The sequence below is a fragment of the Mustela nigripes genome, chromosome 13, assembly GCF_022355385.1.
Source record: "Mustela nigripes isolate SB6536 chromosome 13, MUSNIG.SB6536, whole genome shotgun sequence".
Classification (NCBI taxonomy): Eukaryota; Metazoa; Chordata; class Mammalia; order Carnivora; family Mustelidae; genus Mustela; species Mustela nigripes.
This window is the reverse complement of record NC_081569.1, coordinates 65871124-65989828: the sequence shown is the minus strand read 5'-3', so window position 1 is coordinate 65989828 and position 118705 is coordinate 65871124. Positions and strand designations below refer to the sequence as shown.

The 118705-nt window shown below is 41.9% G+C and overlaps 2 protein-coding genes across 11 annotated transcripts; both read right to left on the bottom strand.

The window, feature by feature from the left end:
* Positions 1–11519: 11519 nt before the first annotated feature.
* LOC131999367 (thymosin beta-10-like) lies at positions 11520–12952 on the bottom strand. The gene is made up of 3 exons (XM_059372125.1): positions 12920–12952; positions 12842–12867; positions 11520–11616 (listed from the first exon to the last, which is right to left on the bottom strand). The coding sequence occupies exons 1-3, from the start codon at positions 12950–12952 to the stop codon at positions 11520–11522; spliced, it is 156 nt and encodes a 51-aa protein (XP_059228108.1).
* A 23406-nt stretch (positions 12953–36358) lies between these two features.
* Positions 36359–91625, bottom strand: SEMA6D (semaphorin 6D). Of its 10 annotated transcripts, none has more exons than XM_059372754.1 (19): positions 91232–91625; positions 50684–50846; positions 50175–50286; positions 49552–49612; positions 49380–49442; positions 49169–49270; positions 48851–48941; positions 48285–48404; positions 47507–47595; positions 46558–46775; positions 46318–46449; positions 45829–45984; positions 45564–45737; positions 44614–44754; positions 44441–44518; positions 43903–44003; positions 43490–43546; positions 41831–41998; positions 36359–40085 (listed from the first exon to the last, which is right to left on the bottom strand). In XM_059372754.1, exons 2-19 carry the CDS (start codon positions 50790–50792, stop codon positions 38797–38799), a joined length of 3261 nt encoding a protein of 1086 aa, XP_059228737.1. In that variant the 5' UTR covers positions 50793–50846; positions 91232–91625; the 3' UTR covers positions 36359–38796. The 10 variants fall into 10 exon arrangements, with proteins under 10 accessions (XP_059228737.1, XP_059228736.1, XP_059228738.1 ...); XM_059372753.1 differs by lacking the exon at positions 91232–91625 and adding an exon at positions 90090–90171; XM_059372755.1 differs by lacking the exon at positions 91232–91625 and adding an exon at positions 90090–90171 and having other exon boundaries at positions 41843–41998.
* Positions 91626–118705: the final 27080 nt, after the last annotated feature.

Here is a 118705-nt window from a genome sequence, read left to right as displayed (position 1 = left end):
GGGGGGAGGGGGTTTGGGAGAAGGGGGTGGGATTATGGACATTGGGGAGGGTATGTGCTTTGGTGAGTGCTGTGAAGTGTGTAAACCTGGTGATTCACAGACCTGTACCCCTGGGGATAAAAATATATGTTTATAAAAAATTAAAAATTAAAAATTAAAAAAAAAATTCTCTCCTTCTCTCTCTGCACCTCCCCCTTCACGGGCTCACTCTTATGCTCGCTCTTTCTCTCTCACTAAAATAAATAATAAAAACAAAAACAAAACAGAAAACCGAAACTGAGGCATTAGGCTACTGGCAATTGAAATAATTTTGAATAGTAGGTTATGCTAATAATACTTGGTACCAGAATCATCCAAATAGCTAAATAGTGGATGTCATATACACCTATGAATATGCTTTCTTAGAATGCTTTCCAAGATGCAAGATGATCTGGAAGTAAATGTCTTTATGGTCACATGTCTTTGGAATTGCTACATGCATTGCCTTGTCATGGGATGCTTACGTAAGACAAGGCTCCAAGATGTCTTATTGTAAAGCCGCCTGCTTAACATAGCATTCATTTCCCAAACTGATTTCATCATAGGTTACTCCCTTCTGCATTAACAAGTGTCCACCTTCCAGGGAACTGGAAATCCTTAGAGAACACTTAGGCAAGCTCTCGACTTTTGAGAAAGGCCATGTAATTTGGTAGAAATTCAGGCAGCTAAAAGCCTGAGAATTGTGCTCTAGGACCACGGCTGACATTAAAGCTCTGTGACTTTAAAATCAAGTCACATAACCACGCTTTTCCTCTGTTTCTTTGTTTTCCAAATAGAGGAGCCTTACACGGTAACAAGTAGTTGCAAGTGAGCAGGTTACAAGACCCAGAAAGACCTGATCGAGGAATGGATATGAAGGTATTTTGGAAAATTAAAAGGAAAGGAAAAACAAGTGAACTGTCTGCTTTTCAAATGAATGTTTGAACGGCCCAGGATTGATTCAATAAGCACCCCCTTTACACGGATGAGCCCTGCGCTGCTCCGAGCAGCCTTTGCCTTTCTCAAGAGGCTTTCATACAGTTCCGTGAATGCTGGGAGACACGAAGAGAGTGGTTGCCGGGGTGCAATAAGAAAGCCCTCCTCCCAGCTTTCACCAAAAAGTAGGTGCTTATATTGTGGCGTCCAAAACCCGGTCTTTGAAGACGCTAAGTGCTGAATAAATATCACTAAAACCGGGCTTAGCTCCTCTGCTTTGGAGGCAGAAAGTGAGTAATTGCCTTCAGGGTCCACCCCATCCGCATATCTCTTCTGCATGCTCCTTCTGGGTGGATATGGAAAGATTGTGGATCATCAGCTCCTAAAATGGCTAAACAGGAAGAAAAAGGGGCTTTCCTCTAGGCTTACCTTCTCCCTCTCTCCTCTTGACAGAGGAGTAAACTGAGACCAACATCTACACAAACTTATCCTCCGTCCACATGAATGCTGGTCAGGGTCCTGGACCCAGTTCCCCTTCCTTCCAAGCCAGTAATCCTCCCATACAGCACGTAGCCTCATTTTCTCTTCCCCAAGTGATCTGAAAACTTTACTACCAAAGACCCACTAGCCCCTGAAATATAAATGAACCACAGAGGAAATTTGTTAGGATCACATAGAGCTTCCAAAGGGCAGCCGTGCTGCAAAACAGTCTGTCTACCAGTTAAAATGGCTTTTCTAGAAGGGGACTATATGGAATGACAGATTGAGGAGAAATGAGCTGAATTGGGTTGGGTTTCTTAGAAGCAGAGCCTGACACAGGATAGGGCAGGGGAAGAAGCCTAGCAAGGATGTGGTCTTGCGTAAGGCCTCGTCGCCTTGGTCTCGTTTGTGGGAGAAAGGTTCTGGAATGCATGCTATATAGAACACATATCTCCTTTCAGGCTAGGAGGTCACCTTTCTCTAGCCCATGTACATCGGGTATTGGCTGTAGGCCTCTAGGGAGGGAGTTTATCTTCCTAGGGGAGAACTTCTGTCCTCTGAGGGTGGTTCTCTGGAGAAAGGGGGCAGCTGTGAGTCATTAGCGGCCACCTCTCCCAGCAGGTTGGGTTTGGGCACTGTTAAGGGAATCTGAGTCTGTCCCCACAGCATCTGCACAGGAGCAGAGTGTGGGTACGGGAAAGGGAAAAGGTTTACTAGTAGGCAGAGAGAAAAAGTCAGGTTTAATGTCCTTCCCTTGGAGATGGGTATTTGTTCAGACCCATCAGAGCTGGGTGGAACAGGCAACTAAGCGAAGGCATCAGAGGAACATGTTCATCTTTGTTGTGGTCATGGTCAGAGAGGAAGGGCCCCCTCAATTTCACATTCCCTTTGGGTTTTTTCTGTATTTCAACTGTGATATTCTAAACAAAGAAAACAAGGAGAAGGAAAGGTGTAATGATATCTCTCAATGCATTGGCAGCCATCCTTGATCCTCGTGCTGCCCAGAGAAGCCATCCAGAGCTTTCCCATCTGCAGAGGAGGAAGACAAACATGGCAAGGACTCACAGAATAAACGTGAGGTGTGGTGCTCTCCTACCCTGATAAATTAGGAAGCATTTCTCTCATCTCCTTTCTCAGTTCTCTTTGGTATGTGAACTTGTGGTTCCAGTCCAGAGGAGTAGATGGAGATGGCAATCTTTATTTGCATGATCATGGGTCAACAGTTCTTTACAAAGAACAAACCTATTCTTATCATACGAGGAAGAAAATATTAATTCTTTGCTTTGGAGAGATTGGGCCACAGTGCTCTGTCACGGCACGTTATTGTTGGGAAGGCTTTAGGACAATTCTTGTCCAACTTCCTCATTGTAAAATGGGGGAAACCGAAGCCAGAACAATGGAAATGATTTCACTAAGAACACAGAGCTAGTTAATGACAGAAACTTTATGTATTGTTCTTTAGAAACAGGCAAACAAATCAACCCATGAGGCTTCTATTGGATGCCAAGGTACCCCAACTTCTGCTGGAAGCCAAACACTCCAAGTTGACTAGGACCCAGTGGTCATCTTCTCAGAAGGCACCCTGGACCATGAATGCTAATGGAACACAGTATGTGCTCCACGTGAAATCCTCGGGATGCTGATATCGATCCTCAGGGGGTACCGGGGGGGGGGGGGGGGGGCAGATGTAATGAGGAGTTCTGGCCGAGGAATTTGGGGGAAGCCTTTGCAGAGAAGGGGATATTTATGTTGGAACTGAGAAGGACGAGTCACATTTTGAAATTCAGGAAAGGGAATAAGAAGAAGGGTTATGAAGACAGCCTTAACCAAGTGGACAGCCTCAATGAAGGCAGAGAGAGAGGAAGGACTGGATTTTTTAGGGGAATGGGCAAGTGGATCTGAGTCTCACACTAGGAAGCTGGAATGGACTCCAGAGGAGGAACGCTGTGTGAGCCCTGGTTTGGAAACCAAGCCTGGAATGGGAGGGAGGACAGAAGGGAAAGAATAATACTGAACTGCCAAGGCAGACTTGACTTAAGAGCAGAGATTTGAAAAACAAAGGTCAGAGCCTCTTAACTACAAAATCTCTCTCTGGCCCTATCCAGAACCCCTTTTCAGCCCTGATGCTTAAAATTCACTGTTGAAGTTGATTTCTTTGGGTATTGACAATGTCCTTGTCTTAAGTCAGCTCTATTAAAATGTAACGCTCCTGAGTGAGATGAGTAAAACGCTTCAGGTAATACTTTTGGCAATTTGTCGACAACTAGATGACAGCTGGCTGAACACAAGATCTGGAGAAAGGAAAACAAAGGAGGCACACGCGGGGGAGGAAGCCGTGTGGCAAGAAAGAGCGAAAGGTGTGGAGAGGGGAGGCTTCGCAATAGTGCCTCCAGCAGGCCCCGCCTGAGAACAACAGGTGCAGACCAGATACGGGGGCAAAAGGAACTGTGTTTGGTCTCAAGTTTGATGAGTGGTGCCCTGGGCCCAGTTCGGAAGGCGAACACAATTTGTGTTCAGCCAATGGCCGTCAGGAATGAGGGTGTGGCTTCCGAATAGTCCACTTTATTTGGTTTGGAGGGAGAAAGAAGGCGTGCAGCCAGCCTCACATAAGACTCCAGTTTCTCTTCCACTTCTGGGGAAACATGAGGAAGGCGACCCCAAATTTGGATATTCTCAGACCCTGTTAGGAATCTGCTTGTACAGCCTGCAAACAGGTACAGACTTTCCCCGAAACTTGCTCATCTTTCTACAGGGTATGCATGGTAATTCTCTCCAAATTTGGATTGGATGGCCCACTCATTCTCTAATAACTGAAATGTCACCTAGCTCGCAGTGAGACAGCTAAAAAGTTGGAAAGTGAACTGGCAGAGTACAGAAAAGAAATGGAAGAGGAAAATCAAACCAGAGAAGACATCCACATAAAGAAAATACAAAGAGTAAGAAGTTGGATGGAAACATTGTCAAGGACATGGATAACACACCTGAAGGAATTATCATCTTGGAATCATAAGATACAATTTTAGAAAATAAAGTGAGAACAATACAGTGAAAACTATGAAAGGCAGAAGGTATACAAAGGCTATCATACATACATGAAAGTAGATGTCTATTTTGTAGGTGTTACGAACTGAGTGGTTGTGTCCCCCCTCCCCAAATTCATATTTCGAAGCCCTAATGCCTAGTGTGACTGCATTTGGAGATGCACCTCTGAGGGGGTAATTAAGGTTAAAATAAATTAGGTCATAAATGTAGGGCCCCGATCCAATAGTGTGTGCCCTTACAAAGAGGAGACCCCAGAGATCTCGCACTCTGTCTCTGTTTGTCCGTCTCGCTCTTGCTCTCCACCATGTGAGCACACGGTGAGGAGATGCCCATGAGCAAGCCAGGAAGATGCTTGCCAGAACCGAGCCCTGGTGACACCCTGATCTTATACTTGCAATCTCCAGAATTGTGAGAAGTGTTAACTTAACTGTCACTTAAGTCACACAGTCTGTGGTATTTTGTTACAATGGCCCAAGCTCACTTACACAAGAGGTGAGAAAATTTAAGGCACAAAGAGATTAAGTAACGTAGCCAAGTTCACTTAGAAGGTCAGCGGCAGAGCTGATGTTTGACACCTGCCGTGTGGTTCCGGGGTCCGTGTTCTAAACTGCTGTCCTTTATAGCCTCTCATGGGGTACAAAACAAATGGAGTCTGAAAATATTCAGAGATATGATTAAAAATAAGTTTCGCTGAAACGTTAGGAGGAATGGTCAAATACCGCATGGCATTTACTGTGGGTTTGGCTATATAGAACTGCTGACAACAGAAAACCTGATAGTGATCTCCATCAAAGTAACTCATGATAAAGGATTTTTAAAAAAGAATTTTCTGGCACCCAAGCAAATCATAAGTATGAGAAGAATATGAGTGACCTCACACTACTCCATGACAACATTTAATGATAAGCTACATTGACCACTGGTGAAAAATCCATATGAAAAGTAATTCTGATTGCTTTATTTTTATGTTTACCTTAATTTATACTTTTAGCCCAAACAATTGCATATATTATGTGAAAATTACATTTTATGTTAATTTTTTTCTCACTACTGTCAGCAGAATACAAATTATGTGAAAATCTCCATTATAAGAACATAATGTGTGACTTGGCTAAAATACCAAAAATAAATACCTAATACTTCATAAATTATGTATGTACTTGATCACTTATTTAAACCTCAAAACACATCAGTCAGAGCAAAAATAATTATATTCAATTCTCTGTGATTTTCACCAACTTTTAGCCATATGCAGAAACTATAGTTTTACACATTTTTTAGTTTTATCATTATGAAGGTATATTTGTCAAAGTAAGAGGAGAAAGAGAATTTCATTTAACAGCATTTATAACACTTAAATATTTAAGCACAGGTTAAGTGAGTTTTTATTTCACTGTTGCCTCAGACCTCACAAAAGTTAGGGCCAAATTGACTAGCATAAATAATAATAATCATGAAGTAGAGAGAAAGAGCAGGATGCTGATTTCCTTATAATTTATACGAGAGAATCGATAAACACTATTGAAAGTCAAAAAGGAGGTTTTATGGGGGGGAAAAAAACCCCACAACTCTCAATCTGTAAATGCTCTCCGTAATATTCCCTTTCAAATTTTAAGCATATTTTAGAAATTAAAAAAAATATCTGAAGACCAATATGTTTGTTTTATTGGCTTTTATCCTTTTAACATTTGGGTAAGTTAAACTTAATACATTTTAATAAAAATATCTTTTAGAAATTAAAAAAAAATCTGAAGACCAATATGTTTGTTTTATTGGCTTTTATTCTGTTAACATTTGGGTAAGTTAAGCTTAATACATTTTAATAAAAATAGCTTGTCTAGTAACTTTTGTGAAATTTGTTTTCCAACCCCGTTTCTTCCATTTATATATAGATTGCTGGAATGACATTTCCCAAAGTTCCCTGACACCTCTATAAGGGGTTATTTCTACTGGGGTGCCTTCACGAAGTTTTTCCCTTTGTCTTTTATACTCTATATTGCTTGATTTTACCCCCAGACTGCAATCATTTTCTCAAAAGAAAAAAAAAATCATGAAAGTGCATGTGTATATATGTATTTAGAGAAAACAAAGATGATTGTATTAGCTCCATCTCCCAGGACACAGTAATCGTTCCACAATTTGTTGGATTGGGGTTCCCTGGTTTGATGATATCAGCCTATGTCATCTCATTTAGATTCCATCTGAGCTAATTTGCATCAGCCTTGTTGATTTGCATAGCACCATATGCTGCCCCGACTGAATCTTTGCACAGTATGAAATAATTCCTTTTGACAGGATAACCACTATTACAGCAGGTAGGCCAAACTGGGGGAAGACTGTAATCAAATTAAGGATGCAGTAACTAGACAATTAGGTTTACCCTACCACCAAATGCTGGCACTAATCTGTTCAAGGTATCTAGAGAGCGTTTGGTTGGAAATGGCTCAAGGGCCACTTAGAACATTACTGCAGTGGGAACAGGAGACCTCCTGAAGATCCTTATTCATAAGCTGTTTAGGCCTTATTGGTGGTGTTAAGTCCTGATTTTTGCCATATTTTGAAAAATGAACATTTAATCCACGCCTCAAAACCCAAAGGTATAGACCCAGGACCAAGAATGCAACTACAAGTTGGCTTTTCTGTTTAGCCCAGTGACTTCATGTGTTAGTTTAATAACCACGTGTATCAATTTTAGTGTCATAGGTTAATGTTTGGTTAGCTGACCAGAAGATACAGTTGCATACTCTGGAATGTAATGTTCACATGATCTTTCCTGTGCTACAAACCTGCCATCTTCCCTCTGCCTCACTTTTGGGCTGTCCAAAAGCAAGCATTTCAGTAAGGTGCAGAGTGTGGATATGATTTTACAGTTATCTCATAGAAAATTCCTGCTCAAGCGGGCAGGCCCAGGACTCTAGTAATCCCTTTACATTCTGAAACCTCACCTTTTCCCTTGATCAGCATGAGGCACTTGACCCCTAGATTCTCTAGAAAATTGCCTCCCTCCCCAATGCGTGCAAGTGCACAGAGCTGAGCCCCTCCCCCTGCCCCCCAAGCCAAACTGAAGTGTCTGAGTTGAAAAATTTACCCTGGAAATGATGGGAAGGGAGATGTCAGAGTTCTGTTGGACATCTCTGGGGGTGAACAAAGCTTCTGTTCCCCAGGGGGCTGAGCCATTCTGTAGGATGCCATAGAGGTGAGAATGCTTTTCCACATCTCCTAAGTTTGAAGAAAAAAGCTCAAGGGTATAACTGTGGGGTCTGATAGCTTTTTTATAACCTGGGTCTTTAGGAACAGTCAATTAAGGTTTACCTGCTGGAGCATTTTGCAGAACAAATCAATATCTCATTTATTAAAAATTAAGAACCCATAAGCTTCAAATACACAAGTGAAAAAGCAAGGGGGCCGTGTAGCAATGAAGGCTTGGAGGACTATGCAGCTGGGGAGGGGGAAGCACAGCATACATTTATGATTTTAAATATACCACAAAGTTCAGAGTGTTGTCATGCGGTACTGCATGGCATTCGCATAATCAACTTTCCTTGCTTTTAGTTTATGAGCTATGAGCTGCAGTTAGGCTTGATTTGTATTCTGTTTCTTCCAGATCACAGGCTCCAGCTCTGAAAGCAGGAGGAGTTAAAGAAGTGACTCCCAGAGGCTGGAGAGGGTAAGCAGACTACCAGCCTTCTTCGAAATTGCATAGGAAACAAAAAACATGGCCAGGTGGAGGTTTTTGGTTTTGTTTTTTTTTTTTTAAGATTTTATTTATTTATTTTGAGAGAGACAGAGAGTGCATGAATGGGAGGAGGGCAGAGGCAGAGGGAGAGAGAGAATCTCAAGCAGACCCCCTGCTGAACACCGAGTCTGGTGCAGGGCTCGATCTCAGGAGCCTGAGATCATAACCTGATCTGAAATCAAGAGTGGGACGCTTAACTGACTGAGCCACCCAGGTGCCCCAATGGAGACTTTTCTTATTGAACTTTCCACTTATAAAGTTTGATTGGGTCTCTTCATCCAAAACCAGCCCCACCCCCAGAAAACAGTTCCTCTCCCCACCCCATACCGTAACTCTAACAACAGGCCATTGACATTCCACAGATGCTCTTGCCTGCCCATTGGACAGCTCAGTCGCTGATTGGCTCATCCTATCAGTACCTGTAGCCACAAGTTCTCAAGTTTGTTTGTGCATTTGAATCACCTGGAGAGTTTCAGAAAACACCCAGGCCTTGGTCCCTCCCACCTCACAAAAATTCTGATATAATTGGTATGGGGCACGGGCTGGGTATTGATATTCTTAAATGCCCTAAGTAATTCTGATGTGCGGCCAAGTTTGAGAACCACTGAAAAGATTGTTGCTTCTCACAATATGGTGCTCAGACTGGCAGAATCAGGATCCCCCTGGAAGCTTGTCTTTCATCACCTTAATCCATTGTCTCTGGGCTCTACCTGTCCCCTGACAGGTCTCCCTGCTGCCAGCTTTGCTCTTCATACAGAAGCAGGCTGATCATTTCAGAAACTTTTCTCAGATGTTCACCATTACTCTCTCCCTATTGAAAAACATTCCAATGGCTTTTAGAGAAGATCCGAACAGGGCATTGTGAACTTTGGCCTCTGTCTTCATCTCTGACCCCGCTTCTTCCTCGTTTCCTCTACTCCCGTCACAGGAGCTCATCTCATCTGTGGGCCTCCATACTGCCCCTTTCCTCCATCCACAACTCTCTTCCCCCAGGAAATGGCATGGCTGTCTCCCTCTACTCAAGGCTAAACTCAAGGGTCTTGTCCTCAGAGAGGTCCCCCCCTGACCTCTTCTCAACTTTTAATACTCCAAAGTCTAGGCCTATCACTATGTAATTTATCTTGTTAATGTATCCGCCCCTCCCATTGTTCCTTGGTACCTATCACCACCAGAATATAAATTCAGGAGAGTAAATACCTTGTCTGTTTTGTTTCTTATATAACGGGCCTCTCATAAATCAAAGAGAATGGTGACAGGAAATATCACCTATGCTATCTCCATTTCCATATTAATCCATTTAGTTTTATAAAGGATATAAACAAAAAGAGTTGGCAAAACTAGCTGTGTAGGTTTGGAAAAATCCATAGAAATAGACCCATATTTGAGCCATCAGCCATAACCCCCAGCCAGCTGGGGACCACGTGATACAGTGGGAATGAATCACGACTGCTCTCTGCTCTCTTTTTTCAGCCCTGACTGCATGCTGTGCAGCCTATGAACCCTATTCAGTTCTATGATGTTTTCCCACATTTCTTGCCACCCAGAGGAATCACATTCAATTTGCCACTCCCTCCTCATCTGACATCCATATGCCACAGAAGACACACCTGGTAGGTGTCCTATTATTTCTCCTTTCATTTTACCTTTATGATAGCCTCATACTACTTGATGGCAAAAAATACAAATAATCCAACTTAAAAATAGGCAGAGGACTTGAATAGAGAGGTACATGAAAAGATGCTCAACATCATTAATCATCAGGGAAATGCAAATCAAAACCACAATGAGATATCACCTCACACCTGTAAGAATGGCTATCATAAAAAAAAAAAAAAGAAGTAACAAGTGTTATAAGAATATGGAGAAAAATAATCCTTGTGCAATGTTGGTAGGAATGCAAGCTGGTGCAGCCACCATGGAAAACAGTATGGAGGTTCCTCAAAAAGTTGAAAATAGAGCTACCCTCTACCCAGCAATTCCACTGCTTGGTCTGTATCCTAAGAAAATGAAATCACTATCTTGAAGAAATGTCTATACTCCTGTGTTCATTGAAGCACCATTCAGAATAACCAAGACATGAAAACAACTTGTGTCCAGTGACAGATGAATGGATAAAGAAGATGTGGTGTCTATATAGACAATGGTATATTATTTGGCCATAAAAAGGAGAAACGCCTGACATTTCTGACAACATGGCTAGACCATGGGGGCATTATGACAAGTGAAAGAAGTCAGAGAAAGACAAAAACTGTTATGATATTATTTATATATGGAATCTAAAAAAAAAAAACCCAAACTCGTAGAACAGAGGGTAGAATTGTTGCCAGGGCCTGGGGGAAAACGAGAAGATGTTTGTCCAAGAGTACCAACTTCTAGTTATAAAGTAAGTCCTGGGGATCTAATGTACAGCGTGGTGACCATAGCTAACAATAGTGTGTTATATACTTGAAAATTGCTTAGAGAGTAGATCTTAAATGTTGTCATACACAAAAAATAGTAATTATGTGGGGTGATGGTGTGGTGGTTATTTCAGAATATATGCTTGTATCAAATCATCACATTGTACACCTTAAACGTATACAGTGCTTCTATGTCAATTAGATCTCAGTGAAGCTGAGGAAAGTTCTTTCATGACTCGGGGATATTTTATATGTTCAACCTACACAATGACCCATGGTCTTTTCCTCAGTCATTATTTTCTTATCAAAAGATGAACTAACTTCATCATGTTATCCAAGAGATTTAGTTTCATACAAGGAATGGTTAAATTGGTTACTAATATTTTTCTCTCCTTCTCTACACGTACACACATTACAGATTCACACATAAATATCTGTGGTTTCCCGATATGTCCTCTCTCCCATGGGAGCATTTGATCAATAAGGTTATTCTTAATCAATAAGGTCATTTTAAACAACTTATTCTCTTCTTGGTGCTATAGTTGTTGATCTTAAATATTACAAGATTTTTTTTTTTTTACCTTTATGAGAAAGTCATCTTACAAAGGAGGAAGGAGAGAAAAGAAATTTTTTATTTTTTATTTTATTTTATTGCCACGAGGTGTGTTTTATTTTCATTAAACATACACATAATTTGCTACAATATCCCAGGGGCAAACTGGAGAATACGGCAGTCCGACTGGGGGGGACGGTCCCCTCAGAGATGTGCAAGTCGGTGGCATGGGCATGGAGTGCCCGGGTTCACAGGGCAGCTTGTCGCTCCTATCTATCTTGCGGGTGGCTCTTCTAACTCCACATCACGACTGGGGTGTCTCGAAGATCACGGGAGCAGGGAATCCTCTAGGTTCTTAGGAAATTTCACTCCACTTCTCCTGCTCAGTGGTCTCCTTGGTGGGCAGGGTGTTCTCCTGCGTCTCCGTTTTCTTCAGCTTGGCCTTATTGAAGCTGGCCCCCCACCCCCCTCACCCCCGTCCCTCTTGAGGTCTGCCGTTTTCTTAAAGTGATCCGTGGAGTTCCGCTCCGAGCCCAGCGCCTGGCGCTTCCTCTCATGGGAGCCTCTTGCTGCAGCCAGAGACCGAGAAGAGAAAATATCAAACACAGCAGTGCCTCAAGTCCATGGGAATTCACAACTGTTAGTAAAATCTTATCGCATCAATGGAAACTGAGGTACACTATTACTCAAATTGGAGTTTAAGATCATCTCAACTGATGATAGATATGTAATAAAGCAAGTGTATTAAAAATGTCAGTGCTGGGGTGCCTGGGTGGCTCAGTCAGTTAGCATCCACCTTGGGATTTTAAAGGCTTGGGTAGTGATCTTGGGTAGTGATCTTGGATTTTAAAGGCTTGGGTAGTGATCTTGGGGTCATGAGATTGAGCCCTGTGTCAGGCTCTGCACTGGCTGTGGAGCCTGCCTAAGATTCTCTCTCCCTCTCCATCTTCCCCTCCAATCCCATGCTCTCTCTCTCTGTCTCTCTTTAAAAAAAAAAAAAAGTCAGTAGTATATTATCCTGCTAGATACACAGTTGTTCACAGTAACATTCTTCCCAGTTGGTTGTATGCTTAAAATTTCAACACAAAAAGCTGGAGGAGGAGGAGGGGATGGAGATGGAAGATGAGATCGTCAAACAGCTTCTCTTTATTTTCCCCCTTCACCAAAGTACTATTTATAGTGAAATGTGGTATTCATATCTCTGAAAAATAAACTAAAAGGGAATAAGCAGGACATGATTAGAAATAATGCCTCCATTAAAATTTCCATCTTTTTCAAGTCTCAGGTTTAATTTATGCACTTATGACCCAGGGGAAGAAAGGGTCTTGGGGTGCTCAAGTCCTTTCTAGCCTGAAGCAGGAGCACTTTGTGGATGCCCCAGGGACCTCTTCAAAAGCCTGTAACTGGAGCTCAGGAGGACCTCCTGCACCTCCAATTGGGACTGAAACACACACTGTCCACGTGGGGAAGAAGGTAAAGGAGGAAGAAAGGAAATAATAACTTTGTAACAGTCTGCTACTGTTTTTACTTTTCCTTTTGCTAATTCAGATGTCAGTAGCAAGCTGATGTTTTATTTTAATTCTGTTCACTAAAAGAGAGAGAGAAAGGAAAGAAAATAAATAAGAAAGGAAAGAAGAGGAAAAGGAAAAGACAAAAAAAAAAAAAAAAAAGGTCCGCCTACATAACGAGCCCATCTCGGGTTTCTCCAGCCAGGGAACACAAGCAATTTGATCTCAATGGCTGCAAGCCCCTCACACGTTTAACTGTGTTACCCCAACCCAGCCCCATTTCCAGGGTAACCGGTCTTTATGATTCATCCTACTGCTTTCTAAACTTGTACTGTCTCATGAAGAGGGGGCAGTCCTGCCCTGAGGTTTCTAGGAAGGGACAGTTCTGATTCTAGAACACAACTCTTGGCCCTCTTTCTGTTGCTTGAATCCTGTAGAAATTGAAAACGAATTGTTCTCCACGTCAAGACATCCAGGGAACTGGCATGCTACCTGGCGCCTAGGGACCCGAGATCCTTATCGGAAGGGGAGGGTGGAGCCAGGAATGTGGAGGGTAGAAGACAGGATTTCCTGCAGAAATTCAGCTTGAGTCTCAAAATACCACTGGAACTAGTAACACGGCTCTTTCCCTCTTCCTCGTCCCTACCCACCAGCAGCCCACGCAGGAACAGCTCCTCAGGGATCCAGGTCTGAGGTGGGAAGGCACTTGTATTGCACAGTCAGGAGGGCTGCGGGGACCTAGCTGCGGTCTGAAGGGATGTGCCCGCTGTGTGCAGGGCAGCCCCTTCAGAAAAAAAGGGGAGACAATGACTTCACTTCTAGCCTTGAAAAAGAGTAAGGTTCCCAGCATAAGATGACATGAGTAGCCCTCAAGTATTTGGAGATCTGTTCTTCTACCGTCCATAAACAGACACACGCACACGCACACACTGGTTGTGAGTAGCTGGGTGGAGTGGATTGGAGATGTGAGCAAACTCTCTGATGCCCGTTCCACGGAGAGCAGGCCCAGTTGCCTCCCTGTGAGTCTGGTGGGCCTGCGTCGGGCGGAGAGTGCAGGGGAGGGGAATGTACACTGGATTTGTGTCTGGTCTTTGCGCTTCTACCGTGACCTCTTGGGGCACCGCCCCGTCATCTAAATCCAAACACCCTCCTGGAAAACCTGGGTGGAGAAGGGGTGGGCCCCGCTGAGTCCAGCCTCCAGCCACTGTGGCCAGGCCCCAGGCAGGCTAGTGAAGCCTCTGGCCCCTCTAAATGAGCCTAGTCACTGGCTGAATACCACAGGCTGATCATGCAGAGAAATCAGCCAACCACTGACCTGTATACAATGGCTAATGTTTTAGTTCACTAAGTCGGGGACTAGTCTGTTATATAGATCCTGGAGCCTTGGATAAGGACCATTTTTCCAGGCACCTCGAAGCTGTGCTCAGAACTCCCATTCTGTCTCAAGACCTAGGCCTTGTTCCTTATCTGACCCCCTCACCAGGCTCTTTTCCACCGGGTGCAGACATTTTGGGGCCCCCAGAAGTACAGTCTTCATGACGCCAAGCAGGTTCATTAGACAAGTTGACTCAACTCTGCCCAGCAATTATAGGTACAACTACTATATGTGAAGAGAGTCACTCAAAATATTAGAGCCCCATTCTCTGCCCAGTCAGGGTATCCTGTTAGCTTTACTTTGCAAGTTGCAATAACTGCTATTTTAAAAGCTTTTTAAAAAGGTTATCTGATGAAGATAAAGCAGGAGAAAAGTTGAATATTTTCAGGGTTTTTTTTTTTTTTCAATAGAATTTGAGTGGAGGGAAATAGTCAAGGATGGAAAATGCATGAATAATTATGGTACTTTAATCTTGCCTTGCCTTACTTTTCCTTTGAAACCATTATGTTTTCTCTTTCCCGAGTTGCAATTCCTAAAGACGGTGCTGCATTTCAGGATATAAACTCAAAAGTTTGTGATTAATATTCTCCATTAGAGCTATTTTTTTCTCTCACTTTCTCTTTTTCTTCCGCTGCTAAAATTAGCGTTCCTTGCTTGCTGGGATCCATGGTTAAGTCAGTATGTTGCTGTAGCTCTGAGTCAGATGCCAAGAACACCTTTCCAATCTGGCTCCCAGGGTGTTGGCATTGATGTGCTATGCTGGGGCATCGATATGATGTTCAGTGATGCATAGTTCTTTCTGTTCTCAGGGCTGCATTTGACTGTTTATAGAACAGCAAGAAATAGACTAATCTTCACCTGCTGACAAAGTGAATGTGGGTGAGTTGCTTCTAGATTCATGGCGGTGATGATCGTGACCAGTGATTAGCTGAGATTAGGTATGGCTTGCAAGAGGCAGGAGCTTACTGGATCCTAGATCCTCAGATGGCCTTTTCATTATATTTGTGCATGAGGAGACTGGTTCTTAGCTGGCCAAAAGCAAGAGAGATTCAGGAATTCGATGTGTCAAAGTGACCATGCTCCACTTATCAAGAGATCTTTAATTATTTTCTGATCTTTTCACGTCCAGTTGCACTGTATTTCTGAGACACATAGAGACAGGGCGGGGGAAGGGAGGGAAAAAATGAAACAAGATGGGACCAGGGAGACAAACCATTAAGAGACTCTTGATCTCAGGAAACAAACTGAGGGTTGCTGGGGGAAGGGCAGATGGGTAGGGAAGGGGTAGCTGGGTGATGGACATTGGTGAGTGCTGTGAATTATGTAAGCCTGATGATTCACAGACCTGTGCCCTTCGGGCAAATAGTACATTATATGTTAATTTAAAAAAAAAAAAAAGGTCCAAAAGAGAAAAAAATGGACATTAGTGAAAAAGAAAGAAAGGAAGAAAGAAAGAAAGAAAAAAAGTCTGACTGAGAAAGAACTGAAGGGGATTGTTAGAACTTGTGATTTCAAGTTATAGAAAAATTTGAGTGGCCACGGACCTATTATCCAAACTACAGTACTTTAAGAGTGAAAGAAGACATCACTAATAATTATTCTGGGAAAATGGGTATAAACTCAGACTGTTCTAGGCAAATGGGACACAATTTTACCTTTAAAATACCCCGACTCAAAATGACTTAAGCAGTATAACGGTCCATATATGGTGTTCCACATATGGTCCATATAACAAGAACTCCGGAAGCTGAGGGGGCTTCAACACAGCTCAACCAGTTTCTTCCAATAGCTCTCTGCTGCTTCCTGGATGATACATTGATCCTAGGACTGGTTCTTCCTTTGGTCACAGGATGAGTGTCTGTAGCAAGCAGAGCATCACGCTGCTGTTTTACATTAAGCAACAGGGAAACCGATTCTGTCCCAGCCTTCTCAGCAAGACTTTTAAAGTTTAGACGTCTATGTCACAAGCCCACCACTATGTAAATTACATGGCCAAGGAAATGAAAGGCCTTGACTGGTTTCAACCAACAAGGGCCCACTGTTGGAGCTGTGAGTGGGGTCAGTTTCTCGCAAGTACCAGGACAATTTGGGGATGAGTGACTTTTTTTTTTTTTCATTAGAACCTGAATAATATTAAGAAATGAGAGGGGGATGAATACTCAGTAGATAACCAGCAAACGCCTGCTCTATTAGAAACAAACCTGAAATGTAATGAAGTAACTTGTTTTACGCTGTGGTTGTTAGGAAGAAAACTTCCGAGGTGTAAATCCCTGTTTTACCACTTATTAGCCATGTGAATTTGGATAAGTTTTTTAACTTCAATCTCATTTCCCCAACTTGGAAAATGAGACAATAGTATTCTCTGGCCTTATATGATGGTTATGGTATGAAATAAGATAATATATGCAAAGTGCTTGTGACCTTGTCTGGCTCCTAGTAAATGCTTAATAAATATGAGTTTCTACTGTAATGGTCAGTTAATTGACTCTTGAGGGGAAGTTCATGGGAATGTGTAAAGAAATGTTAAGGTGTCAACAGTAGAGAAATCCATTTTCTTGGTTGAGGGGAATAACAAAGGCAAAAATAAGAGCCGAAGGATGGAGTGGGGTGAGGGCTGCCTAGAGGGGAGAATGGCCACAAACGAGCAGATGAGTCAAGTTGGTTTGAGAAAATTTTAAATGGTTCCTGTCCAAGGTGAGTCTGTCATTCTTAAACATTAAAAGACTCTCTTAGGAGCCTTTTCCAATGTTTCATGGTCAAGAAATTCTCCCTTACATTCAAGGTAAATCCCTCTAGTTGTCACATTAGCCCGTTTTATGTCTTCACACGGGATAAAACATGGGTAAAGATTTAACCAATTTGGAGAGCGAGGATGGAACTTTAGAGACGTTGCAAAGGAAAAGTGACAAGCCTTACTGACATCTATTTCTCAGTGACGGGGAGAAACGGTAGTGTCAGATGCAGGCTTGTGATAGCGAGCATGAAAGATGAGAGAGACAATGGTGTCTCTGACACAGAGGGAGAGGGGGAGGTTGGTCTGCCTGATAAGGAGTGAGATTTATAAATATAAGGTAGTGGTACCCCCAGAGTTTTGATAGTAAAGTCAAAATGGTGCCAGAATAATAAAGAAGACATATCCTCTTCCTCTGTGTCCTCTCCTGGATATGCAGGCCATTAAAAAGAGAGGAAAGGGGAAAATGTTGCAAACAGTGAGAACTTTCAGCCATCTGTACACATTCTGGCAAGGTTTACTCATGAGAAAAATATAAAAATACAGATATTATCAAGTCCTAGTTTTTGGTGTGAGTGAGTGAGTGAGTGTGTGTGTGTGTGTGTGTGCGTGTGTGTGTTGGGGGGGGGCTGTCTGGTGGTGTAGAGATGATGGTTGGGTTTTCTTTCTTCCCAGGGACTGTTGTAGCAAAAGTGGTACTTTCTAGCACCACTTATCAATCCAGTGAGCCTTCTGCATTGTAAATGCAGTCTGAAGCATTCTCAGGAGCTGCATGTATGCAGTCCTCATAGTTTTTGTTTTCCTGTATTTCCCTATGGATTTTCTGAGACACCAGTCTCCTGTGTTTAAAAAGAAGTTCTATTTTCTTCTGACTTGTTTCAACAAAAGACAAACTGGATTATCCAAAATTTGGTTGCTTACTATATATAGCTGCATTAACTTATATAACTGCATTAAATGTACCTTCCCCCAAATTCATTTTCATTACAAAAAGTTATCTGTGGTTTTATAAGTACTTCATTTAACTTGCTATGCACATAGCATCTGGTAATAATTCTGCATCAAGAATAATCAAGAATAGGGGTCTGCTCCTGAAATTTGCACATTGATTTGGAAAAAGAAATATCTAGTATCACTGGTAGAAAATTGAAATCCTAAAGAGGATTGTATGCCATGAAAAAGAAAGAATATTAAAAGAATATTTTTTCTTCTGTTTTCCTTTCCCAGCATACTTGTGTCACAAATTATGGACTTTTTTATACAACTCTCTTATCTCCATTATCAAACTGATTTCAAGTAACACGCTTTTTTTTTTTTTTTAAACAAATAGTAGTTGTTCAAAAAGGGATTGCAAGAGAATGAATGAATCTCTTACACTTGAGAAAATAATTCAGGGTTCTGAATTTGTCCATGAGTTGCATTCAAATATTCTGTGTCTTGATTCAAATTTATGGGTACAATAAACTTGCATTTTATATTTTAAAATCATCTGACCCAATTTATTAATATGTTTAAGAATTTAATTCTTGCTTAACCACTTGACCTACCACTGTCCACGAGTCGCAATTACTTAACAACTTAAACTGACACTTAATAAGTATGTAAATGGAAAGCACCCTAACGTAATACAGGTATCTTCCTAAGTGCCAATTATATGCCTCAACATTCCCTTCAATTTGAATGTGTTAGTAAGAATCTAATTACACTGGTTTATAGCTGATGGAATTACAGAAGGAGAAGATTTCTATCCTACATACTTATAGACCTCAATAACTGTTCCTTTGCAATCTGTTGCTATTCAATTACCAAGTAATAACTGTCTTAATGAATCTAATTGAAATGCTTATTTCAGACTCCTATCACCAAAAAAAAAAAAAAAAAAGCACTTAGCGTGATTCCACTGGATGGGGCCTGACTTGTTTATCCAGAAAGAAGTAACTTCACTGGAAAGAGGTTCACATTTGTGACAGTTTTTGCAGAGTTTCAAGGACATTCCCTTCTCCATCATCCATTTATCATAAAAGTGAAGCCCCCTGACAAAACTCTGCTGTCTAAATCCATACCTGTAAGAATGATCACACAGTCCCTGGGCCTGCATTTTCCCCTCCCAATGAGAAGCTTTGGTTTAGCTTTCCTCAATGAAGACAGAATAATAATAAAACTCAAAATACCAATAGTTAATATAGAGAGGGTACTTCTGGTGCCAATACTGTCTAAATACTTTACATATAGAAACTCATTTAATCTCCATGATCTCCCTAAGAGGGATATACACAATTATCATACCCATTTAACAAATGAAGAAACTGAAGATAGTTTACGTTATGGAGAAGAGCAAGTTTGTGCAGCATAGAGGCTAATTAATGGCAGAGATCATGGAGCAACCCAGGTCCCTTGGCTTCAGCATCTGGAACTCAAAAAGGGGACACTTAAAACACGTGAGAACTTGGTTGATACAAGGTCTTGTTACTTAGGAAATTGAGGGTTGGAACTCATACCGCAAAGACAGAACAACAAAACAGTTGTCAAACCAAAACAACAAAACCCTTTGAGTTAGATGTTCTATGTAACACTCTCTGCCCCTCCCTATGTCATTTTGTAACTTTTGTTTCCATGGGCAACGGTTAAACTCATTCATTTCAAGATGATGGCAGAATTTGATTGAATGAATGTATATGAGGACAGCCCAAAACATACCACTGTGTTTGTTTTCTTAAAGAAATGGAAATTTTATCTGCCATAAGCAAGATTGACTCAGGGACCTGTGGATCCCCAACAATTCACAATATTTATGCAGGTTTTGTCCAACTGCTCCACGTAGGTTCAACTGCCTTTAGAGAACCAGGAGAGCCCGGGAGCTGCTGACGCAGATGGATAAGCCCAGAGACTCACTGAAAGTCAGGTTAGACTCAGCCGGCGGAGATGGGCAGACGCCACGGTCTAGCGGTAAGACCTATGCTGTACGGATTTTCTTCTCCAAAAATGATGATGGGCCAGGTAACAGCTCAGTGATGGCAGGGGTTGCTGGTGCACAGTTGGTCTCTGGCGTTTACAACGATTTTAGATATACAAAAAGACCTATCTGACGAGAATAAAACCAATGCTTTGTATACATTATCTAGGTTTGCTGAGGTATCATCTTGTGACTTACACGCATCTGGTTTTTATTTGTAACTAGTGGTTCCTCTCAGCAGTGCCTGGCGTCCTTGCCCCAGGAAAGCCGGAGTCCCTCAGGCCTGTCTCTGTCCCTCCTCATCATTTTATGGGGCACTCTTCTCATTCTAAGCTGTGATGTTTTTTTCCAGACATCATGCTGGTTCATGCCAACTCCAGGGGGGCTTTCGGGTTCCTTTGGAATTCACTCAGGAACAGTTTTTAAGGAGCAACGGTCCTGGTATCTACCCAGTTAACAGTATCAAAACAGAGACTTCCTTTCTATGGGAAGAAAAAACAAACAGACAAACAAACAAACATGATGGGAGTAAGTTATTTATCCTCTTGAGGAAGCCCTGAATTCCTCCAGGCAGGCAGCCAACCGAATCGTTTTTGAGTTCCATTTACATGCCATGGCCCTGTACTGGGTTCCCTGGCTTAGGATTTATAGCCTGGAGAACAGCAGTTTATAGTTTCGAGGCAGCTCCCAGGAATGTCCTTACAATGATGTCCCTGGGAAATGTGCAGGGGGAGCAGGGAGCAGAGTGTTACCCAGTGGACTGGGGAGACCCAGGCCCTGAGACCTTGACCTAGCCTGACTAAGAGGTGTCCCCGAAAGTTCTTGGTCTCATCGTGAGAAAGAATTCAAGGGCAGACACAACACAGAGGATGAGCAGTACAGACAGGAAGCAGTATTAAAGCAAAAGTATACCCTCACGATGTGGGAGCAGGCAAGCTGGAGAGAGAGAGCTGATGCCTGGGTTTGGGTTTCTGCCATTCATTGACAGCTGTTAACAAGGCGGGTGGAATAGTCATTACCTGAGGCAGGGATTTCTTAGAAGCAAGTGTTCCTGCTCTTTCTTCCTTTTTTGGTTAGGGGTTTTCGGCCTACTTTGTCAGCCATCTTGTGTTTGTGCGTGGTTTGATCTGGCTTCTTGCGGCTTTATTTTGGAGGGCTGCCAGGACAGGCCTCTGACTTTCCCGATAGCAGGCCACGACTTCCTCCCTGCTGGCCTCCAGGCATCCTGTGAGAACCCAACTTTGAAGGGCCTCTAACAACGGGATGGAGAAATGAGAGTTTTACTTAATCCTGTCCTTCCTACACAGAAAAAGCCCAGAACAAAAGTTTACGCAGACATCCAGCAGGCAGGGCCAGTTCTATGCACAGAAACTGGTTTATGGAACAAAATTCAAAAATTGTCAAGAATTTTTCTAAGTCCAAAATTGATGTGGGGTCCGGTGGGTGGTGATGACTACTTATGGGTACAGAAAGATCATACGGATTTGAAATACTTACATTCAAAATTTTTAAATATTTTAAATGTGAATCTGCATAGATGTATACTCTAGTCAAAGCAGTAAATTTAGTAGAGCATGTGGCAATTCTTTTCCGCAAGGGAACAGATTGTATAGTATTTACAGAACATGCACTATATACTCACTCTATTCTCAATTGATTTTTTTCTTTAAGGTAGTGGATTGTTTGGCTTTGAACTTTGACAAGGGTTATTTATTTATTAAATTGGGACTATTTTTACTTCGTTGTTGCTTGAAGGTACAATATCCACAGTCTTTGAAGTGTTTGTGCACTACCCCACCTCCTGCTCCCCACCCCCGCCTCTCTCTCACCTCTTGCTTTTTCTTGGTCAGCTCTTTGATTTTTCTCTTAAAGTATCCAAATCAACTTGAGACTCCCTATTTCGGGCCCACAGAGTTGATGTGGGTAGAGTTGAATGATTTAAACTCTAGGTTTGGAGATCTTGATGCAAATGGAAAGGATATAATCCAAGGCTACCCCTAGTATAAAGGGAGGTTTACAGCATTGAGGAGGAGATTTCACTTCATTCATTCGACACAGTATCAAGTATGTTCCGGAGGGTAAGACCCTGACTGAAATGAAGTCTTGTCTCTGCAGAGGTGCACATTATGATGGATAAAGTAAGTAGATAATATACCAACAAATAAGAGAATATCTGATGGTGTTATAAAAGGGATAAAAAGTAAAGGTAGAGCTCAGGAGGAAGGGGTGATTTCGAGTAATAAGGACTCCTGTGAGAAGGCTACATTTGAATTGAGACCTCACAAACTATTTAACTTTAGATCAGTCTTAAATTAACCTTATTGAGGGGCGCCTGGGTGGCTCAGTGGGTTAAAGCCTCTGCCTTCGGCTCCGGTTATGATCCCAGGGTCCTGGGATCAAGCCCCGCATCAGGCTCTCTGCTCTGTGGGGAGCCTGCTTCCTCCTCTCTCTCTCTGCCTGCTTCTCTGCCTACTTGTGATCTCTGTCTGTCAAATAAATAAAATTAAAAAAAAATTAACCTTATTGAGTCTCTGCAGGGTAAAATTAGGTTGAAAGTACCCAATTCTTAGTTTATCATAAGGACAAAGGGAAGGAAAAAAAAAATATATATATATAAAGTAGTCCCACAAAGAGTTAATTTCTGTCATTGACAAAATATTGTATCAGTAAGGGTTCGAGCAAGAAAATCACAACACACGCATATTAGGATCATTTGAGTACAGTTTCACAGGGGGAGAACTTACAAAACTGTGGATGGGGTGTAGGGAAATGAGAAGGGAAAAATGCAGTATCTGGGGTCTAGTGAGAGCAGACGTGAGTATCAGCTCTGGATCCACAGGAGAGAACAGAGTGCTGTTAGGCACTCAGAGGCAGAGAGAGCTGTGACTGAGCTAAGTAAGACCTTCAGTTTCGTGGCCTTGAGAAGTTGGAGGGTCTAAGTAGCCTAGTTAGGCTAGGCGTTGTTGGGGATTACAAAGGTATGCTAGCTACTGGAGTCTGCCAACGACAGGCTTACAGACAAGAATGGGGAATGACATGTACAGATCTGATTGCGACATAGACTATACCGACTATACCGTGGGCCCTCGAAGGAGTTAATAGGAAAACCAAGGAATCTCAGAGGATCAACTGTTTCCACCCAACAGATTAGAGGAAGAGCCGGAGAAGAGGTGACACTGTTTTTCCTGGACCTTAAAGCAAAGACAGGATTCACACATGCAGCAGTGGTGGGAAAATGCTACAGGTGCAGAAAATGGGAAGTGGAGTTTGACTGGAGCCTCTGGTACAGGAAAGAGATTTCAGTTTATCATTTCTATGAATCTGTCTAGGCTGCCCTTCCCCTTTTCTCTTTCAACCTGTACCTTCTTACTCTGTCTTTCATGGACTTTCTCATTTTTCTTATCCCGTTGGTGCCCTCTTTTATGAGAGGAGGCTTCAGGTGAATGGGACTGTTGTGGGGCTCTGAGGAGTGTCACACGGCACACTGTGCCTAGATCTCAGTCCTCGTTGGGACTGGACGTCACCTGACAGGAGGGGAAATGACGGGGAAAAGAAACAAAATGACCCCAGAACAAGGGCTATTTATTTGTCTCTTTAACCCAATTCTCCTGCTTCTCTCCCCATTTTCCTAGAACTGGAAACAGAAAACATGGAGAAATAAATGGGAAATAGATTTTAGAGAATATGAGCTTGTCCTTTGTCCTCAGTCTGCCACTACCCCTTTCACAGCCCCACCTATGTGGACAAGTGAGCTGGTCCTCGAGTCAGGAACTTTCTCATGGGTCACAGAACATCAGCGCTTTCTAACATGCTCTCCAGCCACCCAGACTAGATGCTGCTTCTCTCACAGGACAGCATGCTTAAAGAAAGATCGATAGACTATTCTACACCTACCTTTGTATGCTTTCTTTGTCTTCCCTTTCTTCTTCTCTTTCTGTTCCTCCTCCTCCCCTTCTTCTTCTTCTTCTTCCTTTTTTTTTTTTTTTTTTTAAACTGGGAGTGGGAGTTATTACTTCATTCACCGTGGTGGCCCCATTAGAGTAGAAAGTTCAAACTCAGTGCCTTCCCACTGGTTTCTCTAGGTGCTTTCACAATGCTCACTGAATGTACATTGAATGCATGAATGTTTGTAAAAGGGTACCAAGGTTGAAGAGCCATCATAATTACCCCACTGTGCCCACTTTAATTGCTGTTTATTCTCTTTCCCTCCAGTGAGCCTTGCCCAGACTGGGGAGAGAAACAATACTTTGTTCATCTTCGAATCTCTATGAACTGGAAGACTATCTATGCTTCGTAATAGGTCCTCAATGTATACTTGTTTGAATGAATCAATAGCTAAATTAATGAATGAACAATCCCTAGATCTAAGCATGATTTAGGGAAATGATGGGACATAATAAGGTCCCATTCTTGAGGCCATTTTGGCAAAGGCCTTGTAAGCAAGACTGAGGAGGTGGGGCTTTATTGCTTGATCTTGTTGCTCTAGGGAATGGCTGAAGATTTTGAAGGAGTGAGAGAATGATATAGTGACGAAGCCTATTGAGAAAGATCATTCTGATGGTTATGTAACATCGAAGTCACTGTTGATCTCGAAGTGTGACAAAGGAGGCTTCAGTGAACAAAGGGCTTTTTATATAAACACAGATGTGGCTGCCTTAAATCTATTGTCTATTAATGGAAATAAATACACTTTATTCGCCTTATGTGGTTGGAGAGTGTTAGTGAAACTAGTATGAACTAAATGTGTGCAATTATTTATCATTTCAGAAAAATATGAAGTCCCAAGGAGCTCCTAGACCTTAATGGCAATCAAGACTGTCCTCAAACGAAGAGAGGGAAATGCTCCTTTTCTCACATTGAACATCCCTCTGGGAACGAGAATTCTTTGATTACTGTGGTCCTTCAGGGTGCTGGACATCAAGTTGAGTGATGTAGTCGATCTAAGATGTGAAAGGTTAGATTCGTAGGAGCAGATTGTTTTGTTTCTGTCACCTGAGTAGTTTGCCCCTGATGGTCACATCTTAGCATAGTTTTGGTCCGTCACATGGGATTTTCTCAGGGTAACCTGAAGTGTTTGGGGCTATAGTTGAGAACAGCTCAGATCCATCTACTTGTGCTTTTTCATACCTCTAAAACCATACTGAACACTTTTTTGTTAACATCATAAATATTGATTACTCACTATGACATATTATAAAGTTTTTACTGCTCCTTCCATAAAGTAGTGGAGTCTGTTTCTCCCACTCCCTGAATCTGGATGGGCCTTATGACTTGCTTTGACCAAAAGCAAGTGGCAGATGTGATTCTGTGTGATTTCCAGATCTCTGCTTAAAGAGACCTTAGAGCTACTGTCCCTCTCTTGGACCTCTGCACCTTGAAGCAAGCTCGGACTAGCCTCTCTGAAGATGAGAGAGAAAAACAGAGAAAGACCATGTAGTAGTAGAGGTCCGGCCATTTCAGACACCTTATCTGAGGCCCAAGATGGGTGGTGGTCATCCAGGACGAGCCCGGCCTCAACTGTCAGCTCTCCCGACTGACTGCAAACACACCAGTAAGCCCAGCTCACCCCATGTGGAGCAGAGGTGAGCGGTCCTAACTGAGGCCAACTGCCAACCTACAGATTTGAGAGAAATAAATGGTTATTGTTGTCAGCTAGTAAATTTGGGGGTATTGTGGTAGCAGAATTCTAAAGATGCCCTCCTGCCAAGATTCCCATTCTCTTGTTATTCAATCAAACACCAAAGTAGGGACTGCTGTGAATGGAGTTTTCAAATATAATTAAAGCCCCAAGTCAGCTGACCTTGTGATTCGGCCTTGACATGATGATTTAAAATGCTGAAATGAGCACTTTAAAAATCAGTCAGATTTTCTCCAGCTTGTAGAGAAGGGTACATCATAAAGATCCAAAGAATGAGAAGGAGTTGTTGAACGCTTGCTGAGTCACAGCTGGAAGGGGCCTTGAGACAAGGGATATGGGAGCCTCTGGAAGCTCAGAGCAGAGCCTCGGCTGACAGCTAGTGAGGAGGCTGGGACCTCAGTCATACAACCACAAGAACTGGAATTCTACAAAGAGCCTGGAAGAGTTGAAAGCAGATTCTGGCCCAGAACCCCCACGTAAGAGCCTCGTTTAGCCATGACCTTGATTTCACCCTTCTGAGACTCTGAGCCGAGAACCCAGGCCAGCCTGCCTACGTTCTCGCTGACCTACAGAACCAGGTGCTAATAAGTCTCCATGTGTGTGCTAATTTGTTATGCAACGACAGAAAGTTTATACAAGTAGTTTATTTCGTAGTCCTAGATAACAAATACACACACTAACATTTTCAAAACACATGGAAAGACACATCACAGAGTACGGGATTTCAGTTCTGGCTGCACGTCGAAGTCTTGTGGAGAGCACTTTAAAAATACCAACGCGTGGGCCCACCCCAGAGATGCTGATTTAATTGATTTAATTGTTCTGGGATGTGGCCCAGGCATTGGTATTTTTGAAAAGCTCCCCAGGTGATTCTGATATCCAGCTAGAATTGAAAACCACTAATATAGAACAAAATATATATGGACAGATAGATGAGAGAGAGGGGGTGATTTCTAGCCCCGCAACCACCATCCCTTAAAAGGATGCTGGGGACTAATCTTCTGTTACCTAGTTCCAACATGTGGGTTTCTTCTTCACACCCAGCAACTCAGGGACACTGGCAGGCTAACCTATAATTCGGCTCAATTCTGACATGACCTACTGGAAGGTCCTGTCAGATTCCATAGGTGAAGGATTCAGTCCTACAAGACTGCTCCGCATCCCGCCACTTCAGATGCCAGTTACTAGTTCAGTCAGTCTGTGCTTCTGACTAATTCTGGCTGACCGGCTATAGATTGGAGATTCCAACAACCCCCCTCCTTGAATTCCATTAATTTGCTAGAGTGGCTTACAGAACTCAGGGAAACATTTTACTTACTAGGTTATGGGTTTATTATAAAAGGGTTTAACTCAGGAACTGATGAGAGAGATGCACAGGACAAGGTATGGGAAAGGGTGTGGGATTCCCATCCTTCTCCAGACACGCCACACTCGGCACCACCATGTGTTCACCAACCCGGAGGTCTCTGAACCCCATCCTTTTAGGTTTTTATGGAGGCTTCATTACATAGGTGCAGTTGATTAAATAATCAACCACTGACAATCAATTCAACTTTTAGCCCCTCTCCCCTACCTGGTAATGGGGTGGGGGGCAGGTGGGGAATGGCAGGATGGAAAGATCTAACTCTCTTATCATGGTTGACTCCACTGGAAACCAGTCCCCATCCTTAGATTACCTAACGGTTTTCCTCAAGCTGCCCCATTAGTATATATATGTGTATATATATATATATATATATATATATATACACACACACACACACACACACACACACCTTTATCTTTCTCATCACTGGAAATGCCAAGGGTTATAGGAGTTCTGTGCAAAAGCTGGATGACCACATCTATATTTCTTATTATAAATCACAATATCACAATGGCTCTATCACTTACAGGACTTTCAGCTGGAAGAAACAATATTAGAGCAGCAATGGGAGAGCAAGAACATTAATTTCTCCCTTAGTAGCAAATCCAGATCTGGGGGGCTTTAAAGTTGGTTAGTTCAGGAGCTCTGTGCAGCCATCAAGGGCTTTCCATCTCTTTGGTCGGCCATCTTCAGCATGTGGGCTTTCTCCTACTTGGCCTTCATTGTACCAAGATGGCGGTTGCTGATCCATAGACCGTATGTTATGCCAGCATCCAAAGGACTGGAGTCATTCCTTGTGTACTTTCTATTAGGGAAGGAAGCTTTCCCCAAAGCCATCCCGTACTTTCACTTAGGTTCTACTGGACAGAAATGGGTTCATATACTCATATTTTCACTGTAAGAACAGAGAAGATGCATTTTCAGCCTCTATATGGGAAGGTGGGTGGGCTCTCCCAGCATGTTCGGAGCAGGGGAAGGTGGGTGGATGGTGACTGGGTAGACTAACAATCATGTCAATTCTTATGCTCACATAAAAATACTTACTTATGTTTACATTTAGACATACACCCATGAATGAGATTATATCCTAGATGTCCTTTTTGCTGTGGTTGTGCTCCCTCTCACATTGCCTTATTTTTATCATAGGTTTGACTCACTACATTTTCCCCCAGTAACAAATATTCCCACCTGGTGTTTATCCTATTTACAATTTTTTTGGTGCTTATATGAAGTATAAAAAGTGCATATACTTATATGACAGAAGTGGGGGGGTGTAATTCATTTAACAAAATAGGATCACATAGCATATTATGGCAATGCTTTCAAGTCAGGTACGTACAATCACTTAGGTGTCTTGCTCACTGATCTCTAAATATTACCCATTAGTGCCAGCTTTTCCCCATTTTTCCCTCTGATTCAACTCTCCACTTCCTTCAACTTTTACCAAAGAGCCCAATTTAGATTGAGTACAGAATTCTCTAGCCTAACTCATACTTTGTTGTTGGGGATGTCAGAGCAACAGAATTATGAAGCTGAGTGTTCTCTAAGTACTTCTTTAGTTTTAACTGGCCATTGTTAACTAACTTTAACTAGCTGCTCACAGGCAGAGAATTTTTCTGGGTCTCCTGTCACTAATTTTGTCCTCCTAAGCTTCTGGAAGCTGTATTATCTCCTGGGGGAATATAAGACTTTGGGATAATGTTTTGCATTTCCAAACATGCCACAGTTTCCCATGACTTTTGCTACCCAAATGGTCGAAGTTTCCTATTGCAGGCTGGAGAGGAATTCATTCTTCTCAGACTCCCTTCCTTCTCTTTCCATGTTTATTCCAACAGAAGGTTCTTCACAAAGCTCTAAAATTCAACTGTTCTGCCAAGAATTTCTGTTTTGTTTTATTGTTTATTTTTAGGAGCTACAGTTTTTCTGTTATTTTTTAGTTAGATGTGAACAAAACCAAACAGTTGTTAGACAAATTTATATAGGGGTTATGTTATAGATTTCTGTCAAACATAGTTAGCCTGAATCTTTTATGCGTTTCTTCTAAACAACTCCCTCCGTATACTGGTGTCTGAGGAGAGAAGAAGCAAAAGACCTGATCACTGGAAAAGACATAAAACCATTCAAAAAGGATTACAGCAAAATGTGATTCTTGGCCACCTTTAATTCAAGCACAAGGCTTTCTCAGATGGGGGCCTCACCAGATTCTAGTCAAATGTGAATAAGGCCAAGAGCAGCAGTGGTCTTGAAAAGTTGTAACAATGTGTGGGATACCTGGGTGGTTCAGTTGGTTAAGCAGCTGCCTCTGGCTCAGGTCATGATCCCAGCATCCTGGGAGTGAGTCCTACATCGGGCTCCTTGCTCAGTGGGGTGCCTGCTTCTCCCTCTGCCTCTGCCTGCCATTCTGTCTGCCTGTGCTCGCAGTCTTCCCCTCTCTCTCTGATAAATAAATAAAATCTTTTTAAAAAAAAAAAAGTTGTAACAATGTGTCTGCAGTGCCTCCCCAACCCCACCCCGCCACCTATTTTAGGTAGTGGAGATTTAGAAACTAAAATTACTCAGTGGGGGTGATTTTGTATGTAAAGATGGGGAAAGTATTCTTGAGAGATAATCTCTTAATCACCTGGTAGTAGGTGACTAATCAAAAATTAAGAGACAAATCCAGTTATGTAACTAATTAAAATGTTTTTCACACTGAGGGTAATTTTCTCTACAGTAGCTTCATTCTCTCTTTTACATCTTAAGTTTATTTTCAGAGAACAAGAAATTGAATTGTCGTGCTAATTGACACTCTTGATGTAAGTTAGTACAATGGAAACACCAATGACAAAAGATGATAATACAACATCAGTTATCATGAGGGAAATGTAAATCATTACCTTACAAGTGTTAGAAAGACTAAACTCAAAAAGATTAAAAAAAAATAAAGTGTTGGTGAGGATGTGGAGAAAAAGGAACTTTCCCACACTGTTAGGAACGCAAGCTGGTGCAACCCCTGTGGAAGACAACATGGAGGCTCCTTAAAAAATTAAAACTAGAAAGACCCAATAATTCCCCTACTAGGTATTTACCACCCTGCTCCAAAAAAAACCCACAAACAAAAAAACCCCAAAACACTCATTTGAAAAGACACATAGGCCATTACGTTTACTGAAGCATTATAATACCTGAGGTATGGAAACAGCCCGAATGTGTGTCAATAGATGAATGGATAAAGAAGATGTGGGGTATGTGTGTGTGTGTGTGTGTGTGTGTGTGTGCGCGCGCGCGCGCGCACTCGCACGTGTCGTGGATTATTCCTCCACGTACCCTATGATTTCACTCATGTGGAATTTAAGAAACAAAGCAAATGGATAAAGAAAAAAAGAGACAAACAACCTGACTCTTAAATACAGAGAACAAACTGGTGGTTGCCAGAGGGGAGGTAGATGGGGGGTGGGGCTGGGTGACACAGGTGAAAGGGATTAAGAGCACCCTTACCCTGGTAAGTACCGAGTATAGAATTGTTGAATCACTGTATTGTACACCTGAAACTAATGTAACACTGTATGTTAATTATCTTTCAATTAAAAAAAATATGATGATATACAGCTAAATGACAGCTTTGAGGCTGACTTCCATTTTGACCGGCTTCACTGCTTAATGATCCAAATAGGTCTTTAATCTCTGTGGTCCACAGCTACGAGAGATGGGAGAAGCAAAGTCCCTTCTTTAAAGCAAGAACTTGTTCAGTTGAGAAAATGCATTTTTTTTAAGTTTTATTTAAGTAATCTCTGCTCTCAACGTGGGGCGGCTTGAACTCATGACCTGGAGATCAAGAGTTGCAAGCTCCTCCACTTGAGCGAGTCAGGAGCCCCCAATTTCTTTTATTTTTTTTTTAAAGTAGCGGGAGGGGAGGAAATGCAGGGACTTTTGGAAAGGGGTGTGGCTTTCCTGACTGCCTTAACAGGCCTGTGGGTCACTGAGGAGAGGATTTTGCTCTACTAATTATTTCCTCTTTTCACAAGTTATCTTTACCGTAACAATCTGATTGTCCTCAGAGCTACCTGCTCTCTATTCATCAGCTTCCTTGTTTTTTGTTATTTTGGAAGCCAGGGACAGAAGACCAAGGAGCAAAGGAAGCTTTACAGTTTTCTGTGCCCTCCCTGTTGAGGCTGATTCAGCCTCTCCATTCCCAGTTCCTGCTCTGGGCTCAGCCACTGCGGCACTGGTTAATCTGCCTCAGTCACAGTTCTGTCCCTTGGAAGCTTCTTTTCTGCCTTTCAATATTTTCACAATTCCCATTTTTCAACAGTTCGGTCCTAGAATCTCCTACTAGAAGAGAAATACTATTCAGACCCTTCAGAAGCCGAAGGACATCTGGGTCTATCGTAATCACTGACATCTCCCTTGTAGCTAAATTATACCTTCTGGGAGTTTGTTTTTGGCCGTGGACTTCATCATTTCTCGAGACCAGATAACTACGTAAAGTCAAAGGCCATTTCCAAGGTTTTTCTTTTTTAGAGTCAAACTTAAAGAGACTTCTCCAAAATATATGTTTGAGTGGAACACATTTCAAAACGACACGTTAGTTTTAATGATTTTAAACAGTTTTCAATATTTTTGTATGTTTCTTTCTAGAGTCCTTTCTACACATATATATTTACATTTTCTTTTCTTTTCTTGTTTTCTTCAGGTTAGTATTTTGCTATATTCATTAAATAAATTTATACTAAATATTTACGTTAATTAAGCAAACACCAAGAGTTCAACTGTTTCCACCTCTCTGAATGTGGCTTGCAAAGGTAATTGAACGTAATCTCTGAGTAAGCCCTGGTGATCTTAAGAGGCAGCCTTAACTGAAGAGTCAGTTACCAAGTCAGGTTGAATCTTAAATTTTGATTTGAATTTTATGAGTTGCTGCAGGTACACAATGACCAACAAACATCTAGTTGCCTGGACGAGCAAATTGTTTTATTTTTTACCCTGAGCTGTTGTTGAACTTTGGAGCCTAACTCAAATCCCAAAATGCTCACTAACACTAGAGGCTTTCATATTTGCAAAAGTACTCCAAGGGTTCCATTTCCTTTTCATAGTTTCTAAAGTTGTCCCCAAACCCATGGAATGCTCCTTTCAGAATGTCTAAAGAGTTCTATAATTCTCTTATTTGGGGACCTGATTTTGTAAGTGCTAAGAACGGATGCATGTTTCTTCTATGCTTATTAATATTGACAATGTTGCAAATGTCCAGCCAGTCCTTGCTACCTGACATAGGATGAAGATCTGGAGCAGTCATTAATTTGGTCCTTCAACAGACCTTTTCTATGTGCTTACTCTGCCTCATGGAGGGCCAGGCATCTCAAATCATCAGGATACATTCTCCTTTAAGATAAAGTCTCACTCCTATAGCTCTCCCAACCATAGGGAGCAGTCAAAAAATTACAACCATATTTAACTCCCACTATGTCACCCCAGCTCAATATGAAGCCATTCCAAGATAAGAAATAAAGTGAATTCTCCCCTGAGACTCTGACAGTCCACAGATGTAGATCTGGCAGGATGCCCAGAAAGTTAGATGGGTACAATTTGGACACATCGGGTTAGTTTCTTTTAACATCTCTGCATTCATCCTTTTTGGTTGCTTTCAGCCTACACTGTGTCAACTCAATCCATGGACTTTTTTTTCCCAAATAATTGATTTGGCGTGTTCATTACAATGGCCCCGCATGTGACTGATTCACTGAATGTTTCATTTTTCACTGGATGTTTGGCATGTACTCCTGGATACTGTGATTATTCTACCTTTTTTGTTTCTCCTCATTATACATGACGTGTTGGAGACAGGCCATTCTTTCTGATTGAACACTGATATTCCTTTTCAGCCCTTTCATGGAGGGTGTTGGTTTGTACATGGGGCATGAGTGTGAGAATATGTGAATTAGCCCTGATTTGTGAATTGGCTGTCATCTACATTTCCATAGTTGTCAGACCTGTTGACCTCAGTTTCTGTACCTAGAAAACATGAATGACAGATCTTATCCACTTTCAACAAAAAGCATGTTGTAATCCTCATAGCACTGCATAGGGCTCAAAAGCACCAGGAAAACCCAAGAGAAACCTGTCGACCCGAACCAAATGCTGCTCCTCTCTCAGGTACCAATGGATGGGCTCATCATAATTTCTAAATAAGGGAAAAAAACCCCAAAACCCATGTCCTCCAACCAGATCTATGCTTGGAGATTCAGTTGTGAGCCCAGCTCACCATGAAGCACAAGGGTAGATACACAAAATGCACAAGGTGTATGTCATCTTTGAATCACAGCCAAATACCCCTTGGAATTGCTATATTCCGAGCGGCAGCCTGACCTCTAATAGTTGTGGAAGTAGCTGCTGCTACTGGCCCAGCTTTCTGGACCAGTGGTGTCCAAAATAGCATCTCAGTGGCATTGTCTACATTCCAAGTGCTCAGAAGCCGTATATTGCCTGCTAGTGGCTACCATTTTGGATAGCACTTACACGGGACATCTCTACCAGCACGGTAAGTTCCACTGGATTGGGTTGCTTGTCACTGGCAAATCTTTCCTCTCACTGCTACACTAACGAACCTCAAGTCCATATTTATAGTAGCATCATGTGGGTCCATCTCACAAATGAAGAAGAGTCCTAAGTATCAGTGCACATGTACCAAATGTCATGTTTTCATACTTTCCTTCGCCCAGCGTAAGAAGCTAAGATAAACCAAAGGGCATGTTACAAAGAGATTTATCAACCAGTAATCAATACCTAATTTTAGAAAGAATTATATCATGGGCCAGGGTCTAGAAATATTCTATTTTCTTTTATGTGTGAATTCCAATTGATTCATGGTGTGAATATCCAGGATTCAACTGCCCCCCACCCCTCCTCTCACCTCCCTCATGCCTCTGTGAATTAAAGATTGATTTTATTATAGGTCCATTTCCTTCTTGTTTATGGTATCACATCTATTTGATAAAGAATGCAACATGGGCAGAGATTTAAGTATTTTGCATGTTATATATGCAAAAAGGGTAAACATCAACTATAGACCCAAGCTGAATGGCTTAAAGTGTATTGTTTATCATGCCTTATTTTATTGCTAATCTCACGTATATCTCACATCGAACAGCAAACAGGCCTCATACACCCATAAAAAGCCTACAAACCAAGCTATTGAAAGAGTAATATTTAAGCCTAGCATTCATAAAATATGTAATGGGATTGCAGAGCTGACAGAACCCATAGAACTGTCAACAAAATGGATGCTGAGCCATCTCTTTTCAAAAATGAGAAAACTGAAATCCAGAGAAGTGTTGTGCCACAAAGCTCTTGGCTGAAGGATGGAGTCAGGATTAGAACCCAGTTCCCACATGTGGAGCCGGGCTGATTTTGCACACCTCCTTTGTTGCCCTGCTTCGACTAAGCGGATGGAGAAGACAAGCCGGGAGGGGAAGGCAGAAAGAAGTCCACTCTCAGATGGTAGGAAGGCAAGTCCTCCTGGTACCTGGCCAGCACCCAGGCCACCCAAGGTCCACTACCTTGGATGGGAGACACTTTCCTCGTAGCCTACGAAGGCATCTCATGTGTTCCACATGGCTTCAAAATTGCTATTTCCCAGAGAAACCTAAATGCCAATCAATGGGATTTCTGAAAGGAGAGTACAGGTGGTCTGTCCTGGTTAATTTATTTTTTGAGTGTGACCTTATGATGTCTTTCTTATGAAAAGCTCTAAGTTCTCTAATCTCTTTCTCTCAAATAGCATCTAAGCATTTATCTTGATGATTCATAGATAAGGTTTTAGGGGTCTGTAAATTCCCTGAAAAGGAAAATGAAATTCAGCTTCCAGGCTGTATTGTCAGCAAATTATCAAAGATATCCATGATTGAAAAAATCCAAAAAAGACCTGTCATAAAGGGAGAAGAGATCAAGATGCACTTTGTTTGTTTTTTGATGCGGAGGAGCACAAACAGAGGGAGGGGCGGAGAAAGAGGAGAAACAGACTCCCCGCTGAGCTGGGACCCCCCAGGGGGCTCGATCCCAGGACTTTGGGATCACAACCTGAGCCAAAGGCAGATGCTTAACCAACTGAGCCACGGAGGCACCCCAAGAAAGATGCACTTTTTAGAAGAAAAAAAAATCACTAAACACAGGAAAACTGTCATGATGACCATAAGATATAGTAAATGATGTAATAGAAATAGGCAAGGAGAAATCAACGATTAAGAAGCCCAGGAAGAAACAAGGTTGAAGATGGAGTTCCCTTTATTGTCTGTTCCTTCCTTCTTTTGTCCGAACCCTAAGAGTTATAAACCGACTTCTGCAGTGGGAAAAAACCTTCCACCCTCTTTTCCAGCACCGCAGAGGGCTACAGGCTGAGCCAGACTTCCACAATGCTGGGGCAGGGTTTTGAGTGCCAAGTCAGGCTCCATGACCTGCGGCAGGCACCGCCTTGCTGACTACCAGCTATAGGGCTGGTAGCCGTAAAGAGGGGCAAATCACCCACCCGCCCCGCCTATCTTTTCCTTTCATGAGTGGATCCCTGCAAACCCGCTTCGCATCTCTAGAAGACAGTAGGCCATGACAGGAATGCAAAAGGACCCTGGAAATACCACTGAACTAATATTGAAATACAGCAGCCTGGGGCACCTGGGTGGCTCAGTGGGTTAAGCCTCTGCCTTCGGCTCAGGTCATTTTCCCGGGGTCCTGGGATCGAGCCCAGTATTGCGCTCTCTGCTCGGCAGGGAGCCTGCTTCCCTTCCTCTCTCTCTCCGCCTTCCTCTCGGCCCACTTGTGATCTCTCTCTCTCTGTCAAATAAATAAATAAAAAAAAAAAAAGAAAGAAATACAGCAGCTTAATTAGATGACATCATGAAGGAGAACAAGGCCTCAGATAGGAACATGGCAGCTCCTGCTTCTGCAGAGATGCTGCTGGGGTTCTGGGAGAAAACAGAGCCAGGGAGGAGGTACAGAGGGGCTTGGGGCAGGAGCAGCAGCTGGAACCAAGGGCACAGAGATTGCTACAGACACTCCCGTGAGCTCAGAAGTGCCGTGACACCATCAACACCCACAAGAGGCACCGACTGCAGCCACCAGCTCCCCACCTGCTGAAGGCAGGACCAAACGGGATCATAATTTTTCTTCCATTTCCATAGTTGGGGAAGGTATCTCTTCACGTAGTCTATTCAGTTAAAACAACGGAATGGAGAAAGCCTGTCCACCAACTAGTAAGAAATGTTCACAGGAACCTGGTCTGCCAGTTGTAATTTTGGACTAAAAGGACATCAACATTTTCATATGGGAATACAAATCACGCGTTTTAAAAATGCCTGCCGAACTCAGCGTGTGGACAAGACAAGGCGAGTCACTGGTACGTCTGCCTGAAGCGTTTACCTGCTGGTGCAGAGACAGCTCACCCAACTTTCTAACTCGTTTTTCAGCTTCTCTGGGGCTCTGCCCATTGGCATTGGCTTTGCAAGAAGAGAATGGTGGCAGAGCCATGACCAAGTAGCAGACATTCCCAATAAGAATATTCTGGTACATTTTAAAAGAAACTCTCAGTTTGATTGACCATAAAATATTTTTTAAAACATGGCAAGTCATAAACCTCTTCAATATCAACAGGCAGGATATAATGATTTGTATATTTTATTTTGACTTTACATGCGGTGTTAAAAACCCAAAGTACATATTATTTACACATCCACAATACAAGTTTACAAGATATCTATACATGTTAAAGTACTCTATAAAACAGTATAGAGCCACTTCACTTTAGGGTTACTTTTTATGCCGTACCATTAAAAAAGATACAATCTGTGTTTACCTTTGCACAAATGGATAAAGCATTTAAAAATTAAATTAACAGGATAGAGACTAGATTTTATGTTAGAAATTTCAACATAAATACTGATAGAACTCACATTACAAACTACAAGGCAGCACAATGTTACAAAATGTTATCTGGGTTCACATAGAGTTACTGTTCCGTTTTCTGCACGCTGGGATTAATATTGGTAAGGTGAATTCAAACACGTTTGTTGGCGGTGGTCTGAGTAGTGTTTATCGTTGGTTGGTTTAATTTATTATTAATCTGTAATATTTTAGTTGCAAAGCTGACGTGTCTCAAGAACAGAAGTTCTTTCTAGTTTTTGAGTTTCCAGAGATCTCGGGGAATCACGTTCTTTATAAAATGATATTCTCAAAGGAAAAGAATAGCTGTATCGGTATTCTACAATCTGTATAAAAATGCTCTGGTCTTCTGCAACCCATCCTCCCCCAAGTGATACAGATCGTCAGTGTTATCGCAAGAAATCAGTTGGACTCACTTATCTAAGTCAGGATCATTCCTCTGCCTTGATACTATCTAGATTAGGTTCAATAAACCACGGTGTGGTGTGCAGCATATTAACTGAGACAGTCATCGGGGTTACACATCATCAACTGTAAGTGGCTTCTGCAAAACTATGAATAAATGACTCTACGGTTCCCGCAGGTGTCACATTACCCGAGAAACCTCATTTGCCTTCACATTATCACCGTTTCATCCTTAGGAAAGCGGGAGTGGAATGTTTATCATGGCAAAGGATGTAATGCTGCTATTTGGGTGGACTGCTGGACAACTAATTGTTCTAGGTTGTTTTTACGTTTTTAAAAAGTCTTTTCAGGTGCTGGTTGAAAAACATTTACAACTGGCACTGGGTAAACGATGTGCTATACTGGAAACACTTGACATATTTTAGTACTTCTATCATTCTCGTGAATAAGGCACAAAATGCACAGATTCAGGTAAACTCACATGTAATATTTACAGTCTATTGTCATTACCTGCATGACTTAGAAGAAAATTCTTGTATGACACAACAGAGACAACATGATTGCACCACTTTCGGTTTCAGAGACTCTCTGTTAGGCCAATTAGAATTCCTTTCACATTTCCTTCTTTTGTCTTCTGCTTTGTTTTGTTCTTTTATCTTGGGGGTAGGAGGAGTTAAAGGAAGAGAAATTGTACTACATGGGAGAAACCAAACAACATCAAAATAAAACCTTATTAGTGTGTTCAAGGTTAAATACAGTGAGTCAGGCTTGGATTCACAGTGGACAGGTAAATTGTTCTACTGAATACTGGTGGATAAATCAAGGATACCTCTTAACGTCTCTATCTCCTTAAGCTGGCAAGACTGTAATAGAAGTTTTAATGAATAGCAGCACAAAATTACTTAGAACTCTTACATTCTGGCATTGGGGACCATGTGAGTCGAGTTAATTATTTTGATGGTCAGATCAACCTTGATTTTATTTCTTTTCTCAAAGCTGAACCCAATGGACTGCTGTGGGAAGAAGTTACTATCTCTTGTTCAGTCATGCTCAATGTAAACAAATCCACAGCACAAAAAGATGCAATGGGCACCAAACAAATCCTAGTGGGTACAGAACACACACACGTTCAACAAACACACGCGCACGCGTGGGCACGCACGCATATGCGCACACACACACACACACACACGTACTACAGTTCATTGGTGGCATGAAAAAAAATGCCACACTTGAAAAAAATGCTACAGTTTGGGTCAAGACTGAATTTTTAGCAAATCGTTTGGTAATCTACAAGTTCATTTCTTTGAGACATTACCATTGTTTTTTGACATTTGTGCAAGAGGCAAGGTGAATGCATACAATTAAAATGTTCACATTTAATGGGAAGACCACACATAATGGTAGTCTAAGTTGAACCCATTTTCAAGTATTTGCTCACAGATTCTTCTGAGTACTGTATCAGCTCTCTATACTGGTAAGGCAGCCCCCGGGAGCTGCCCATCTCTTTAGCTTCAAACAAAAGAAATGGAATGACCAGCACCTTCCTTTGTTTTCGGGCAAGTACACAGAAGCTTTGCTGTAGTAGCTACATGTGGCAAGTTCTGATGTTGCCAAAGTTAGAAAGAGTTTCTTTGGCCACTCGGTTCTCTTAAAATACAAGGGAGTCTCTTATCTTAAGGTACCCTTACAACATCATCCTCTCGACAACACGGACAGGATAAAGCCACACGGAAAATAGCACACTTGAGGCCTAGTAAGTGTATTTGTTCAGTGGTCTGACAGATGTGGTTTGAGGAACAAATGAAGGCTTTGGTGGCACATCAGGTTTTAAGGACGGTGTCCTCTTTAGTCCCGTCCTAGGAAGGGTGCCATTACTGGTATAGCTGCTCTGTCTGGAGAGGGAAGGCTGCAGATGAACGCTCACTGGTGTCCCCTGAATATAGTCCACCTTGGCCCCAGTGGGGGTGGGCATGTACCCCCCACGGTTCATACTAGGCTGTCTAGATAACAAAACACCATTCGGTGAGTTTAAGTTTTTAGGCATTGCAGATATAGAGTGCCTCTGGGAGGAATTTTTGTGATAACCCCTTTGTCTTTCCAGAGACGTCATGGGGACTCCAGGAGTGGTGGGGACATCCACTCGCTTGGTTGGGCTATTTCTGGGGAGAGTTGAAGGAGGAGAGTATAGTGATGCCTCCCGGTTAGGGACCTTGGGTGGGACCTCAGACATAGGTCCCACAGGATCCAGCATTAGGGTCTGGTGGGCCATCTGGATATCTCCCATGATGGCTTTGGGGTTGCTGTTTGGGTCATTTAGATGCTTCAGGAGATCGTTGAGGGTATTTCTGGAATCCACAGAACGCCGGTGATCTCTCTTACTGGATGACTTTGTGAGTGGGTGGTCAATGTTTTGAAGCTTCTTTTCAGCTTTGTGAGCATTGGAGTTTGAGAAGGATGTGTTGTAGTCATGAGTAGCATTAGGAAGAACAATGGCACTGGGGATATGCCCGTGACTTAATGGGGAATGGGGTGGTGGACTAGAAGGGAAAAACTGTGGGGTTTCCTTCCTTGAAGCCCCATGGCCATGGGCCTTGTCTGAGTGGCTCTTCATGGCCTGCAGGGTCTTCTGGTGAAGCACAGGTGTAGACTCAGGCGTGGGCAGAGCAGCCAGTTCGGGAGGTTGGCCCCGATGGTCCATCACCATGGATTTAGTATCTCCGTTGGGTGGCAGCTCTTTCCGACTGGTCAGCAGGTTACTGTACAATTTGGGAGAATCGATATTCTGTTGATATTCCTTGACCGGACTGTCAAAGAGACCATTCAGTTTGGCAAAACTTCCGCTGGAGTCTGTGCACGACTGGGCAGATTCTGCATCTTTATGGATCTTTCTGTTTTTCCGAACAAACAGGTCACGATAGCAGTATACTGCCACACCTGCAATGAATGCGCCCAAAACAAAGGCGGCAAAGACACAGGTGATGAGGACATTCATGTGGACCATCTGGTTCGACTCTCCCGACTGGACCTCCCATCGCACACCTGCAACAGACACGCAGGAAAAGAGTCTGAGTGAGGTGCTTCTTTCGAACAATATTAGCCAGCAAATGGCTTCCATTGAGCCAATACTACCTTCACGTGGTCCATATGCTTAGCCTGGAGGGTCAGGGAGACTCTAAAATTCCACCTGTATATTTGTCTTGAGTCATGATCAGATCCCCAGAGACATACCGGATTGCTGCAGATGCCAGAGTAACTCTGATTTCCCACCGATCCGTAAGTGTCTCTTCCCCCCAAAATCCCTTCTAAGTAAGTTGTTCTCTAACATTCAAAGTTTTAAGATTTTGGGGTCCTAAAAATTAGAGTTAGAAAGTACATATTTTCTAAATGGTCAATTTAGAAATGTTTTGTCTCGTGATTTTCTCCTAAGTCAGAAGTCAGGATTACAAGGCAATTGCTAGAATTAGGAAAATTAGGGATTGGCATAACTGTACATTATGCTAAAATAATGATGCTATCTTAACTAGAATAAAGACACACAATTGGTTCAAAAATGAAAAGCGCCCGCTTTGTCATTGCGAACTACAAATATGAACTTTTGTGTTTGCTTTGATTTTTTTTTTTTTCCCATTCCATCTTGGAGTGGATTACTCTTGAATTGCTTTCTATGAAAGAAATACGGACAGTCTAAAGAAGTATAATATGTAGTAGTTAAGTATATTATCCCATCGTCTTGAGATATTTAAGAAATATTTAAGTTAGACTACAAGAAGAGTGGATTAGTTTGTAATTATTGGGATTTTTAATGCGACCACAGACATCTAACAGTCAATCTAAGAGATGTTAGTTTAAGAGGTATCCAAGTCTGTTACATGCTATAAGCATAGCTATCCCAGGATAAGGTTAAGTCAGAGCAATTTCGAGGATTCTGTTGCTTTAGGTTAGTACTAAGGCCTTTGAACATTAGTTGCTTTTAATCAATGTTCAGGATTATGAATTCAGTGGCACTGGGAGAGACAAAGAAAGAAAAGTAGAAAAAAATGATATTACTAAAGGAAACAAAACAGAAAGAATGATCATAAAACTGTTTACAATGAAAACATATAAAACCCAAATCAACAGACGTAAATCATAAATGACAAAGTACTGGCATAAAAACTGATTGGAAACCTGATACCACTGTTTACTAAGCACCAAAGAAAAGGTTGTTTTTCTCCCAGAGTAATAGGTCTAATAAGCCAACTCAACAGGCAGCTGTTTTCTAACTGCTTCTATTAAGGGCTGGAAGTGATAGTTATGGACAAGTGCTCTGTCATGTTTCATTGCTTGTGACATTCAAGCAACTCACTAGCACCTTGTGTATCCTTTTCATATTGCATTTGGAATCGAAGCGAAACACAAGGCTGGGGAAGGCTATTAGACAAAACATCGGATACCAGGATATTTGCTAAAATGAGTTTGGTGTTTTGATGTTGTTGGGGTGGTCCTGGAAATTCTCTGACATTGAGCAGACTCTCAGCATTTTTTGGGTAGAAACCAACATAGACTGACTGAGCGGTTATCTCATCACCCCTTTCGTTCCCAGCTTTCCATCTCTTTGGTCTAGGAAGGCACCCGCTCCATACAAGCACAGAAAGCGGAGTGAGGGTAGTCGGGGTAGGAGGTGTGAACAACAGCAGAGCTGTGTCACTCCACCCCCCGGGAAACCCTGTGTCCACCAGCTCCTCAGAGAGATCAGGAATCAGGTTTCCACTCAGCGAGAGATGAGTTCCCTGGTGAGGCCTTACCCTTTGGGATACCTGATAAAGGATCAGTAAAATCAGAAGTGTTTGGGTCATCTTGAACTACAAATTTCCGGGAGCTCGTCAGTTTAGGTCTCCAGGTATCAATCACTTTAGGTGTAATTTCTGGGATACTTGCCATTGTGGTAACAGATGATGAAGATACCTCCATGTCTGTGGTGGCAAACAGATTTTTATTAATGTGGGTAATGCTGACAGATTTCCCTGACCACTGGTCTGTTGCATTTTTAAGGGACGTTTCATTCAATTTTACGAGAAAGCCTGTTCTAGGATTTCATAAAAGACACATTTGAAGAGACTATACCCAATCCCTTTCTTGCAAGGGAAAAAGAAAAACTAAAAATTAACCATAAAGACAAATTAAGCAGATTTCAAAACTAGACACACTGAAAATGCTCCTACCAAAGCCCCTACAGTGATTAATGACCCTCGTGGAAAAGGTTATCCACATCCCAAAGATGAGCTGCTACTCTCTCATTTTCGTGTGAGATGGCATCAGTTCATTTCTTTTTATGCATATGTCTAAAAGCATTTTCCTGAACATTTGGAGACTGTGTATCCTTCACCGGGGAACCTACGGGGTAACTTCAGCAGGAAAACACCTGGTGAAGTCCACGTGATCTGGATCTGGATTTTCCACCTGCTAGAGCAGGCTGTTGGGCTCTATCTCGGACCTCCCGTCCATCTGCGCCCCGAGGCCTTGCACCATCCACGGTAGAGCACCAAAGCAGGGAGGGACCTCGCGTGTGCCTTTCAACACGCCTGGGGGATTTCTTCCAAAGAATTAGCAGCAACTCATGCAAAAGAAATGGCATTTATAAGCTGAATAAGGATGGTCTGCTACATAAGATCTGCTATCCTCTTCTCCCTTCTGAGGAATGAGACCGCTGTGAGCTTTAGAAGCAGCAGGAGGACCGGAAGTAACTTAACCTCTTAGCATGTGTGTTGCTGATTTCCACAGAGTAGATGTCCCCTTGGAATGTAAGCATACGGTTTTAGGTTAAAATTCCGGAGACCCACATTCAGACCAGTGCAAAGGTCGCAGACGAAGACTCCAAAACAGATACTGATGGGCACGGAGAGCCCACCGAACCACCCTCATACATCAGATACGAGCTTCATTCAACAGGAGCCTTTTGCACACCACTGAGACCACAACATTCAAAGATCCACGGGCTCACCGCAAACCAAAGAAAAAGATGTCGAAAATGTATAAAATACACATTTTGGGGAAATGTGTATTTGTTTACTAGGTCTTAGGAAAGGTGAGGAGAGAAGGGGGAAATAATGAAAGTCTGCCATCCATTCAGTAGAGATGGCCAGAGGGAGCATCCACAATGCACGGAGGGGGGAGAGAGAAGAGAAGCTTGGGTGGGCGGGCGTGCAGCTGGAATGCGGTCTATGTGAATCCATTTGATTTTTCTTACGGGATGTGCCTCGGTCAATGATGAACTGTTAACATGCTACACAGGGGTGGAGTGCTGAGTAAGAAAAAGTCTTTCAGTACCATCGGTGGGATTATGAGTCAAAGCAGAAACATGAAAGGCTGCCAAACTGCGCAAAAGGAGGGGAAAGGGGGCTGAAAATGCTGAACTGAAGGAAAGAAAAGGTTGTTAATTATCAAAAAAATTAAAAAAAACTAACCAGATGTTGGACCGCCAAATATTTTGTAATCTGGTGTAGTTGAAGTAGGCAAAATTTCTAAAAGAATTAAAGGAACAAGTAATCAGTAAAAAGTAACCAAAAGAAAGCAAAAATTTATGAATTCCAATTAACTAAAAAAGTCAAAAGAAAAGACTACAAATTAAAAGATTAACCTACTGGTTAGACTACCTTTCTCTAGATTTTCTACAAAATTGTAAATGGTGAAGGAAAAAAAAAGGTAAGATTCTTCTCTAACACATCCCCATGACCAAACAGCTCAGCTTTTGCGAAGTTTAAGTTAAATGCTAGGTGGTATGTGTCCTGAGTCATTAAAAGGCTGATTGTAAAATAATGTTCACGTGCAAATGTGGTCAAAAAGAACTGCCAGAAGGGGAAGGAAGATCTGGGCTTACCATGGCAGTCCCCTAGGTGGGCCGTGTTGCCGTATTCTGTGTCTTGTTCATATCCTCCAGCGCTGTGGTTATGGAAAGCAAAGAAGTCTTCGGTTAACAGCCTTCATAGGGACACAAGTGACAACCAGAGCAGAACCAAGAACACAGACCGATTAGTAAAATGGGCAGAGAAGGAAAAAAAAAAAAGGACATTTCAACACAGCTTGCTAAAATGAGTATTTCTTCTATTCAACATCTGGCCACTAGAATGTTTAAGAGAGGAGAAAGAATTGTTTATTCTCTCTACCCATTTCCCTCAGGTATTATCCTGTTTACAATCTCCCTTCCTTATTACAGCCCCAGATTTTTTTTTCCTTTCTTTTCTTTTTCTTTTCTCTTCCTTTTCTTTTTTTACTTCTCCCACATCAAAAAAGAAAAGAGAGGAAGAAAAGAACAAAAGTAGTACTACTGGCATCTTTCTAAAATGTCTAGCTTTAGAGACCCAGAGAAGACAGGCAGCTCTCAGAAGGTCCTGGCTGATGTGACAGGGCATACTTACAGCATCCCTGGGGTCACTCTGCCACAGGTTCCCTGGCTTAACCAGCCACAGTATGGGTCCCGAGATGCAACACAAGACCTGTATAAAACCAAACAGAACGGAGCTTGGATTATCTCATCATCAAAGTTCACCGCGCTGCAAGACTCAAGGTAAGGAAAGAAACATCAGCTTACTTTTTGCAGGATCCATAACGCTCACAGCGACTGAGGGGGAGGCGAATCACGCAGCTGGAGAACGCCACGTACACAGCGTGATGATCTTTATCCAACTGTAATGAGATGACCTTTCTGTCCTCCTCATTCTCAGCATTACACCTGTATTTGGGGATACATTTTGAGACCGCATGTTTAGGAGGTCGAAAGCTACACGAAATATACAAGGCAAGTGGGGTTTGGTTTTGCAATTACTAAGTGCTGGGAGATCCTGAGGGAGATTCTCAGTAGCAAACCAGTGAAGTACATAGTTTGGGAAGTAATAATTCTATGTTTGATCTTCTGCGGCTCTGCACAATTGTTTCAACTTCAGGTTGGACAAAGAGTTTTTTTTTTTTTTTAAGATTGCTTTCTTGTTCTGGTGACAAAGGGAACTGTGTTTATGAAGACCACTTTAGACCACAGAGAAGAAAAAGGACAGTGTTTCAGTGCACTTAAATCTTGCTGTGCTACATGTTTCTGATCTCTCTTTAGTCTCCTTTGCTCCATTCTTGTTTGTTTTAATGGTCCAGTTATCTTTTATGTCAGTGGTTGGAAGAATTGTATTGCAAGCTTGTGCTTATGCATACTTGGAAGCAATTGTCTGCTGCAGGCAGCAGCAGAAAATAAGCCTGCAGGGTATCAGGGGTGGGTGCTAACATGTTCTCATAGCCCAAAGGTGAGAAACGAGGGCCGAATGATTTTTAAACTCATCTACTGCCCACCATCCTAGCCTTAGTGGACTCAGGAAAAAAAACAAACAAACAAACTCAGGATTTATTTCACTAAGGAAAAAAAAAAAAAAACACAACCCCAAACACAAATGTGCCAAACCACTGCTAATTTCTGGGGCTCAAAGGAAACGGCTTGATGAAATACACGCCGGAAAGTTTTGAGCCCAGCTGAAAAGCCTTCTCGTAAAATATACCTACTTTGCGTGGTTGTACGCTTCAATCTCTTCCAGTAACACGCTGTCATTCAAAGAGAATGGACTGGTCTTTGCCAAAACTTTAAGCACCACGCCAGCTTCAGAGCCAACGAAGATGACTGTGTAGTTCTGGTGGGGCCCAGCCGTGTGGTCCACAGCGATGGCCGTCAGTCTGTACCTGTCGGGGGAGGAAGGCCAAGTCAGAGGGGGAGGCCGATGGGGAGAGGAGGTGTTAGAGGGGAGCGGGCTGCTGGTCCTAGCCGTCTCACCTGATCCGGGTCTTGGTGAACCAGGGCTCGTCCGCTATGGGTGGGACGGCAGAGTCCATCAGCGGGTGGGATTTGATGAACGCCAGGGTCTCGTCGGGGAAATCGATGGAGGTTTTATAAGCTTCGGCAAGGCCATGCTTTGCACAACAGCCAGGCCTGAAAGGAAAACAGTGTGTTTTTTCCCCTCACAAACTGTATCTAAGGGTAAGTGTCCATTCTGAAAGAAGAGGCCAAGAAAGGAAGGAGAATGAGCAAAACCAGAGGCGTAGGGCTCTCTCCCTGCACTCAGCAGGCTCTCCACATTCACCCCTGTGGGGTTCTGTAGACTGGCTGGGTCTGCAGTGCCCCTGCCCCCCACCGGGGACCCCTCCCTGGCACGGGAGGTTGGCCTCTCTCCCTGCTCTCTGAGGATGGATGCTTCCAGGGACCAGAGGGTTTTGTTAAAAACAAAAATCACTGTCTGCTTTTTTTTTTTTTTTTTCTTTTTACCTTGGCTTTGGTACTTTGTCTTCGGGGACTGCTGTCCACACAGAATCTGGGGTTTTCTGTTCTTTAAACCGTCCTCTGAATACTTTTTCAATGTCATCCATGCTAAATGCACACACGGCAGACCCAGGAATGCTGCAAAGACGGACAGCGTCAGGGAAAGCGTCAGGCAAAGGAGGCCCGCTCCTGGGACCCAGAAGCAAGCACAGAATAGCTCGAGAAGCGCCAGGGCTCTGTTCTCACCTGTTGAGCTGTGTGGTGAACACCCCGACCACAGTGGGGATGCCATTGATTTGTATGATGTCGGTAATGGACTGCAGAACATCGAAGTAGAAAAAGGAATCTCCAGGGACAGAGCAGTTGAGCCGAGCCTTCAGAAACGAGGTCCAGTGTTTCTCCAGGACCCGCTGGGAGCCACCCATGTCATTTTTACAGATGCGGGCCACACGGGAATACACGGCCTGCCCAGGGGAGGAAAGCAAAGCCACAGGGTTATGTGCAGGGAGAGGGAATGGAAATGAAAAGCTATTATTTAAGGGAGGGACCAAAAAAGTGCTAAAGATAGGACCAGTTCAAAAGAATCTAGCAATCTTCTCTCTAAGGATTTGTTCGGTAAGAATGTAAACTAGATTTACCTGGGAGAGAAGAGGGTCATTTTCCTGTTCTGCCAGACGAGCTCCCCAAGAACGGAGCTGTCGGACTGGTTAGGGGAACGCAAACTATCTCCATAGTTTGTCTCCCACTCTGTGGCTTCTATCGTTAATGCCATGTGCCATCCTTAAACTTGGCAAAATGAGGCTGTGATGCTTTAAAATTATACGGGCTTTTCCTGAACCACTCAAAATTGAATAGGGGCTCTACTTTCCATCCTGCCTTTTGATGCTGAGAAAGAATGAACGTTCAACAGATTTCTAAACTGTTAAGGAAGCATCCATAGCTCAAGGGCGCCTGTAGAACACTCTGTAGTGACAGAAAAAAATGAAACCTTCTCCAGGCCCAAGGCTGCTCTTCTCACTCTGGCCATTGTTCAGGTGTTTTCCAGCAATTATTCTCATGATGAGCAATTCACTTCTCTGCACTCGGCCCTGAATGTACCGAGTGCTAGAAAACATGCAAAGAGCATAACTCTACCAAAGCGGGCTTGATTCCATGCAGTACAAGTCCAGAATTCAAGTCAAGTGCATATACTTGCCTTGCCTAAATTATTATGTTCTACCGCAATTTCTCGAAAGAAGAAATAGACATAGTTTCCATATTCTATGGCATGAAGAAAATGTGGCTCTGAAAGAAAAATCGAAAACAAACTGGTTCCTAAAGGATAATTCAATTAGCACAAGACCCCGGCTGCTAGCATGACTGACGGACATGGCACATCTACAAGCCGGTGAGAACTCCAATACACCAACACGCTCAAGGAGTCTGAATATGGGTGTGTTGAAGCTTCAAGGAACCCACAGTCTTTCATGTCAGCTAATGGACTGTGAAAAGCCTAGGGGAACTGAACTACAGCAGAGGTCTCTGTTTCAACAGATTTATTCATTAACCTCTTTAACTAGAGAAGAGAATTTCTTACATCGAGAATAAAAAATCTTGGTATCTAGACGCCAAAGAAAGAAATGTCTCTGCGGAGATGAACTGATCGATTCTCAGTGTTAATTCTGTAGGATGGTAGAGGGGAGTGGACAAGGAACATTATGTGTATTCAGAGGCGGGCAAACTGGCACCCAGAAATGAGGTCTTTCTTTTTTGAAGTCAACCAGGATAAACTCATAGATGAATCTATTTTCCTGACATGGCTGCTAATTTCCTCTTTCCTTGTCAACGCTCCTGCTTACAACCAAAGCAACTTGTACTTGCTCTAAATAAACAATATAAAGTCATGCACTGAGTTTCCTGATGCCTTGGCTCCTGTTCCCCCTTGGCCATCCCACTACCCTTGGCAATCCCACAACGCTGCTTTTCAAGAGTACCTTTTATCCACTTGGAATCATATTTTATTGTACGAAGGGCAGATCCATCACCCATGCTTCGGTAAATCACGGCATCGCTGGCCAGGAAGTCAGCCACTGTGGCAGAATATAGCTTCCCATCTGAAACCAGAGTTATCATTGGGGTAAAATAATCATAATTATCCTGTAGTGTGTTATCCTATGCAGTGTGTTATACCTTTTGGAGTTCTGGCACCTGTCATCCCTATATACACCAATACACGTAGACCCAGATGCTGATGGTCAACCTGGGACAGGTTGCCTCAGGGTATCCTCACCTCATTTTGCAGGTTAAGGATCTGAGTATCAAAACGTTAAGCAACTTTTCAGGGTCGTTGACCTAGTTAACAACAGGGCCAAGTGTCAGAATACTCATCGTCTGCTCACTTTAAAATCTTCTTTTTTGGAAATTTTTTCCCTAGCTCCTACACTGTAAAAACACCTCTATTAAGGGAGCTACCCCAGTTATGAGCTTTTCTCTTCCTTTCAATTCCCTTTTACCTTCAATGTCATTAATCACTTATATTCATTACACTAAAGGATCTTACCAGCAAAAAGGGCAACATTGGTTTGTCTGGCATCGAATGGGCATCTTGCCAGGCCACTAATTTCCTCCCCGTCATACTCTAAGGTATTCAACTATAAAAGAAAAATAAATAGCTGGTGTCACATCTGTTCAATGTACCTGTTTGAAGGCAATACTGCTTTATTTGTACTGAAATTCTATTTGAAGAATTTTGTCTTTATTCTTCCATAGCATTAGAGATAAATGGGTTATAGCAGAGAGGATTCAACTCTAACAGCATGACAGTGCGGGAGGAAAAAAAAAGTTGATAAAAAAAGCACACCGTATGAAATATACTCACCCTATAGTATCTACACATGGGATTGAATGCATTGGTACCACAGACAAAAACCATCTCGTCGTTTCTTGGAACAAATACTTTAATAAAGTTGTGGCATTCGTCCTAAAGAAAGTAATAATTAAGTTACTGTTAGACATCCCATACGCTGACATTGTGCGATAAAGCCTACCTAAAGGCTCACTCTGGCAGATGACTCGTCTGTTCTACTTACTTTATGTTTGCCTTTCATAGCACAGTTTTCTCGGTCCTGTTGTCTTGACCGCCATGTCAGTTTCTGTATTAATCAAGCAAAACCAAAGTTCGTATTTCAACCAAAAATTTGGGGAGGGGAGGGGGATGTTATCCAAGTTCTGAAGGAATGCAAATAAATTTCACTTGCTCACCTTGCTCGGTATTACTTCTGTTTTGGGGATTTCATTTAAGTTTACTGTATAAACTTGATCCCTGTTGGAAACAAGGCTAGTAAGTCAAATCATGTGAATGCATAGAAATGTTAAGCTGCTGCTTCTTGTTTTATTTTTTACAGATCTGCCTTTATTGTATTTTGGAGATCATTTGGATTTTCTCTGTCTCCAACAAAGTCAACAAAGAGGACTTTTTCATTAGTGAGATGCTTTTATATATCACTGTGGTTAGGGAGCAAAGAAAGCTCTTCTCTTCAGACATGGGTCAAACAGCTACTGGTATTAGCATAGGCATACTTCTAATATTTGCTTGAATAATTCCAAGTTAAAAAAGAATAAAGAAAGATTTTCCCCCCCTGCTGCTTTAGGAATAAAAAATGGTATATGATTTCTTGATAGCAGTAATAAAATAGCACCACTGAAGGCTTTAGCCCTGTATTTTGTTCCTGGTACACAACACAGACTCTTCTCAGTGAATATTTTTGGCTACTTGCAATTTTTGATCACAATCACATATTAGTTTTTCATGAACTAGACACATTAATGCAAGCACCACAAGAGAAAAGAATTTTAATCTAATAAACCAATGAGAGGAAAATTACCTGCCAGCAATATAAAGTGTGTCTCGAATTTTCAACATCAGCTGAAAGTCCAGCCTGTGCTGGGATTCATTGCCTGAAGGGCGTCCTCTAAAAACCGGATATTGCCTTGAATCTGCAAGTAAAAATGGGCTAAACCATCAGTCAGGATTATGGAGCTGAAGAATCAATATACAGCATTGATTAGCTGTATATACTAGTTGTAGAAGGGTTTTAACTAAATTCCTCTCTTATGGTCTTGAATATAAATGAATGAAAGATGGTGAATGTTAGCAAATGATCTTTTTCTTTTAACAGAAAATATATAACCTATACATGGGTTGCTTTAGGAAAGCAACCAACAGAGCTGTCCCATTTGCTCCAAACACTAAGAAAAGACTCTAGATCCATTAATATGCAAAAACAGTTTTAAGACATATAAAACTCTCTTTCTAAAAACAAATGCATTTAGAGGATCAAAACCAAAAACAGTTCCCTTCTCAAAAAAGAAGAATGTTCTTTAGATTACTTACAGTGATAATCAACAGTATTGAGGGGTTCGTCATCTTCGGGAAAGCTGACGGCCCTCAGCTGGGAAATCATCAGGAGAAGCATGTAAGCACAGGGCAGGAAGAACCTCATGGTGGGCCAAGATGAAGTTGGAGCTGTCCCTCCTCAGAAATCCCACTCAGCTACCTGGAGAGCAGAAACAATTTGGAAAGGTGTCTCTGATGTGATGCAACTTGCTCATCTGTAATCAGTTCAGTTTTCACCAAGAGCTCTCTCCAGGGCCCTGCCCCCATCAGGAGCCCTGGCAGAGGCGGCGGGGGGCGGGGGGGGTGAGGCATCTCTGAAAACACAGGCTGAAGATGGCAACGTGCCAGGCCTGATCGAAGCATCTGGTGAGCATAACGAAGTTGTAGGCACATTTGCAAGAGTTCTTGAGGTAACTGTGTATGTCATCCCAGCAAGATCACCAGAACCACAAACGGAAATGCTGGCTGCTGACTTGGCACGAAGATGGGCTAAGTTGGGATTAGAATTTTAATTAAACTCCAATCTGCTTCCCTTCCCCCAGCCTGAAATACACCCAGTACAGCTTGTCTCTGCAACCCCTCCCATAAAATGCCCAAGCTGTCTCACAAATATCCAGGGAGCTGATGGTCCCATCACCCTCATCAGATCCTTGCTAAAGGCATTGCCAAATGCCAAACTCCCAGCATTACTCAAGCCTTAGTCCTAAATTTGTAAGCAGAGCAGTTCCCTGAGCGTACTAAGATCAACATGGAAGCAAGGACATGAATGACATTGAGTCAGGGTGAAGGGAGAATGGAAAGAAATGAAATGATTTCACGATCTATCAATTAAGCGGGACAGGATTAAAGCAGCACAGCTGACACCAGACCACTGGGGAAGTCTTCTTTTTTACATAAAACCATTTGGACACAAACCAATACCCTTAACATGCCTGTCCTCTTAGCTTTATTGAACTTTAGAACCACTGGGGGCCTTAGGGACCATCTAGTCCAACCCCCTCATTTTTCAGAGGAGAAAACCATGGGACTCACTGAATTTCAGGGGGCTCTTTCGAGCACAATCAGGGCATAGACTTACATCACCTGAGTCTCTGTCTGGTCTCTTTTCATCAAATTAAATGAGGAAACGAAGTGACTTTTTTTTTTTTTCCTTCAAAAATATAGTATTACAAAAAATCTTCTTGGGCTAATGAATATATTGTCTTTATTGAAGTGATGTTTCACAGGTGTATGCATATGTTACATTTTACCAAACTATACATTTACAATGTGCAATATATTGTATGGCAGCATCTCAACAAAGCCCATGGCATTAATTGCATATTATCCATCAAAAAAATTTTTTTAAATCTTTAGCTGTTATTAATTTATTAAAAAAGAAAATTAGGGCTCTGCTGGGCCAATGAGATGGCTTTTTCAAAACTGCAAATACTCTGCTTTGCAACAGTACTACCCCATCCCGGCCACAATGATCACCTACAGCTACTCTACTGAATGGTATAGCAGTTAGCTTTATCTCCATTCTCATCTACCTAAGAATGTTAGGAGAGATCATGAGAATCACTTCAAATTCTGGGTGAGTCCAACCACTAAACTGGGTACTTACTATGCCTCTTTTGTTTTCTTCATGTCAAACATACAGAGGCACAGGCATGTAAGCTATGCAATGCTCTCAATGTTTGTCTTTCTAACTAAAGTAGAAGGCAAGTATAGGTGAGTTTTAGAATCCTTGGTTTGCAAAAGAGAACAACCTTGAAGTACATTTTTTTCTTAATGGAGGATTAATCCAGCCAAAAGTTAACATATCAAAAATGCCCTGTTTAAAGCATGGTGGAGGGCGATCTGTGGCTGTATCGTTTTGTACTTAAGTCGAAAGAGTGTGATGTTGGCAGTAGTCTGGCTTGGGCTTGGTTGGAACTCCATAATTACTAGCTGATTGGTCTAAGGAAGCTTCTTCTGTTTCTCTGCACGTTCATTTCTTTATTTATAATATGGGGATAATACCACCTTATCCACTGGGTTAAAAGGAAGTAAATGTCTGGCTCCCATAAATTCTGAGCAAAGTTAGACCTCCTCACCCATTCCCTATTGAACACCATGCACATGACCTTGACCTAAGAATCCGACCCAGAGTCTGGGAAAAAGATGTCCTAAAATATTAAATCTATTTGGCCATTTCCCCTCCACAGAGAGGTATTTTAAGTTATTTTAAAATACAAAGGGATTATTTCTAGAATAATTTTCACAACTTGAGCTTATTTATCAAACTTAGAAAAGAAGGTGAAAAAACAATTACTGTCAATCTGAAAATCCTAACACAACAACTGTAATGATTTGGTTCTAGTCTTCTTGTCACATGCACATATTTTCAAGGATGACAAGGTAACCTCTTTTAATGTATGACTTCTCCTAAAGCAGAGTCTTCCTGTCTCACTTTTCCAGCATGCTTCCATGTTTCACCATTTATTCAGATCTTGGAAAGTTGAAGTAGTATAAACACATGGAAATATTGCTGTAAGAACAACATTCTGCTATGATATCGATTCCAAAGTTCATCCTCTGGATGGAAAGTCACTGGGTGTTTCTGCTGGGTGTCAGGAGGAAAAAATCAGGAGTACCCATTGATCTTAAAGAAATTAGAAATATCTGTGGGAAAATAAGAGGCAGACAGTTCTGTGGATATTTCTCTATCATGACAGGTAACTGAATGGTTCACATCATCCAGGCAGAACCTTGATGTCCTAGACAGCAGGACAGGGAGGGGCCCTCACCAGGAAGGGTGTCTCTCACATCTGTGATTCCAGCATTGAGGGTAAGGATGAAGTCACGGCTGACTCACTGGCAAGCACCAAGTTGCTGGCTGAGCTATCATTTCCTATAACTCACTCAACTCATCTGACACTGCAGAAGGCAATTTCTCCTCATACCCTTCCCCCACCCATCTCATCCTCTAAAAATAAAACCCCACCACTAATTGCTTCCTGTCCCTGCATAAAGCTTTATTTAAAAAAAAATCACTTTCAGATTTGCCATAGAAATTATAAATGGAAGTAGTTAATGTAAAATATATATCAAAGTAAGACTGAGTCGGGAAGGGAAGGATCTAGAAATACCTGTGAGAAATGAGCCAGGGAGATTTATTTTCATCTAAACCCCTCAGACTATCTGGCTTTTACCTTATTTAAGGAAATATCTCAGAATTCCAGGACTCAGTAAAATTGTGAGACTAGTTATGCTGTTATGTAAGACTAGTTATGTTCTCCTTCAGAACAAGTGAAGAGGTAGGACAAAATGTTGGAAGAGAATATAGACCTTGGGGTTTGAAAAGTCTGCTTCAAACTTGCTTGTGCCATTTACTTCCTGGCTCTGGGGCCTTATTTAAGACTTACCCCTCTTAAAGCCTTAGTTTCCTTAAGTGTAAATTAGGAAAATTGCCATTACCACCTCCTAGGCTCTTCCGAGGATTAAATGAGACAACCTATCTAAAACATCTAACATAGAGCCTGGCCCGTAGTAAATGCCTAGTAAATTTTAGTGGCTATTATTATGACTATTATTGTTACATCTTATTGGGTAAAAATGACCCCAGAAAGGGAAAGAAATGTTTATTACTACTTTATCATGTACAACCATTCACAAAACCATTTATTAATACCATCCTAACAATGATAGCGGTATTCTTAGAGGATTAAGATACAGTTTCACAGGGGCCCCTGGGTGGCTTAGTCATTAAGTGTCTTCCTATGGCTCAGATCATGATCCCAGGGTCCTGGGATTGAGCCCCACATCAGGCTCCCTGCTTAGCGGGAAGCCTGCCTCTCCATCTCCAGCTCCCCCGTGCTTGTGTTCCCTCTCTCACTGTCTCTCTCTCTGACAAATGAATAAACAAAATCTGAAAAAAAATTTTTAAAAAAGATCCAGTGTCACAGACATAGATGCCTAAGGAGGAGGAAATCACCTTCCTTATGAGTAAGGGTATCGTAAAGATCGTGCCTAAATGAGATTTTTTTCCTTTCAGCCAGAGAAGGGGGGTAACTGCGTAAGTAAATTTTGTCATTTTTTGGGTATTATATATAGGCATCTCCCACATATATCTGATGTTAAAGTCTAAATATAATGAGAGAAGTTCTTAAAAGCAGTTCAGAGCTGCCAAGATAGCGAGGGTTTGAGTGGCAGAATCCTTGAGAGAGGGGAGGGTGCCAAGAAATGAGCTCCCCACTTGGCACTTGATTTCATATTATAGGATTTGCTAATTTTTTTAAATATTTACTTTTTTTTTTTTTTTTTTTAATTTAAGAGAAAGAGACAGAGAGTGGAGGCAGGGCCAGAGGGAGAGACTCTTCAAGCAGATTCCCTGCTGAGCACAGAACCTGATGTGGGGCTTGATCTCAAGACTCTGAGACCATGACCTGAGCTAACAAGAGTTGGACACTTAAACAACTGAGCCACCAGGTGCCCCAGGATTTGTTAATTCATAAGCTACCTAAAGATGAGAGTGTAGCTATAAAGAAAAGCCAGATTTTTAGCAGTATCGAGTTTACGGCCCACCATGAAGGAGTCCCAATAACTATCTGCAGGCTCTCTTTTGGAGCTCTGAGGGTCTATACCCTAAAGAAAGGGAGCAAACACGAGGTAGACCAAACTGCATAAAAACTCCAACTTGGTCTCCAAAAAAGTAAGTCCTGGATTGAAGAGATGTAATCTCCTCCCACTCTAGCTCCTTGAATAAAATGCCAGGTGAGTCCGAGTCCTCTCTAGAGGAAAGTCATATTATCTGGAGATGCCAGTTTTTTAATACAAAATGCTTAACAGAAATTTCTAGACGTTCCAAGAACTAAGATTAAGAGAGAAAGGAAGGCAACAGAAATAGGCCCATAGGTAAGTCAGATTTTAGAATTATGAGATATCAATTTAAAGAAATAATTATTTATTTTGTCCAAGAAAAAAAGATGACAAAATGAAGAATTTCACCAGAGAACTGGACTCTATTAATAAAGAATTAAATGGAAATTTTACAACAAAAAAAGCACAATCATTAAAGCATTGTAATAGATGTATTTAGCAATGTGTTTCTTATAGCTGAAGAGAAGATCAGTGAACCAGAAAATGGGCTAATAGAAAATACCAAACAGAAGCATGGAAAGCAAAGATGTTGGGAAAAACAGACAAGAGAGTAAGAGACACATAGGATCTTATGAAAACATCTAACATCAGAGTGCTGGTGAGTGGAGAGAGAGAGAGAGAGAGAGAGAGATGGATGGAAGCAACATTTGATAAGATAATGGTGGCGTTCTTTTTCAAAACTAGCCAAAAACCATAAGTCTCATATTCATGAAACTAGAACTTCTAAATACAAAGAAAAACATACTTAAACACATCATAATCAAGATGTTGAACACAAAGGAAAAAAATATGTTAAAAGCTAAAAGGTATTTTACCTTCAAAGAAGCAAGGATAATACTGACAGCTGACTTATGAATAGAAATGATGGAATCCAATAGACCATAGAATGACATTTTTAAAGTGCTGAAAAAAAGTAAATTCTTAGGCAAGAGTTCTATTACCAGTGAAAATATTCTTCAAAAATGAAGGCAAATCATTATCTTTTAGACAGATAAAAGCCAAGAGATTTGTTGTCAGCAAATCAGACTAAAAGAAATACTGAAAGGGAGTTCTTTAAGCAGGATAATGTATAGGGTTTGTTAATGGAAGTTCTTTTAATAGTTATAGACTAGTGGCCAAATGCAAAATTAATGAATCCCAGATAAATAAATTGGTATAGACCCTTTTTCTCCTTGAAAATTATATTAGTGCAAAGGAAATGAGAATTCAGAAGTTGAGTAGGCCTCCTTTATCCCCAGTACAAAGAACCCAGAAAGATAGCATGCTGATTTTAAAGCTCTGGCTATCTTCTGGGGATGCCACTTCTGGAAGAGGAGCTGTTCAGACTCTCCTACGGCATATACCTCAGGATCTGAAAGTGGCATTGGTTTCTCCCATTTTCCTAATTATTCCTCCAGATCTTGGAACTTCATGCTCTTCAAAATAAATCTTCCTATTTGAGGTCCTACCTCTCCTCCTCCTTTTTAGCTGATAATGTCCTAGTCACTTTCTCTAAGAAAGACTTTTTTTTTTTTAAGTTTTATTTATTTATTTGACAGAGAGAGATCACAAGTAGGCAGAGAGGCAGGCAGAGAAAGAAGGGGAAGCAGGCTCCCCGCTGAACAGAGAGCCGGATGTGGGGCTCGATCTCAATACCCTGGGATCATGACCTGAGCCGAAGGCAGAGGCTTTAACCCACTGAGCCACCGAGGCGCCCCAACTTTTCAAAGACTTCAGCAAACTCAGTCTTTGGTTCCATTCTGGCACTTGTCATCAGCTTTAGCTTCTTCACCTCAAAACTCATAAAGTCAAGGACTGCATGCTTTGACCTCAATCTCTTGTCCTTCCAGTTTTCTTTTTTCTTTTTTTTTTTAAGATTTTATTTATTTATTTGACAGAGAGAAATCACAAGTAGATGGAGAGGCAGGCAGAGAGAGAGAGAGAGAGAGAGAGGGAAGCAGGCTCCCTGCCGAGCAGAGAGCCCGATGCGGGACTCGATCCCAGGACCCTGAGATCATGACCTGAGCCGAAGGCAGCGGCTCAACCCACTGAGCCACCCAGGCGCCCCTCCTTCCAGTTTTCTTGTCTGACAATTTATACCATAACTGCTCCTTCTCATCAGGGCCATCAGTCTCCTAACTGATCTCATTTCTTCTAATTCATTAGGCTTCCTCAATCTTAACATATCACTTTATCCATCTTAGATGTAACATTCAAGAGTCAATCATTGCAATAATACATTAGCCTATATTTGAGACTCCTTCATCCTTTATATCCTTATCAGCCTTTCTTGTTAAGTTCTTGGATGGACTCAACACTTCACCTTCTATACCTGTCCCAGAGCAGTTGAGCCCCAGTGAAGACACCCACACTCTGGGACAATGTGGTAGTAACATCACAGAATTCTTGGGCACTGACTACAGGTAGCACTATAATTTGTGGGGATACTGTTTTTCTACCAGGTTTGCCCACTCCCCAAATGAGTAAGTTTAAATTTTCTTATGCTCTTCAAAGCCCTCAGCTGAGCCTTCTCCTTACTCCACTACATTCTTCCCTGCTGCCTCATAGGTACTTCACTCAGAAAGTAAAAGTCATGAGATAGGAACTTCCTCAATTCCTGCCTCCCCTTCCCATTACCAGTCAGACCCATTGCCTCTTCATCTAGTGTTTCCTCCTTCTGTCCTGTTTTAAGAGAAGTTTTCACCCCCCAAGTCTTCTCCATGTGCTCTGAACCCAACCCTTTCTCTCTTTCCTGGAAGAGAAAAACATGGAATATTGTTTTTTTCTCTCTAGTATAGTCTCTTAATTTTTTATTATTAAATACTATCCATTAGCACTTAACTTGTCTAGGCTTCTCTTCTCATCTCAAAAAAAAAAAAAAAAAAAAAAAAGAGAGAGAGAGAGAGAGAAAGAGAGAAAGAAATAGAAAAAAGAAAAAGCTCCTGTGACCCCAGATCCTTCTCTAGCTACCACCTACCTCTTTCCTTCCATTCACAGATACTTAAAGTTCTATATTCTCACTGCTGTCATTTCTTCACCTCCCACTCATTCTTCTACTTCCTCTGTTCTAGCTTCTCTCTTAATAACACCTTTCAGTAAAGACATGATGACCCGTAGGTAGCTAAATGCAATGGATGCTTCCAGCCCTCATATAATTACCCAGTACCTTTAGACATAGTTGACTGTTCACAGCTTTTTAAAACACCATCATTCCCTGCCTTCCTTTATATGGCATTCTTTTGACCCTTACCTATTCTGCCTGCCCCTTGTTTGTCTCTCAATCATGTCTAAATGCAAAAAGCATTATCTTTCAGAATACAAAGCTTATCATATAATCTCACAATCGTCCAGTAACTTTCTATTACTCTTTGGAGTAAGCCATGATCTTTGCAATGGGGCCATTAAGACTTCCCGTGTGCTGAGTCCTGTCTCTGTCTCCACTTTTATTTGAGATTGTCTCCTTCTTTACTTGTGCTTCTACCACCCTGGCCCCATGTCTGGCCATGGACTGTGTCATTCCATCTACTTGCAAGTGCCTTGGGATAAACATGTCTCACAGTTGTCTATACTTGAGACAACTGCAAATGAACAGCAAATGAAGGGCAAAACAAAACTAATCATGGGGACTTGAATCACCACAAGCTCTACTGAATCTCTCAGGGCAAGATTAGCCTTTCAGAATCCTGTCTAATCTAGATTTATTTAATACTGTTAATTAAATAAACAACTATAACAAAAGGCAACAGACCCAGGGAACTCTAGGTTCTACTCCCAAATAGCATTCTTTTAGTTGAGTATGCTGTGAACTAAAGGAAAGAATGGGGTGGAACCAGAGCTGTACTGTAAGGGGCACCATTCATTCTATAGTCTATGAACTTCCAGGGGACACTATTCACGATGTAGTCCATGAGAAAGAGTGAATGATGGCTCCTGGATTTACAGGAATTATAGGTCTGCTGCCTAACAGCCCCACAGGACAGAATGGAAGGGGAGCAGCGGGTTTAGGTAGGTTGAAAAAGAGCAGAGAGAAGCGAGTTAATTGTTATTCTTTGGAACCTACCAAGACTCAGAAGGTTGTAATTGAAGGTCAATTACAAAAGGTTCATGTTTATATAACATTTATATGTCTGGCTTCTAGGCAGTATGTTCTGTGTAGGGCTGTAGATTTTAAATAACTGCTCGACATTAGTATTTAATCAGAATGATATGACAACCAGGCTGACATCACAGCCTTTTAAATATAAGATGAGAGGAAGAACAGATTAACCACTAGTAGTTCCAGAAGATCTTTAAGCAGAGTTGAGGTGGGTATTCTGGGTCCTTCTGAGGAGCTGGTAGCTCCCTGCATCCAGGCTCACCAAGTCACTCCTGACCAATGGGATCTCTTGGAAGAGCACCAACTGTCTTATTTATGGAATCTCTAGTGCTACCCTACCCATGCCCACTTAATCCTCTCCTTCACATGTGCTTGTATGAACAAACATATCCTTTCCTAATTCTGGGCCAGGAAGAGGTGGCTGAAAGGCCCTTGAATCTGAGACCCTTCTGCCTTCTGGGAACTTGGGTAGGAAGGCAGAGGAAAAGGCTTTGAGCATTGTCATGTTAATGACACTTGATAATCAACCACCTAAAACACTGCCCAGTGGCTTGTCAAGGAAATGATGAATCAGCTCTCTGACTCACCCTCCACACAGCTGAGTTACTGCTGACACATCAGAATCTGGAAGGATGTGCTTCTTCAAGGTGCCGAGAAGAACCCTTGTGGGGACCTGGGGCCTTGGAATAAAGAATATATCAGGGATTCTTCTCCCACTGGCACTGGCAGCAGGAGAGGAAAGGGACCAGGAACTAGGAGATTTAGGAACACAGACTTGCTGTGTGATCCCCAATAAGTCTCTGGCTTGAGTTCATGTAATAAAAGTGGGGGTGGGCAGTGGGCTGGACGTGTAGGAACACCTCTTTCCCTAAGAGTCCATGATCTTCTGGGGGCTGGAGGAGAGAGGGGCAGCTGCTCCTACCTACTCAGACAAACATCATGGTGTAACCCCCATTGCTCCACAGGTTCTTTCACCTCAATATGTGAGTGTCTCAAGTGACTCCCATCACAGACATACAGTATTTCCCCTGTTCCCGAGATTTCCTGTGTTATCTCCCTCTCACCTCCTCCACCGAGTTTCTCTTAAGAAAGGTCTGAGCCCCTTGTCTCCATTTTCTCACTCTTTATTACATTTTTAACCCACTTTAGTCTAACTTCAACCCTTGCCCATCAAACAGCAAATCGCCAAACCCAACTCAACCCTCATTCTAAATCTTTCATCGCCCCAAGCTATTTAAGCATATTGGTCCCTCCTCAACTCCTACTGTCACTTTTGGCTTTCATAGTCATCCCCTTACTTGTCTAGCTACTCTTCCTCAGCAAACTTCTCCAACTTGTCCCAACACACTCCCCCTCAGATGTGATTCTTCTTGGTTCCACTTGGCTCTTTGGAGATTCATCCACGCTACACCCAGCTTTTTCACTAATACCAATTAATTGATGAATGCCAAATCCATATGCCCAGCACATTCCACATTCCTGCAGGACCAGCTGTCCAAGTCTCTGCCGGATATTTTGGCCTCAGTAAAACATAAGCACTTTAAATTGAGAAGGTGCAAACCTGAACTTCATATACTTTGCCTTGACTTGTCCTCCTACAAAATCCCCTTCAGAGCATGGGCTCTGGGCTCAATGTGCCTGGGTTCAAATTCATGCTCTCTCACTTACCAACCATGTGACCTTGGATATATTACTTCATCTCTCAAAGTTGCAAGTTTTCTCACCTAAAATGAGGATAATTACAGCACTTACATCATTACAATGATTCAGTGAAATAATCTACGTAACATATGTAACACCAAACCCTTTGCACCTGGTAAGGGTCCAATAATTACAACTACTATTATTGTTGTTGTCATTACTGATATTTTTAATATCCTACTCATTTAAGCCTTACACCTGAGAGTCATTCTAGATTTCTCCCTCTCTATCATTTTCTCCAATTTGTCAGCACACCCTATTTATTTTTCCCTTTATTGCTCTAGAACACATTCTTAACCGTTTTTTGTTCTTGTAGACTTAAGTTCATTCTGCAAAAGCCCCTAGAATGATATTTCCAAAGCACAAACAGTATCGTTTTTACTTTCTTATCTAAAAACAATTCAGTGGTTCCTAAAGGCCTGATGCTAAAATACAAATTCATTTTCAAGATTTACAAGGTTCTCCACAATCTGATTCTTGCCAGATTCTGTTTCATCTACCAATACTTCTCCACTTTGAGCCCAAAGCAGTGTCTCCTGCAAACATTATTCTCTCTGAAACACCCTTCTTGGAAACTACTTATTAACTCAAAATGTCCCTGGTCTTTGCCTCTTTTCTATTCCTCCCCTCAACCCCAAATTCCTCTCTTCTGGCCACACTGCTCTCCTAAGGATGGCTAATCGTACTGTACTACCATGTAAATTCTTCTATTACGGAACTTACCATATCATAGTAATTACTTATTTTCACATTTTCTCTATTAAAGTGGGGTGCTGGAAAGAGAGAATAGATCTTAGTCATCCTCTATCCCAGCATCAGGCACAGGGACTGGGACCAGGAGGTCTTCAGCAAGTAGTTAAAGAATATAGGAAGAAGTAGGTATATGAAAGAGGTTGTACACATGGTGGGACTTGGCTATGGCACAGGTACCACATGAACCTGTTGCTACCATTTCCCCAAACACCTACAGTCTTGAGACTACAATTGTTCTCCTGTGACATTGGCACACAACCCTCATTAGCCCCCAGTTCATAAGTTTCCGGGTGCTGCAAAACCAAGAGGTTCTTTACAAATGGCAACAGATGCCTCTTTTCACACTTACCCATCATTAACAAATTGCTCTTTCATCCAGGAGTGATGGGTAACACGGGCCAAAGGAGTAAATGATTTCTGTCACTCCCTCCTGGAATTCTTGTTCATTTTGCAGCTTTCCCAGAACAAAGGAGAGGAAAGCAGAGCTCTTCCTGAGATTAAAGAACAAGGTCTATGGGACTGGCAGGAAGCCTACTTGACTCCCCACTACCTAACAAACAAAAATAAAATAAAAATCAGCCAGCCATTAGGCAGAGATCCTGCAACGGGGAATTCTTTATTTTGGCTGATAGCCTTTTTTCCAGTTAAAAAGTTAAGTAGTGCTAAAGCATAATCAAGCCAGAAATCAGTATGAATACCTTTATAAGATCTTTCTTTTGGGCTAGATTCTGATAGAAGAAAAAACGAAGGTGGCAGTAGATGCCCCAGAAGGGAGACGCAGGCACACCGTAGGGTACGGGCCTGTTGTGTTCTTTATTAATGCTTTGCCTTTATAATCGAGGTCTTCCCCAAAGTTGGGTCAATTTTGTTTATTTTCATTTCATTATACATGCATGAGGAAAGCTGGCTCTTTTGAAAGTATTCTGAAAATTAAAGCAGCTCTTATGTAAGGTTTTCAGTTTAAGTCAAATTTTTTAAAGCAAAGCACACTGATATCTCCATCAGTAATGCTTCTGGTCAAATATTAATAATTCAAAAGGGAACTGAACTTAAAAGGAACTGAGCAGGAAGGGACATAAAACAGGATCTAACCTGTCTTTGCCAAATCTTAAGCAAATCAGAAACAGGGATCTCAGAATTTGGCCCCTGAGAAGAACCACGGCTCCAGGGAGTTGAATTCTAGTGACAACTTGTCTACACGTTTTGCTGGTCTGTCCGGACTCAAACTGGGTAACATGTTAAAGGTAAATTGTCCTAGGAACAATCTTCATTTAATGTGAAAATAACACAAGAAAAGGGTGAGACGATGAGCCCGTATCTAAGCCAAGAGGATCCACGCAGATGACAAACACACCAACTTCTGAAGAGATCAAGAGGAGGACTAGCTTTATGAAAACACAAAATATAGGGACCTTCTACAGTTGAAAAAGAAAAAAGAAAATTAGATAGCAGAAGATTATCATGGCAGATACGAACACAGATCGTGTCTTTTTTTCAGGGAGGATTGCAGGGCTTCCCAGCCTAACTTGGTGACAAGAGAAATTAAAAGCCTCTTCTTTTGTAAGCTTGCGTACACGGAGCCCCAGCCAGGCCCGGCTGTTCCCCGTGGGCCTCCAGGAAAGGAACCATTCTAGACAAAGGAAGAGCTCAGGGTTCCAAGGCGTGACTGAGATGCCAAAGGACTCAGCCTGCCTTTGGAATACTGGCTTATTCTACCAGATGACCCGCTGGGGCTGCCATATGGTCTGCGCCTGACATTCTGTTCAGGATAATAGGGCCTGGGTCCATGCCTGGATCTGCCCTCTGGGCTGGGATAACAGAAGTGGAGCATGTTTGTCCAGATTCCACTGACTTGTCTGATCCCGCCACTACGGAGTCTCAGCTTTCGAAAACCTCTGTGGCGCCTTTCTCGGGTTTTCAAAGAACATGAACAATGCCCAGAAAAGGAAAGGCTAAGGAGGAGCTACTGTTACTATTCCTGGAAGAGAAGAAGCAGATAAATGAAGGGACGTGGGATCTAAGAGTGGTGAAGACAGTGCAGAACCTAGAAGGCCCCAGAGTCCAGGTGACCAGCACTGCCAACAACCAGAGCAGCTGCTCAACGTGAAGGAGCTCACGTCTCCCTGTTTTATAGTCAGCAAACCGCCTCACCGGAGGCCTCCAGGCGATGTCGTGTCCAAGGGTTTAAGGAAGAGTTAAACTCGAACAACTCAGACAAAGAGAAGTAGTCTTTTTGTCACATTTTTAAAAAGCCAAAAATTCCTGGTTCAAGTCCTATTCTTTTCAGTTGCCAAAAACATGGCCTTTGAATTTGCCTTCTGTATTTGAAAACAGTAATCGTTGCTTGTCTGTGGCAGATGTGGGGACTGATCACTAATGGTTCAGAAGGATCTAAAGCATCACCATTATCCGCATTCCATTAGGAAACTCAGTTCCACTTGTTTCGAAGAATGCCTTTCCCCCGTGAAGAGTGTACAGCCTTTTTACTGTTGTTGCAACTTCCTGTGAGGTTATAATGATTTTAAAATACTTTTTTTTTAAAAAAAAGTGTTTTGTCCTATTAATAGAAAATGAGAGGCCTGGTGAGTTACCTTAGCCCAACAGCCTGGGATTAAAAAGAAGGCGTTCTCAAGAAAGAGAAGAAATGGCCAGAGGGAATTTCATGGCCTTCAACAACTCTGGGAGGGCCCAGCCTAGGTCTGAGTTCTTCACCTGGGACTCACCTACAGACCTCCCTCTGCGCTCTGCACCCAAGACCTATGAGTTTTTGAAACATCTGGGTCCACAGAGGCACACAGTGGACACACGTGTCAATTCCTGATTTTTACTAAATCAACTCAACACCCAAAGGGTATGAGGAAAGCAGGGCCCTTCCTTCTCTGAAGGGTGGGGCCTGCCCGAAATGCAGGGGGCCGGGGGAGGGAAGCTACCCTGGGGTGGGGGAAGGTAGACTCTGGAGCCAGAATGTCCAGGTAGGAGGCTCCAGTTTGCCATTTAACGAGCCATTTGCCCTTGAGCCAGAGGATTAACTACTTTCTGTACTTCAGCTTCTCTGTAAACTGGGAGTAAGGCCGGCTGCTTTCTCACAGAGTCGCTCGGAGGACTGAATGAGTTATTAAGAGAGTGTACAGAATTCCCAGCACATGTTAGTGATCGGGTGAGTGGCAAGAAGACTGTGCAAGGCTAAAGGCACAACCTTGAGGAAGGGTCGTGTGCTTCTCGTGCTAGGTCTGGAGATAATTATGCTTCACCCTTTGATTCACCCTTATCTACATTTACTCCTGCCCATCTTACGAATCACCTTGGTGGGGGAGGGGCGGAGTACTAATCTCACCCCTGACATCAAATACACCTGGAGATAATATGGAGTTAAGAGGGGGCCTGGGTGGCTCAGTTGTTAAGAGCCTGTCTTCAGCCCAGGTCACCATTCCAGGGTCCTGGGATTGAGTCCCACATCAGGGTCCCTGCTCAGTGGGGAATCGGCTTCTCCGTCTCCCTCTGCCCCTCTGCCCTGCTTGTGCTCTCTCTCTCTTGCTCTACCTCAAACAAAATCTTTTAAAAAATTATTTAAAAAAAATAGGAAGTTAAGAAATCTGGATTCTACCTTCGATTCAGCTTTAGCTCACAGAGAGGCCACATGAAAGTCGATGCACCTGCCCTGGCTTCGGTTTCCTCCTCTGTATAATGAGAGGGTTGGGCTACAATGTCCTCGGTCTCAAAGGCCTACCTCCAAGTCATTAGATTTTATGATTTTGAATTTAGTGCCTGGTTTGAGAAGGGCTCTTTACCAAAAGCAAAATGACTCTCAATTCACACGTCTAAATTTTTCCTATAGCACTGATGTTGCCCAGGATACAAAGTGCAAGTACTCCTTCTGATCCCGGAGACCTGGGAGCATGGTGATCGTGATCCCTGCCTCTGATCTGGGATCATATGCCAAACCACAAATGGGGTTCCCAGTACAAACTGATGTGCTGAACACGGAATGAGTCTCCACTGGCTCTTGTGAATCTGAACCTGGCATTGTGATGGTCTCCCAGATGAAATGGCACAGGGTTCATTTTTTTCCCTCCCAATCATGTGGCTTTGGGACATACTAGCTTTAAGTTGCTGCCTTGAGCTTCACTGGGTCTGGGGATCAGGCGGGGCAAGCCCATCCTTGGGAAGAAGACCCCTTCCCATTTCTTCTCTACATTTTGTGATGTGATTATGGGAAGCTCAGCTCACATACCCCCAGGACATCTATGTTTCTTCCTCTCTTACTCTGTCCCCACACGTACTTCATAGCTGACAGGTACTTTATTCACATCTGTGTGTGACAGTGACACCAGCTCTCAGGGATATTCATCCTACACCAGGGGCTGGGCAATGAATTTTTCACTTTTACAGTGTTCTATGCTTTTAAAACAAAATATGCCTTATCTATTTTGGTCCTTAAATGTTTAGGACAGAAATTATTATTATTTTTTTAAGATTTTATTTATTTATTTGACACAGAGAGAGAGAGAGAGAGAGAGAGATCACAAGTGGGTAGAGAGCCTGATGTGGGGCTCAATCCCAGGACCCTGAGATCATGACCTGAGCCGAGGCAGAGGCTTAACCCACTGAGCCCCTCAGGCACCCCTAGGACAGAAATTACTATCTCTACTGAATTTCACATCAGCTTCATGAGGACAGGAGTTACTTCTGTTCTCTCTCTCTCTCTCTTTTTTTTTTTTTTTTTAGCAAGAGAGAGGTGAGAAGGGGCAGAGGGAGAGAGAGAATTTCAAGCGGGCTCCCTGCTGAGCACAGAACCCATGGTGGGGCTCGATATCAGGACCCTGAGATCATGACCTGAGCCAACACCAAGAGTCAGACACCTAACCAACCGAGCCATCCAGGGGCCCCTCTTGGCTCTATCTGGTACCAGATACCCACTTAGAGAATGTTTGCTGAGTTAAGTGAGTGGATCTCCTCTATACAGAGGAGAAGTTAAGTAACTGCTTGAGGAGAGGCTGTTGAAAAAACACTTCTAGATCATCTGTCTCCAGGTCTGTTGCTCTTTCTATCACCTCAATGACTAATCTCAGAGAGGCTCAAAATGGATTTGCATAGACAAAAATAAAATCTATGCTCCACAGCAACACTCGGCAGCGACCTTACAAATACAAGGCCATCAAGGAACCAGGGGCCAGCATTTGGATAATGCTTCTCTTAGCACCCCACGTTCTGGGTGTATGGATTCCCCTCATTCCCAAAACAAACCTCCTTCTCCTACCTCTCTGCCTTTGTGTATGCTGCGTCTACCTCCTGGGATGTTCTCGTCCTTTCCTCTTCCTTGCTATGGCCAACTCCTCGTCAGAAATCATGTTCCACCAAGATCTTCTGCCACCGAAATCTGAGCTCCCCTTTGTCACAGCACACAATACACGACGCTCTAGTTCCTCCTTTTCTCAACTTCCTTTCTCTTCCCCAGCCCCACACTATAGGTTCCTTAGTACAGGGACTGTGTCCTTTACGACCATAAAGAAATTTCAAAAACATTGTCGGTACACAGGGGCTTAATAGTTGTTGGCTGAATGAATCATTGTGCGCAACCCTGTATCTTATCAAGAGAAAGAAAAAAGCTGAAGAATCTCCTCAGAGCACTTTTTGCACGGAGAATGAACTGGTAGCAATAGGTCAGCCATGTGCACCAGAAATGAATCCAGGCCAACACAAAATTATGCTGCAGAATGAGTGGAAGGCATTCTCTCTTGTGGCTCCTGGTGTGACTACGGGAAGACACGGGCTGCTGTTGATGTTGCAGTTGGAGGGGTGGATACACCGGACTCATGGTGCTCCAGTGATACTGTCTGGTCCATTTCCTACAATGACCAGAGCCTTGGGCCTGAGGCTCCAGATTCCACCCCAGCCACAGGAAGCGGAAGCACCCTGGGAAGCTACCGAGAAAAGGGTGTTGCTTTATACACACAGACAGGCTAAATATTGTGGAAACGCGGCTGAGGGGAATTAGCCTAATTACCTCTGGAGGGAAAAGTGTGGCTGGCTTTCCCTTTTCACCACCTACCCTTACTACAGACTTGCAGCTCCTTGGTAAAAAGGTGGAGGGTTGGGGGTCTTTTGTATAAAGGACACAGGACAAAGTGCGATTATAACAAGAAAAAGTAAAGAGCTCTAGCAGGACTTGGGGAAAGAAAACAGGAGGGACCCCTGGGTTTCTTCCCAAGTTGTGTCTATTCCAAGCTGGAGCAGGAGGGAAAGCTGCCTCTTTTGTGCTGCACATACCGAAGGTTCCAGAGAATTTTCAGGGTGGTGGGAACTCAAGTAGAGGCAGCCATTAACCCTGGCACAGTGCTCCCCCGAGTTGGGGTGGGGCGCTGTTTTCAGATGTCCTCTAATCAAAAGTTGCCAGGCCCTGAACTCTAGCTGAAGTGAGTCCCTAACCCCTTCTGTGCTTCCTTGGTCTCTCTGCAGCACCCAACCTTCCGGGGCAGAGGGGAAAAGAGAGGGCGTTGTGGGTTAGCTGTGGGCTGGGCGGCCAGGGCCCTGCGGGCAGGTGTGGACTAGCCTGGCCTCCCAGGCTCTCAGGCCAGCCCCTCGGAGGTGAGGTCCGGGGAGCACGGCGGCTGACTGCTTCGCCAGGGTTTTTTAAAGGGACAAGTGAGGAAACGGAAGTAAAAATACTCTGTCAATTGTCGAGGTGCTATAAAAGCGTGAAGAAGGAGTATTATTATCAGTGCTTTATTTAGTGGCAGTTTGCATCAGCACCGTCCCCTGACGTCGCTGACGCTTTGGCTCCAACACACGTGAACCTCTCTCATTCCACAGATGCAGCCGCTCCCTGAGGTCCTTCCCCGCTGGGCCCCCCTTCCCTTTACTCCTGCTGTTCTCTGGCTCTGGAAGGATTTCTTGAGTGAGGCTGCGCTGACTAGCAAGTTCCTAATTGTGCCTGAGGGCCATCGCCCTTTTCCATCTCCGTCTCTTTTCCTGATCTCAGCCAGGGATTTGCCACGGTGGGGAGCACGGGCCAACTCATCTTTCTGATTAGACCGTGAGTTCCTGGAAGGGAGAATCTATGACTTGTTAGTGGAAATCTACTCACAGGCCAGTACGTGAGATGTTTCCCGTGCCCACTTCTCTAAGAGAGCAAAGTTTGCCATCAGTAACATACAAATTTGGTTTATGTGCCCCACCCTGGAGCTGGTATAATCTGCAGATGGACGCTGGAGGCTAGAGAAGTAGAGGTAGGTGATAGTGATCATGACCGGCCATGGATGAATGCTAAGGCCGCACGAGGCATGATGCTAAGCCACCCCTCAGGCTGGTGGTGCTATTTTCCCGCATTTGCAGATGAGCAGATAAAAGAGGCAATCTGCCTTTGGTCCCCAGACTAAACAGTGGGGCTTAAGTCAGCTGGACTCCAACATCTATGGTCATAATCACCACACCAGAAAAAGATAATGCCAAAGAAATGGGAAAGAGAGGGGAAGAGAGGCATTTGTCATTTACTAAGAAAAGAATATCCTATTTTTAGCTTGACTTCATGATTGTTCTAAGATGCAAACAGCACTATTTTCCCTACATCCCTTCTTCTAGTCGAATGACCCAGCAGGTAATGGCAGCAGACAAAGTTTCTATGACACAGTAAAATACTAACAGAGGAGTTTCATGCAGAAGAGAGCCAAGATCCTGCCTCCCTAAGTCTCGGGAGTCGGCATCCACCTCTTCCTCCCATCTGCACCTTGAAAGCGGTCAGAGACCTCTTCCCTTCCATCCTTGACTCAGCAGCAAAGGCTTTAAACTGTTTCCAGGGATGACAGGGCAGAGGTGCAGCAGGAACCCACCCCCAGGGCCAGGGTATCTCCTTGTTCTGATGCTTCTCTGTGGACACAAATTAGGGTGGAAGGCCTCACAGGCCTCTTTGCTCCCAAGTCCTTCAAAACTAAAGAAAGCCTAGCTTGGGATCCCCTTCCATTAAATACCTGGTGGGCCAGACAGAGTAGATATGAGAGGGAAGCACGTTATAAGGTAAGTCTCCACCTCTAGAGAGCTTGTCCACTTTTTTTTTTTTTTTTTTTGCTTTCTATCTTTAAGGACTTAAAAGAGCAAAGGTGAAGTTCTCACCTACACTTCATCTCAACCCCACAAAACGACTGGAAAAGGACTGTCATTGTGTGGAACCCAAGGGAAGAATAATGGGATGATGGTTCATTTTCATACCATTCCTGGGAATTAAACACCCTCACACAATTCAGTGAGAAAACAAGCTTTCAGAATACTCTGGCTCTAACAGCCACTAGCTGTGTGACCTTGGAAAAACGACTTCACCTCATATCTGTAAAGAACAGAAGATGATTTCACTTGTCTTAAAGGATTGTTCTGAGGCTTACAGGCTCAATATACAGTAAACCTTTAAAACTGTGCCTGGTGAATAAGAGCAGTAAGTGTTAGCCGTTGGTATGGTTATTGCTGTTAGTATTATTATTAGCATGACTCTGCTTTCTCTCTGCTCTGTCTCATGACCTGCGATAATCTCACCTACTCTAACGATAAACTCTAGAGATTATAGTTCCACATTCTCTCTTGTAATATTCTTTGGAATATTGGACGAAGAAACTAACTTCAAATAATTTCCCTTTTCGTGGCACTAGTAATAGAAACCCCTAAGTCAACCACTCAGTATTCAGGCAAGATTTTCATAACGAGCGCTGTTGGCACATTAGAAGTTAAGCATTCTGCCAATATAAATGCACCAAATATACCTAATGTCATTATTCTTGAGGCTCATCACACACTCAAGTCCATCTTTAATATCTATCTTAACAGAAAAGAGCCATGACAACAGATGATTAATAGCACTGAGACCTGGCTTCCTGAAGAAGGTTGGGTAATGGACGGAATACCGCTACATTCCCAGTAGCAGGAAAGTCTGTTCAAGAGATCCTGGACTGAATTCTTTGTGGGAAAGGTAAATGGGGTGAATGGAGAACTCGGTCCTGATGCCTTCTGGAAATCAGGGGTGGAGGTTAGTGCTACAGTACATGCCAGTCCATGATGTCCCACGTATCTTGATGTTCAGACTCTCAAAGGGCTAGCAACTCTGTATGGCGATTTAAAATATGGCACCCAAATATTTTTAGAGCGCTCGCATTTAGAAGCGGATGTATAGATCCTCCCCTCGAATCTAGGATGTGGCTACTTGAATAATGGGATATGGTGGAAGTGATATATCAGTTTCCCAGCCCAGAACTTAATAAATGGGCAACTTCCACTTCCTATTTCTTCAGGCACTTGATGTTGACCCAGCCACCATTGTATGAGGAAGCTCAAGCTGCTCATGGAAAAGGCTTTGTGAAGAGGCCCCTGTGGAGAGGGATTCAGGCCAGTCCTAGCTGAACTCTGTTCTGAGGAGCAACCCTGACCCCCATGAGAGTGGGCTGTCTCAGAATTGGATCCCACAGCCCCAGGCTGAGCCACCCCAGATGATACTACATAGAGCAACATAGTATCTGCCAAAATGTAGATTCATGAGTCAAATCAATATATATATATGTATATATATGTATTTTTTTTTTTTTTTTTTTTTTTTTTTAGTAAATGCTGTGTCTAGTGTGGGGTTGGAACTCATAACCCCAAGATCAAGAGGTCCACCGACTGACCCAGCCACCCTGCTACCCTGGTTCCCTGATTGTTTCTGTTTTAAACATCTGGTTTTGGCATGGTTTCTAATGCAGTTAGGTGATTTATATATTCTATGTTTAGTGGAGAACCCTTTTCTGGACCTTTTCTAGGTATTCTATCTTGAAATATTGCTTTCTTTGCTTTTTCCTTTTAGACCAGCAAAAGACAGTAGTTTCAGATTATTTGTCTATGTGTCAGAGAGTACAGAACTTGTCCCTAAAATGTTTTGTTCCAGTCTCTTAAGATACTGTCTTCTTGTTATTTTTTATAGGATTTTATTTATTTATTTATTTATTTGAAGAGGGAGTGAGAGAGCCAGAGAGCACTCGAGCAGTGGGAGGGGCAGAGGGAAAGAATCAAGCAGACTCTGTGCTGAGTGCAGAGCCTGACACAGGGCTTGATCTCATGACCCTGAGATCATGACCTGAGCCAAAATCAAGAGTGGGAGGTTTTACCAATTGAGCCACTCAGCTGCCCCTTATTATTAATCATAGAAAAACAAATTATATCAATGAAGTACAATCTCAAATTAGCTTTTTTTTTTAAAGGATACTATTTAATGCTGGTGAACTTGGGATGAGGTCAATATACTACTCATGGCAGGGTAACTTAGGACAACCATTTAGAAAACAATTTGACAACATGCACTAAACACATACACCCATCCATGTACATTAGTCATACTAATCTTTGGCTCAGTAATTTTACCTCTAATGATTTATCCTAAGCAAATAATCTAAAGTAAGAAGAAAAAAGGAACCTTATTAGAGGAGGATGCCCATTGTAGCCTTATTTATCATGGTGAAAAAATTGGAAGCAGGCTAAATTTCTAAACTTGGAGAAGAAATTAAAAAAAGGATATTACATCAGCTTTGTGGACTATTATGCAACCGTTAAGATGATAAAAAGGAGGACCAGACATCCTCCAGCTTATGATGCAATACTAAGTATGAAAAAAATCAGAATATAAAACTGTATATATACTGAGTACAAGTTTATAAATACAGAGGTACATATAAATGCATATTAAAATGGAAAAGATAAAAAATAAGTTATTTTATATAATAGTTTATATTAGTTTTTTCCCCCTTTGAAAGAAAACATTGTATTTTTTTAATGTTCAAAGAAGGTGGGATGGAGAGAAATCCACTAAAAAATTAAAATTACCCTTCAACTCAATTAAGCAGAGCATTTTCTTGGTTAAGATGGTTGTTATTGCCTTTCTGTCAAATAAAACCAACAACTAATACTTGCATCCCATGGAAAATAACTTATTTTAGATGGTAACTTCCTAGACAATAGGTATCTCTATCACTTTGTATGCTTATCCTCTGGGTGTACAGTATGAGAAAATGGAGGTAATTCAGTAATTGCGATTAAATGAGCATATTATATCTCTGGCTTTGTTCCTCACCTCTCCCAACCTTCTACTTTTCCCTTCCTAGACTTCCAGAATATGAAGAATATTATTTATGTTTAGTATTTAGTATAATAATATTATACTAAAATACAACCAGCAACAACAGTTTCTATTTTAAGAGTGAACTTTAATCCAATTTTTACCAAGACCCACGCCAATTCGAAATCACTGCTTTTCTCTTGGTGCTAGTAATACACTGACTGTCTTTTGCATTAAAATTTAAGAATTACATTCACATAGGAGAAAGAAAACTTGGCTTAGACTTCTTAGTGGTCCAATGTACACCAGTAAAAACAAATGGAAAACTGATTGTAACTGTGTTCTTGGATATTTAAAGCCAACACCATTTTTACCCCAATGCCTCAAACACTGGCGTCAAGGTCTCCTTTCTCGACTCTAAAAATATGCACAGGAAAGTGGAGAAGGAAGACTTGGCCTTTTCAGATCCCAAATTTCCACTTACAGCCCTGCCAGTGGAGGGACAGGAAGCAAGAACATTTCCTCTGCCAGCTTTCTTGCTCACCGCTACAGTCATCCCCCTCCTTTAGCAAGATCCAAATAAGTGACCATCTAAGTGTCAGATTAACTTTTATTTGAATGTATAGCAAAACATTAGTACATGTCTTTAGAAACTAATTTCCAAGTGGAACTTTTCATATTTTACCGTAGAGATAAATGGCTGCTGGAACGCTGAATCTATTTCAGAATTTGGTCACATTGAGCCATTTTTCTTAGTCATAAAATAAATACCATAGCAGATAAGGATAATTCTGTACTTCTGCCACTGGTTGTTAGAGCAACAGGAAGTCAGACTTCAGCTCTCTCTGCAGCCCTTTACAAATCAGCCCACTCAATACTGATGCAAATGTAAACACATCATTCTGCCAACTGTTGGGGCCAAAGGAATATCTTGGGAGCTAATATGTGAACTCCCATTTGGTTCTAAGGCTTCTAGGCTAAGCATCCTATTGCCACAGTAAAACAGGCAGGAGTCAAGATGTTCTCCATAAGCAGAAAATAAAGTTAAATAAGGTCAAATTAAATTAAAATAAGTAACTATAAACAGACCCTTAAACTGGATAAGTTTTAGGAGGCCCAAAGAACAGGATACTTGTAGCTCTTGAAAGCCGAAAAACTACCACTCTTCCTTTCTCTCACACACACAAACATCCTAAACTATTTGAGTTGTTTAAAAGAATCTACATTAACACCTCTTGATCAGGGTCAAAGTAAAAATTGCTTAATATTTAAGTGATGAAATCCAAAGCACTAAGCATCAAGGCTTTGATCTTAACTGGCTCCTGCTACTGTGACTTACACCAAAGTTGTTTGTGGGCTTTTAACACTACAGACAGCCTTCCCATTTCTTTGCTTTAACAGGCCAACAGTGTGCCTATGAAGTAGGAGAGGCCCACTTGATGATGCAAATGTTCAGGGGGTGATTAGAGACACCCTCAGCATTGAATTTTCTTGTGATCTAAAATTTGCTGAAGTAGAAGGTGGTTTCAGGCAGAACTCACGGTGTATCTAAAAATGACGGCTGCTGAATCTCAGTTAATTTAGAGGATTTTTTTCTTTGAAATGTCTTTATTCAATGCAATTTACCAGTGACCTCGACTTGATAAGAAAACATGAGTGTGTCTGAAATCCGTGCTTGCCGTGAAATAGATGTACGTTTTAATACAGAATTTGTACCTCTCAGAGGTGTCAGAATGACTGAACCAGAAAAGATCTTTGTTCTCACACTGAGTAAATACAGATTCAAGGGTGGTGCTTTATTTCTTATACTTTGGAGACACTGGGTCTCTATAGCTATCCGGGCCACCCTTCTAAAAGCTAATACTGAATATAAGATGACATGGAATATACCTTGAGCTGGCATTCACTTGATGTGCCATCGTGGAGTCTGTTTTCATTGGTCAGTGTCCATGCCAAAGGGCTGGTTAAATATTTTGATTATCACCTTGCAATAAGCCAAACTTTTTGGACTGTAAATTAGAAAATTCTCAAAGATGACAATAGTTGTATATCAGGATTTTAAGTTCTTAGATATGGCTTTCTTTTTAAATGTGATAGAAGTACTGGAGTGAGTTAAGTCTCCTCTGGGATATTAGCCTAAAATTGGATAGAGAGGAAAGGACAGATCCAAATGAAATGAGCAGAATAATACCAATGCTCAATGAATTTGATTTTTTGTTGTAAAACTATCAAACAGCATGTAGGCCTAGTCTAGAGGTCAAAGGTTTTAACAAGAGCCCTGATTTCAATTTCCTTCTTCTTTTTTTTTTCCCTTTTAACCCCATAATGCCTATGTCTTAATACCAAGTTTTGAAAGAGTGATCATCACAGGTATAATCCAAATGCAGACCTGACATAATTTTATACTAGTATCTTGGTCTACTGAAGTGTGAGGATTGCCGGCAGTGACCCTAGAGACCACGTCTATGTCTATTTTGCCGTAGTTTACGACTGAAAGAACCAGTGCCCAGGGAAATTAGGTGGCTTGTCTGAGTATATAATGCAGTGGGAACTCAGACCCAGAGTCTGGATTCTTTACAACTCATGACTGTCTACTTATATCGATACAAAACAAATGTCAAAAACAAAACAAATGAAAAGGAGCCATTGGGATGGGCCATGTGATTTTCAGGGGCCAGTGCAAAATGAAAATGTGGAGGTCCTAATCAAAAAATTATTAAGAATTTTAAGATAGCAACAGAAGAGCATTCTAGGCATGGGGCCAAGCTTGGCTGCACAGGTAGCATACTCAGGAAACTGACCCTGGGTGCTCTGATTTCATTGCTTATGGACACTGACTCTTGGAAGGCAAAGGGGAAGAAAGGCTCTGTGAACACTGAAAGTGCTCAAAAATTATCTGTCACATGGATAAGTGAATGAATGATGATGCCTATGAGTGGGAGAATAAACCTAGGAAATTCCTACTAAGACTCAGGGGCAGGTTGTGCTAATGCAGTAAGTCAACGTGAGAACATGGTCCATTCTTTAAGTGTCGCAAATCATAATCTGAAAATACTGCATAACATAATCAACCTTCACAGTCCTGACACAGATAAGTTGCCAGAACTACGTCCAACCTGTGAGTGGCCATGTAAGTATGCGGTAGGCATTACCGTACTATTATGTCCTCAAGAAATGCCAACTGCTTCCCAGAACTGTTTTGTATTTTTTTCTCTCTTTTGCATTTAGAAGTATCCATCCAGATATATTTTATGGAACCCATCCGTGTGCAAAATCTGTAAGCCCTTCAGATATGAATATTTCCTACAATGCCAGGCATCCTTGATTTAAAAACAATAGTAATAATAATAAAACTACTACAATTTATTGAGTTTTTATTATGTCAGGTAGCATGCCAAGTGCTTTGAATGTATTTCCTCCCAAAGAGGATCTCATAACATATCTATGAGGTAGATATATTATCCTGATTTTTCCAGAGAGGAAAACCAGGCTTTGAGAGATTGAATGACAGAATCAGAATTTGACCTTAGGACTATTTGGATTCCTGGAGACTCACTGTTCTTTGAAAGGAAAAACAGTGCAAAGTTGGACATACTGAGAATAGCAGAGCAGGAGCTATTACCTGACTTGAAAGAATGAGACTTTTATTTGATAAGGCCTGAGTGAAGTTTCACTTTGGTGAGTCGAAATGAAAATCTAGGTGGTTAATTTTCAGCTTACTACAAAGGCAGATCAGTTGCACAAAGATAGATGGAGGAGGAGTCCCCTTGCCCACATTTTATGGGGACTTTGTCCTGATTTATTACATTACGATACCAGGAAAAGAAGTTAACAGCATAACAGTACAGAGTGAGAGAAGGCTCAGAGCCAAGCTAAGATTTCCTCGCAGGTAGTCTGTAGTATGTTTCATTAAGAGACAAGAAAAAGATTTTTAAAAAATGTGCATAACTTCCCTCGGTAGATACAGATTTACAATGTGTAACAGAAACACGGGAATGGTTAACTTTAGAGATTCAGGGGTCAATGGTTTTTTGAAGAGGGGATCATAAGAAAATATGAATTTTTAATCATGAAATGTCTCGAATTGAAGAAAATATAGTTAGTGTTTCTGTCTCTACCCCTCAAGAGATAAGAGTGCCTTCATAATTATGGCTTCCATTTATTATGACGTTTCAAAGTGTTAATTTAGCAGGAGTATCTCATTTCTTATTTAAAACAAGCTATGGAAAAAAAATAGGAAAAAGCCTGGAAGCGTAGCAAAAGCAAATTCATTTTATATATATTCTGTCCGTATTTTGTAGCATTGTCCTCCAAGGTCATACCTTTTGTATTTTTTAATTGTCTGATTAAATAAAAAGTCTGTTTTAGGTATGCAAAATTTTCGAATAAGGGCAGAAAAATATTTCTGGCCAAACACCAAAGTTTTATAGCTTGAGCGCACTCATGAATACGTCAATGTATTATACACTGTGTCTGCATAGTATGCATATACAACAATGTGATATACACAAATAATTTGTAACAAAATGCTTGTTTTGTTCATGTAGCCATTCAATAGTAAGAGAGTCTCTCCTGTCTAAGTCCACTGGGGTGGTCCCATTCCCCTGTGCAAGACTGCTTTCGGCTTCAGCTATGAGCAGGTGTCATGACTCTATACACAGACACCAAGGAGAAATGTGTTACTAGGAGAGGTTTCTTAGTTAGCCTTGGTCTCTTGATTCGCTGGATACTCAATTGGAATGCACCAGTTTTGCTGGAAATATGAAAAGAGCTAGTCAAAGACAGGGCAACAGCCTGGGAATGGCAGAGAATACAGATGGCACCTAAGTCTTTGATGGCATCGGTGAATGAAAGAATTTACCAACCCTGGAGCCAGCCCATGTCAGGACTTCTTTTTATGTGACTTAATACACATGTCCTCATTGTTGAAGCAACTTTGAGATTGGTTTTCTGCTACTTATAGCCAAACGCAACGTGACTGACAGCTATTATGTCCGAAGAACTATTCCGGCCAGTTTCCGTACGTTATCTCTAATTGATTTAACATTTCTAAGCAGAGTATATTTTCTCCATTTAACAGAAAATGAAACTAAGACTTGGAGAAACTAATCATATACTCACATCCAGTTATTGGATAGGACAGGATTCCAACCTTAGTCTGCCTGACTTTGAAAGTTATCATTTAAAATCTCTGTATGTGGGCCACCTGGGTGGCTCAGTCAGTTAAGGGTCTGACTCCTGATTTCAGCTCAGGTCATGATCCCAGGGTTGTGAAACTGAGTTTGCATAAGCGTCTCTCTCTCCCTTTCTCTCTGCCCCTCCCTCCTCTCAATCTTTAAAAAAAAAAAAAAAAAAAAATCTTCTAAAATCTCTGTATGCCTTTGTGTACTTGTGTGGTGGTACTGCATTTTTATATATTTTTAAGTATGTCCACACTTATATACCTACGGTGAAGGTGTTATCTGTGCGAGCCCATCATTTATCACATTTTTTCAGTCTTTGAAATGTTAAGATGTTATAAACATAAGTATGTTTAACACAAAAATGTTAAACAGACTGAGGCAGAATTGAAGGAATATTCAATAAAATAAAGCAAATGGCAAGAACTGGGAAAAGGAATCATTGCCAGGTTTCCTTTTCCATGGGGGTTACTTATTTACCTCCTCATGGAATTCCAGCCCCGTCCTTGAGGCTAGCTGAGACATCAACATCACACTGGATGACATCTGTATTAAAGACTTATCAACCTGTACAGATAACATTAATGAGTAGGAATGTTGTAAGGGAGATACGTGTCTCTACAGAAAATAACCACTCAAAGATGGCAAATGTGCTGGATGGAGGCTACCACGCACCTTCCGTTTTCACAGAAGATCTTCCTAATCAATCAAGGCATTTCTTTTTTTCCTTGACCTTGGATGTAGACCCACAGACTTTTCCATCACTAGCTGCAGCAGCCGCTGCCAATCAGTCAGGTGTGGCTCTCTCCTTGGAAACTCATTTGCCCTGTGTGTCCTACATGTTCCGCAGGGGATGGCTCTTCAGGGACATAACTGAAATTACAGGGAAATTGTGCCATGCTAGCTTATCAACCCCTGAGAGTTGAATGAGGGAAAATTACCGCTAACCGAAAATATTATCTATGTATTTCTGAAAATTGAGTCTAAAAACTATATTAGCAGCAATGAAGTTTAAGTGATCCCGAAAGAAAAGGGCAAAGTGTTGTAAAATATAAATGGCAATAATAAATGTGAAAGTTGGGCTATTTGTGTGTCTGTCTCTTTTCTACAGATTAGCTATACGCACATTCACGAAGTGAATTCATATGTGGAAAAAATCACCATTGGGTTTGATCCTATCACCTAGCTAATTAAAATATGGAAATAAATATAGCATTAAGGAATCCTCCTACTAGAAAGAATCTTGAAGATTCTTTGGACTCTCTCCGCTGCCCATCCCCACCTCACTTTGTTCTAATGAAAAAACTAAGGGCAGCAAGGCCAACGCCTTGTCCACAGAAATCTGCTAACTCCATTAAAACATGTTCCTCATATTCCTCCCCCTCAGATGACCCTCTGGTCTGCCCAGTTCTCCTTTATTTAATCACCCCATGAAAGACAATTGGATTCAGAGATTCTGTAAATGCAGTTGATCAGGTAAATGATATTCATCCTCACAAGACATAAATGAAAGACCATGTACAGTTTGTAGAGTCCAAAGCAGGACATGAAGATCAGCATGGGGAGTGTGTTTCGTTACTACTATAACGATTATTTTTAAAAGCCCCCAATTGATTATTCTCAAAGTAACAGGGCCCTCCTGAACACTTATGTTCTATAACTTTATTGGTTCTTCCACTGATGGAACCAAAGAGATTTTCAAGTGAGTGGTTCAGTTGTGGGCTTTGAAGTCAGACAGGCGAGGGCATGAATCCTGACTCTGCCGTGGCCCGCCTGTGGTGAGGTACTGAACTGCCTCAGACAGAATCATGTCCCCAGCCCTCCCCAAAGATGTCCACACCCTAATCCCTGAACCTGTGAAGAGGCTCCTTTACCTGGCAAGAGAGACTCTGTATATGGGATTAAGTAAAGGATCTGAAAATAGGGAGATTTTCCCGGATTACCTAGGTGGGCTGCAATATAATCATCAGGGTCCTGAAGAGACGGAAGGCAGAGGCACACAGCCAGGAAGGAGCTGGCTACTACTTCTAGAAGTAGAAGCTGGCATCAGGGATGGCTGGCTTGGCCTTGGAGAAGAGACCACAAGTGAAGGAAGGAAGGCAGCCTCCAGAAGCCGGGAAAGACAGGGAAATGGCGTCACCCCTAGGGCCCTACGGACACCTTGCCTTTAGCTCAGTGACACCCATTTGGGTTTTCTTACATCCAGAACTGTGAGGTAATGTAGTCGCGTTGTTTTAGGCCTCTGGAACTGTGAGGATTTGTTGCCACAGCAATGGGAAACTAAGTGATGCTCCCCAGTGTGTGTCTCATCTATAAAATGGGAATAAAAAAGTATATGCCCTGAAAGGCTGATGCAAGGATTTTATTAAGGGAATATAAAGAAAGCACATTCGTGCTCGGCAGAGATTAAAAACTCAATGAATGCTAACTACCATTATACATGTGATATCATCACATAGACTAGGGATTTATATAGTGCTGATTAGAATAAATGGTGATTCCATAAAATGTAATTCATTCTATCATAATAATACCTTACATCTGGGCGACACTCATCTGGCTTTTATGGAGCCTATTAACCTCCACTGTCTCATGCGATGCTTATTAGAATTGTGACTCCACAGATGAAGAAGAGACTGAGGGTCCGAGGGGACAGTGCTTTCCTCAGTCACTCAGAGAGCACTCTGTTGGCCAGAGTTGGAGTCCAGGGTTCCAGATTACAGTACACTCCCAATCTCATTGTGTGGCTTACAGAAACATACGGTATGCTATGCGGAATCTTAATATAAAACAAAAATGATAAAGCCAAATGATGATGGGGTTATTCATCGCACACCAGACCATTTCCCATATGATCTCACCCAGCGACGTCTTCTGCCGGGGCCTCCAGCCCCCCGCTCCTCCTAGCACTGCCTGAGTACTCTCTCTAATGCATCTAGTCAATTGTGCAAAGCACAAGGGAAAAAATTCCATCCTGACCGCAGCAGGCAATCACCTTATGCCCTGAAGCATGAAGTTTGATTACCCTTATCTCAGTTTATCATTAAATCAAAAACTGTTGCTATGAATACTGGCCTAGGACTCCATTTATGAAATGATATAGGCCAGTCAGCAGAAATAAGTGAGTGCCCTTTTTCTTTCTTAATTTCTGCTCACTGTGAAGATTTTTTTTTTTTTTTTTGGTGAACAAGGGGGTAAAAAAAGCCTCTTTAGCTTTGAACAGATTTTAGTACTTTCTCCACTCTTTCATGAGCTAGCTGGGATGCCTCAGGCTCATCGCCACTCTCCCCGTGCTGTAGGTAAGAGGTTTCAGATCTGATACCTAGTGACCTACCAATGCTAGCCTTGAAGTCTGTACCTTGTCTGGGCGGGGAACTGCACTCTGGCCATACCAGAACACCATTTACCAAAGCGGGGTCAAGGGACTGCAGGGTGTGGGTTACCTGAACTTTTTGATGCAAATGCAGACTCTGGACCCCACAGAATAGAGCTATTAGTGCTGGGGCCCTGGGAATCTGTATTTTAACCCTGTGCGCGCTGATGAGTTTGATCGTTGGAGGACTACTGGTAGAGATCAATGCTGTGGGTAATGACAGGAATGGTCTGGGAATGTGCCTGGATTTCCCCAGTGCTCTTCAGTTTCTCATCAGCCCGGGGGCAACCAGCACAGAACATATACGCCAATCACATCTATCAGCCTTCAGTACAACCAACAGTAGGAGCCAGATTTCTGAGGCCATGAATCCCAAATGGCTGACTTCGGGGTCAGGGTTATGCAACTGGACATCAAGGGCTGGGCTAAGTCTCCAGGCCACTCGACCTCTCCTGCCAAACTTTCCAGTCTGGTTGACTGTGCAGCAAACGTGGTGCATGGGGGTAGAGGGTAGCTGAGGGCGAAGCTGGCTTCAAGAGCTGCATGTCTCTCCATGGGGAGAGACAGCACAGCATGAGGGCTAAAAGCCTGAGCTCCGGAGCCAGACTGCATTTACTTCTGTTTAATAGACACCGAGGCACAGACAGCACTCACCACCTGCCAAGCACTATTCTAAGTGCTTTTCAAATATTAATTCGCTTCTGTCTCACTACAACCCTTCTAGGTGGGTACTACCACCGTGGTCCACCTTTTCTGTGGTGAAACCGAGCCTCAAAGAGGTGAAGTCATGGGCTGGAGATCACAGCTGTCAGCCACACGGCCTGCACTCACACCCCGAGAGGCCGGCTCCAGAGTTCTTGGTCAGGATCCTACCGCGCTGTTTCTCATGGATCCAACTCCCCTGTTGGACCCTGGGAAAACTGCTTCAGCTCCTATCCCTCCCATCCCTCTGTGCGCCCCTGTATCAAAAGAGGACATTATGAATAATAGTACCCATCCCCAAGAATGCTAATCAAATCATTCAGTAGATGAGGCACACAGTAAGCACTCAGTAAATGCTCCTTCTTAGCTACGGAGGGGTCCTACACCCTCGGGGCAGCCTGAGGATTAAATGAGATAACATATTTAAAGTATTAGGCACAGTGCCACGGCACACAGTAAGTGCTAGCTGTTATTATTAGCTGAGTTGAGCCAGGCCAGTTTATTTTAGGTCCTGTCTGCAAGGCAACTGTGCTTTACGCAGGAGGAGGCAGCCAGTCCTTCAAAAAAAAAAAAAAAAATAACTGGGTAGGAGCCAGACTCATTATTAGACTGAACAGGTTCTCCGCTTTATGTCACTGGAATATTCCTGAAAAGTTCCCGATAGAGGATTTGTATATGTTTAATCCTCCTTCCCCACTGACCTATTTTATAATTTCTGATTGATCCTTCATTGGCAGTGATTTCTTCAGACTTAAGTTGTCTCTCAGACTGTCATGTAACTATTACCTTGTGAAAGACTTACATATACCAAGGAAAATTGAACCACTGGAGCAACTCTTGGCAAAGTAATTGGCTTAATCATCCCCTAATGTGATTGTTTCATTTTATTTTTCCTTTGTTACATGTCCTAATAAGCATGCTTCTACTACACAGAATGTCTTCCCTTCCATGAAGCTTATCACCTCCACTATTAAATGGAACCTTGGTTAAGTGGTTTGATTACAACTTATGTTAACTCGAGGGGTGAATGATAGCTTGGCAACCTGGGCCCGGGACTGGAGGCCGGGGTGGGGGGGGGGGGGGAGGGGGGTTATGGGGCGCCACTGCTGGGAGGTGAGTTTATCCTGAAAGCTCAGGCATAGAGAGCGCAGCTGAATCCCTAGGATGAATCTCAAGGATGGCATTTTCCAAAAAGAAGCATTAGTAATTTTCCAGGTTGTTTACTGCTACTTTTTCAATTGATTAGGAAAAGACTGTCAGCTCCAACCCCATTTTTTGCAGTTTACCAGGCATGATAGGCTCTATCTGCAATGTAATAAAATGTTAAACTCGACAGACACGTTTACTAAGATGTTTGCTGCGCGTCACTCACTCTGCTACCTTTCAGAGATGAACAGGAACAGGCAATCCAGCCTCACGGGACCTGCAGTGTGGACTGAGCACCTGGAGTCCAGCTCCTGTCATTCTCACAGATTTTTTTGTTGTTGTTGTTTGTTTTTTTTTTTTCTTTTTTAAAAGATTTTATTTATTTATTTGACACAGAGACAGAGAGAAAGAGAGAGAGAGATCACAAGTAGAGCAGCAGGCAGAGAGAGAAGGAGAAGCAGGCTCTCCACCAAGCAGACTGCCCAATGTGGGGCTCGATCCCAGGACCCCAGGATCATGACCCGAGCCGAAGGCAGAGGCTTTAACCCACTGAGCCACCCAGGCGCCCCTCATTCTCACAGTTTTAACAAGTTTCTACTCTCTTCTGCTTCCTCTCTCCACATCCCCTTTTCCCCTCTCCAAAACCCCCAATATATGTACACGATTTAGTCCTTACCATAGAGTCTACATCTAAAACAGAGTATTTTTCAAGTTAAAAAAAGTTGAAACCAGTGAAGCAGGACCCTTCTAGTTTGGTTCTGCTAAACAACCCCATGAGGGGAATAGTCTTGCTAGGTAATTTGAGGCAAATCATGTTATCCCTTGCAATGTGCCTGTGCAACACCGAACCTGTTGGCAGTTGATATGGAGTTTTTAGCTCTGATCACGGAGCAATCTACGGAATCGCCACAAGATTGATCCCATTCATTCTGATGGCTTAAGCCATGGGGCCATCTGCTGAATGGCCAAGTAGAGAGAGCAGACCAGAGATACTCAATAAAGATTTGTGGAGTGCATAGCAAACTGCCTCTTCACACCTGAAATGCAAGTCTGTCCTAGGTTAGGACTCAAATGTGGACAACTGATGGAGACCCTTCCCCCCACCCCCACCCCAGGGCCTTTGCCTAAGCTGTTCTCTATGCTTGGAATGCCCTCCCTCTCACCACCTCCCCCACGGCCCCCTCACAGTCCACCTGTCCAAATCCTACCTAGTTCAAGGACCAGCTCAAATATCAGCGGCTGCACAAAGCCTTCCCTGACTACCCTAGCCAGAAATAACTCCTCACTCCTCTCAACTCCCATAGGTCTGTGTGTATGGTTCTGGCCCTGAAAATGCTCACCATTTTATTTTGGCTCTGTGTTTACCTTGTCTTTTCTATACCACTCAGCAAGACCCTTGAGCTCTGAAACTATGTGTCAGTTCCTCTTTGAACCATCTCCCCACCCTGGCACCTCCTTGTGCAGAGCAGACACTTGGTAAAAGTTGGCTGAATGAACAAATGGTTTCCCCAGCAATGACAAAAACAGAAACAACTGCAACATTCTTTCCTCCTTCTTCTGCCTCCCCTTCTCCACCACCTTCTCTAGCTTTTAAAAGTATATTTACTTGATCCCCCAATTACCCAGGGGAGGAGGTTCGGGGACCTAAAGATGTAGACAACTCCACAGACCAAAAAAAGTTTCCAGGGACCCCTATAATGACAAGCGATGCCTAGGCCAACGCAGACGCTGGGGGAGTCTGAGTCTCTGGTCCGCTGACAGCCGGCTCCTGGGAATGGAAGTGTTATTTTCCCAAAGAGCTTCATCTGCTCTGGTTCACATGTGCCAGGTCCTCGTCTGACTAGAAACTCCTGACTTTATTTTTAAATACAGGCTCCAATAATAGGCTAAGGAATCGCGCATCTTCCCGAGGCCTAATTATACATGTCCCTACACACTGGCCTTCTTCAAACCCATATTTCCTTCCCATAAATATACGCAGAACAACTTAAATTTTAGCATTCTATGTAGTGGTAGTGTGTATCTGTGGTTTTCTTGTATCCCCCTTCCGTAGGAATCCTGAATAAAAAAGGACAACGAAAGAAATGCTGAGGCGCGAGGGACAATTTCTCAACAATGTGTCCGCTTACTCCTCCAGGTAAAAGGATTCTCTCACAACCATAAGGAAGAAAAATGTGTATTACAATATAATACATAGTCAAACTTCAATAATACACTTTCCATCCTGGTGCCACTAATGCTTGAACAGCTGCGGTTCTCCCTGTCTTTGCTGATGGGCCCCATAAATACTCCAGGGAAATGGGACAAGGATACATAATGGATCTTCACCTGCCAAGATCAGGGAAATTAATGTCAATGGCACCCCGATGCAGACTCACTTTTTGGTGGAGAGTGATGAATTCTGCCATTTGTCCTGGGCCACTGTAATCTTGGACAGGAAAGCCTACCATCGAGAAAAATGGTGGGCGAAGGAGCTGTTCTAGGACACTTGAGAAGAAGAGTGTGTCATAATTATTTGGCCACCAAGAATAAAAGGGAAAGAAGTGTATAACAGTATGATTTAGTTTAGAGAAAGGTTAAAATTTAAGAGAATACCCACACTGTATGTATCGTTTCATTTGGTATAAAATGTTCCCTCAAAGTGGGACTCTTTTATTGAAGAACAAATGTCAGAAATATCAGGGAGTCACAAAACTATAGGGTCATTCATGCTCCCAGAAACAATTCAGTGCAGAGATGAAAGAGTGTGGGCTGACATGTGAGCTCAAATCCCGACTCTACCACCTCCCTGGCAGTATGACCTCAGGACAATGACCTGACTTCTCAGGTCCCTGAGTTTTCTTTTTAGATAGAGCAGTGATAATCACAGAGCCCACCTTGTGCACTTGACTGAAAGTTACAAGAGAGAATTATGATCAAGATTAACAGTAAGGGATAGGTATTGCATGGAGGCCGCTGTTTCCCCCTTCTTCCCCTTTCTCCATCATCATCATCTTCATCCTGCCATCCCAGATGGTTTGTGGCTAACTTCATTAGTAAATATGAGAGGAAGAAAGCAAGAAGACCATCTCCCACCAAAATACAAGGCAGTCTCCCTTGCCCGCATCAAACTCCAAAAGCAGTACTTCTAATCATGAGAGTTTTCTTTTTAAAGCTACCCAACATAACTTAACAAGCGCCTCCACCTAACTCATGTCCTTTTTTTTTATCAAGCTACGACTACTGCGACATACTTTCTTAGTAAAAAGAAGAAAGCCCCCCCCCCCCAAAAGCAATAGAAGGCACTGGGTACTATCAGACAAGAGTCCCAGATTTAAGGACATCACATGTTCTTTGTGAAAGGGGAGGAAGCAGCGATATGTCCAGCTCTCCAAGGAACTTAGACAAGGTCTTTTTCTGTTTTCAGTCATTCAGAATCACAGGCTAAAGGCTACTTCATTCTTTTCTTCCCCTTTTCAAAAAGACTGCCTTCCGAAGCTCTAGGATGTAGGGTGTCTGGGTGGCTTCTTCTAATTCTGTAATTCTGGTGGTTTAACTGTGTCAAGCCTGCAGAGGCTTTCCCGTGGGGTGTCTAAGGCTGTGGCAAGTCCTCTTTGAAGTGGGGCACACCATTGCAAGTGGGCAGGGTCTGCAGAAAGGTCTGCAGGTGTGCCCCCAGAACTGGATGAGGGGCCCAGCCCAGGTTGCCAAACAATGGAAAGTTCCCGTTCTGGGTGTTAACTGTAGTTACCACAGCCAGACAATGCTGCCAGTGGTGTGGAAGAAAAAATTGCTGTAGCCAGCTGTGCTGTTCACAGTCGGATGGATTCTGTGTAGCTCCAAATGGTGATGGAGCCAGCAGCCTGTTGTAGCCAAGGACAGGATGATGGATGATCTACATACTGTGTCCAAGTAGAGAGAATGGCAGAAGTTCACTTCAGGGTTGTTAAAATGCTAATCTGGGGGAGTTAACAAAAGCTTAATAGAAATGAAAAGTTTGAGAAATAAGTATACCTCACGGGGTATCTATGTGGACCACTGATTTGATCGCCCTTGGTTACATAAATGGTGGCTTTTCCCAGTAAAATCATTTCCTAGTTTTCCTGTTGAATGAACGGAAGCACCTCCAAATTGTTAGCGGCACTGCCACTGTTGTGGGTCTAAGGAGACAAGTCAGCCCAACAATAGCCATCTCCACTGAAGAAGGTTATGAGAGACTTAATACAGTTATATGAATTTTACTCTCTCTGTGTCCTGGGAATAAATCAAAACATGTCCATCCCACCCCCACCCCCCAGCAGAAGTTGGCAGCTGTTCATGAAATAAGCAGCAAGCTAAGACATAGGCTTTGGTGGATCTTAAAGCAAAGTCTCCATTCACATGAGTTCTCCTGTTCTAATGACAGTTTCAGTTTGTGAATTACACTACTGGTATACTGAATGATGGAGTGTTCACAATTTAGGATTCAACAGCATGCTTCAAAAAAAGGTGCATATTTACATTTCTTGCCAGTGATCCATTTCACCACGTGATCCAAGAATGCCATTTGCATTCTTACTTAAGTTGAACATACAGAAACATGGCTGCCTCACCTGGCTTTGGAACACTGGCTAGCATAGCTGCTTGCAAACGACAGGTTTTCGATAAATACTGACTGACTGGCACACCCCCGAGTGCCTCTTGTTTCCTCTAGAAATGAATCTAAAATGTGAGGCTTAAAGTCTATTAATTGAAATAAAAGGTAATATTTTATCCTGCAATGTGTGAGGGAAGAGTTCACCTCTTACAGTTATACCAATAACGGTTAGGCATTCAGCCAGGCTCTTAACTCTGCATAAAATGCATCAGAAGGGTGAAAAATGACCCCATCTCAGATGCATTTTTCACTCTTTGTATCTTAGTGAAACTCACATACAAGAACAATGACTAAGCTAATTACTAACGTTTATTATGATGGAGCAGCAAGAAGTGAAGAACTTCTCCAGCTTCAATAAGTCCTTAACAATTATGGGCATCTTTGTGAACCAAAGCTTTGATTCCTGCTTACTTGCCTGTGTGCCTTTCAAGCAAGAGAAACCACCACACAAAGATGCAGGGGCCCACTTACCCAGAGCACTGTTACTGGACAGATCCTTCCTGTGCAGCAAGCAGCCAGTGAACTGAAGTCCACTGGATATTTCTAAGTTGCCCTCACTCTAAGGACTAATAGGTTTACATCAGAGCCATCTTTCAGATCCATCAGACCAGGGGAGACATGACCAGATGGTGCTATTAGTGGGCACCCAAAAAATGAAAGAGAGAGACAGAAAGAGGGAGAGAGTAGAAGGAAGGAAGGAAGGAAGGAAGGAAGGAAGGAAGAAAAGGGCAGAATGACCACAAATCTAATAAAACTTGAGTTAACCAGCTGTTTTGTGATGGAAAAGTCACAATATTCCTGGCATACTGTCCTACATCACAGAAATGTTCCTCCAAAAAGGTCATCCATGTAGTATCTCTAGTATAAGTGAAGAGAGGTACTAATATTTTGTAGGATCCAATAAGACATAGTAACTAACTAAATGACCCAGGGGAAGAAAATGGTTTGCTAAACAAGACATTTTGGAAATCTTAGGGTTATTTACTTAACTGTCTTTCTGAGAGCACATTCTAGGGACCTAAAAAGAGCACAGACAGTAACGACAAAAAACAAAACTCAGCTATGGCTGGGCTTTAGTTTATTTACCTTAAGCTGTTTTAAGTTCATGATCATATAGGCCTAAATTTCAGGGCTTACTTGACAATTTCTATTTACCTAAGCTGGGTAAATGTTTGTGTAGTATTTGCCAGCCTGACAGAATATGCCTGTCACTCACTACATTAAACAGGACTACACACAACTTGATTTCCTGAGTTAGATAGCTAACAGAGCAATAGGACTTTTTTAAACAACTTGAATAAACCAGCATCAAAACCTACTGTTTATTGAACCAAAGGATAGTAAAATGCTCATCTTGAGCTGTCTGAGATTTTTCTCAATTCTACAGGGATGAAACCTGGAAGAATTTCTTCAAACAAGAATTTTTCCTCTGCTGAGGGACAGAGACCAAAACGAGATTGGATAAATGTTAAACCCTTCCCTAGGACTTTAGCCTTGAAATAAACAAAAGAATCCACTTTATTGCTCCAAACATCAAGCAGAGGGGAGAACAATCCTGCAAAAGCAACTAGACTTTTTACTGCAGACTTAAAATTCTCAGTAGCCAGAAGTTCTTGGGAAAATTACCCTAGACATTTCTTTTCCCAAGTCACTGGAAACACTACCGTTATTTTTGAGAGAAAGCAGCCGCCCATCGTTGGGGACATAAGATCCAATTACTATTTACAAAGTCCATATATCTGTAATAACGATCTACTGTCCCTCCTGTGTGACAGCCGCCCAGCTGAGACTGGCGAGGGGTTGGGCTGCTGGAACTTGGGTCGCTGACTGGTCAGCTCAGAACAGGCAGTACTATCCTGAGTTCCTCTAATGCTGTAATTAATACTGCTACTTCATTCCCCTCTAGCTTCCATGACATTTAGCTCTTCACAAGTTCAGGATTTAAACAATCTCTAGACAGCGGTGGTCCCGAGAGTCGATTTAGCAGAAATTTTTAAAACCCAGTTCTTATCCATACCAAGTCTTTTATGACCTTTTATTTCAATCCAAGACTTAAACACGACGGAGGAAGCTTTAAGCCTTCCCAAATTACCCAAGGTGGCTGCTCTATCAGTTTCTGCAGACCAGGAACAGACATCATCGCTGTCAAGACGGGAAATAAAAGTTTCCCTACCTTCCTCCTCACCATCCCCCTGCCAGCGGCGGCCGATACGAGCGGCGGCTCCCTCCCGGCTGCAGGACGCCTCTCGCCGCCGGAGAAGGGGTTCAGTGCAAAACTGACTCTTCCTTATTTGTTTCCATCCATAATTGATGGGTAGATGAGAACGTAACACATCTCCGCGCTGGGCTCTTGCCGCCTGGCGGAGACCCTCTCCAAAACGCTTCCGTAAATCATTTCCAGCCGTAGAACAAAGCACGGAAAGTTGCGGGGGAGAGAGTGGCCAACAGGAGAAACCCGGGCGCCCGGTGGGCGGTGGGGGTAGGCGGTGGGCAGCTCCAGGCTCCAGAGCCCGCCCGCGGAGCGCTCGGCCAGCAGGGGGAGAAGGAGGGTGGGAAGTGGCTGCCCTCCCGGCTGGAGCCTGGGTTGGGGGGGTGGAGGTGGCCGGGTACCCCGAGCCCCCGCCCCCAGGCGCTGCCGGAGGCTGTCCGGTCCGGGGGCGCACTGACAGGTAGCGGGCGTCGGCGGTGAGCTGCTAGGTCTCGGCGGCGGCTCTGCGCCCCTTCTCCCAGCGCGGGCGAACGCCTGCGGGTCCACTCCTAGCCTTGCGGGCGCTGCGCGACCCCGACGGTCCCAGCGTCGGCTCCGGGGCGGGCGGGCGGAAGGGGGCGGCCGAGCCCGCGGCCGGCTCTGTCGGCTTTGGCTCAGCTTCTTGCGCTGGCTGGAGACGCCGTGACCGAGCAGCCAAGCAGCCCGGGTTCCCACTGATAATGCGCGGGGAGAGCGCGGAGCCGGCTCTGCCTGGCAAGAAACTTTTACTTGCCCCCTCCTTCCGCTTTTTTTTCGGGGGGGGGGCGTGCACAGTGGAGGGGGCCTCCAACTCCACGTGCCCCTCCCCCTAAACCTCCAGCAGTGTCAGTTTTGACGGGTCCGCCAAACCTCTCCGGCCCGCTGCGCGTCCCTCGCACGGCAGGCGGACAGGGCTGCTTGGAAGAGAAATCAACTCTCCAGTGACAACACACATGCACGCACATACAAACACGCGCGCGCGCGCACAGGCACACGCACATAACACGGGCTGCGACTCCGGCTCTGAGGATCTGCGTCCGACCCCCACCAGGCGTCCAGAGCATTAGCAGATTATAAGACGGTCTTACCTCATTGGGGTGGGGAGTAGGGGTCGGCTGGTTAAAAAAAAAAAAAAAAAAGAAAAGAAAGAAAGAAAAAGAAAATGCTCAATACGCGCAGGGAAAAAAGAAAATAAAGAAAAAAATCCGTCTTTCTCTTTAGGTCTTGGCTTCCTCGGTATAATCCTGAAACTCGCCACCACCAGTCCTTGCAGCAGCGACAGCAGCAGCAGCAGCGGGACGGAGCGGGAGCAAAACAAATCGAGGCAAGGCAAATGGTGTAATTCGATCCATCTCCAAGTCAATCCATCAGGCGAGCCGGAGCTGGTTCCCTCCCCGCACCAGGCAGCTCGCGACGCGGGGCCCACCCCCGGGCACGGACAGCAGGAGGCGCGGGCGGCCCGGAGCGCTCACCCTCCGCCGAGCGCCGTGGCCAGCGCCGCCTGGAGGCCCCCAGCCCGGCGCCGCGGCCCCGCTGACCCTTCGGTGGCCCCCGCGTCCCTCCTCCTTGGCGCTCTGCTGCGCACCCTCCCTCTCCGCACCTCTGAAGGGCTGCTCCTTCCAGCAACTCCCAGAGCCTCAGTCATCCAGCTCGCGGTGGCTGCTGCAGCCTGCAAAGCAGCCTTTTCGCTTTCCTCCCTCTTTCCCTCTTTTTTTCCTTCCCTCACTTTTTTCAGAGCTTTCCTCCAGACATCCAGAGGACAAATCATTGCAGCCCAGAGGAGCTGCAGGCGCAGTTGCTCTGTAAAGTTCGGCCTTGGTTTCTTAATCTAAGATTTATTTTTTAAGCACATCCTTACAAAACCGCCCCCATATTACCTTTCTCGTCCCCCAACCCCCTCCAATTTCTCTTTATAACCACTAAGCAAAACAGCTGGGAAGAAGCAATCAAACACTGCTTTATCTTTATAAAATACAGAAATTGCCTACTAAAAATCCCATTTCTACTTTGAATGAAAGCCATTCAGTACAGTATAATTTTGCAGGCTAATGAGCCGGCTTTACAGGCAAGTGTTTCGTGTAATATGTTGTGGGAGAAATGAAAATGTCCTTGAAGTGACATCATTTAAAATTGACTGTCACAAATGAAAGGGGGAAAAAAGGCCATATATTCCAAAACAAGAGGATTTCAATCCAAACTTCATTTCCAAGAATGGGGGCTGTGTTTTATTAATTTCCAGTTGAATTATGAATCACTGAGGGCTCTGAATGGCTGGAATGAACCATGATATCCCAAGAAGAAGAAGAAGAAGAAAGAAGAATAAGGAGAAAGAGGGAAAGGGGAAGGCCAAGGAGAAGGGGGAGGAGGAGGAGGAGGAGGAGGAGGACAGAGCTTTTTCATCAAACTTTCAATATTCATTTGAGTATAGTTAATTACCCGAAAAAGAAAAGAAGGGGGCGGGGAAAGGATTTTCCTTTCCTCAACGGTTCCTGCTTTCTCCTCTGCACAGAGTTGCATGTTTACATTTAGGAAAAATACCCTGTTCTGAGTTGTTTCTGAAACTTCCACTGACAGCTTTGAAAAGGAACTCCAAAAGACACCCCATGGAACTGCGGAACTCCGGCCTGGACTCATCCGGAGAACTGTTTCCTCACCAGTTAACACTTTGTTACCAAAAGGCAGAAGGAGGGAGGAGTGGAGGGAGAGTCTTTTAAAATATAAACTCTCTTCCTGCTGCTCTTCCTATTCGAAGAAAGGGGTAGGGGGCGGAAAGAACAGCTTTGGCAACTCTGCTCTGTGATTTTTCTGTTGTTGTTAAGGCTTTTGTTGGCTGGCTGGCTGGTGATTTCTGGTTGTGCTGGGCTCTGACATCATTGCAAGTTACTTGGCAGTCAGGGCCCTTCCCCAGCCAACTTCTGACCCAGAAAGCTGTGCCTGTTTTACTGGCATCCAGTCATCCCGTATTTTCTCCACCAAGGGAGCAGGCCCCGCTGCAGGCAGAGGGCTCTGTGCACTGAATGAAGATGCAAGGGGGTGACCCGGTGGCTCCATAAGAATTAAATTGCCACCCACCTGGAGGCAGAAAGCTTAGGAGTTGTTCTGTCTCTGCAGTAACAGCAAAGGGGGGGGGGGTAGGTTTCAGTTCTTTAGACTCCTGAATTCTTTGCTGAAATTCCATGATGACCAACTTTACAGAGTACCACCCCTGGGAGTACAGTTTATCCTGGACTGAGTTCTTCAATCCAGGAATAAAAAAAACTTTGAGGCTGCAGAAGGATGTGCTAATAGGTCATTTCAAGCCAAGGATGAGACATGTTTTCAGTCTAAACATCAGTCTAGACCTCTGAGCCAGTCTCAATGTTTGGTTCCCTGAGGAAGAGAAGTAGGGAAGTGGACAACCCACTGACATGGAAAGAGTGACACCCTGTGTCTTTTGGTCGGGATCAAGACATTACTCTTAGGAATTCATCATCTCCTTGGTTCCCGGAATCTTGATTGTCAGGAAAATGACTTTCTTTTCATTTGGATTTTAGTGGGAAACAGTCTATAAAAGCAAGTGCTCATTCTATGCACTTTGTTAGCATTTGGTCCTTTCAGTTGATTTTATACACTTTTAACCTTCCAGCTCTGTTTACTTCTCTAGTGCCGTATTTTGTCCCACGTCCCACATCCCACAGTACATCCCCATTAAGCTCTCGCATCGCATGGCCGCTGGCGGCCCCCCACTGTGTCACCCCGCTTCATGTCTCCTGTCTTCATTTATGGTGTCTCTGCTTTTAGGGCTGCTCTTTCTCCATAACGTCAGGTACTTTAATTTCTGCTTTTCTTCACTTTTACCAAAAATTTTTCTAGGTATCAGAATCTCCCTCCTCCCACTAGCCCCAGGATGGGTTTAAGCACCTGTTTTCTATGCTCTTCCAGCAAGTTTATCTAGGTAATTTCCCACAGGGAAGGGAAAAGATCTGTTTAGGATGTCTTCCCCATTGGGTGCTTCTTAACTGCAGGGATCTTGCCTTTTGACCTGGATAGCCCCCCGTGCCTAGCACAATGCCTGGCATTTACTAGGCACTCAATGAATACTTCTGAAACTGGTCAGGTAACAGAGCCTAGAACTTTTATGTGCTTTCATACCCTTTTATGTGCTGAACTAGTCATCTCTAGATTGTGTCCTCCTCCAGAGTAGGGATTTATTCACCCGTATCCCCTGAGCAAGCATAGTGCCCTTGTAAGGATATCGGTTGAATGAGTGAATAATGAAGGAAGATATCTGGCACTTTCCACACTCAGAAAGAATGCTTAAAGGACTCACTGTTGTAGAGGGTTAGCAGTGATGCTTTTGGGTTATCTGTGTACATCTCGCATTAGGGATAAGCAGTAACTTCATTCACAGTCCTTGGTTTGTTTCCTTTAGGAATAAAACTCAGAATGTAATTTCTTTCATTCCCAATCTCATTTCCAGAATAAAAGCTATCTGAAAATTATGGAGAATCTATGTGTAACGATCAGTGAAAGTTTATCAGTCATTGAAGAGTACAACTCATGAACTCCTACAGCACAAAGCACTCGTGCTTAATATGGGCCAAACTCTGTTCTTAGCCTTTTACAAATATTAACTCACAACAATTCTATGAGGTAAGTACTACTGTTCTCTTCATTTTATAGAAAAGGAAACTGAAGTTTACAGGGTGCAAGGGACTTGCCTAAGGCCGCCCAGGTAGTAACTAAATAGGATCTGAACCCTACCTCTTGCTTAGTTGTAAGAACGCTTAATAGTGAGGTCACAGTTAATAGCAGTAGTTAATAGTGAAGGCTTTAAAACATCAGACAACCTGGATTCAATCCAGATTCCTCCCCCTTGGGATAATTTATTTGACTACATTGTGCTTCAGTCTTCTCACCTGTGAAACAGGGGTGATAACAATATTTCACATGGGTCTTATGAAGTCTGAATGTGATAATGCATGTAAAGTGTTTAGCATCTTACCTGGAACACAGCAAGCCCTGAATAAATATTAGCCAATATTATTATACGTGCCCTGAAGGCAGAGCAATCTTGGAAGCCTGCAGAACTGAAAGGGAAACTTAATCCAACCTCACATTAAAAGGGAGCTTTAGTGCAAAAACACATGGTATACAACAGCTTGGCAATGCCTTCCTATATCCTTCATTCCCTCGTCTGAGTCTATGTATCTGTTAATTCAGATACACACACTGCTCGCTATCCAGTGGATATGAAATAACATTCTTGTATGAATTTTAATGAATAACACAGTTTAGGATCTAGAATTTCATGTTCCAAAATAAAAAGAGAAGAGGTATTGAAATTTCAAAGGTAGCTGCAGCTCCTGTGATTAATTTGGAATGCACATATAGTCTTCCTTGCGTTCACACATTATAGAAAGTGCTTTTGTGGCAAGGGATTGCTTTCAAAACTAATCTAAGCTCTCCATGACATGATAAATCATTAATAATATAGACCCAAATCTCGGCATCTGCATGGGCACAGCTGGCCTCCTTGTGTCAACAGTCTGCATATGAAAGTGACTCTGCCAAGATATTTCACTTTAATGAAAAATATTTATCACGGTAAATCTTAAACCTCAAGATTTTACTGACATAATTCATTTCTATTATTATGTACTATGATAAGATACTACCACAGCTATGCTTATGTTTGGAATGATAAAACTGTGGCTTTTTAGCCATTTTGATTACTGTTCCTTAGTATGAACAATTTTTGCCATACACTCTAAGTAAAGGGAATGCACCATGCATCTACGATAATAATAAATCAGTTACTTATCTAATTTTGCTAATGACCCCACAGGTGCCGCTGTGTGGACGGACACTGAGTGCTCAAGCCAAATTAAGTCAGACGGGTTTTTTTTGTTTGTGTTTTTTTTTGTTACCATCAGAGAGATGAATGGTAAGCAGCCCTTAATAATATTAGCTCTTTTGAAAACAGACAAGAGATCAGGAATGCTATCACCATTTCATCAAAGATCTTTTGAAACAGCAGAAACAAAATAAACTTTTTAGAGGGAGGGTCAAACAAAAGGATGATTAAATTAGTCCCAGTTGCTTACTTGTACTTATATGTACTTAGGAAAGAGTGCTTAGGGTTCAGGGATGCTAGCTTACATCCCCGCAGATAGAGGGAAGCTGAGACTCTGGGTAAATTCCTCAGAGCCTTCTCTCCAAAATTTACAGCAACCAACCCACTGACCTTAAGGAATCGGGGCTGAATAATATCTATTAAATGTTAGAATCTCTTCACAAAAATAAAAGATAATACAAATATTCAAAAGTGGTAGAGAATTAGAATATGTTTTTTGAAATGTATACTTTTTAATTTTTTAAAAAGGATGTCAAATATCTTTTTTTTATAAAAGATTTTTTATTTGTTTGTGAGAGAGGGAGCATGAGCAGGGGGAGGGGCGGGGGAGAGGGGCAAAAGACTCCCCCGCTGATCCAAGAGCCCTGAGAGAGGCTTGCATGACTCTTGAGATCATGATCTGAGCAGAAGGCAGACACTCTACTGACTGAGTCACCCAGGCATCACATTTTTTTTTTTAAATAGACCCCACTGTCTAATCACCTTCTTCTCCTTTTTCTTCATTTCCCTCTCCTTCTGCTTATTTATTAACTTATTTATTTTTTGCCTCAGCCAATGTTAAAATTCAAATCAACCAAGGGATAAGAAACTAACTGGCTACTTATTACACCTTAGATACTGATGGCTACAATTCTGTCCATTTAATTTTCACCATAACTCTTAGAGACAGGAATCATTTAGGAATGAAGAAACTCAGGATTATTTGAGATAACCATCTTGTTAAAGTTTGCAGCTTTGTAGATGATGGAGGTCCAGAATCTACCATAGGTCTGTTTGGCTCGCAGCCTAATTTGCTTTCTAGGCATGCTGTAAAAAATGTAAAAAAAAAAAAAAATGTAAAAAACTTGCTTTACCCCATGCTGTAAAAAATGTAAAGAGCACAGGGTTGAAAACCAGTGTGTCTTGGATAACACAGCAAATAAAATTATTTAAAACTCACAACTACACTCTCCAAGCTATGTTAAAAACGTGTGCTTCAATTTCTAATTCTTTGATAGTTCTTGCCTGTTGCATACAAACTAGTATCAGGAATTCTGTGATAGGGTTTATAGCATACTTTAAACTTCTCTACCTTATATGCCTACTATTACCCATATAACTCTTCTGGACTACTTACAAATAATAATTTTAAAGAACCTATTCAACAGCATGCAAATTTTATATTAAAATCATCCCCACTGGGTAAGCTACAAATGTTTCAATTAATGGCTAAGGCCATAATGATGGTAACCTTTGCAAAAAAAAAAAAAAAAAGAAAAGAAAATCCTAATCTCTGAATGCTGTATATATTAGAGCTAGGTAGTAGAGCTACAGACTTGAATCATTGCTAGACACCACTAGTGCCACCTATTGGTTAAAAAAAAAAAAAGAATAGGATTCTGGGTAATTTCCATCTTTCCAAACAATGCAAGCAAAGATACATTTTTTACTTTCCTTTCACCTTCTGTGGAGGATGTTTTCTGTTATGGACATTTGATTAATATTGAATATGTTAGAGTCATTTTTTAAAAATGACCTTGGTTACGTGCAAAGGAGTGAAGGGTAATAGGTATATGGGGGACAGGAAAGGGTTGACATTCTGGAATAAAAATCAATAGCAAACACTGTTCGCATTCTGCTGTAATTAGAGGAGTTGTCTAAAATCCCCAATGCCTTATTAAACTGTGATGAAGTGGCAAGGGCCAGCAGCACATAGGGAGACACATTTGGCTAACAAGTGTTTAAATCTGAGTCTGGGATATGGTGTCACTGAGTCAGCAATGACACAAACGAGGTAATAGGAGGCAATGCTGTCTCCATCAGCCCCAAGTACTGGAGTTTCATTCGTGTTCTAGAAGGAGGCTCAGGAGAAACCTGTTGTTTGTCTAACCTTTCTCTGGCTGCACAAAGTGGTCTCCCCAGATCTCTCTGGCCTTCAAAACCAGAACCCATCATCAGTAGACAGTCAGCAAGTAAAAACAGTTAAGGATCATAAATTTTTACAGCAGAATTTTCTTGCTAGGATGGTCCTAGCAACCAAGTTAGAGCTAAACATTATCCATTTTACTTTACTGCAGTCGAGGTTGAGCTCCTCGATGGCTGCTAAAAGTTTGAATTGTGATATGTGCTGAAAAAAAAAATCACTTCGAATTTACATTCTTAAGGACCCCTTTAAAAGAGGAGCCTCAGAGTTTGCCACTGTCTGAATTTGTATTTCAATTATTAAGCGAAGAGAAGAAATTGTTTGGCTAGAAGCCTTTCTGGAAAACCCAGAAAAGGTCCAGAAGGACTGTTTAGAGGCTTTTTTTTTTTTTTTTTTTTTTTTTTTTTTTTAAATTTGACAGACAGAGATCACAAGTAGGCAGAGAGTGAGAGGGGCAGAAGCAGGCTCCCTGCTGAGCAGAGAGCCTGATGTGGGGCTCAATCCCAGGACCCTGGGATGATGACCTGAGCAGAAGGCAGAGGCTTAACCCACTGAGCCACCCAGGCGCCCCTGTTTAGAGGCTTTTAACACTATTACACACCCATTAAATTAGAATCTTTCCATGTATTGTATTCAATGGTTGACTTCTCAAATCATATTGCGTCTGGATCCACACAGGTATCACGTGTGTACTCTTCTAGAATTCCTGTTTAAAGTATTTGTGGGTTCTTTCGCTGTATGAAAATCTTTGGAATTGTGCTCATAAAGCACCCCAATGTGTTCTGAATTTCTGGGTCCTAACTGCAGACTGAATGGATTCATTTCTCATCACAAATTTTAATTAAGAATTCCAGTGATGCAATCATTTGCTAATGAATAATACCTACTCAGTACCAAAGCATTCTACTAAATATGTTTACTCAAGAGTATGTTTTCTAAAGATACTTCCCATGGGTCCGTTCCTCATTTTTAAGTCATTGACCTTATATTTAAAATAGGAGGAAAATGTTTATCTCCTATTTTATTGAGATATATGAGAATTCAGAAGACAAGGATGGCAGCTGGAAATAAATTCATATTAAAGTCAATCAATCATGATTTCAACTCCTCAGAAATATCAAGATGCTTAATTCTGTGACTTATCTTTGTTTAGATCATTTGGTAAGGCTATTCAATTGCTTATTCCCTGGCTAGGCTATTGTGCTTTTGAAAAAACTTGAATATGCTCTTGATTTCCATGTAATAAGGGAAGAATCAATTCGTTTGTTTTTAACTTATTTGCCAGCTTTTATGTCGATGAACGAAAAACATAAATAAATAAATGAACAAACTACTCATCCCTTTTGATATCAGGTAAGTGTGCAGCCTATAGAAAGAGTGTTATTTCTGGGAATTTCAAACAATGTTAATTCTTTCAAGTTAAATCACTTGAAACACACAAAGGCTGAGGCAGACTACCCGTAAAAATGTTTCTCCAAGAGACCTTGAGTTCCAGGGAACAGAGGACCTTCCAAATCAAAGCAGGACATTACAAAATCCAATCAAGGTGACAAGAAGAGATCCCCAGATAAGACTATAACTCATGTGGGCGAGGGCAGGATCATTCACTCATTCATCCTTACATACGTTCATTTCACAATTTGTTATTAATAGCATCAATCTGCTTTGTGTAAAGCACTGTGCAGAGATAAATGAGATATACCTTGCATTTAGACAGCAACTTAGAGTTTGAAAAGCAGCTTTATCCGTCAGAGTCCTGGCAGGGAACAGATGGCGCATTCAACGTGTGTAATTTGAAAAGTCTTTAATAAAGGGATTATTTGTAAAGGTGTGGGTAGACTGCAGAGAAACCACAGGGAGAGTTACCCTGAGGCCTGACTACCCCTAGGACCTAAGGAGCCAGAGGAGGTAGCAACTGGCAGAACCTAGACACATAGAGACAATGTGGGGAAGATCCCCTTGCTTAGAAGTCATTTCTAGAGGCACAGAGTAGAGGAAGAGGACAGAGGACAGAGGCTGGATCTAGAGGAACAATTGGAAACCCATTATTTAATTTTATTTTGATTCTTACAGAAGAGTAGTGTTAGAAACCCTAACTTTGCAAATGAGAAAACTGAAACTAGATTTGCTTATCATAACTTAGTTACATAGCAGAACCAGACCTTGAACTTGAGTCTTCTGAATCTAAATCCCGTGCTTACCAACCTGTCTCCTTATTCCCTACCCTTTGGACTTCCTTATGACCCTTATCATATTGAGTTATTAACATGTTTTATCACTTAGTGGACTGAGCTTCTTGAGAGAGAGAACTAGGTCATTGTATTTGGTGTATAGAGTTGCAGCTGGATAGGAATTCTGGAGACCTCAAATGGATAGAATGGAGAGAGTGTGCAACCTAGCTGGAAAGACAGATGTGTAAGGCTAACATCACACATAGCAGAATGCTGCAAATGCTAAATCCAGAAGTAGAGGGAAAGGAGGAATAGGTAACAGTGTGGGTTGTTAAGACTTTATGATGTGGGGTCATATGAGCTGAGCCAAGCACTATGAAAGACAAGGTCAAAGGTAACCTTTGACCAAGTTACTGTGGGCAGAGGGGAGAGCAGAAGTAGGAGCAGGTGGGAGGGCATGGTATAGTTGGGCATGCTTGACATTCCTGGAGGCAAATAGTCCAAGATGTGTCTGGAAGGACAACATAGGCGCACAGCATGGAATTTCTGAAGTGGCACTTGCTGGAGTTAGAATGTCTTTCTCAGGGTGTTTAGAAGCCATAGATTTTTGAATAAAAGATGATCGTAATTTAGGCTGTGCTTTTGAGAGACAGTCCTCAAGGCAAAGGGTGGAAGAGCTTGGAGAGGTTTCAGAGTAAGGATGCTAGGATAGGGGCCAGGGCAGAAGTTGGCTTCAGTGGTATTGGAATCAGTACATACCAGAGACACAACAGGGGCTGATGTTTGACTGTCAGTGTGGGATGTGGTTTTTAGTGAGGACCTAAAAACTTATTTTCAATCCAAGTTTCTATAGAGAACATAGTCTTCAAATTCATCTAGGTTTTCTTTGTATGGCCAAATTTAATAAAAGTTGAATTATTTTAAGAGATGGAGACACAGGAAGTGGAGCAGGTTTTCATGGAGGATAACTGAGTTTGGCTTTGGGTAAGTAGACTTTAAAGTGCTGGCATGGTATCCCTAAAAGGAAAATTAGAAATTGTCATAATAATTACATTCGTGGACAGGGGACACTTGCTATTTTCCAGAGAAACAGCAACATCTAAATGAGCCAAATACATAGAATAAGGTAAGAGGCAATTCAGTTCTTATCAAATGACCTAGGTTAGCCCTTATGCCCTCCTAAGTCTCACTGCTCAGAGATGCTCGGGTGAAAAGCTTTAATCTTTTGCATTCTTGGAGTGTTTGCTCCAACACAGAAAACGTACACTGGAGAATTACACAATTATTTCCATTTCTCGGCCATGTCCATACAAACATAGGAATAGCATACCTGGCAATTCATTGTATTTTATCAAATACCTTTTGGGACGACTGTTCAGTGATATCTGTTCCACCCAACACTTTTATAGAAAATGCTGATGCATACTTTTAGAACTTTTTATGAAACTATTCAAAATCATTCTTTCAGAACGCTAAGGGAACTTTGATGTTTCTTTTTTTTTAATTCTTTTTTTTTTTTTTTTAAGATTTTATTTATTTATTTGTTAGGGATAGAGGGAGAGAGAGTGAGCGAGCATAGGCAGACAGAGAGGCAGGCAGAGGCAGAGGCAGAGGGAGAAACAGGCTCCCTGCCAAGCAAGGAGCCCGATGTGGGACTCGATCCCAGGACACTGGGATCATGACCTGAGCCGAAGGCAGCTGCTTAACCAACTGAGCCACCCAGGCGTCCCATGAACTTTGATGTTTCTTAAAAGTGGTATAGATAAGTGTCCAAAAATTAATTGAGTTAAACCATTATCACTCCATGTAAAATTAGGTATCCCTAGGATCTGATTATCAATATTTGCTACCGAAGTCTAAGTGAACTCAGAGAAATAGAGTTCTGTGGTTTCTTCTCTCCATTATTTTAAACAATGTGAACATTAGCCATTTGACTTGATTTGCAATGTTAACATGAAATATAGTAGAGAGTGGATCGTTTCAGAGTAAGAAATCACATCTTGACAGCCTGGTGATAAAATGCTATAACAGTAAAGATTAGATCACTTCCAGTTGTCTCTACAAAAATTTTGGGAAAAAACAGAATATGACTTTATATTCTTCAAGCTTAGTTTTTCTATTTATTTAGAAAAAGAAAGTGAGTGTGGGGCCATGAACATCATGATATTATTTAATGGTTAGAGTGAACTTCAGAGTAACTTCGATCAAGACAACTCATAATGTAATGGTTATAGGATTTGATAAGTTTCTTCACTTATGTTATATAGGTTAAAAACATATAGTGTTCTCCCCCAGTACATAAGGGAGAGAGACAGGAGGGAAGAGGGAGTGGAGGCAGAAAAAAAGTAGAGCGACAAAATGAAAGAAAAGGAAGGCAAATGAGAAATCTAATTAAATTTAACGGCACATTTCCAAGAAAAAGATAAAATCTTTTGCAACATCTGCAGGTTCAGTTTCTGAACTGTAGGCACTTACATTGGCAGGAACTTACTCCCCCCCCCCTTTTTGTTTTATTATTTGCTGTTAATGGGGGGAGAAATAAAATAGATATAAGTATTTGTTAATTTCATGCAACCCGTTTCAAATTACACAGAATCTCATAGAATGTAAGCTTAATTACATAAGCAACCTTTGTATTAAAAACATCACTTTATTACCCTCTATAAACATTTTATGAATCCGTTTAGTTTATGGTTAAATTAAGAGGAAATGAAAGGCAGGGATAAACTACAAAGGATTCTTTCCTCATCTTTTAAACTGACTTCATTAGAACCATAATTTAGGGCTAGGTATATCTGAGCAATCCAAGCATAGAGATAGGACAAATCTACACTTGTATTATTCAGTCAAATGTTGAAAAAGTGGTGTTTGGTTTTTGATGAATATTTAATATGCCAGAGAGCTCTCAAGATTCCACTTTAGCTGTGAGATCTGGAGCGGTTTTCAGCAGAGGCTGAATTGCTGATCTGGCCCCCTGAGCTCCCTCTCCACTTTTCTTCCTCTGATATTCCTTAAGTTGCAGAGAGGTAGAAAGATACAGCACCCTGCTGCCTGAATAGTCTCCTATATGTACTGTATAAATGAAAAAGATTAGGAAAAGGACCCTGGACCTGAGGCAGTCCACACTCTGGAGAAGTACCCTGGTCCTGGTTTGAGGCCACAGGACTCTGACTATCCAGCAAAGGTTTTTGACTCCCTGGTAATGGCCTTAAGCCTCGAGGGCTCGAGAGAAAGCCAACATTTTTCATACTGCAGCATAGAATTTGGACCCAATTTGAGCCATCTGGACCCTTCCTTGCCTCTTAATCAGTGCAAGTCAATGTGGGACAAGAAACACAGGGCTTTCACAGATGACTGGTCTTACTTATTCCTGCAATTCAGAGGGATTGCGAAAAGCACTGGTTGGGCTGGCCTGTGATTAACCAGTGACTCTGGTTCAAGTGGGAAATGGTGAGCTTCTGGAAAAAAAAAAAAAATCAGAAAAAAATAAATTCTAGAACATCTGTGAAAGATTATTTATTAAGTCATGTATTTTGTTATTCAATTATTTTATTAGGGCAAGTACACAGGTTTTGTTTTGTTTTGTTTTTGCTTAGCTTTGGTATCCTAACGATTCCAGGTTTCAGTTTCCTCTTCTGCAATGCTAAGATAGTTAATATGAGGTTACTGTTAGGAGTACAATAACCAATGTTTATGAAAACACTATATAGGTTTTATAGAGTAAAACTGTAAAACCTTACAATAAGATTAGCTATTACCAAAGTTCCGTGGCCGACCTGGTGGCCAGGTAAGAATTGCTTGGGATGCTTTGTTAAATTCTGTGCGTCACACCTGCTTTCTTCCCTTCCTTCCCATTATGATCTGTCCGTCTAGTGTCCTTCTCTTCTCTCTCACTGAGTATCATTACTTTAGTGACCCCCTGTTACACCGCATTCTTCAGCATAATAAAAAGGTGAAAAGTAGCTGCCTTTAAGCACTGAGTGCTAGAAAGCCATATTTGTATCTCCAGTGCTTAAAACAGTATCTGGAAAAATACATATTTATTGAATGAACAGTTTAAATGATAATGCAGAGATTACTACCAGAAAGGTGAATGTAGTTCTACTACTATAGTACATCTTTAAAAAATTTTAAATACCCCTTAACTACCTCACTGGGGGAAAAAAAATCTAGAATAGGATAATACTTGAATGTGATCAAAGTGCAAGCCACTCATATCAAAATCCAACAAGTTCTTTGTGGTAAAATACAAGAGTTCCTCTTTAAAAAAAAAAAAAAAAGTCATAGAGGGGCACCTGGATGGCTCAGTGGGTTAAGCCTCTGCCTTCAGCTCAGGTCATGATCTCAGGCTCCTGGGATCAAGCCCCACATTGGGCTTTCTACTCAGCGGGTAGCCTGCTTCCCCCTCTCTCTCTGCCTCTCTGCCTACTTGTGATCTCTATCTCTGGGTCAAATAAATAAATAAAATCTTAAACAAACAAACAAACAAACAAAAAAACCACAATGCCACAGTAAGGCAGGGAGAAGCATCCAAGTAAACAGAACAGAGTACAGGTATAGACACAAATTTTTATATAATATTAAATTCATTAATATGTAAATTAAAATATAAGTATGGTAGCATGTCAAGTAACAGAGAAAGGATAAATTCTTTAATAAGAAAGCTGAAACAATGGTTGTTTTTTTTTTGGCTGGCGGGGGGGAAGCTGGACTCCTGTTTCATACTTCATTGTCTGCCAGAAAATAAACTTCTAATGGATCATATATCCAAATTTAAAAAGAGGTTATAAAAATCTATAAGTGATTATTTCCACAAACCTAAGATAGTTTCTAAATATGACAAGACACAAAACCAAAACTCAGAGTAAAAGACTGGTATTTTTCCTATAAAAATCTGAAAATTTATATGCAGTGAAGAATACAATAAAACTTAAGAAGACCAACTAGCAACCATCTGCAATATAAAAAACAAAAGGATTATTATTCTTTTCTAAGTAACAGCTGTACTAAGATGTAATTCACATACTAAAAAGCTCACTCTTTTACAGTATACAATTCAGTGGTTTTTAGTATATTGACAGAGTTGTGCATTCATCACCACAATCTATTTCTAGTATGTTCACATCATCCCAGAGAGAATCCCTGTACCCATTAGCAGTCACTCTTTATCCCTTCCTTTCCCTGACCCTGGTAGCCATTAATCTAAACTTTGTCTCCATAGATCTGCCTGGACATTTCATACATGCGGAATCATACAACATGCAGCCTTTTGTGTCTGTTCCTTTCACTTAGCACAAAGTGTTCAAGACTCATCCATGTTTGTGTCATGTATTGGTACTTTATTCTTATTATGGCTGAATCATATGCTTTTGAATGGATATACCACATTTTCTTTATTGCTCATCAGCTGATGGACGTTTGGGTTGTTTCTATTTTTTTGGCTACTGTGAATAATACTTCTATGGAAATTTATATACAAGATTTTGCATGGATACATGTTTTCATTTCTTTTGGGCATATACCTAGGAATGGACTTGCTATGATAACCCTGTCTTTAATTGGTTGAAAAACTACCAAACTGTTTCACTCATTGGCTGCATAATTTTATATTTCTATTAGCAGTGTATTAAGGTCAATGTCTTTATGTCCTCATCAACACTGTTACTGTCTGTCTTTTTGATTATAGTCATCTTAGTATGTATAAAGTAACATCTCACTGTGGTATCGTTGTGCATTTTTCTATTGACTAAAGGTGCAGAACATCTTTTCATGAGCTTACTGGCCGTTTGGGTATTTTCTGAGAAATGTCTACTTAAATTCTTCACTTATTTAAAAAATTGGGTTATTTACCTTTTTATTACTGAATCATAAGAGGTCTTTCTATATTATAGGCAAAAGTCCTTTAATCAGATATACGATCTGCAAATGTCTTCTCTCATTCTGTGAGTTGTCTTTTCACATTCTGGATGGTGTCCTCTGGAGCACAAAAGTTTAAAAATTCTGACGAAGCCCAATTTATTTATTTTGTATTTTGTTGATTGTGCATTTGGTGTAATATCTAAGAAACCACTGCTTTATTCAAGATCATGAGGCTTTACTCCTATATTCTCTTCTAAGAATACAATAGTTTAACTTTTACATGTAGAGCTATGATCTATTTTGAGTTAATTTTATATGGTGTGAGGTAGGGATCCACATTCATTATAGTGCATGTAAAAATTATTATCTTAATGTATTAAGTGCACTTCAATAATAAATACTGCAAATATGCCAATAATAAAATGGACAAATGATATTGAGCAGGTAATTTCAATCAATTAAGAAGATATCAACTTCAAAAAGTAATCAAAATGTAAATTAAAACAATAAGTTATCATTTATAGTTAGTAAGTTTAGCCTTAATTAGAGAGACTAGTAAAATCCAATGTTGAGGATGTACGGGGACATATACTTCCTTGTATTTATTGGTGGGAGCAGTTGGCACCATGTATCTGAATGTAAGATGTACTTTTCTTTCAACCAGAAGGTCCATCTCTGTAAATTAATTCTTTAAAAAAGAACTAGACTACTGTACATACTTAGGACTGTTTATGACAGCAATAAATTTCAAACTACCTAGATATCGATCATTAGAGGACTATTTAAATTATCAGGGAAATACTACACAGCTGTTGAAAGGGACATTAATATTTTGTGCATAGAAATACACCTACTACATACTAACAGATAAAGGTAGACTATAGAGCAGTTTATTTCATATGCTTTCATACTTTAAAAACAAAACCCAAATGAAGGATATGTGTGAATATAAATAAAAGTCTTAAAAATCCCCATGATTTTAAAACAGGTAATTTACTTTCTTCTTCACATCTCCATGTACTATCAGAAACTTTTCTCTTTTTATCAAGAAGGAATTAATTCCATTTTCAGAGAAAAGTTAATTGTTTTTTAAAAAAATCTAAAAACTTTTAAAATTTTCAATATGTTTCCACATTTGGTGCATATACACACACAAGCCTGCCCCAGAAAAGACAGGGAGAGAAAACTGGGGCATTATTTAGTATTGGATTCAAATGTTCTTTACATCTCCTTTATTGATTTGTATATTTCAGGGAGGGTTTTGTTTTCCTCCCAGAGTTATCTAGATAATGCTATTAATTTTCCACTTTCCCTTCTGAAATGTAAGTTCCTAGCCCTCATTTTTCCTTGCAGGAAGTTTCTGGAAAGGCTCACAAAGGGAGTTGCTTCATGATGGGTTCTTTTCTCTTTTTCCATGGGAACAGTGGTATATATGAAAGTTCACGTAGCTGATCAAAATGTATCATGTTATTGATATTACAACATAAATAGCAGCTTTACCTTAGCCAATGTCGAACTTTCAAATATGCAAATATGCTCCTTTACATTTGCTTTAAATAAAATTATATTTCATGTCCTATTCTAAAATTTAAATATATTTTTATTGATTATACAAAGAACCCCCAAAACTATAAAACAAATGTAGAGCCTATAAAAATACAATTCCACCATGCTATAAATTACAGTGAGCTAAAGCTAATGGGCTAGCTAGAGCAAACATTAAACACTTGACTAACAATATGTACATGGGCTTTAGAGCTTAGAAATTCTTTCAGAGAATGTTTCAATAGGTTGCCTTTTTTAAAAAGCTGTATATGGGGGACACCTGGGTGGCTCAGTTGGTTAAGCAGCTGCCTTTGGCTCAGGTCATGATCCCAGCGTCCTGGGATCGAGTCCCATATCAGGCTCCTTGCTCGGCAGGGAGCCTGCTTCTCCCTCTGCCTCTGCCTTCCACTCTGTCTGCCTGTGCTTGCTCTCACTCTCTCTCTCTCTGACAAATAAATAAATAAAATCTTTTTAAAAAAAAAAGCTGTATATAGAAATTTGAAATGTTTTTATTAGTAATAAATTCATGGACTATATTCAAAACTTTTCCACCTGTTCTTTTCTATACACACACACACACACACAGTATCATAATCATTTCTGGGGGGCATTCGTGATTATTCAGCTACAGGAAGGGGACTGGAAAGTAGGAATATCTTAAATTGGGTTTTCTAGCCTTTCCTCTGTTTTCGTTTCTTACCCCAATATTTCCCTTCCTTTGCTACTGAATTGATGCTAAACGTAAGAGAACAATTTAAGCAACTTGTTTAGGCCTGACTTGGAGGGACAGCCACTATTCTCTGTGCCTGATAGCTTGTATTTCCAGGATTCCATTTGTTGACCTTTTTTTAGAGGTACTTTGGTGTAGTGGAAAGAACACTGCATAAAGCCAGGTTTATGTACCAATTTTGTTCCTTAATAGCTGTTGGAAAATTTATTTTAAAAAGTTTTAATTTCCTCACATATAAAATAGGAATATCAATCCTCATAAGGTTATTAAACACCTAAATGAGATAGCATTGGTAAAGCACTTAGCATTATGGTTAGCACACAGTAGGCTTGCGATAAATATTAGGTCTTGTGTTATTTTACATAAGTTGTATGATTACATGAAGGTTAGTTTCAGAGAGGAAATACAAGTGCTAAGTGAATGGCATTGAATAAAACTAAATTAAAGGTCTTTGTAAATCCGGCATAGGCTGATCCTGCACATCTTCACAGGGTTGGGCACAGGGTAGATCCTCAATAAATTATATAGATAGGATAGAAAAGCAATTTAGGGATTACTCTTTTTTCACGTCCTCCCTCTTTTTTAATCATAGTCACTCCCCTTTCGCCCGTCTTTGCTCTTGCAGCCACTTTAAAATTTTAGTTTATTATACAGTGGAGAATGTTACAGCTACTACTTTGGTGCAGAACCACACCATAAGGGACCTAGTTAATCTCTGGTTTATAGGAGGCAAGTAAGTGTAATATATTGTGTCAACTCTGCCAGGTAGTGACTGCATGGGCTACTGCGTTGCTGAAACAATGTGGCTACAGGAGGACATGTGGGGAAGAACACTGACTGATGAGTTATGCCTACCATGGGCACAGGAGTATGGACTAGACATCTCTGCACCACCTACTTCTATTTCATACGCTGAAGGAAAAAAAAAATGGCGGAAGGGAAAAAGTAACAGGTGATTTCCTGACAGGAAGGGAACAATCAAGTTTATAAATATTTCTCATTTAGTGGACACATTTTTAGGTCCCATCTACATCAAGAATGTTTTCATTTCCCTCTTGAGGAGCTTTCCTTGTTAGGAAGATTTTAGTAGCCATACCTTGAGAAAGCCTTCAGAGAGTTTTAGTTTTACTGCTAGAGGTTTTACCATAGAAGCAAAAAGCATTTATAAAATTCTGTTCTTGCCATTGGAGAGTTTGATCATTTGGTATGTTAAATAATATCTAAGTTTACACAGGCCCTCTTTCTCTCATTTTCTCATGTATTCCATTGGTTACATAGAGGCAGAACATGTAAAAGAGTTTGCATTTGAATGTTTATTGACCAAGCCCCCACTTTGCCATAAGCACTGTTCAAATATTAAATTTCATGGATTATGTAAAGTATATGTAATCCCAAAGGGATCTCACCAAACCCATATTTTAATAATGGAAGGTATCTATTTTTTGAGACAAATAAAAAAGTGCACATAGTTCCTACAAGCATATGTTAAAGATCAAGGGATTTCTGATAGAATAAACTCAAAATTGAACAGATTCTAAAGATCATCTGTGATCAAGTCTTCTATTCTACTGGTGTTGGAAAACTGAGGCCCAGGGAAGTTAGTGATCCTTTGGTCTTAGTGAGTTAGGTAAGCGCCATGTTGAAATGGAATCCAACTATCTTGACACTCAATCATAGCATTTTCTACCAAATGTCACTGCCCCTGAAAAGAGCTGTGTCAGAAATAAGATGATAAGGATGTGTATTCAGGATGATGTTAGGGGGCTTATGTAATGGAAGGGGTAAGTAGGTAGGAAGGTAGGTTGAGATGGAAAAATGAGGAAGATTTAAACAGCAACAGACATAGAATTGGATTAATTAGGATCAATCTCAAATCAGCAGAGCTTCTCCATATAGGAAGAGAGATTTTGAAGAAGATTAATGGACAATTGAAAAACAATGAACTAAAGGAATTTTGGAGTCTGAATCCTAACCAATGTAGTTTATTAAGGTATTATCTGAAAGCAATTCAAAGTTTGAAGGAAAAATAGAATCAACCTTGGAATCCAATGAGTATCAGTCAATAACCAATCAGTTAGGAAAACAAATGCCACAACATTTGCTGGTGGGAGAGGAGAAGAGGCAAGAGGTCAAGATTGCAACCAAGCCCTATGTGGGCACTCTGGATATCCTGAGCTGTACTTAGGGGGGGTTCAGGGTGGGGAGTGAGGCAGGATTGGCTCTTTTTCAGGGAGCAGGATAACCCTCAGAATGCAGATCAGGATACCATGTGCACACATATGCCTTCCTGTGCTTCTCTGCTCTGGCAGTGAGGAGAGTTTTGCCAGTCTCTCCACACCCTGTTCCCTTGATTCTATCAAGTTCACAGATACACCTTGCCCTTGCCTTTCCTGGATGAGAGGGACACAGCTGACAGACCCTAGTACGTTCTTTAAAGCCTGGGCCTGGTGTGAAAGGGAGAGGAGCAATAAAGACACCCTTTTCTCTATGTGATAATTGGATAATCTTACAAAAGCTTATCAGACACTTACGAGGTGACAAGCATACCATTATAGTAATAGGGGCCTGGGTAGGACTTACAGGATGATGAGGATTACAGTGATCATAATAATAATAGCAGTTTTCCATGTGTTGAATCCCTACTGTGTCAAGTACTTAATTGGGTACTTTAAAAATATTAATCTTTATAGTAAATGAGGTATGCGTTATAATCACCAGGAATGTATGTATATCCATGAAATGTGGAAGCAGTCCGTAGGGCAGTGGCTCAATGCCAGGTCTATCACTACCTGTGTGACTAGAGGAAGGAACTGAACTCTTGGAGCCTCAGTTGCTTATGTGCAAAATGGGAGCATTAATTCCCACATGGCAGGGTTGTTGCTGAAGTGCCTTTCACAGTACTTGGCCTCCAAGAAGCTACAGAGCAGATGTCAGATCCTTTCCACTGCCTTCATCCTTTCTTTTCACCTTGGCAGAGAGAGAAGACACTAGGAGCTTTTGCCAAGTTTTCTCACCACAGTGAACCCCTCTTGCTTCCCCCTCCCAGCCCTGCTTCTAAAAATAGCTGCTGAGAGTTGTAAACCCGAGAGTAATGTCTTAAGTGTGTTGTTCAGGCTGAGAGAAACCCCTGGAAGTCTCTCCTCCCTCTTGAGTTTCGCAAGAGACCGTGTTCCTCAGGAGACTTAACAGAATTTTAGGGTCACACAACTTGGATTTCTAGGGATGGAGGGAGGATGCAGAACATCCAACCAGCCCTTGGAGTGGATAGATATAACCTGGTGAATTTGAAGACGGAGTTTTCTAAAGAGACTCGGACTGAAAAACAAGTTTTTAGATCCCTAATAAAAACCTGGAAAAAGTGGAGTTCAGATCACCCTCTGAATGCCTCATCAGCCGACATCCAAGAAGCAGATTGGAGACTTCTCTTGTGCTAAGGAAACTTACATATCTTAAGGGGTAGAGAAGAGGATTAAACAGCAGAGATGTGGATGCACATGGGTCAATATGTGGGGTTGTTTTTTTCTTGCAACAAATGTTTGCAAATGTGTACTAAAATGACAAAGGACCTGACTAACAACGCATTACTGAAACCCATGCTTACTGGATATACTGATGGCTTACTGGTTACAAAAATGTCAGCTTAGTTTATCACAGATCAATAACTCATTACATGCTCGAGAATATACACAATACAACACGGATCAGCTTGCTGTCACATCCAGCCATTCAAATCCCACACCAATATGGACCTTTTTAGTCATGTGACTCTTCCTGTTTCCTTCCTACACTCTACCAGCTTTGGGAATTAAAATACATTTTATGTTTTGTTAGATAGTAAAATAATTAAAAATATGTTTTGCTTTCATTTGGAAAATTTGACGGCTGAAGGAATTAGCAGATGACTAAAAAACAAAATCTTCATTTAACAAGACTTATAAATGTGTGTGTGTGTGTGTGTGTGTGTGCATGCACACACACACATACACACAATACCTCTCTTTCCTAATTAGAAGTTGTCAGGGCTTCCATAATTCAAATTAGCAAATCTATTCCAGTTGATTTTAGCAGAGACCATTCCGGGTACAGGGTAAGGGAATGAAGATACACAAACTGTCCCTACATTGTCTACACCCGCAATGTACTGGGACCTGAAATACAGCTTCATGGAAGAGAACATAATTTACATGGCTATGCTAGCAAGATTCTTAAAGTCCAACAGGAACGGGAACACATTACCTTTTTCTTCCTTTCTCCACCTGAAAAAGTAGAATCTAGGTTTGGCATTGGTATTACAGATCAGTTTGAGTCCACAGAAGTCTGATTTCCATTTGGCCACAAATGAGGAATTTCATTAAGAGTACCCACCAAACCAGCATTGACAACCTGGTGACCAGGCAATCTGTTTGTCTGTGTAACGTAGGCTGGAAGCCCTGGGGGCATATGTTAGGCACAGTGTTGTCATTCAAGAAATAGTCAACATTAACTTAATTTTTGCCTAAGGCAATGCCTTGCTCAAGTCTATCATGTTTGGGGCTCTGGATCCTCTCCCTGTTACCTACCAGCAGACATCACTACTATCTCAGTAATTGTAACACACATTCTAATTGGACACAGATGTATTTTATTTTATTTTGTTGTTGTTGATACAGACATATATATATATTTTTAAAGATTTTATTTATTTATTTGACAGAGAGAGATCACAGTAGGCAGAGAGGCAGGCAGAGAGAGGGGAAGGGAAGGAAGCAGGCCCCTGCTGAGCAGAGAGCCCGATGCGGGACTCGATCCCAGGACCCTGAGATCATGACCTGAGCCGAAGGCAGCGGCTTAACCCACTGAGCCACCCAGGCGCCCAATACAGACATATTTTAATTACCAACCTTCTCTGCCATGACTTTTCATCTTTGTCCCTTTAACATAAAAATAAGTCTGATTTGAGAAAAGCTGCTGTATTCTTCCTGTGCTCTGCTGCAAAAAATAACTTGCAGTTGACTGGCCACAACAGACACATGCGTTGATCTTTTCACAGCTGGGTTGTTTGTATTCATGTGAGCCTAGGAAAAATATTGCCATTTGTATCAGGTGAGTGAACGCACAGCTCCACCACAGGCTGGTAAGCCTCAGCATGGAGATTGATGGCCACAAGCAGGAGGCTTTAGTTTCTCCGAAGCAGCCCCTAATTCAGCTGGAGGGGGCATGTGGCAGGATGGGAGAGGCCTTTCCCTGCTTATTTTGCAATTAAGAAAGGGCAAACCTCTCTCTTCTAAATTCATAGTTTGGTGGGTTGGAGGTGGAGAGGAGGGGTGTCAAGTTCCTAAACTGGGATCTTTGGACACTGAGATATCCATGGACCAGACAGGTAGACTATGAACTCTGATAGTAAATAAAAAATTTAGGACACATGTACATTGTGTGTTTGTGTGTGTGTGTGTGTGTGTGTGTGTGTGTGAAGTATCCACAACTTTTCAGAGTCTCAGGAGCTTCCAACATGTAAAACCTCAATGTCCTCCTAGACCAGCATTTTCAAACATGACCACGCATCAGTACCATCTTTAGGGGTTGTTAAAACAGTGATCCTGGAACCCCAGCCCAAGAGTTTCTGATTCAGTAGGTCTGCTGTGGGCCTTGAGAATCTGCATTTTTCACAATTTTCTGGGTGACTCTGATGCAGCTAGTCTAGGGACCAAACTTTGAGGAACACTAAACTGAAAGAAGGCAAGGTTTCCAAACCTCTCTGCACACTGGAATCACTGGGGGAAGCTTTTAAAAAGATACCAGGTTGGGGACGCCTGGGTGGCTCAGTTGGTTAAGCAGCTGCCTTCGGCTCAGGTCATGATCCCAGTGTCCTGGGATCGAGTCCCACATCGGGCTCTTCGTTCAGCAGGGAGCCTGCTTCTCCCTCTGCCTCTGCCTGCCATTCTGTCTGCCTGTGCTCGCTCTCTCTCCCTCTCTCTCTGACAAATAAATAAAATTGAAAAAAAAAAAAAAAAAAGGATACCAGGTTGTAGTCTCTGCTCCTAGAAATTCTAATTTGATTGATCTGGGGGAGGCCAGGTATTTTTTTTCCCCCCAAATTCTCCATGTAGTTCCAATAATGTGAGGCAGGGCTGTGAATCACACTGCCTCAGAGCAACAGGAGAGTTGTGGTGATAGCAGGAGAGGGAATGTATTGAGATAAAAGATCCCTTTCACTTTCAATGATTTAGCCTTGTGATTTTTTTCTTCCATCTCAGGTGATAAGTAATTGCATGAGTTTGCTAGGGTGGCTAGACAAAGAGCCACAGACTGGGTGGTTTTCACAACAGTAATTTATTGTCTTAGTTCTGCAGACCGGAAATCCCAAATCAAGATGTCTGTGGGGTTAGTTCCTTCTGAGTCCTGGAAAGGAGATCCCCAGGTTCCAACATCTCTCCTTGGCTTGTAGGTGGCAGTCTTTTTCCTGTGTCTATTCAAATAGTCTTCCCTCTGTGCACATGTCCAAATTCACCCTTTTTATAAAGCTGCCAGTCAGACTGGATTAGGACCCACCCTTATGACCTCATTTTAAGTTGATTAGCTCTACAAAGATCCTGTGTCCATCCAGGACACATTCTGAGGTACTGGGAGTCAAGACTTCAACACATGAATTTACGGAGAAGGGATTGCAATTCAATCTGTTACAATAATACTGTTGTTTCTAAAACCGTAAATATCTGGGAATGGGAGAGGGATACTCTCTACTCCTCTTTGCAAATTTCTCATTCAAACCAAAGCCTTTTATAATTGTAGAAAATCAATCTTTTGTAAATATTTTCTTCTTAGCTCATAACTGCAGAGTCCAAACTTCATGCTATGCTTTTGAGCAGAGCACTGAGCTACCAGAATGAGGTCCCAGGGTCATTGCTAAACAACTAGAAAATAGACGGTCATTGGTATGCAGTGGATGGTCCATCCAGTTGACACCATGGGTCATCTCTGCAACAGATCCCAGGAAAACTTGAACACTCTTTCCAGTTCAGCCAGCCAAAAATTTTCTGACAGGTTTACATGACTCTGCTTTATTCTGAACATTGGAGAATCAGGTATAATGTGTTTTTAATGTAACGTGACAATTTTTAAGGCGCTAGACAACCTTGTTTTCACAGCTTAACTCTCTGTGCTGAAGGGATGCTAAGTTTGCAGCATGCCGAGGGATTTTTTTAAGCAGAGAAAATTGTGTAATCAGCAAGTGGACCTTAGCAAGATCATTACTAGGGCGGCAGAACAGTAATTGGTATGGAAGATATGGGAAAGCAAAGATCTAAGTGGGGGCACCTTCACTATTCTGGTATGTTCACAGTGGAGAAAGGAAAGCTTTGTGGAATAAAGAACACTTTCAGTTACGATCAAAATTAAGGTTAAGGGCTGAGGTAGGGGGCGAAATGCATTGCTAATACCACCAGGGACTTAGGAAAATGCCTAAATCTGAGCAGAATGATAGATGGTCCTCAACAAAAGGAACAAAACAAAACACATGGAAGTGAGCTTCCTGAAGAGTTGTGCTACTAAGCACAGTAGCCCTTAAACTCTTCCCTCCGTTCCAGCTGCTCTGGCCATCTTGCATTTTCCCAAACATCTGAAGTTCTTCCCTATCTTGGAGTCTTTGCCTTTGGAGTTGCTTCTCCCAGAAATGCTTTTCTTCTGGCTCTTTGTATACAGCAATCCTTGCTACATTTTGGGTCGCACTGTAAATATCACCACTCAAGTGAGGTTTTCTTTGACCATTCCATCTGCTTATGTTGCCTCTTTCATTTCCCTTTTATAAGAGTTTCACATTGTAATGTTTTCCATTTATTCACTGGCTCTTCTTTCATTACAGTGTAAGTTCCATGAAGGCAGGAACTACACAACCAGCCCCGACCTTCTGGTAGACACTCAATATAGACCTTTTTGAATGAATGAATGAATGAATGAATGAGTGAATCAAGCAGGCTAAATGAAAGGTTTCACGAACACGGACAGTTGACCGTTGTTACACAGGAACAGGGACATCTATCTAGCCTGTCTCCCATCGGACATGGTGAATACTTTTTATTAAGTATCTACAATGGCCTGACCCTAAATGGGAACCTTTTATTTATAATCTTTAATACTCAAATTAATCCTGCAAGATAGATACTGTTATCACTACTTTGAAGGAAAGAAGGCTAATACTTGTCCAAGACCACAGACCTATGAATTAAAGTGAGGTAGACGTGACTCATGTCATTCTCATTTTATTATGACTGTACGAATAATTGTCCCTTAAGTCACTGTATTCTCTTGCAACTACAGGCTACAGACAAAAGCAGCTGATGACAGTGGTAAAGATGTAAGAAGTATTTACACTGCCTACCACCTACAGTAAACATGATAGAAATGAGAAAGACTATATTTCAGCTTTGTTTCAAGCACTCTGAGGGGCACAGTGGCTTTTGAGTAGCATCCTGGAACTCTAGCTTTTAAAAATAATAGCTCAGGGGCACCTGGGTGGCTCAGGCAGTTAAGTGTCAGATTCTTGGTTTTGGCTTGGGTCATGATCTCATGCGTCCTGGGGTCCAAGAAGTCTGTTTGAGATTCCCTCTTTCCCTCCCCCAACACATGTGCACACATGAGTGCTCTCTCCCTCGCTCTCAAATAAGTAAATCATCAAGAAAAGAAATAAAAACAATAGTTTCAAAGAGAAAAAGAGTTATTTTTGCAATAGGGAAACCTGGGACTCACCACTTTAAACAAGTAAGCAAAATTTGTATCATTAGTAATAAAACATATTGACATCAACTACCTTCTGATATGATGCTCTGAGATGGGCTTAATATTACTTCTTTGGTATTTTTGATAAAAAGTATACTCCCATTTTAAACATGAGACAACATAGATAGCTCCAAATTGGGGCATATTTCTAACACATAACTAGCCACTCCTCTTTTAAAGTGTCACAGGATCATGAAGAAGAATCCCAGATTAGGGGAGACCAAGGAGACATGACAATTAAATGTAGGGTCGATCCTGGATTAACTTCTGAACTAGGAGGGTATCAGTAGGATGATCAGTGAAACTCAGATGAAGTCTACAGATTATTTAATACTGTTTGTATCGTCGTCAAGTTCCTATTTTGTATTACTGTTCTGTAGTTATATAAAATGTTAACAAGTGGTGGTGAGGGGAAGTTGGGTGAAAGTTATATTAGAATTTTTTGTGTATTTTTTGAGCTTCTTTTATTGAAATATAATTAACAGTGTTATATTAGTTTCAGGTATAAATATAAAGCTTCAACAATTCTATACATTTCTCAGTGCTCATCAAGATGTGTACACTTAGCCCTCTTTATCATATTTCTTCCATTTCCCCCACCCCCAATTTCTCCTCTAGCAAACACCAGTTTGTTCTCTGTATTTAGGAGTCCGGTTTTGTTTGTCTCTCTTTTTTTAATTTGTTCATTTGTTGTTTCTTAAATTGCACATATGAGTGAAATCATATATCATTTGTCTTTCTTTCTCTCACTCACTTTTTTCACTTAGCATTATACCCCTAGATCTGTGTTGGGAATGGCAAAATTTCATTCTCTTTTATCTTTCATATATTTATATATATATATAAATATATATCTATAATCAGATATATCTATATCTGATATCTATAGTATAGATATCTATATAGATATATATCAGATATATATATCTGATGTCATATATATATCTATATAGAAATATAGATATCTATATAGAAATATAGATATATATATGACATTGTCTTTACCATTCATCTACAGATGGACAATTGGGTTGCTTCCATATATTTTTTGGAACTTTTTAGAGTTTTCTTTTTCTGCTCCTTTTTTTTTTAATGTTAGTCACCATACAGTACGTTGTTAGTTTTTGATGTAGTGTTCCATGACTCACTGCGTATAACCACCCAGTGCTCCATGCAATCCATGTCCTCCTTAATACTTATCACTGGGCTCACCCATCCCCCCACCCCCTCCCCTCTAAAACCCTTGGAGTTTAAAGTTATTACAAAATGAAATGTTAAAAAACAGCGTAGTTTCTAAAAAAAAAAAAAAAAAAAAAGATATACCAATTTCAAAAAACTGAAACTAAAACACGACCTACCAAAGGTTTAGAATAACGCTTTCTCTCTAAGTTTGGTGCCACTGGGAACCACTGTGTAGTGCTGAAGGTTGTTTAGTGGTTTTTGTTTTTTTTTGTTTTTTTTTTTTAAAGATTTTATTTATTTATTTGA

Bases quoted from the DNA above. Each gene is read 5' to 3' on its own strand.
- LOC131999367 (XM_059372125.1), bottom strand. From the start codon at position 12,952: ATGGGGCTGGGTTGGGGTAACACAGTTAAACGT. The intron at 12,868-12,919 runs GTGAGGGGCTTG...CCCTGGCTGGAG, and splicing joins GGGGTAACACAGTTAAACGT to AAACCCGAGATGGGCTCGTT. The intron at 11,617-12,841 runs GCGGACCTTTTT...GTGGGGGGCCAG, and splicing joins GAGATGGGCTCGTTATGTAG to CTTCAATAAGGCCAAGCTGA.
- SEMA6D (XM_059372754.1), bottom strand. From the start codon at position 50,792: ATGAGGTTCTTCCTGCCCTGTGCTTACATGCTTCTCCTGATGATTTCC. The intron at 46,450-46,557 runs GTGAGAACAGAG...CCGTCTTTGCAG, and splicing joins TTCACCACACAGCTCAACAG to CATTCCTGGGTCTGCCGTGT. The intron at 43,547-43,902 runs GTAAGCCCAGAT...TAATTCTTTTAG, and splicing joins CCACCTAGGGGACTGCCATG to AAATTTTGCCTACTTCAACT.